This window comes from Callospermophilus lateralis, chromosome 6, assembly GCF_048772815.1.
Source record: "Callospermophilus lateralis isolate mCalLat2 chromosome 6, mCalLat2.hap1, whole genome shotgun sequence".
NCBI lineage: Eukaryota > Metazoa > Chordata > Mammalia > Rodentia > Sciuridae > Callospermophilus > Callospermophilus lateralis.
In genome coordinates, this window is record NC_135310.1 from 126,529,001 (window position 1) to 126,665,515 (window position 136,515).

The following is a 136,515-nucleotide window of genomic DNA, read 5'->3' on the forward strand; positions in this document are numbered from 1 at the left end:
TCCCACTACACCAACACCAGTTTCCCCTTTCTCCTGCATGTTCCTAAATCCTGCCCACTTTGGGGAGGGCTGCCAGCTTTCTTAGCATTCTCTCAGGATCCACCCTCCCCTTCTTCCCACTTGCATGCAGGGTATATGGCTGCCTGCAGTACCCATCACATCTCCAAGCTTCCTTGGAGCTAGACATGGCTGAGGAATTCACTCTAACTCATTTCAAGTGAGTGAAAGTGTTATGGGTTACTTCTGTCGGTGGCCATAAGAGGAAGAGGCCTGTGTTTCTTCTCCCTTCTCTTTGCTACTGGCTGAAATGTGGAGCTTGAGCCTCCATCTTAGATCATGAAGCAACCGCTAGTCTTTGAGGCTGCTGAGGCAGCCAGGTAGAGCTAATGTCCAAGTCCTGAACTCCCTGCCTTGATCTGAACTTTGTTTCTTCCAGAGAGAAATTAACTTACAGCTAGGAAGCCAATGTTCCATTTGTTTGTCATTCATAGCTGAACCTATTTCCAAACTGGCACACGGTCCTGGTCCTTCACAGTTCTGCTCACATCTTGTGAAGAAAGGAAAGGAAAGAATGCCAAACAGGGGTCAGTAAATGTTTAACAACTGCCTGGGGGTGGGGGAGTGGAAGAGACCTGATTTGCATAATTTCCAATTTCTTTGGTGTAAATACTCCCATCAAGGTCAACTACAACCTGTCAACATCATATCAGTGGGTTCACAGAATGATCTGTTCTCATGAGCTGACGTGAGCTAGCTCCAAAAATCCACTGAGTATGAATAGAAGGGCTGGGAATGGGGCTGACATTTAATGAATCTTGCTGTTGCCAAGCATGATAATAGACATTTTGCATACATTATCTCCTTTAGTCCTTATGTTCAACAGTCAGGGGCAGGTAAAGCAAAACTTCCTCAACACAATTCATTCTTTTTGGGGAAAATTCCAGTACAGATGGATTTATTTATTTGTTTTTAATATTAGGTTTCAGTTGTAGTTAGACACAATATTTTTATGTGGTGCTGAGGACCGAACCCACCGCCCAGCACATGCCAGGAGAGCTCTCTGCCACTGAGCCACAATCACAGCTCCAGGATTTACTTTTACATACCTTTTTTTTTTTTGACAGCATTGGAAGATTCATTAGTTACCCCTATTATGGATATTAGACAAAGAAGAGAAAAGAGGTTAAAAGGAGAAAATGGGAATGTAGTAGATTTCTGGAATTTAATCATCTTTTATCTATACTCTCCTCTTTTGATCACAGTTGTTGGGTTCTCTGTGCAGTACCAAAGAACTGTCAGCTTATCCTACTCTCTACCTAAACTAAGCTAATCAGACTCCTCTGTTGGGGCTTTGAATGACAAACAGGAATGAAAAGGATAGAAAAAAAAGTGAATGATGCCCATTCATTTCAGCAAGCCACCAAGGCAAGACTGTTGATTCTCACTACCAATCCTCTGGAACTACCCTGGTTCTTGTTGTTTCCTGAGGCTGGTATTCTAGTCTTCTTTTGATTCTAGAAACCATCCAATATCCTCCCAATATTCAGCTTTTCAGTTTAAGTGAGCCACAATGTGTTTCTGTAACTTGAAGCCAAAGAAATTCAAATATTAAAGAAGAAAACTAAAAGCTTTAGAAAAATTAAAGCAAGTTGAAGTAAAGTGCATAGAACTTTAGAAGAACATTGCTAAATCGCTACTGGCAAGAAAGTGGCTGTAATTATGTAAGGAGAATTTAGGCAAGCCTGGTCAGAGCGCAAGGTTAGACTTTTCATGTGTTCTGTACTGGAGAAATTATGGGCAGAACTAATATTATATAACCCCGAGTGCTAGGTAAAAATGTTTGAAATACACCACAGGATGCTCACCACAGCATTATTAAATCAAAACATTTTACATTTAGAGTATCCAACTTAAATTTCTAGAGTCACTGTGAAATGTGTAGGAGTTTTTTTTTTTTGTTTGTTAATGTTTTGTTCATTTGGGTATTTGGGTGGAAAACTGGAGAGAACATAGACCAAGTACTCTTAGTCAGCTTTTTTTTTTTTTTTTTTTTTTTTTTTTGGTAATACTGGGATTGAACCCAGGGGTATGTAGTACCAGTAAATTACATCCTTAGTTCTTTTTATTTTTTATTTTGAGTCAGAGTCTCACTAAATTGCTTAGGCTGGTCTCCAAATTGTAACCTTCTACCTCAGCCTCCCAAATTTCTAGGATTACAGGTATGTACCACTGTGCCTGGCTTTTGGTCAGCATTTTATCTTCTAGGAAATAAAAGGAATCCAGGTGCAGTGGTGCCCAGCTGTAGTTCCAGTGACTCAGGAGTCTGAGGCAGGAGAATCTTGAATTTCAGATCAGCCTGGGCAAAATAGCAAGACCCTGTCTCAGACATATGCGCACACATATGCATGCACACATGCACCAAATGTTATGCCCGAATTCGGGACTCCCAAAAGACCACCAGAGGCCCAAGATCCATGTAAGCAGCAAAGAGGTGTTTATTGTGAGCTAGCTCGGTCCTCCATGCGCACACACAGCAACTGGTGACCCTGAGAGGCCCTGAGCCCAGGGTTTGCAGCAGTTTTATACATTCTTTGGAGAAGGCAGGGACCCCCACATACATCATAGCATCTCTTAGCAAATCATCACACACCGCGGGAAAATCAAATAACAACTCTAAAACATGATTAGCACATTCACTGGCAGGAACAAGTTGGGTAGAGGTGAATGGTTACTACAAGAGGGGGATTCGTTTGAACTGATTGATTTAAGCCAAGAGGGGTGTTCATGCTGAACTACAAGATTTCCCAACACATTATTAACCACCATAAACTACTGGGAGGGTCATCTGGCATCTCAGGTATTTCCCTGTCTCATGCTGATTGGTGGCTGCTAGGGGATTGCTATGGATCCCCACCTAGCCTGACTAAGTCAGGGACACCTGGTGCAGCAGATCTCTCCTGTTATTTGTAGATAAACAACTTAGCAGGGTGGGAATGTGCCTAGGAGTGCTCTGTGGATCTTTCTGAGGACAAAGGTCATGTCCCTTCCTTGGACAGGCTTTGCTCTGAGGTAGAGGCTGGTTTTTCACAAACTTAGAAAACAAAATGAATTTCCAATTATTTCATTTGTTATGCTCAAATTCAGGACCCCCAAAAGACCACCAGAGACCCAAGATCAATGTAAGCAGCAAAAAGATGTTTATTGCGAGCTAGCTCGGTCCTCCGCACACACACACAGCAACTGGTGACGCTGAGAGGCCCTGAGCCCAGGGTTTGCAGCAGTTTTATACATTCTTTGGAGAAGGCAGGGACCCCCACATACATCATAGCATCTCTTAGCAAATCATCACACACCGCGGGAAAATCAAATAACAACTCTAAAACATGATTAGCACATTCACTGGCGGGAACAAGTTGGGTAGAGGTGATTGGTTACTACAAGAGGGGGATTCGTTTGAACTGATTGGTTTAAGCCAAGAGGGGTGTTCATGCTGAACTACAAGGTTTCCCAACACATTATCAACCACCATAAACTACTGGGAGGGTCATTGACATCCCAGGTATTTCCCTGTCTCATGCTGATTGCTGGCTGCTAGGGGGTTGCTATGGGTCCCACCTAGCCTGAGTGAGTCAGGGACACCTGGTGCAGCAGATCTCTCCTGTTATTTGTAGATAAACCACTTAGCAGGGTGGGAATGTGTCTAGGAGTGCTCTGTGGGTCTTTCCAAGGACAAAGGTCATGTCCCTTCCTTGGACGGGCTTTGCTCTGAGGTAGAGGCTGGTTTTTCACATTAAAAACTACAAGCAATGGAGTATATGGTTTCTAGTAAACCAAGAGTTGTATCAAGTTTGCATGACTATCTGACATTCCTGCTGGTTCTATACTTCAATCCAAACTTTCCCCCAACCCCCATTTTGCAGTGATCTCACCCTGCTCTGAATTCCCAGAATGTGTGCCCTCTGTCTCAGCATTCCATTCATTGACATTCATCATGGTCATCTGTGAGGTCTTCATAGAAGGAAAAGTTCTTATTAAGCTCTAATGTAACAAACAAATATCAGCTATTATGTTATTAGATATACACACAGCTACAGATAGTTATATGTAGCTACATAGTTATTACACATCTGTCCCTTATTTTTCTTTAACTAGGTTATAAATTCTTCAAAGCTCATATGTTATACATCTCTCTGCCTTCCACAGCTCCTAGTTGGAAAACGTTTGAAAGTCAGCCTACTAATGCTTTTTGCTCTTGTTTTTGGTATCAGGGAGTAAACTCAGGGCCTTGAACATGCTAGGTACTTTACCACTAGCTAATCACTCTACCACTGAGCTACACCCTTATCCTTTTAAAAATATATATACATATTTTGAGACACAGTCTCCCTAAGTTGCCCAGGCTGGCCTCAAATCAGGATCCTCCTGCCTTGGCCTCCTGTGCAGCTTGGATTACAGGCGTGTTTCACCACACCTGGCTCCTACTGATGTTTTGAGTGTGGAGACCAGCCTCCACTGTTTAATAAGTCTATGACCTTTGGCCTCTTATTCTCACCACTCTTCTGTGTCCTTACAGTGCTGCCTGAGAATGGATGACATCATGGGTACAAAGCGCAGTAGAATAGTTAGTTCTGTGTCACCAATGACAGGGAATTTAGTCGCCTTAGTTCCCCCTTCAACCTCCTGACTTCCTTTTCCTAGAAGTGTAGATGTGAACAGAAAAATCTTTCCTTTTCTCAATAAAATATTTCTCAGGAAGTGGCTTCTGGAGTCCTGAATTGGCAGTACGAGAAAAAAAATCTAATGAGAGGGGATTGATTTTACCTCTTTCTTTCTTTTTTTTCTTTCTTTTTTTTTTTTTTTTTAGTACTAGGGAACAAACCAAGGACACCAAGGACTTTGTGCATGCTAGGACTGTACACCCCTCAACCCTTTTTATTTATCTATTTATTTTATATTTTGAGACAGGGTCTCACTAAGTTGCCTAGGCTGGCCTTGGACTTACAATTCTGCTCAGTCTTCTAAGTAACTGGGATTATAGCCATGTACCACCACATCTAGCAAATGATCTTAACTTATTGTTTATTTATTTTGCAGTACTGGAGATTGAACTCAGAGGCGCTCTACCACTGAGCTACATTCTCAGCCCTATTCAAAATATATTTATTTTTTATGTAGAGACAGGGTCTCTTTAAGTTGCTGGGGCTGGCCTAGAACTTGCTATTCTCATTCTCCCAAATCACTGGTTTATAGGCATACACTATTGCTCTTGGCTGATCTTAATGTTCTCAAAAGTCCACAGCCTATGAAACCCATCAGCCTACACTGTTTTCTCAACGAAGCACTTTTCATTCTCTCACCCCACCCATCATCTAGCCTAGTACTATCCAACAGATCTTTCTGTAAGTATGGGAATGTTCTATATCTGCCCTTTCCAGTATGGTAACCACCAGCCATAGATGGTTATGGTGTTCTTGAACTGTGGCTAATACATAATAAAGAAAATGAATTTTAAACATAATTTAATTTTCATTAATTTGAATTTAAATAGTCATATGCTACTTAGACAAGATAGAGCTAAATTAAAAGAATCTAGGCCTCTTTATTTATTCATTCATCATTTGACTAAAATCCATTAAGTACATAGTATATGCCAGGCACAGTGTATCAGTGCATTTAATGATTAGTCTTCTTATCAGAAAGAACTCAAAATTCATTTGAGGAAAGAAATAATCTTTTTTTTTTTTTTTTGTAAAAGGGATCGAACTCAGGGGCACTCAACCATTGAGCCACATCCCCAGCCCTATTTTGTATTTTATTTAGAGACAGGGTCTCACTGAGATGCTTAGCACCTCTCTGTGGTGAGACTGGCTTTGAACTTGAGATTCTCCTGCCTCAGTTTCCTGAGCCACTGGGATTGCAGGCGTTCACCACCACCCGGCTAGAAATGATCTTTTGAGATGACCTCAAAGTCTTAAAGTGTCTTCTGATTACATCCACTACTCAGGAGAAGATGTTTGGGGGAGAGCCTTAGGTCTGGTCACCCTAGACATAACCTTACCACCCAGATCTCACCTGCTAAATTAAGATCTCTGCCATGCTATGGGCATTAGCCTCTTCCCAAGGGCTGGCAAGAGGTAAGAATGTTTCACAGCGCTGCCCCACAAGGTCAGTCTATCCTGGGAGTGTGTACACAGTCCTTTCAGAGTTTGAACATAAAACAAAAGCAGGGACACAAACGTCAAAGCAGGTGTAAAATCCCAAAGTCACAAAGAGCAAGGGCAGTGAACTGGATAATGTGAATAAGGAGGCTTGTAAAGAGGCAGGAAAATAGATGGTGACAGCTTTCTCTCTGGAGCCAGAATTCTTGAATGCCAAATACAACTGTGCCACTTGCCCTGCTTTGCAGAGCCTCTATGTGGTCATCTCACCTGAAAAATAGGCATGAGCTTGACCTTCCTCTCAGAGGCTTACCAGGAAAACTAAATAAATTAAAATGTGGGCTGGAGATGTGGCCCAGTGGTAGAGTGCTTACCTGGCTTGTGTGAGGCTCTGGGTTTGATCCCTAGCACTACAAAAAAAAAAAGTGAGCGAAGGTGGACTGGCTCTAGTGGCCATACTCTGACCAATGCACCATGTTGATTGACTTTGGAATGAGGGAAAACTGGGTTCAAATTGAACTCCCATTAGTGCATGGTTATGGAATTTTGAGAAAGTGAGTTGCCTAATTTGTGGCATCCATGAAAAAGGGGTATGGGGAATAATGGAGGGTTATGAAGGTTTTGTGAGTTGATTCATGGATAGCACTTGGAACCGTGTGGTCAAAACACTGCACATGCTTGGAAGCTTTGGCTGGTGTTATTTCATACTACACCATACAGCCAGGCAGCAAAAACAGAGCCAGGAGAGTGGCTGGCAGGCTGACTCTGAGCCCAGGTTAATCTTGGGTCAAGAGAGACTGTGCCCTTGAGGCTACTGCTGCTTTTTGAAGCTGCTGTGGTCTCTGGAGGACATGCCAGTCTAGGCTGTTGGCTACTGAGATGGCTGCATCCCAGCCTACCTCTGTCCCCTGAAGTAACTAGAGTGAGAAGTTATTCCCTGACAAAATTGTTTTGACCTTACAAAGTTAAAATAAGACTTTACAAGAGGGACATTTCCATGCAGCCTCCTTAAAACAGTCCTGTCAGAGTATAAAAGCAACATGGTGATTTCTTCTCAAGTTAAAAACATACCCAGTTATACTACTTCTGGATATTTAAGAGATATAAGAATACACGTCCACAAAGACTTGTAAATGAGTGTGTATACCAGTTTTATTCATAGTAGCTCAAAATAAGCCAGTCGCAGTGGCCACATGCCTGTAATCTCAGTGACTCAGGAGGCGGGGGCAGGAGGATCACAACTTCAAAGCTAGCCTCTGCAATTTAGCAAGGCCAGAAGCAACTTAGTGAAAGCCGATCTCTAAATAAAATATAAAAAGGGCTGGGGATGTGGCTCAGTGGTTAAAGGCCCCTAATGCCCCTAAGCTCTCAGTACCAAACAAACAAAGAAACAAACAAAAAAACCCTCAAAACAAGAAAAAAAATCATAAATGCCTATTAATAGAGGATGAATAAACCAAATGTAGTCTATTTACACAACGGGATATTATTCACAAATCAAAAGAATTACTGAGTCATGCAATAACATGGATGACTTGCAAAAATATTGTACTGAGCAAAAGAATCTAGACACAGAGTGTGTACTATGGTTCCATTGAGATGACATCTTAGAATAGGCAAAACTACAAGACAGAAATCAGATAAGTGGTTGCCAGAGGCTGGGAGTATGTGTGTTCAAGGGGGAACTGATTACAAAGGGGCATGAGGAACATTCTAAGGTGCTGGAAATGTGGCATTTACATAATACATGCATTTATCAAAACTCATCCAAATAGGGGCCAACCATGGTAGCACATGCCTATAATCCCAGCTACTCAGAAGGTTGAGGCTAGAGGATCACAAGTTCCAGGCCAACCTAGACAACTTAGCGAGATCCTCTCTCAAAATAAAAAATCCAAAGAACTGGGGGTGTAGTTCAGTGATAAGCACCCCTGGTTTTAATCTCCATTCCAGGGACGGAGGGAAAACTCATCCAACTAGGGGCTGAGGGTATAGCTCAGTGATAGAATGCTTGCCCTAACATGTATAAAGCCCGAGTTTGATCCCCAGCATACACACACAAAACAAACAAACAAACACTTAATTAAATCATATTCCTGAAAAGGACACATTTTACTGCACTTAAATTATGTTTCAATATGTCTGACTTTTAAAATATGCAATATCATCAACCATGATGACCAAATTATAAAAAGGTTAGAATCAGAGAGAGGATGAGCTCAGTCCCCAGGGATGAAGTGAGAATATCTTGATTATACATTTACTGATTTTTTTTTTCTTAATGCTCACATTTTTCTTGCCCAGAACTGGAAATTGAAACCTGTGCCTTGCACATGATGGGCAAACTGCTACTGAGCTATACTCACAGCCCCTAAAATGGTGATAATTTAAGAATCTTCATAGGCCTTGTCAAAAGATTCTCAGCATTAAAGGAACTAGTCACAACGATACATGCATTCCCCAGGCAATCAGAAAGATAAAACTACACAAATTACTATAATACAGTGTGTTTGATACATCAAGAGATTCATGTACAATGTAGATGAACTAATTTAGAGAGTTTAGCATGCGTGAATCTAGGCATGGTGGCACATACCTGTAATTCCAGCAGCTTAGGAGGCTGAGATAAAAGGATCACAAATTCCAGTCCAGCCTTGGCAACTTAGTGAGACCCTTCTCAAAATACAGAAATGAAAAAGAGCTGGGGATATAGCTCAGCAGTAGAGCACCTCTGGGTTCAACCTCTACTATGGGAGGGGGGGAGGTTGACGTGTGTGAGAGGGGCACAGATGGGGAAACAATGGGATTGTAGAGAGAGAAAGCCTGTGAAGTTACCTAGATTTAGGTTGAGAGACCAGCATACATGCCACCAGAAAGCTTGGAGCCACTTAAATGACTAAAGCAGCCATTGTCATGGTCAAATCTGTGTTTTAACAAGAAAGTTCTGAGGGTAGAAAAGGTGGAGTACAGGGACTGGAGTTAGTTAGGTTCTTTGTGGCCCGTGACTTTTATAATTTCTGCTAAAATAAATTGTGCCTTTCTAGTAATGAACTGCTCTGAATTCCGAAAGTATTGGGTAAGTTGGTCCCAACTGGGATGCAGCAGCCAGAGGGTAGTAGCTGAGCTGCCCAGTAATTAGGGACTCCCTGTTTCTTTCCTGAACTGCGGAATCCTAGCAATCAAGCAAGCCCTTCATTTGACCTTCTAGGGTTAGCAGCGCTTATTTTGGAAATAAGATGGTCATGGTCCAGGAAAAGAGCTCAAAAGAGCCAAGAGCACAAGTCATTCTCAGTCTCCCCTTGTGAACAATCAGTCTTCTGTGCTGGGTGGGATTTCCAACTCAGGGAAATAACTGACCAATTGTCTGGGAAGAGAAAGTGTCATAAAAGGGCTAGAGCTGACTAGGAGCCAAGGTGACGGCAGCCTAAGGCCCAGACACTCTAGGGAATCCGTGAGGTGGTGGAGAGAAAAGCTGAGGGAAAGCAGAGCTACTACTGTCTGCCCAACCCAGCTTCCTCTTTTATGAGCTCATGGTCAAAGCCGGGAGGATGCCAGCAATTGAGTGAGCTTGTTTTTCCCTAACTTGGTTCTGAGTCACACATGGCATCTACCCTTCCCAGAAAACCACCGCAAGGCTCACCCTTGGCAGCAGATCAAACCCCAGTCTAACACGCGATCCCCACTGACCAGACAGGGAGCTGTAGGCGGGCCACCCCCAGCACCCTTCTCTGTTCCAGAGGCCTCTCTGGGGGAAAAAAAAAAAAAAAATCCCAATCTTAAAAGAAAAGGGTCTATGGCAGCAGCTTCTTTGAAAGGAGGAAGGAGGCATGTTTAACTTTCAGGTACAGATGAGAGATGCTGCTGAATCATGAGGTTTCAGAGGAGGAAGAGCCACCAGAGAGCCTTTGGTCTAAGCCCTTCACTTTACAGATCAAGTCAACAGTAAATACAGGGTGTCTGAAAAGGCAGGACAAAAGGGAAATACTTTGTTTGTTGTACCCCACCCATAGTTATATGTCTTTTTAAAAATTTTCTTTTTCTTTCTTTTCTTTTTATTTATTTATTTTGGGGGGAGTACTGTGCTGAGGATGGAACTCAGGGCCTTGAGCACACTAGGTAGCACTCTACCACTGAGTCAATTTTTTTTATTTTGAGACAGGGTCTTGCTAAATTGCTTGGTATGATTATGTTTTTTGACTTGGATTGCAGTCATCCTCTCCAATGCCAACACTGGAGTCAAGTATAAAGAGCTACAAGCTGCCTTCCCTTTGATGAGCTCTAACTAAAGAGTCCTGTGTTTCAGACGGGCTGTATTGATCTAGGCATTGGAAATGGCACCAAACAAGATGGATAAAGTTCTGCTCTCATAGAATTATAATCTGAGAAGGAAACAAGCCAGAGGAAGGAGCCACAACCTTAGGTCCTGGAAGCTAGTGTATGAAGCTGGTGCTGGCAGGAGAGCAGGGATGCTGCGTCCTTTCCCCAGCTCCCTGTTCTCTATGGCCTCCCTGTGCAGCTAGGCTGCATTGGGCTGTACGGGCTGAGCTACATCCCAGTGCAGGTGGCAGTGTTACTTCTATGACCTTGCCTTGATGCTTCAGGCACTCTTGACTTGCCTTTGCGTCAGGGGAAGCTGCCAGGGCCTGGTCTTGATCTGGTCTTTAGCTCCTAGGAGCTAAACAAATGTCTTTAGGGGTCATTTATTAACTTGCTGCCTAAAACTCACCACCCCACCCTATCTCCATGCCTCTGGCCAGGATTGTTCTAGCTAAACTGCATACAAAGAGGGTGACAGGGGAAGGGTATCTAAAATCATCTGCATTAGATGAACAAGAACTATGAATGCAGAAGTCTCTGCTCCTCTGGAATAAACAAAGAACCACAAAGCCTGCCTAAAATGGAAAGGGAGGGAAGGGGAGATGAAAAGATAAATGGCTTCTCCTGGTGATCTTAGCACTGGGAGGCTGTTTTCTCATCCTGGTCTCCTGTTCCAGGGCTAGCCCACTGTGCTTGCCCCTGCTCTGAAGCAGCCCCTTTACACTGAAGGGTACCACAAGGAAAGTCCCTACTACTGCCTGGGACCAGAACACTTATGTTCTTAATCTTTGCAATCACCTAAAGGTCAGTTTGCCCAGGTGTTAATTGAGGAAACAAGCTTTTACAGAAGCAACTGGTTCAATAGCAAATAGTTAATAAGTAACAGCTGTATTTCCTCCACTAGATTATAATGTTCTTTTTGTTACCCCTTGTTTCCATTCAACCTCAAACCTATCTCAAGTTAACAAGTAGTTATTATCTACTAAGTATCAGATATAGCTAGGAGTTTTCAAATTGTCATTTCCTGTCTCCAACTCCTGGGTTCCATTCCTGCTTCCCTTTCTCAGAAGCTCCCACTTTCAAATATCTGTCTCCCTTTCACTGTCCAGTCTGCTTCCACCCTTTCTCAGCACCTTGCTGGCCTCCATTCTGGACCTAAGGTCAGCAATGCACTCCTAGGGCTTCGTCACCAGCAGTTGTTCCTGATTCAGTGGCGGATCAGCCAGGTCATATGCTGATGCTACCACAAAGATCTATTGAAAAAGGGCAGATATGGCTCTAGAGACTCTGGAAATTATATTCGAGTGTGTTTGTGGTCGTGGTGGTGGGGGGATAACAGCAAAAAGTAAACAAAGACAGGCCAGGGATGTAGTTCACTGATAGAGCACTTACTTAGCATGCATGTGCCCTTGGGTTCAGTTCCCAGTATTCTCCCCCCAAAAGTAAACAAATACAAACATGATTCCTCAATTGCTATGAAGAAAACAAACAACAGGCTACAATTTGGGAGGGTGGAGGGTCAAGACACCAATCAAAGGAAGGAAATGAAGAAACATGATGATCTTTGGAATACGGAAAGAGACAGGAGGAGAGTTAAAAATGCCAGAGACTAAAGGCCTGTTTCTCTAGGATACGGACATTGGGAACAGATCCAGCACATGGTCTTAGCAACTGGCACTTCCTGAACTTATCTCATCTCCCCACTCTCACCCCCACACTCCCTCTTTAGCTTCGTGATTCATTGTCAACCTTTCCCTAATTTCCTGGGTGTCAGGGAGGAGCAGGAGCAGGGCCCTGGGTAGCCAGAATGGGAATGAGATCTGGTGAGAAAAAATGATGAACAGTCTGGGTTCTCTGGGTCTTCTCTTTGTCTCACTCTGGTTCTGCCATAAAAAAGAAGTCTCTCTGTGGCAAGAGGACAGTGAGAATAACTAGGCCCGACTGGAGGCCCAGATTCCAGATGTAGGAGGTGGTGGTGAAACAAGATCCTGACATCCCTTTCATTTCCCCTCTCTGCCTAATACCCTGCAGAAATTTTCCATCATAAACAAGTTATGCATTCCTGACTCTGGGTGCCTCCCCCTGTCCCCCACCAAAGTTTTCTTCCATCATCACTCTTTTCCCCCTCCACCCTAACTTATGACTGTGCATGAGGGTCTGTCTACCCCCTGTGTCATGTATGTTAGTCACCGGGTTGTGTGTGTTACCTTGGAACAAGGATCCAGGAAGGTGTGCAGGTGCACTGTGCTCAGGTATAAATGTAAGGTGGTGGCAGGTGTGAAAGGCAGATGTGGGAAAAAGATATCCTTGCAGAGGAGGTGTGTTTTATGCCTGACAGAAAGAGGTATGTCATATGGAAGGGGACTTTTATTGTTTAGACAAGAAGAGTAGGTGTAAAATGCAGCACATATAGTGTCAGGAGGCAACTGAATATACAGTAACAGTATATCTATTTAGGGACTTATTTGCCTTCCTACATATGTCTTTGGTGAAAAATGTCCTTTGGTATTTCCTGCTTGGCGTATGTGTCAAGAGTTATCCCAGCTTTTCTTAAGACCCTGTACATTTGTTTGGGGGATTTGGAGGAGTGTATCCATGTTACAAAAGCTAAGAGGGGCTGGGAGTGGTGGGGCAGGCCTATAATCCCAGCAACAGGGGAGGCTGAGGCAGAAGGGCCACAAGCTTGAGGTCAGCCTTAGCAATTTAGTGAGGCCCTGTCTCAAAAATAAAACATAGGGGCTGGGGATGTGGCTCAAGCAGTAGCGCGCTCGCCTGGCATGCGTGCGGCCCGGGTTCGATCCTCAGCACCACATACAAACAAAGATGTTGTGTCCGCCGATAACTAAAAAATAAATATTAAAATTCTCTCTCTCTCTCCCTCTCTCACTCTCTCTTAAAAAAAAAAAAAGTTTTTTCCACTTCTTAAAAAAAAATAAAAAATAAAAAGGACTGGGATTGTAGCTCAGTGGTAGAATAAAAAAATAAAAATATAAAAAATCCTGGAGGGATCTAGTGTGTGAACGCTATGTGCACATTTATAGCTCTGCATCTTCACCTTTAATTTAGCAAGAATATTGAGCAACTATTGCCTGGAGGCACCATGCTGGTTCTATGGAGGACACAAAGACATGTGTAGCCCAGATTCTAATGGAAGAGGTCATATGTGTATCACCTTCTTCACCATGCTGAATAGGATGGTGTAAAGTCCAAGAGTCAGCTCTGGTCTTTCATCCTCTTGCTGTCATCAAGCCCCTTAGGTTCCCTTCCTCTAAAGATAACCGTGTCATTACCAAATTCTGGTAATCTCATGCTAGGAATATCTTTTATAATCACATTTTCAGGCCTGTGTTACCCTTGATCTGAGCACTTGCAGTAGCCTCCTGTTGCCTGCCCCAGTCTCTCATCCTCTAGGCAATATTGTTTATCACAGTCAGTTTCCAGTTTGAACCACGAGCTTCATGGTAGAAAGTCAAACCCATGCCCCTGGCCTGCCAGCTAAGATTTCCTCACCCTGCCAAACTTCTTTCCAGCCATTTTTATTTCCCACTACTCCTTTACAGGAAATTTACTCTGAGATTGTTTTTATTGTGATTCCCCAAACACATCCTGTACTTTTCCAGCTCAAGGTCTTTCTGATTCCATTCTCTTTTTCATAGTCATCCTTTACATCTGAATTTGTCATATCCCACACACTGTTTAAAGTCATCTCAAATGGCACTCTTCCATGAAGTCTCCCCTGATTGATCACTCAAATATGAATACTCGCTCTTTGAGGTTCCCTTTAAACAGTTTCTCAGGAGAGTTCTAGTGGTCATGGTCCTCTCCCCATGCCAGAGGGTAAGGCCCTTGGGGCCAAACTAGCAGCTTTATTGGACTTGCTTCATTTAGCAGCACAGACATTGAAACTGACTTCAGAATTCTCAACAGTACTTTTTCTTTTTTGTTTTGTTTTTGATATGGGGGTCTTGACTGTGTTACTCAGGCTGGCCCCGAACTCCAGGGGCCAAGTGGTCCTTCCTCCTGCCTCAGTCTCCTTAATAGCAAGGACTACAGGTATGTGCCACCACACTCTGCTTTAGTGGTAGTTTTAACAGAGCTCCTGCCACAGGTGAATACTCAAAAAATGTTAAATTCCATGTTCACGAGTGGTCTCTAAGGCAGTATGGAAATGTGTCCATAGTGTGTTGACTAATTACCACTACTACAATATTTGAATTCAATAAGCCTCACAATTCAAGAAGTTCTTCACATAAATTTTGTTATTCGACCCATACTACTAGGGGGAAATACGGGCAGTTGCTAACCTCTTGCCTTTGTATTTTGTGGTTCTCTGCACCAGCCTATGTGTGAATATTTCTGTACACACCTAAGAGTAATTTTGTTGTCTCTGTGCAGTCTTTACTTTGTGTTGTGTCACGTGCATATAGCATGGGAATGTGTAATGTACTTGTGTGTTTTCATGTGTGCTAAGATGGGCAGGGCTATGTCTGTTTGTGCTTTCTTCTGTTTGTATGTGTTTTCTTATTTTTTAAAAAATTGTCTTTTTGGTACTGGGGGTTGACACCAGGAGCATTTTAACACAGCTACAACCCCAAACCCTTATTTATTTATTTACATACTTATTTAGAGGCAGGGTCTTGCTAAGTTGCTTAGGGCTCTACTAAGTTGCCCAAGCACGCGTGGAACTTGTGGTCCTCCTCACAGGGATTATACAGGCATGTACCGTTATGCCCTAGGGAGCCAGGAGTGTGTGCTATCCACATGCCCTTGGCGTGTGAATGTGTGTTCTAACTGCGGTTCCTTGACCTTGAAGGGTCAGTATTGTTGCATAATGGCCATATCTCCTTTTCTAAGACCCCCAGCCACCCCACGATGGTGACTGAATCATCTTCTAAACCGTCTTGGGCCATGCTCCAGCTGCCACAATGCCTCGACATGTGTCTGCCCCCTGGGATTTCACCCACCAGCATTCACGACTCGCACGCACAGCGTGCGCTCGGGCACCTAGAGATGCACAGTCCAAGTCTCCACCCACTCCCTTTGCTTAATTGTTGGAATTTCCAGCCCGGCTCCAGCCAAAAGCTCCCCTGCTGCGAGAGGAGGAGTTACAAGAACCCGCCCAATTCTCTGGTGTACTTAAACAGCTCTGCCTGGCGGTAGGTCAGCTCTTAGCTAAACTCTCCTCAGCACTGATGTGTCACTCTCGAAGCTCGCTCCCCACCATGACCGGCCTGAGGGCCCCGTCGTCCCCAGCCCCCTCCACCGGCCCGGGACTCCGGCGGGGCTCCGGCCCTGAGATCTTTACCTTCGATCCTCTCCCGGAGAGGACGGTAGCCTCGGCCACACGCCTTGGCGCCTCTCGCGGGCACCGTAAGCGCAGCCGCAGGGTCCTTTATCCTAGAGTGGTGAGTGTCTCGAAAGTGGGGAGGCCGGGGGACACGCCGCCCAGGTGCCCTGGGGAACGAATGGACTCCGAGACCTTGACCTGATCTGTCCACTTTTTTGTCTCTCCTAAGGTCCGGCGTCAATTGCCAGCCGAGGAACCTAACCTTGCCAAAAGGTTCCTCTTTATTCTTCTCGCCATCATCTTCTGCCAGATCCTAATGGCTGAAGAGGGTGTGCCGGCACCCCTGACGCAGGAGGACGTCCCCAGCTCCGCGTCCCCTGTGCCCATCCCGGCTCCCCCAGTCCTCGAGCACCTGAATCTGACTTCGGAGCCCTCTGACTACTATCTGGACGTAAGCACCTTTCTCCAGCAACACCCAGCTGCCTTCTAACAAAGAACCTGAAAAACCCAAGAAACACCAGGCGTATCTGGTGCCCGAGAGTGTATCCCAAACTGGGACTTTCAAGGCAACAAGAACTCAGAACACTACAGCCAAGACCAGGCCGACCGGTGCTTGGGGCGAGACCGGAGACAGACACGTCCAGGCTAAGCCCAGTGGGGAAGGAGAGCGGCGTTAATTTATTTGTCACTACACCTAATTAATATTTATATATATTTATGTATGTCCTCCTAGGTGATGGAGGGATGTATGTAATATTTATTTTAACTTATGCAAGGGTGCGAGATATGCTTCCCCTGCTGTAAATGCAGATCTTTTGGTATTTATTGAGCCTTGTGAGATTGGTGGAGGGAGGGCTCCTAGAACTGAGGCAGAGTGGGAAAAGGTAGTGGAAGGGACGGGTGGGATGACGCCCGAACTGGGAATCGGGCATGGTGGTGGGTCGTAGGTTTAGAGGGTGATACTCCATTCTCCAGCACCTCAACTCTACCGGTCTATTGCCTGAGATTTAGGCAGACCGTTGGGAATAAAGTCTAAGGCCTTCAATCTCTAAGTTTCCCCTTAGGGACAGCGGGGTTGGACGTCTATGGGCTGTCAGGAGGCGGCAGCCGGAGGTCGCCCAGTATGTTCTGTGAACAAAATAAACTTGATTTACTGAAAGCAGTCCTCCGAGTGTATCTTTGTCCGCGACGAGTCCCCATTACCCATCTTCACGCCCCAATGACTGGCGGGAGGAACTGTGGCCACATCGCTAGTCTTTACCTCTCCCCGGGCCACGAAACCCATTTTCCCCGGAGTCACGGGACGGATCCGGCCTCCGAATGCAGTCGTATGTGGCTCATACTGCGGTTTTACCAGTTAGTCCGCGGCAAACCCGAGATGTGGCAACCTTTCTTACTCAGGAAAGCCTGCGGCCCGCGCCGCGGGGCGGAGCATGGAGGGCCTAGGCGGGGCCCTAGGCTCTGGCAGATGACCGGGCAGCGGCCAGTGAGCCCCACCCGGGGCTCGACTGGCAGCCCGGGGGAGCTGGCGGGCTGCAGACCCAAGCGGGGCCTGCCGGGAAAGGGGCGGAACGATCGCGCGGGGCCGAGGGGTTGGTCCGCGGCGGGGGCGGGGTCGCGTCTGCCGCAGCAACAGGGCGCGGCCGGTTTGGGGGCGCTCGTGTGGGCCCAGCTTCCAGGAAGGTGGGACCGCCGCGATCCTGCTGGTCTCCCAGCTCTGCACGTCCCTGCCCTTCCCGAGACCCCAGCCCCGCCGCCTCCCGCTTCCGGGAAGGTGAGTGGGGGAGGGGAGATGAAGCCCTGGGCTGCAGAGGATGTGCCTGGTGGGGAAAGGTCTGGGGCCCTCAGGCGCGGGAGGGCTTCATCAGATAAAGGGGAAAGGGCGTGCACGCGTAGGAAAGGGTCCTTGGGAATCTTAGGAATTTCACAAAGAGACTTAGCGGACCTCTGAGCCCCGAAGGAATTGAGCGGTAGCGGGTGCAGACTGGGTGGGTCTGTCGGAAGGGAAAGGGTTCCCTCCCTTGGCCGCCACAGCGCTCCTTTCCCATCTGCAAAAGCTTCTTCTTCCTCTCCTCCAGCTCCGGTTGGAACCATGTTTTTCACTTGTGGCCCAAATGAGGCCATGGTGGTCTCAGGTAAGTATTCTCTTTCCCACAAGTGAACCCCAAACCCCTATAAGTCCGGTCTCTGCGCCTTCCTCCCCCTACCAGCTCCCGACCCCAGACCCCAAGCTTCTGCCCCCTCATGACCTCAAGCTACCTGCTTGAGTTAGGAACTCCCAACTCCAAGGCCCAGGCTGCCTTCCCCAAAAGCTCCCATATCCTCTCCTGTGGGTTGTTCCTACCCTCAAGTTCTTCATTCTAACACATCCTAGCCATATCGTGGCTGCATAATGCCTTCACCTTGCAGGTTTCTGCCGAAGCCCCCCAGTCATGGTGGCTGGAGGAAGAGTCTTTGTACTGCCTTGCATTCAGCAAATTCAGAGGTAAGTAGGAAGAGAACCAAGGAAGGGGAACCTCAGTTTTCACTCTACTCTTTTTCTTACTGTCGACCCCTTCTTTTTCCCGTAGGATTTCTCTCAACACACTGACCCTCAATGTCAAGAGTGAAAAGGTTTATACTCGCCATGGGGTCCCCATCTCAGTCACGGGCATTGCCCAGGTGAGGCTTTCAAAGCCTTTCCCCACCAAAGTCCACTTCCCAGTCTCTCTGTCCCACATATTAAGAATTTTCTGACCATGGCCTTCTCAATATCTGCCTCAAAAAAAAAAAAAAAAATGTCTCTGCTATTGTCCTACTACAGCCACCCCAAGGCACTTGGTTCCTCCTCCTCTTTCTCCCTGAGATAGAAGAAACTGCTCTTAGAGGCTTCCCCTTCCTTCCCTGCTTCTTCCTTGGCTTCATGATACCTAATGACACCCCCCCCCATCCCTACTCTGGCTGCAGGTGAAAATACAGGGGCAGAACAAGGAAATGTTGGCGGCTGCCTGCCAGATGTTCCTGGGGAAGACAGAGGCTGAGATTGCTCACATTGCCCTGGAGACGCTGGAGGGTCACCAGAGGGCTATAATGGCCCACATGACTGTGGAGGTGGGCTTGGGGACAAGGAAACAATCCAGTAGAGATGCCATACTGAATGGAGCCTAAGGACTCAGCTAATCTGTGAGACATGGTGGATCTGAGAGCTTAAATTCCTACCATTCTTTTGTCTTAGGAGATCTATAAGGACAGACAGAAATTCTCAGAGCAAGTTTTCAAAGTAGCCTCCTCGGACCTGGTCAACATGGGCATCAGCGTTGTTAGCTACACTCTGAAGGACATTCACGATGACCAGGTGAAACTAGGCAGCTATTTCTTCCCTATTTCCTTGCTCCCATCTCAAAACCTCATGACAACTCTAGTTTCTGCACCTCTCCCATAGGACTATTTGCACTCTTTGGGGAAGGCTCGAACAGCACAAGTCCAAAAAGATGCCCGAATTGGGGAAGCAGAAGCCAAGAGAGATGCTGGGATCCGGGTGAGAGAGATGGGAGTTGCTCTGTCACCATAGGCTTATAGGACACACAGTGAAAAATGGGTAGAAGGGGCAGAGCTAATGAGACTACAGTACTAGGTTGGCAGGAAGCTAGGTGTGGCTGTGTATTCATGCCTGTAACCCCACCTATGCTGGGACTGAGGCAAGAGGATCAAAAAAAAAAAAAAAAAAAGTTGGGGGTTGTAACCAGTGGCAGAGGACTTGCCTAGCATGTATGGCCTTGTTTGAGAATTGTAAGAAGTGAGTTAGCAGGGGGGAAAATGAGGCCTGGGGTAAAGGCAGTGAAGCCTGGTGAGGGGCAGGCTCTTATCCATGGCCTTCCTCATTCTGCCCTGACTTTTCCTACCTGATCTGTGTTTGGACAGGAGGCTAAAGCCAAGCAAGAAAAGGTTTCTGCTCAGTACCTGAGTGAGATTGAGATGGCCAAGGCACAGAGGGACTATGAACTGAAGAAGGCTGCATATGACATTGAGGTCAATACTCGCCGAGCACAAGCTGACCTGGCCTATCAGCTTCAGGTGAGAGCTGCCACACTAAGCAGATGGCCAAGCTGTTTATTGCCCCCTCCTACTTCCTCCTGTGCTCTCCATTCCAGCACACTACTATTTATCATTCTAACTTTGATCTTATTCTGGATCTCCTTTTCTAATCTACCTCCCCCCACGTGAAGAGAGACTCAAAATACTCAAACTTGAGCTGAAAAGCAAAGGAAAGGCATGAAAGGATGTGAGCCAGATAAAAGATGCAGCCCATGCACCACTTGCCAGGCTGTACACTGTGGCATGGGTCTGCATCCACAGAGAGGAAGTCACCTTTTTCTGATTTGTGCAAGAGCACACAATAGGCTAATAGCAGCCCTGATGATCAAGAAAGAGTATGAGGAAGGAAAACATGGACATGGACATTGAATCCTGCAAAATGATCTATGGGCATCCCTTAATATTGCAAGGAGGTGTAACTGATTCCTATTATTCATGGATCCCATATCTGAAAATTTGCCTATTCACTAAAATTTATTAGTAACCCCAAAATCAGTACTTGCAGCACTTTCATGGTCATTGGCCTATATTGAGCAGAGTAGTGCAAAATCCTAGTTGCCTGATGCATAGCTTGCAGACAAGGTCAAACAAGAAGATGCTCTGCCTTCTTGTTTCAGCTTTCACACCATAAACAGAGTCATTTTCATTTGCATTTTTTTGTGCTTTTTGTTGGTGATCTTGCTTTTCAAATGACCCCTGGGGCTGGGAATGTTGCTCAGTGTTGATTGCTTGCCTAATATGCATGAATCTCTGGTTTTGATTCTTCAGCATCACAAAAATAAATAAATAATAAAATCATAGGCCAGGCATGGTGGTACATGCTTGTAATCCCAGTGGGTTGGGAAGCTGAGGCAGGAAGATCGCAAGGATGAGGTCAGCCTCACCAATTTAGTGAGGCCCTAAGCAACTTAATGAGACTCTGTCTCAAAATAAAAAAGTTGTGGGTATATGGCTTAGTGATTAAGTACCCCTGGGTTCAATGCTGGTACCCCAAACATAGTGCTGAATTGCTATCTGGAATCTCTTAACACAAGAGATTCTGATGTGCCTTATAGAGAAAATATATGTTACATAAGCTTTGTTCAGGCATGAATTGACATACTTAGACATGAAGTCTGTGTTACTGAACCAACTATAATAATATATAAAGTGTCTTTAAACAGAAACACATAAAACAAGCTTATGTATTGATTGGTTGATAAAAATGTTATGATTAGCCAGGCACAGTAGCACACACCTATAATCCCAGCAATTTGGGAGACTAAGGCAGAAAGATTGCAAATTCAGAACTAGCCTGGGCAACTTAGTAAGACCCTAAACAGTTTAGTAAGATTCTGTTACAAAGTAAAAAACAAAAAAATGACCCTCGGTTCAGTCCCTGTTACCAAAAAAATAAGTTTTGATCAGAGGCTCACAGGAATCTGACCCATATTTCTCCTAGGAACAAAATAAGTATCAGCTAATTCAGTGTTCATGGCTATTTTACAAAACAAAACTAGGGTAAGTAATAAGAGTCAATGTTACCTTTGAGACTTTATCTGAAGGATAGCTACATAGTGAATTTTGTTTTTGCCAAGACTTGGTACTAGCTGAAAGTAAGTTGAGGTACAAAACATCTTTAATTATGATGTAGAATTTCAGCATGGTTTGACAGATTATTGGCAGTACCATACTGCTTTATTGCTCAAAATATGGTCCATCTAGAAGCAGCAGGAACACTGAGAAGGTTAGTGGAAATACAAAATCTCAGGCTCCAGTCTAGACTGACTAAATCAGAATCAGTATTTTTAACAAAATCCCAAGGTGATTTGCATGTACATTGGAGTTTGAAAAATATCACATAATAAAAACTACTAGCTTATGGTGAGATGTGGATATGATTCTTTTTTTTTTTTTTTTCTTCCTGGATTGAACCCAGGGGTGCTCTATCAATGAGCTACATTCCCAGCCCTTTTTTCCACCTCCTGGGTTTCTGAGATTAAAGGTGTATACCACCAGGCCTGGCTGGTAAGATTTTTGTATTAGTCTCCTTTCTGTTACTATAACAAAATATTTGAGATAATAAACTATGAAGAGAAAAGATTTATTTCAGCTCATAGTTTTGGAGGTTTCAGTCCATGATTAGACTTGTAGCAAGATACCATTGTGGAGGGAGTGTGTTGTGGAGCAAAACCATTCACCTCATGGCCATGACATAATGGCCCACAAGGCCCCAACTCCTAAAGGTTTACCACCTCCCAGAAGTATCACCCTGGGACCAAGCCTTTAGCACTTAGGCCTTTGGAGGACACTTATCCAAACCATTACAGTTCCTAACCCTTTTAAAAGGCTTTCCTTGTCTGTAAATCCAGGCATGCTGCATTGGCTCCGTTTAACTCTTATCAGTTTCTTATGTGCCAGACACTGTGCTAGGTACTCATAAAATAAATATTCATTTAGCAAACAACCTATTTAGTGTCTATATTTGACAGATTTCTTTTTTTTTTTTCAAGAGAGAGTGAGAGACAGATATATAGAGAGAGAATTTTTTAATATTTATTTTTTAGTTTTGGCGGGCACAACATCTTTGTTTGTATGTGGTGCTGAGGATCGAACCCGGGCCGCACACATGCCAGGCGAGCGTGCTACCGCTTGAGCCACATCCCCAGCCCCTATGTGACAGATTTCTATGTAGGGAAAGGGGAATACTGGGGATTTAATCCAGAGGCGCTTTACCACTGAGCTACATTCCCAATCTTTTATATTTTTTGTTTTGAGAAAGGGTCTCACTGAGTTGTCCAGGACCTTGCCAAATTGCTGAAGCAGGCCTCAAACTTGTGATCCTCCTGCCTCAGCCTCCTGAATCACTGGGACTACAGGCGTGTACCACTGTGCCCAGCATAGAGATTATTTTGAAAATGAGGATGAATGTATGAATAAGACAGAAAAGATTCTCATTCTCAGGAAGCTTGGGTTATAACAGAGGAAACTACTAATAAACAAATACATGACATTCTCAGGCTATAATTATTTGGGTTCCCCCCCCACCTTTTTTTTTTTTTTTTTTTTTGCAGTGCTAGGAATCAAACCCAGGATCTTATGCATGCTAAGTTATACCATAAAGCTACATCCCCAGTCCTTATAGTTATCTTACCTAAGTGCTGTGAAGGAAATAAACAGGGTGATGTGAAAACTGTAGGGAAGACTATTGTCAGGTTAGGGGTGGACAGAGAAAGTGTCTATGAGGAGGTGATAATTTGAGATAAAACCTGAAAATAAGAAAGAGGTGTCTAGGCGAGGAATTTTAGGTCTAGAACATTCTAGGTTAGTTCTGATTAAATAGACATGTGACTGGGCTCAGTGGCACATGCCTATAATCCCGATACTCAGGAATCTGAGGCAGGAGGATCTAGAGTTCAAGGCCAGCCTGAGCAATTTAGCAAGATCCTGACTCAAGAAATAAAAAGGATTGGGGATATGGCTCAGTGAGAGAGCGCCCCTGTGTTCAAGCCCAGTACTGCAAAAAATAGTCATGCAGCCATACACAGTGGCACATGCCTGTCATCCCAGCTACCTGGAAGACTGAGGCAGGAAGGTAGCAAGTTTGAGGTCAGCCATGGCAACTTAAAGAGACCCTCTCTCAAAATAAAAAAAAGAACTTGAAATGTAGCTCAGTGATAGAGTGCTTTTCTAGCATGGATGAAGCCCTGGGTTTATCTATATATATAGTACTACCAAAACAAAACCAATCATGTGTCCTTAATGACTAGGTAAAGGGACCAATAAGTACACAGACCCTGAGCTTGAGCTTGGTATGTCTGAGGATCAGAAGATACCTGATCTGATGTGGTTGGTATTCTGAGTGTGAGAAGAAGAAGCAGGCAGGACCCGAAACAAACTTAGGATTTGGATTGAGACAGAAGATAATTCAAAGCACAATGGAAAAAGCTATTAGAGAACATTACTCAGGGAGACACTATGGTCTAGTTCACTTTGCGTTGGGTGGGGGTGTGGTGTTTGTGTGTGTTTGTTTTGCTAATCTACATCCCCAGCTGTTTACGTTTATATTTTTTAAGGATCAGTCCTATTGCCTTGCAGAGAATGAATTATCAAAAGAAAAAGACAAGGTGGGTTGGCATGCTTGGAGTGCCAGCTACTTGGGAGGCTGAGGCAAAAGGATCACTTTGAGGGCAGCCTGAGCAACAGAGCAAGATCCCATCTTTAAAAAGAAAGAGGGAGGCTGGGGCTGGGGCTCAGCAGTAGAGTGCTTGCTTGGCACGTGCTGGGTTTGATCCTCACCACCACATAAAAACAAATAAATAAAATAAAGATACTGTGTCCAACTGCAACTAAAAAAAGTTGAGAGAGAGGGAGGGAGAGGGAGAGGAAGCAGGAGATGAATTGGAATCTTTTTCAAAGATGGTGGTGAATGCCTATGATCCCAGCCACTAGGGAGTCTGAAGCAGAGAATCACAATTTTGAGGGCAGCCTCAGCAACTTAATTAGAATCTTGTCTCAAAATTAAAAATGAAAAGGTTGGGCTGGGGCTGTAGCTCAGTGACAGAGTGCTTGCCTAGCATGTCTGAGGCACTGGGTTCCATCCGTAGCACTGCGTAAAAAACTAAACAAAGACATGCTGTCTATCTACAACTATAATTTTTTTTTTTTTTTAAATGAAAAGGCTGGGGCTGGGGTTGTGGCCCAGTGGTAGAGTTCTCACCTAGCATGCAGGAGACACTGGGTTTGATCCTCAGCACCACATAAAAATAAAATAAAGATATTGTATCCACCTAAAACTAAAAAATAAATTTAAAAAAAAATGAAAAGTTCTAGGGATGTTAGGTCAGTGGTAAAGGACTCTCTGGGTTCATTCATCAGTACCAAAAAAAAAAAAAAAAAAGTGTTGAGCAAATGCAGCTAAATTATGCTTTCTAAAAATCTCACCAAAACTGCAGAATGATTCTTTTTTTTTTTTAAAGGTATAGATGAGGGCTGGGATTGTAGCTCAGTGGTAGAGTGCTTGCCTTGCATACATGAGGCCCTGGGTTTAATCCTCAACACCACATAAAAATAAATAAATAAAGATATTGTGCCCAACTAAAACTAAAAAAAAAAAAAAAAAAGGTATAGATGGAGAAAATAGGAACAGACACCACAGCATTGTTTTGAAAGCTGGAGATCAGTGGTAGTTGACCAAGCTGGTCTGAGAGTGCTGAGCTTGACATCTACAGGGAGGAAGACAGTGAAGGATCTAAGGCTCAGGAGCTAGCAGCACCAGGTGCCCTTGGAGCTATAATAAATGCTGGTGAAATAGAAGGAATAGGAGAAAAGTAACTTACGACTAGTGCCCTTTGCTGGCCTCCTACTGTAGATAATGGCTTCTCCCCTGCCCCAGCAGCATTTATTGTTAGAAGAAAGTAAAGCAAGGGGATGTGATGAAGGCTGTCCTGGCACAGGTGAGGGCTAGACTACTTTACCAATAAGAGGGGCATGAGAGACTAGGATTGTGGCTCATCGCTAGAGCACTCACCTCGAACATGCAAGGCCCTGGGTTCGAGCCTCAGCACCACATATAAATAAATTAAATAAAGTTTAAAAAAATAAGAGGGGCATGAAATGATGGTTAGCCTTTTGAATGCTAAATGCTGGCAGCCAGCCCCTTCAACCCCACACAACTCCCAAAGCTCCATTTTCCAAAAAAGAGATGGGAACACTGCTCTGGGAAACATGACCAATTCAAGAAGAAAGACTTCAAGGTCCTGAATTGGAGACTTCTCCAGTACATGGTCTGCTCAGATCATCCCAAAGGGGGGGTGGGGGGAAGTCAAAGTCAACAAGGCTCACCCATGCACTCAGAGCCTCTTTTCAGTGTTTAGACACTCTTTACCCAGAAGAGACAACTAGGAATTACCTGATCAATGAGGATATCCTCCATTGTGGAAGACAAAAGAGCAAAAATTATTTGAAGGATGTGTAATATCCAGAGAGAAGAAGGCTTGAAATAATAGCTGCTTAATGGCAGAGCATATGCTTATTAGCATGTGTGAGGCTTGGGTTCAATTCTCAGCACCAAAACAAAGACAAAAATAAAATGTCTTCTGTGAGATAAGAGGAAAGCCCAGAGTCAGGAAATCAGGACATAGAACAGAAAACAAACAAACAAAAAAGAGCACATAGAAACCAATAATATGGCAAAAATTAAAAGGAAAAAAAAAAAAAAAAAACAGGAGAAAATTCTAGTAAACTTCCCAAAGGAAAGAAACAGTTGGAACTATTAGTAAGGATAAGAATATTACAGACCAGTCCAGGAGCTTCAGCAGAACAAAGAAAATAGGAAATCACCAATGAATTAATTCAGAAATGTATATTTGCACTGAAGGCCAGAATTCCTTTTATTTAGGCAGATTTGGTAAGAAATGGTCCACCCAGCCAGTGTGGTGGCCCATACCTGTAATCCCAGCAGCTCAGGAGGCTGAGATAGGAGGATCCTGAGTTCAAAGCCAGCTTCAGCAATGGCAAGGCACTTAGGTATTCTGTGAGTCCCTGTCTCTAAATAAAATACAAAATAGGGCTGGGGTGTGGCTCAGTGGTTGAGTGCCCCTGAGTTCAATCCCTGGTACCAAAAAAAAAAATAAATAAATAAGAAAGAAAGAAAAAGAAATTGTCCACCAAATGTCTGACACAATGAATGGAAAATATCTATATCAAAATAATCAATATGAAAGAACACTTATGACAAAGAGAGAGAGAGAGAGAGAGAGAGAGAGAGAGAGCTAAAAGCTTCCAAAGAAAAAGAACAGATCTCAAACAAAGAGCTAGGCAGCAAAAAACAAAAAACAACCCAGCACAGTAGCCCACATTTAGAATTCCAGGGACTTGGGAGACTAATGCAAGATCGAAAATTTAAGACCAGCTTCATCAATTTAGTGAAACCCTCAGCAACTTATCAAGACCCTGTCTCAGAATAATTATAAAGAGTTAGAGATATAGCTCAGTGGCAGAGCATCCCTGGGTTCAATCCCCAGTGACAAAAATAATAAAACCTTACAGTAACAAAAATGACTTAAATTTTCTTAAGATGAAAGACAGTGGAGCAGTGCCTTCAAAATTCTGATGGGAAATTTGTTCCAACATAGAAACTGTTCTCAGCTTAATTGTTCAAATAGAAGGGTAAAATAAAATACTCAGAGAAGTAAGATCTGTAAATAAAATTTTTGTCTTCATATTCTGAAGGAGCTACTGGAGGTTCAGTTGCACCAAAATGTGGGCAGAAATAAGAAAAGGTGTGTGTGGGGGGAGTTGGTGACAGGATACACGGACTCCAGTATAGGAGACAGGTGATCCTGCACACTGGTGTAGAGGGCAACCAGTCCAGTTTGGAATAGTTTTGAAAATTAAGGGTCAAAGACAATACCAGACACCATATCCAGAATTAAGAGCTGGGTCCAAAAGAAGGCAAATGAGTTGGGCACAGTGGTGCAGGCCTGTAATCCCAGTGGCTCAGGAGGCTGAGGCAGGAAGATCCCGAGTACAAAGCCAGCCTCAGCAACTTATCAAGGTACTTAGCAACTCAGTGAGACCTGTCTCTAAATAAAATATACAAAAGGGTTGGGGGGCTGGGGATGTGGCTCAGTGGTTGAGCACCTTTGGGTTCACTCCTCAGTACCAAAAAAAAAAAAAAAGAAGAAGAAGAAGAAAGCAAATGAACCATCATTTGTACTGATGAGACCTATAGGTCTGATGGTTTGTGGCTGAGCTTGAGTAATAGAACTATGGAGAAGGGTATTCCTTTCCTGATACTTCTCCTCATCAACATCTTGGCAAGAGCCTTTTGATCCCTGTGCACTACAGGAATAAGAAAAATCTGCTTAAATAAGAGGAATTCTGTATATACACACACAGTCTTCTGGGTATGGTGGCACATACTTGTAATCCTAGCTGCTTTGGGAGGCCAAGGCAGGAGGATTGAAAGTTTGAAGCCAGCCTCAGCAACTTAGACCCTGTCTCAAAATAATTCCCACCCCCAGTACTGAGGATTGAATCCAGGGTCTTGCATTTGCTAAGTGTTTGACCACTGATCTACACCCCAAGCACCAAATTAAAAAAAAAAAAAAAAATAGAATGGGCTGGTATGATATAGCTCAGTGGTAGAGAGTTTGTTTAGCATGCACAAGACCCTGGGTTCAAGCCTCATTATGGAGATGGGAGGGCTGGTCACAGTGGTTGCTTCCTAGGTAGTTTGGGGAAAGAGATGAGAGGAAGCATTACTTCATATCATCTACTTTTTTCTTTTGAACTTGTGCCATATGTTAAAAGTAAAAATGAAAACCATTTTTATCCAAGATATCCACCGACTTGGCAAAAAAAAAAAAAAGTCAGCAGTCTGTTGCATTTGTTGGGGCTGGAGTTGATGGTGGCCCACACTAAATTAAGGCAGCAAAGATGGAGAGAGGCAAGGCTGGGGTTGTAGCTCAGTGGTAGAGTTCTTGCTTAGCATGTGTGAGGCAGTGGGTTCAATTCTCAGCACTGCATTTAAATAAAATAAAGGGTCTAAATAAACAACTAAAAAAAGTATGAAAAAAAAAAGATGGAGAGAGGTGGATGGATTTGAATGAAAATGTGAAGGTAGCAGATCACTAAGTGCTCAGCATCCTCAAGGTATTTGTACTGTAGAAGGAGACAGTGGTGCAACAGATTAATATGTAAGCTTCTCTGAGGGACACTTAACCCCCTGCCTGAGGGAGAAGAGGGAGCAGGTCCTGGCCCCACCTAGCTCTGAAGCTAAATCTTCAGATCCCTTTTTTTTTTTTTTTCTTTTAGTACTGGGAATTGAACTCAGGGATGCACTACCACAGAGCACATCCACAGCCCTTTATTTTTTTATTTTTTATTTTGAGACGGCATCTCACTAAGTTGCTGAGGCTAGGCTGGAACTCGTAATCCTCCTGCTTCAGCCTCCTAAGTGCTGGGTTTGCAGTCATGCGATCTCTAATTGGCTAGATCCCTCATCTTTTTTCCTGGATCTGAAGAAGAGCATGAGGCTGCCCCAGGGCCCTGCCTTGGATCAGTATGGGAAGGGACTCCACTGAACAGGCTGAGCCGACTGGGAACCGATTTCATGGACCTAATCCTATTTTTATTCTTCATCCTGGTGCCCTGGTCTCTCTGGTTCCTCCCGGGTACATGGCTTTTTAGCTCTGACTTTGAGGGCCCCCCTCATACCCAGGTGGCCAAGACTAAGCAGCAGATCGAGGAGCAGCGGGTGCAGGTGCAGGTGGTCGAGCGGGCCCAGCAGGTGGCGGTGCAGGAGCAAGAGATCGCACGCCGAGAGAAGGAGCTGGAGGCCCGCGTGAGAAAGCCGGCGGAGGCTGAGCGCTACAAGCTGGAGCGGCTCGCCGAAGCAGAGAAGTAAATGCTCCCTCATTGGTTCCTTTTTTTTTTTTTTTTTTTTTTTTTTAATTGTAGATGGACACAATATCGTTATTTATTTATTTTTTAATATGGTGCTGAGGATCGAACCTGTGCCTCACGCAGTCCCAGCCCTTCTTGGTTCCCTTTTGACTCTTCTGCCAAGCTTACCTGCCGATGGAGAGCTGAAGCCTTCCCCACCCGGACTCCTAAGGAGCTTGGTTGGGGGTGGGGGGCTGACTCTCCAGTGCTGGGTGTTTCTCCTGGGACCAAGGACCCCTCCTCTGCTCCTCCCTCCACTTCCTTTCTGTCCCTAGGTCCCAGCTGATTATGCAGGCAGAGGCAGAAGCCGAATCTGTTCGGGTGAGTTAGGATGTGGCTCCTTGCTGGCTTATGGAAGGAGTGGTTTGTGGGTTCCTGCATGACCTTGGGTTTCTTGTTCTTAATTACTCCCATTAATTCCATTACAAGTATTCTGTACCTTGGTCAGATGCGCGGGGAAGCCGAAGCCTTTGCCATAGGGGCCCGAGCCCGTGCAGAGGCTGAGCAGATGGCTAAGAAGGCAGAAGCGTTCCAGCTGTACCAGGAGGCTGCCCAGCTGGACATGCTGCTAGAGAAACTTCCCCAGGTCTGGGGGTAGTATGGGCTCTGGGAGAGAATTCACAAGCAGGGATTGAGGGGTGAGGTGAAATGAGGAGGTTGGGGAGAAGCAAGCTAGGGGGCATTAAATTAGGAGTGGGAATTAAAAGCCAGGGAACAAAGTGAGAAAGCATGAAGTAGAATAAAGGTCTTTAAGTTGTTTGATGAGAGATGAGGCCAGATCATGGGCACTCACAAGGCTTGTCTCACCCACCAGGTGGCAGAGGAAATCAGTGGTCCCTTGACCTCAGCCAATAAGATTACACTGGTGTCCAGTGGAAGTGGGACCATGGGGGCAGCCAAAGTGACTGGGGAGGTACTGGACATCCTAAGCCGCCTGCCAGAGAGTGTGGAGAGACTCACAGGTGTCAGCATCTCCCAGGTGAGGGTCTCTGGGGTGAAGAATTTCTGAGTTTCTGTGTCATGTGATGGAGTAGGCCTAGTATTTCACCGGCATCCAGGACACCTGGGAATCCAGACATTAACTGCTTTCTGTGTGTCAGACACACTGATAACACTTCTACCTAGATGGGTTTTTTTGTTTGTTTGTTTTGTTTTGTTTTAAACTACTTTTAGGGTATGTAGTATTTTTACAAAGTGAAGAACACTACTTCTGACATGTAAAGTAGCAGCCCACTCATAGCTGGTGAAGCTGGGCCTGTGTTATTGTTTCACTAGTACAGGGAAGTAGTTGCAGCCTGTTGATAATGAATTAATAATTCCAAGCCATAATTATCACTGTTTTCCTTGGTGCCTCAGTTTACTCATCCATGGATTATGGAAGAGGTCAGATAACAGGCCCTGGAACACTGTTTTTGTGTGACTTCTGGCTCCAATGCCTGCTAGCTTAACCCCTCTGTATCTATATCCTTACCTTAAAAACGAGTTAATAATAGAAACTACCCTGTTGAATTGTTAAGAAGGAGCTGGATGGATAGTTGAATGGTAAGTGTGCCCAGCACTCACAAGACCCTAGAGCCTACACCACCCCGACTCCACTCCCCCTCCCCGCAAAAAAAAAAAAAAAAAAAAAAAAAAAAAAAAGCTTTGAACTGTTAAAGAAATACTTTCAGTGATCAGAACCATGCCTGGCACATAGTAAGCATTGTTTGTTAAATAAAAAGTATGTGTACAGATGAAAGCATTGGATCATACCAGTGACTTTCAAGCTGGGTTCCTTGGAGCCTTCATGAGGTCTACAGTACAAGATAAAGGGCCAAGGGTAGTTCTACCCTCTTCAGTGACATTTTATACATGGGTCTGAATGACTTTGCTTGGCAGTGCACTACAGAAAGATTCTTGGACTTACGTGTCCTCCCTATAGCCCATTTATCTGAGTGGGGGCCTGGGAGATCAGGGTACCTGGTTTGCAAGTGCCATCAATTCTTGTCTTTTTGCCAGGTGAACCACAAACCTTTGCGAACAGCCTGAACCCTCAGCCCCTGCCTGTAACCAGCCTCCAAGTTGCCTGAATGGTTCTGATGCATGCATCCCAGCTGACCTCCTTGAGTATCTTTTGACAGTGGGGTTCCTACATCTTGCCAATAGCCTGTGCCTTGCCTTGAAGGGGGTTGCTCCCCTTCCCAAATTCAGTCTGCCATGACTCTCAGTACCCCAGAGTTCCCCTGCCAGCCCTTGATGATCCCACTCCACCCCATCCCAACTTATTTAACTTCCTTAAATAAAATTGTCTGAGCCTGTTGTCTAGAACTTGTTCCTGACAAAGATTGAGGAATGGTCTTGGAGATTCTTACCAAATAAATGCTTAGTTAAGTATGAACGATTAATAGAACCAGTTCAAAATGGATGCTAGAATGTAGCTTGCTCCCTTGCATTTAATAGCTTTCTGGACTGGAAGAAAACAAAGTTGTTTGTATATTATTAAGAATTGTAGTTAATTTCTTCCCCAACATGTTGGTTGTAGCCAGAAAAGCACACTAAGGATCTGGGCATGGTGGGTGCACACCTGTAATTCTAGCAGCTTTGGAGCTGAGACAGGATCACAAATTCAATGTCAGCCTCAGCAGTTAAGCAAGGCTGTAAGCAACTGAGACCCTGTCTCAGGGGTGAATTGCTCCTAGTACCAAAATCCCCAGTACCAAAAGGGGTGGGGGAAGACTGGGAATGAAGTTCAGTGGTAAAGTGATCCTAGGTTCAATCATTGTAATAATTGCTTTAGGGGCAGGGGTTTTCGCTCAGTAGGTAGTGTTTGCCTGCCATACACAAGGCCCTGGTTTCAATCCCTAGCACCATACACACAAAAAATTGCTTTACTTCTTAGAATTACTGAAATTATGGCTGAGGAAAATAAAACAGCCCTTGCTGTGTCTCCAAAGGGGATTAGTTTCAGGATTACCCCCTGCCCCAATACCAAAAATTCATGGATGCTAAATTCCTTATACAAAAATGCAGTATTTGCATGTAACACACATATCCTCATGCATACTTTAAATCTTGATTACTAGTAATATCTAATGCTATGTGAATGGGGCTGGGGAATGTGGCTCAAGTGGTAATGCACTCACCTAGCATGCGTGAGGCACTGGGTTTGATTCTCAGTACCACATAAAAATATTGTGTCCACCTAAAACTAAAAAATAATTTTCAAAAAAGTGAATGTTATGTAAAGAACTCATCTGGGGGCTGGGCTCAAGAGGTACAGCACTCACCTAGCATGCATGAGGCACTGGGTTCCATCCCCAGCACCACATAAAAATAAAGGTATTGTATCCACCTATAACTACATATTTTTTTCCCTTTAAGAGTTGATCTATATTGCTTAGGGGAAAGACAAGTCTTATATTTGATAGATATTTTCAATCTGAGGTTGTTTAGTCTGGGCTAAAGAGCTGCTAGGATAGCTTCTTTTAGTTGTGGGTGGACAGTGTATTTCATTTTTATGTAGTGCTGGGGATTTAATCCAGTGCCTCACACATGCTAGGCAAACACTATCACTGAGCCACCACCCCAGCCCCTTTAGGGTAGATTTTTAAGACTAGTTTATATATTCAGAAGCATTATTAGACGGCAGTCTCCCTTATGTGTATTCCTTGCTTTATCCCCAGGGGCCTTAAGACAGCCCATTTTCCCTTGAATATGTATCTGCTTTCACAAGTAAACCTCTAATGCTTTGGGTCTGGGGTGGAGAGAGGACAGGAAACAAAGACAATTAAATGTGATATTCTCATCAGTTTAAGGAGAGCAGAATCTAACTAAACTTTGGATTCCATTCCTCCACTGGCAATCTTCCCTAAATGAGCACACATCTGGCAACTTTCTTTTTTCCAATTCCCATTTATTTTTGGCTCTTGGGGCAATGTCATCTTTTCAATATGAAAAAAAGCAGCAAGTTCAACACAAATTAGAAATCTGAAGTGTAGGATAGGACAAAATCAACAGTAGGAAGGAAAAAGCAATAGCAAAAGAAATGAGATATTCTTTAAAAAAGGATTTTGTTGCCCCTCCTCTGGAAGTGACTCACATTTAGGTGGTAGTACATACCTTTCCACATATCAGACATATTACTCTTTGGAAGGGGGTGAAAAAGGTGGGGGTTGGGGAGGACAATTCTGGAAGCTTAGGGACCAAGGCTGGCCTTCTCCTTTTTGAAATGCACTGAGAGGTAAAGCAGAAAGAGGAAGGATTCACACCTCTCAGAGTGGGGCAGATTCCTCTAAAGGGAGAGCACAACACGGGACAGCTGAGAGGGAAGCTGCAAATGGAAAAATAATACTGTTAACACCTCTCCTGAAGCTGAGAGATGGAGCACGGAACTGCCTAAAAATGACTGTAAAAGCATAGATTCCCCTCTTTAAAAAAACTGTCCTAAAATGAAATATCCCATCCCCATCACAAGTGATTTCTACCTGCTGCTACCTTCTACCTCGAACTATTTTGCCTTAGGATGGTGGCCACTAAAAGCACCTGGCTAGTTCTAAATGGGATCTGGACAAGAACCAGCTTCTTGGGAGAATCATTTTGGAAACAGAAGATATTTAAGTGGACAGATGTGAAAAGTAGGTACCAGAAAGAAATGCAGGGTAATCCAGAATGGAAGAAATTTAAGTTTGCCAGAGTGGAAAGAGGAGACATTCAAGAAACAAATATTTATTGAGCGCCTAATATGGGTCAGGCACTGTTCTGCATGCCTCCCAAAAGGAAATAAAAAAGGAAAAAAGAAAAGGCAGTTAACACAAATTCTGAAGAAAGGGGCAGCGGAAGGCTGGGGAACTGAGAAGCCTGAGGTGATGGGGGAGCCGCCTTAGGCCTCCTCTTCAGCCTCCTCACCGAAATCCTCTTCCTCTTCTGCGGTGGCATCCTGGTACTGCTGGTACTCGGAGACAAGGTCATTCATGTTGCTCTCAGCCTCGGTGAACTCCATCTCGTCCATACCTTCACCTGTGTACCAGTGGAGGAAGGCCTTTCGGCGGAACATGGCAGTGAACTGCTCTGAGATGCGCTTGAAGAGCTCCTGGATGGCTGTACTGTTGCCAATGAAGGTAACTGCCATCTTGAGGCCACGAGGTGGGATGTCACAGACAGCTGTCTTGACATTGTTGGGGATCCATTCCACGAAGTAGCTGCTATTCTTGTTCTGCACATTCAGCATCTGCTCATCTACCTCCTTCATGGACATCCGTCCACGGAAGACTGCAGCTACAGTGAGGTACCGACCATGGCGGGGATCACAGGCAGCCATCATATTCTTCGCATCAAAGACCTGCTGGGTGAGTTCAGGCACAGTGAGGGCCCGATACTGCTGGCTTCCACGGCTGGTAAGAGGGGCAAAGCCAGGCATGAAGAAGTGGAGGCGTGGGAAGGGCACCATGTTGACTGCCAACTTGCGGAGGTCAGCATTGAGCTGGCCAGGGAAGCGGAGGCAGGTAGTGACACCGCTCATGGTGGCTGAGACGAGGTGGTTCAGGTCTCCATAGGTTGGTGTTGTCAGCTTGAGGGTACGGAAGCAGATGTCATAAAGGGCCTCGTTGTCAATGCAGTAGGTCTCATCAGTGTTCTCTACCAACTGATGGACGGAGAGGGTGGCATTGTAGGGCTCAACCACAGTATCAGACACTTTGGGTGAGGGTACTACACTGAAGGTGTTCATGATGCGGTCAGGATACTCTTCCCGGATCTTGCTAATGAGCAGGGTGCCCATTCCGGAGCCTGTGCCCCCTCCCAGTGAGTGGGTCAGCTGGAAGCCCTGCAGGCAGTCACAGCTCTCTGCCTCCTTCCGCACTACATCCAGGACTGAGTCAACCAGCTCAGCCCCTTCTGTATAGTGACCCTTGGCCCAGTTGTTACCTGCCCCAGACTGACCTGTAATGGGTTAGAGAGAAAGCTTAATTAATTATTTAAGGTTTGGAATGTACATGTTTCTACCTTTCAACTTTTAGGAAAATTCCCTTAGAGGTAGCTCCTTTCTCTTTCACCTGTGATATATTTTCATAATATCCCAAATAGTCATTTGCCTCCACCCTCCATTTCAGATTTCCTGTAACACTCCAGTGCAATAATCATCTAACTTTTTCTCTTTCTTGCACCTAAATAAAATAATATCACTAATAACATCTGCATAACTCACCAAAAACAAAGTTGTCTGGTCTGAAGATCTGGCCAAAAGGACCTGAGCGAACAGAGTCCATAGTCCCGGGTTCTAGATCCACCAGGATAGCACGAGGAACATATTTGCCACCTAGAGGGAATCAGGTAGATGTTTGAGAGCTGGCAGTGGGGAAAGTTAAGCAATTGCTGTTAGGAAACAGCCTCATATTTAAATTTGTCATGCCAAGCCCAGCCACCAGGTGGCAGCAGAGCTAGTCTTTGGCCCCTTTATGATGGGTGTCTAAAGAGGAAAATGATGGATTCATCCAAAGGGGACAATGGGCCCCCAAGAATGCAAATACTGGCTCATGTCTGTAATCCCAGCTGCTTGGGAGACTGAGCCTACGCTGCTCTCACTAGTTAGAGAACAGCTTAGGGCAACTTAGGTAAGACAGTGTCTCAAAATACAATTAAAAAATAGCTGGGCGTGGTGGCACACGCCTTTAAACTCAGAGGCTTGGGAGGCGAGAAAGGAGGGTTACAAATTTAAAGCCAGCCTCAGCAATTTAGCGAGATCCTACCTCAAAAATAAAACATTAAGCGCCCTTGAGTCCAATACCTGGTACCATAAATTTATTAAATTAATTAAAAAAGAACGAATAGAAAGAGATCCTATAGAAGTGTTAAAGAAACGAACACCCGACTTTCCTGGGTTCCTGCCCTCACCTGTGGCTTCATTGTAATACACGGAGATGCGGTCTAGCTGCAGGTCACTGTCCCCATGGTAGGTACCGGTGGGATCGATGCCGTGTTCATCACTGATCACCTCCCAGAACTGCCAAGGAAAAGCAATGAGCCCTAAGTAGTGCAAATCCCACGCAAATATGCCTCTTCACGGGATCTACATTCCAGATGGGTTGGTGGTCAGCCCTGTTCTAAGGCTTGGCATTCCGTTATCTGCCTGCCACACCTTTGCCCTAGACACTTGCACACTCAGGAAAGCGGCAGCTTTCGTTGCTCGGGATGTTAAGATGATATGCTGCTGGAAGGCCTGGCGTTCTCTAAAGTGGGAGTGAACGCATGGAAGGGCTACCCGTTCCCCTTGTAGGAACCGCCCCTGCATGCCGTACTAAAAGGGCCGTGTATGAGCCACCTAGGGCTTTTGCAGTCGACCACCCCTCCCTCCACGTGATGGCAGCGCACGCGCACTTAAAGAATCCGACAAAAGGAGATGTAGCGCGCGGGCGGGGCTCAAGGCAAATTCCGCGCGCTTAGGGGCGGGACTGCGCTCCAGCTAGCGCGTCCCCGCCGGCGGGCAGGGCTGCATTGTCCCCGCGCGACGGGGGCGCCTGGGCCACGCCCCCGTAGGGCCCCGCCCTTCGGCTACAACGTAGCAGCCGCACTTCCTCTCTGCCCCTCCCCCGCTACACTGTAACCGCGCGCAAAAAAAAAAAAAAAAAAAAAAGAAAGAAAAAAAAAATCCCCCTAAGGCCTCGGAATTTTATTCTCTGGCCAGTTTTTTTCCCCTTTCCCCCCCAACTTGCTTTATTCTTTCTCCAATATTTGGTACAGAGGGAATTACTTAATAGAAGAACCCCTTCCACCTCTCCCTCTAAGAATGTGTTGACGCCCTAAAAGGTCTTAGAGGCAATGAAAGTTAAAGGAAGCCCCTATATATATTATTCTCCATCCACATAAAAAGACGGGAACGCCCCTCGGGGATCGCAGAAACACGGAGGTCTCTGATCCTTTGTGAAGGTTGCGCGTAGTGTAGCCCACCCTGGCGCAGTGTTCCCCACCTTTGCACTGGGACTTTCGGCAGCTGCCCGCCCAGCCTCAACCCTTCCCCCGCCAGTTTTGCTCTACAAATCCCCGCCAAGCGGGGGGAGGAGGGATCCACATGGGGAAAACCTCGCCTCGCTTTGTCTCGGACCGTTTCCGCATCACTCCTGCCTGGTCCTTGGACCGTTAGAAAAATCTCCTTTAAGAAAACCCTTACAGATCCTGGGTCTTCCAGGCCCCCAAACCTGAAAGGTCCTTTTAGTAGCACTCCCCCAAAAATGTGCCTGCCGAAATAAATTGCCCATCTTTTCAAAATCAAATGCTACTACTACAAATGTGTATCCTTACAAGTAAAAAACTTTTGGAAGGCAAAGCTTGGTTAAGGATGGAGAGTGCAAATGATCCCATAACCATCCTTCGTAAATTAATCGGGATTTTTCTTCTAAGAAATATAATTAAAAGCAGAGGCTTAAAATTCTTACCTTGGCACCGATCTGGTTGCCACACTGACCGGCCTGGATGTGCACGATTTCCCTCATGGCTAGAATTTATTTTAATTTATTTTTGCTCGCCTCAATGTATGCTCGTGGCAAGGAAATATGTAATTCGTTTTCTGTGCTGGTCGCGAGCTGAAAGAAGGAACGTGCCCGGGAGGATGGAGCAGCGAGATCCGAACGCGACGGCAGGAAGATTCTGAGAGGCAGAAGAGTAGGGAGGGCGAAGGAGGGAAGGCGGGCAGGGCGGGGCGCGCGTGCGCCAGGGATGGGAGGCGGGAGAACAGCGAGAACAGCACCCGCTGGGCGGCGGGGAGACAAAGCCTTCTCCAGCCTGCCGCTGATTAGTCGATGCTGATCATGTACCAAACGGCCATTGGTTTCTACGCCAGTGGACTAGCGCAGTTCTCTCTGGGAGTCGTAGTCCTCTATTGTTGTCCACGCTGCAAAATGAAGTTACGAATGGGTGGGTACTTGGTATTTTGCTTTTTGTGGTTTTCTTATTTTTTTTAATGAAAAATTACCTTGCACAAGATTCTTTCTATGTCAGAGGTTTTTGTAGGGTTTTTTTGTTGTTGTTTGTGAAAAAATGAAATCGTTCTTGGTATGTGGGAATCTGGGGTTCCAGGAGCTAGGAGGTGGGGTAGGCACGCCCTGAAATCTGCCCACTGCGGTAGCTCTCGGGGAGACAGAACTGCTTAGCTCAGCGAAAACTGGAAGAACTGTGGTACCCTCTTCTGCTACATACATCTAGTCCTTTGGTGACCTTAGGCATAAACTTCAGTAAAAACCCCGTTCCCCCAGACACCTCAGAGGAATAAGGAAGGGATTATCCTCCTCTTTCTTTGGGACTTTTGAGTCAGAAGGCAAAGCTTGGTTAAGGATGGAGAATGCAAATAATCCCATAACCATCCTTCGTAATTAATCTTAAAAAAGAAACAAAATTGTAGCAAGTGCTTTTCAGAGTAGAGAGGTTGTCTGGAAGGAATGTTGAAAGAATAAATTGAATAGTTTAGTGAAGCTGAGATCTGGGATTTGTGGAGCTAGAAGTCTCTCTTAGTCCATGAGGGGATCAGGGCGTTAAGGTAGAGTTTGAGGACACCTTGGTCATCTTGTCAAAAGGGAACTATGGGGTGAAGTTCCTGATAGAATTTCAGTGTCTTCCCAGCCTGCCTTTATTAGACTCTGAGATGAAGTCAGTAATTTTTCAGTTTTCTAATTTCAGTGACTAGGTGTGGCTATTGCAAAGCCTCAGGATTTAAAAGGTGGGGAGGAGGAAAATGGGATGGGCTCAAGTATGAACCTCTCTGCTTCTTCCCAGTGAGTCATTCATTTGATAGATACCAAGTATCCACCAAAGCAGGATACTATGGATACAAAAATGTTTAAGAATTAGTTCTTTGACCCACAGAATCTTGAGAAGTGTATTAACAAGAAGGTGGTGTAACAGTAATGTAGTATCAAGATCATTAATTGGGGGGAGGAGGCTGGGGTTATGGCTCAGGCTCAGTGGTAGAGTGCTAGCCTAGTATGCATGAGGCACTGGGTTCGATCCCCAGCACTACATAAATATAAAAAAATAAAGACATTATGTCCACCTAAAAGTAACAAATAAATGAATAAGATCATTCATTCACATTTGACCAATACAGATCAATACCCTTTTCTAAGTCACTTAATAAATAAAGGAATATCAAATTATTTAAGGCCAGTCTACTCTTTTAAAACATAATGTTTTAAATGTCTAGGGTGTGCTTGCAATGAAAGCAGTTATAGCGTTAGAGGAAAGAGATTCAGAATTTAAAATTATAGAGAATTTGATTCAATTAGTCTTCAGGAACCTAAGCACGTTATTTAACTTCACAGAGCTTCAATGCTTCGTTTATGAAGTCAATTTTAGTATATTTGTTATAGACACAGTTAAGATACAGATCTTATTAGATTATGCACGTGTCAAATTCTCACTATTCTCTTCATGTCTTATGAAGTAAATGATTTTTTCATTCTTTCCTCGTCTCTTGAAAGGGAAGCACAGACTTTTTAAGATGTTAACAAAACAGCATTCTGTTTGCCTAGAAACGTTTGCTTTAGGTTCTTCCATTTAGGAAAATGACCTCAAAATGTCCGTCAGGGATATATTCCCATGAACAAATGACATGATTTCTACTAAACAAATCAAAAGGAAATTAAATTCCGCTGCAATGAGGAGTCCTTAAGCGCCACGCCTACGGGCTATTCTCCAAACTGCAGCCTCGAGCCACGACTGCAACCGCAACCCATTTTCATTTCTCATGAGTCAGCGGACTCCATGTCTGGGAGGACCGCGGAAGGGCGCTCTGGATGCAGGATTCGGTAGACGTCTATGGTAGAGCACTTCTATCTGCTGCCAGCACTCTCTGGCGCCAGACTCTCTGGTCGCGGTTTGGAAATCTGCGCGGGAAGTGGGCGGTAATGGGTTGTCCCTTGCGCTGCCCAATCGTGGTGCGTTATTCCGTAAACTCCTGGCGGCCTCGGATTATATTCTACTTTAACTACCAGTCCCCTGCTAGCAGCCTCCCGTTTGAGCCGTGAGGGGGCGGGGAAAGGGCGGACCTTCGAAAGTGCCTGTGCTCTGGGAGCTTCATCAATCAGCGCACTGCAGCATGTGAAAGACAGCTACAGGAGCCAATCAGCGATTCAAGTCCCTTCCGGACACGCACTCGCGCCACCCAGGTCACGGCCGTTACTGGTGGCGCGCGCGGCGACTCAAAGTAGGTAAATTCTGGGGGCCTCGCCCTCGGCTCCTCGGGTACCATCTTGATTCCTCCGGAGGGCGGGAGGGGCGTGCCTTGGGTGCGACTGGGTGGAGGTAATTTAGAAATTTGCTTCTTAGATTGTAATACTCATCCTTGTCTGGAGCCCTGAGCCGGGTATGAGCACTCAGAAAGACGTTGGGCTACGAGGAAACGCATTGGGGTGTGGGGGATCAAAGATCTTGGCCCTTGGAATTGGAGCCAGGGGTCGTGGGCATAGCTGAATTGCGCGTCAAAAGGACGGAATTAACACTTTCTCCATGGGGGCGTCCTCTTTTTCCTAGCAACAGTTTTCCTCTAGGGTGGCATCTTTCTAGGTAAATTCCACTCATGCTATTTTGAGTTTCTACCTTTTTTTATTTCTTCTTTCATCAGTAGGCTCGATGATGTCTTTTCCACAGGGTAGGATTCATGTTTGTTTGGTTCAGGATGTATCCTGAATACCTCCAACTGTGCCAGGTGCACCATAACCATAAACATGAATGATGGACCCTAGGGAAAAGACACAGTTCACTGATCCAGTCCTGGAAGTAGTGTGAAGGTTATAAGGTTTACATCATAGAGTCCTTGCTAAAAAGTTTAGGTTTTATTTTATGCTATGGGCATTGAAAGCCATCAAGAGACTATTATACAGGGAGAGAGATTATTTGGGTGATCTTGGGCAAGTCCCTTAACCCATCTATGTTGAAGTTTCTTTATCTGGGAAAAAGGAGAATAATAATACCTACTTTACAGGGAACAGTAGATGAGTCAGTATAAACTATTTAGAACAGTGCTTGACACATAGAATCCTCTTGTGTATACCAGCTGTTATGTTCTTTACACTTCAGTCTGATTACACTGAGGCGGTTTGATACAGTGTAAAAAGTGGGCTTTGCAATCAGAAGCATATTTATTTCTGTCTGCCCACCTATCTGCTGTGTTATCTTGAGCAAGTTATTTAATGTTTTAGCATTAACTGACTACTGTGCCTGACAATATAATACCCAACACATGCTTGGCACATGTTAGCAAAATGGTTTTTCAAACTGAGTTGCACTCCAGTAGTGGATGGTGAAATCAATTTAGTGGGTTGAAATCAGCATTTAAAAACTATAGTAAATTGGGTATGTAAATATAGGCCTGTAATCCCAGTGACTCAGAAGACTCAGGCAGAAGGATCATAAGCCTTGGCAGCTTAGCAAGGCCCTGTCTAAAAATTAAAAAAATAAGAAAGATCAGTGGTAGAGTGCCCCTGGATTCAATCCTCAGCCTCCCAAGTCACTGGGAATACAAGTATTCATCACCACATCCAGTTCTCAAAACTTTCTTGAGGTGGACACTTGCTAAGGTATCTAGGCTATTAGGCTTCAGTGATTCTCCTGCTGCATCGTGCCCAGTTTTCAGTTTTATTTTAGATTTGAAAAGCACATATTTGTATGTAGTTTGTACTTGGAACATTGTGATATTTCTTACTTTGTGTCATAGTAAAAAAAAAAAAAAATTTTCAGGGGCAAGGGTGCATACATGTAATCCCAACAACTCAGGAGGCTGAGACAGGAGGATTGAAAGTTCAGGGCCAGCTTTAGCAATTTATTGAGGCCATGAGCAACTTAGTGAGACCCTAAGGGCTAAGACAAAAAGGGCTGGAGATGTAGCTCAGTGGTAAAGCACCCCTGGGTTCAATTTTCAGTAACAATAAATAAATAAATAATAAGTTATTTTAGCCAAGCATGGTGACGTACACCTATAAACCCAGTGAATCAGGAGGCTGAGGCATGAGGATTACAAGTTAAGACCAATCTCAGTAACTGTCAAGACCCTGAACAATTTAGCAAGATCCTGTCTCAAAATAAAATATAAAAAGGACTGGGGATGTGGTTCAATGGTTAAATGTCCCTGGGTTCAATTTTTTGAACCAAAAAAAGTAATAAAAGGGGCTAGAGATGTAGCTCAGTGATAAGTGCCCCTGGGTTCAATCCCCAGTACCACAAATCCCAGTACTGGTTCAATACCCAGTATTGGAAATTGAACCCAGAGTCCCATGCATGCTAGATCATTCTACTACTGAGCATTATCCTCAGCCCTTTTTATTTTTTTAAAGACAGGGTCTTGCTTAGTTGTCCAGGCTGGTATGGCACTTGAAATTCTACTGCCTCAACCTCCTGAGTAGCTGGGATTATAGGCATTTGCTGCTGCACCCAACTTAAAAGACTTTTTAAAATCAATAGTGCAGGGGACTGAAATCAGGGCCTTGCACTTGCTAGGCAAATGCTGTACCATTGAGTTAACACATATAGCCACCCCAGAATATTTTTTTTAAATGCTTCAGAAGGATAGAAATAGAGTGATTGGTGGGAAGAGAAGCATCAATTACTTTTACTATCCAGGTTTATCCCTACTTATCATTCTCTCTGATGCTGTGTTACAACAAGTAATGGGGATGATGATAATGTGTTTCCTTCCCAGACCATGGAAGACACCCAGGCCATTGACTGGGATGTTGAAGAAGAGGAAGAGACAGAGCAATCTAATGAATCCTCAGGATATATCTTGGAGCCTATAGGACGACTGCATATCTTCAGTGGTGCCCACGGACCAGAAAAAGGTCAGAGGGTATTGAGTGCTGAAGTATGGATTATAGGTCTTTTATATTTTTCCTGGTTGGAGAGTTACAAGTTTACATTTGTTTCAAGGAAATATGAAAAATTGTTTTACTAGGTTGGATAAAAGGGGACTGATAGATGATTGTTCTAGGCTACACCCTGGACACTCTAGGAGTTATTTTACGTTGATAGGAGAAGATGAAGAGGATCAAATAAAAATCTACTGTGGCTGGCATGGTGGCACACGACTATAATCCCAGAGGCTCGGGAGGTTGAGGCAGGAAGATCATGAGTTCAAAGCCAGCCTCAGCAAAAGGGTTGGGGATATAACTCAGTGATTAAATGCCCCTAGGTTTAATCCTCAGTACCAAAAACAAAAAAATAAAAATACCAAAAACCTACTGTGGTCTGGAAATGGATGGTAGTGAGGTAGTAATGATTGCACAACAATGTGCTCTTTTTTTTTTTAGTTGTAGATGGACACAATACCTTTGTTTATTTATTTGTTGTTATGTGGTACTGAGGATCAAACTTGTGCCTCACACATGCTGGGCATATGCTCTACCATTGAGCTACAGCCCCAGCCCCAACAATGTGTTCTTAATACTATTGAACTGCATGCTTTAAATGACTAAAAAGGTAAATTTATATTATGTATATTTTATATAATGAAAAAATCCCCATGTAGATGGGTTGCATATGAATAATGCATTGCATATATATATATTTTTTTCTTTCTTTCTTTTAGGTGTAGATGGACACAACACAATGCCTTTATTTTTATGGGGTACTGAGAATTAACCCAGGTCCCACCTGTGCTAGGCAAGCGCTCTACCGCTGAGCCATAATCCCAGCCCGCATATATTCTTCAATTCCTAGATTTTCTAAGAATTTTGTGGAGGGCAGGATACCAGAGATTGAACCCAGAGGCTCTTACCTACTGAGCCACATTCCCAGCTGGTTTTGTATTTTATTTTGAGACAAGTTCTTGCTAAGTTGCTTAGGAACTCACTAAGTTGCTGAGCCTGGCTTTGAACTTGCGATCCTCTTGCCTTAGTCTCCCAAGTTATAGGATTTATACATGAACCACTGCACCTGGATATTCTAGGACTTTTTATTTTTCTAATGCTTTTGGGAGCTTTGAGAAAGCAGTAGGGTATTTAACTAGAAGATTTTCCTAATGACAGGCCAGGACTCTGGCATTGGAACCTGTCTACCTCTCTCATTTTTAGATTTTCCACTATTCCTCGGGAAGAATGTGATAGGCCGACTGCCTGACTGCTCTGTGACCCTGCCCTTTCCATCCATCTCCAAACAACATGCAGTGATTGAAATCTCAGCTTGGAACAAGGCACCTGTCCTCCAGGATTGTGGGAGCCTTAATGGTACTCAAATCTTGAGGCCTCCTAAGGTCCTGAGCCCTGGTTTGAGTCACCGTCTCAGGGATCAGGAATTGATTCTCTTTGCCGATTTACCCTGCCAGTACCACCACCTGGATGTCCGCCCACCCTGTGTTTCCCGGGGTCCCCTAACTGTAGAGGCAACCCCCAGGGTACAGGAAGAAACTCAGCCCTCCAGACTTCCCTTGGCTGAGGACTCAGAGGAGGAAGAAGGTAAGTTTGTGTATTGGCAGTGTGGATGAAGAGACAGGGATGATGAGTGTGATATTGTCAAGTTACTCCTTTTTGTTCTTGCCAGATTTCTCAAAAGGGTGTGTGGTGAAAGAATCAAGGACCACATCCTCCTCTTTGGCAACAGTAGTTCCAGAAAGGTAAGTACCACAGGGCTAGATATATGAGTCTTCAAATAGGAAGAACCAGGGTCTGGAGGATCAGTCTCTAACAGAGATGATCACGTTGAAAGTTGAGGCTGTGGGTTTGTATATATTCATTCACTCAGCTTATTTTTTATGGAGCACCTAGATGAACCAAGCTGGAGATAGAAGAGCAAATACTACCTGTGTCTACAACTCACAGTTAAGTGGGATATCCCTTTCCAAGAAATTCTATAGACTCTTTCTTTTCCGTTTCACAGTGATGAAGAAGGACCTTCCCTGGCCCCAGGTGACTCTTTTGCCTTCAACTTGGACAGTGACACAGATGAGGAAGAAGGTCAGCAACCAGCAGCCAGGAAGACCTCTTCAGCTGCTAGAAAATGTGCTGCAGCAGAGGCAGAGCAGCCTGAAGCCAGTGGAATTACAACTGATATGTGGCTAGGAAAAGTTCAGCCTCCAGGAGAGATCGATAAGGACCCAAAAGTCAAAAGGGATATAGGGAATAGGGTGGTACCAGTTGGGGTAATTTTGGAAAGAAGTCAACCTCCTGGGGACAACAGTGACACAGATGTGGATGAAGAGAACCGGCCTCGTGGAAAGACAGCTGAGGTCCACTTGGAAAGGGTGCAGCCTTCTGGCTTCTTGGATAGTGATACTGATGTGGAAGAAGAAGGGATCCCTGCAACCCCAGCTGTAGTGCCTATGAAGAAGAGACAAGTCTTCCATGGAGTTGGTACAAGAAGTCCTGGAACACTTGGATTGGCACATCTTCAGGAGAGCCCAGCTGGTAGTGATACAGACATGGAGGAGGGTGAGGCCCCATTGGCTGTCCCTCTGGAAAGAAGCCAAACCTCTATGGTGATTGATAGTGATACAGATGATGAAGAAGAAGTCTCAGCAGCACTCACTTTAGCACGTCTGAAAGAGAGCGGAGCTGTTTTATGGAACAGAAATGCTGATATTGAAAAGGACAGAGTCCAACCTGTGCTCCTTCAGGAAAAAAGCCTAACCACCTCTGAGAGAGATAGTGACACTGACATGGAGGAGGGGCTCCCAGTGGAAAAGAGAGAAACTGTCCTCAATGGTCATACAGACAAGGAAGAAACCCTTGTTATAGCAAATTCAGAAAACGGACAAACTCCCCTTAGAGACAATGATGTAGGTGAGGAAGCAGGGGTCCTTCTGGAGAGAAGCCAAGCTGCCTCCACCACAGGGGACATCAACATAGAAGTGAAACAGGAAGTTCCGTCAGGGCCGGCTGTTATATGTTGGGGAAAGCATCAAGTGCTTGTGAAGGGGACAAATCAAACAGATAAGGAAGCGAAGCAGGAATCAGCAAAGCTGCCCATAATGCCTCTAGAGGCAGTCCAGTCTTCTGATGAGGATGGTGAAACAGATATGGAGGTGGGCATGTCTTCAGAAGTGGCAGATGTAAGAAAGAGCCAGCTTCTGGGAGAAGGGGATGCTGAGACAGAGAGGGCTACAGCTGTACTTGAGTCAGAGGGCACTCTCAAGGTGGGGGCCTATGGTGGATCACAAGTACAGCAGATGATGGTGCACACAGGTGCTTCAGGGGAACCCCTCCAACCACAGAGAGAGGGATATCCCCTTACAGGAAAGGAGAAAAAAACACATATGAGTGAGGCCAAGGACTCCAAAGACAGCCATGATGGTAAGTGCTAACCTTTCTTCTTCCTTTGCTCTTGAAATAAACAATGGTTAAAAGGAATGGGGAGAGAATAATAGGGCTAAAGTAAAGTGTTGAGTGTTAGATATGATTTTTTTATTATCGGTCCTATACTTCCCACCAGATTCTGAAGATCTGGACCTTCAAGCTACCCAGTGCTTTGTGGAGAGGGAGAGTCAGAATCTGGACGGTGAGAACATTTGTATTGTTTGGATTCCAGTGCCAGTGGGAACTGGGAGATAGACTAGTAGTCTTTGAAGGGTGTGAAGATTGGTGGGTATAGGGCAGGAGACTGGGAATGGGACCCTGGAGTTCTGTGGAAGAGCTGTGTTTAGGCATCTATTCTCATGCAGCAGTTCAAAACTTGGAAGATTTACCCATCCAAACCTTCCTGTTTACTCTGCCCCAAGAGCTTGGCTCTTCCTGTTGCAGTTTTTAGACCCCAGGTACAAGAAGCTCTCTTCTCTGTACCCCTAACTTTTCATCCTTTTTGTTTTCTTTCTCTACATGTTTCTTTCATACTCTTTGAGTATTGTGCGATGTTTCTCCATCTCATCAGAAAAACGCACCATGTTGGGCTAGGGTTGTGGCTCAGAGGTAGAGTGCTTGCTTAGCATGGGCGAGGCCCTGGGTTAGATCCCCAATACCACATAAAAATAAATAAAGGCATTTAAAAAAAAAAAAAGAAAAACGCACCATGTTATGTCAGACTTTAATTGATTAATTTTAAAGAGACAATTGTGGTGGCACACACCTGTAATCCCAGCAATGCAGGAGGAGCACAAATTCAAAGACAGTCTCAGCAACTTAGCAAGGCCCTAAGCAACTTAGTGAGACCCTGTCTCAAAATAAAATATAAGAAGGACCGGGGGTGTGACTCAGTGGTTAAGTGCTCCTGGATTCAATCCTTAGTACCAAAAAAAAAAAAGAGAGAGAGAGGGAAAGACCACTGAGGAAGCTTTCCTGTAAGGATATGTGTATGGTCATTTTGTTTGTTTGTTTTAATTTTTTTTTTTTTAAAGAGAGAGAGAGAGAGAGAGAATTTTTAATATTTATTTTTTAGTTTTCGGCGGACACAACATCTTTGTATGTGGTGTTGAGGATCGAACCCGGGCCGCACGCATGCCAGGCGAGCGCGCTACCGCTTGAGCCACATCCCCAGCCCCTGTTTTAATATTTTTTAAAGTTGTAGATGGACACAATACCTTTATTTATTTATTTTTATGTGGTGTTGAGGATTGAACCCAGTGCCTCATGCATGTGAGGCAAGCACTCTACCCCTGAGCCATAATCCCAGCCCCTGTATGGTCAGTTTTTGTTTTCATTTTTGTTTTGGCATTAGGAATGAACCCACAGATTTGGGTACATGAGGCAAATGCCTTACCACTGAACTATATCCCAGCCCCATGTATGGTCTTTTTATAACATTAAATATTTTAGCTATCACCCTTATCCCAGCTTTTCTTTAATATTATATTTATTATCCATGAGTTTATCTTATTTGCTTCTTAACCTTAACATTTTTTATCTACCTCTCTTTTCTTTCTCTCTGACTCCTTACTTTTAGGTGCTTTGGATGAACCATGGGAAGTCTTGGCTACACAGCCATTCTGTCCGAGAGAGTCTGAGGCCACTGAACCTCAGCTCATAGCCACCCACCTTGAGGCTAATGGATCTTGCCTGTCTCCACCTAGGGCAACACCACAAGACCAATATCCGGAGAGCCCAGTTCATACAGAGCCGTTGGGGATTCAAGGCAGAGAGATACAGACTGTGGAGAAAGACATGGGTACACGAAAAGAAACAGAGAGGGTGACCCGTGAGAAAGGGCTGCTGGAGAGGGAAATCAGGGAAGGGCCACCAGAAGGAGAGAGAAAAGATGTGATGGAGGAGGAGGAAAGAACTAGAGGGTTACAGGACAGAGAGCAAAAACAGGCATTAGCTGAAGACACTCAAGAGTCTGGCAAAAAGGCGAAAAGCAACAGTCCTGAAAGGTATAGGGAGAACACGAAGGTAGAAATGGAGATATCTGAGGAAACAGAAGAGACAGAGATAGAGAAGCAGACCCTCACAAGAGAAGTATTTGAGAAAGTAGTAGAAAAACCAGTTCGAGAGAGAATGTGTGGAGCCGCTGAGTTAGAAGTGAACTTGGAGAGAGGGGAGACAGAGGGGGGAAACCAAGACCAGAAAGGACAGGCTACTAGTCCAACACCAGAGCCTGAAGTCAGGGCAGAGGAACTTCAGGGACTTGTTTCAGCCCCTGTAGTTTCTGGGAACCAGTCAGGTGGAGGAAGGGGAGCCCCGGTGAGCCCCAGGAGGCAGCAGAGAGGTAAGTGAAGGCAGAAAGGAACACAAAGTGGTATGCAACCCTCATGATAATCAATCCCTGAGCAACCAACTACTTAGAACTCAACTACCCTTTTGTTACTTTCTGTCCAGGCCACTTGAATTACAAGATGCTACCTGCTGAGACAACTTCCATGGTGAGAGTTACTTTCTTGATTTCTTCCTATTCCACAAGTCATCCCTGTATCCCACCAGTGCCCTTCTCCTGGCCATGCTTTAAGCTAATCCTCTCCCCATATTCTCACTTTTCTTCCATCATTATCCCTTCTTAGTTGGCATCCATCACTTTGCCCTTGGTACCCATTGTTTTCCATACCTGTTCCCCAAGTAGTATCTCCCTCTGACTCAGAAAGGTAGTCCCTTTCGTGTTTTGTCCTTCTTTGCCCCAACCATCCTCTTCATGTACCACCACCCACATGTGGAGAACAGTATGAGGAAAGCTTTGTAGGGAAGAGGACTGCTTCCTCCCAGGGAGGTCCCAGTCTAACGGAAGAGAGGTCACATACAGGAAGAGAAATGCCAGAGGACACACTTCCACCATAAACAAGGATCAGGAACAGTGTCCCAATTTCTCTTTCTCATTACCCTTCCTGCCTTGTTTCTGTTTTTCCCCAGGGTGATCCAGAATCCCCAGATGCTTGCCTGCCTGCTACAATGCCTGAAGCCTTAGCCCTACCCCTCAACTCCTTTAGCTCTCAGAGCCAAAAACATCCTGAACTTCAGTCCCTTCTTTCTCCTCTTTCATCTTCTGAGCCACCCATTCCTAGGACCAGGTACAAAAGGAGTCAGGAAACTCCAGAGCCTCCCCTATCTTCAGAGCTGGAACCTTTCCCCCCAAAGCCCAGTGTTAGGCCCCGTCGCTCCTCCAGGATGACACCCTCTCCACTTTCCTCTGCTGCCCTTGAACCCTCCTCTATTGCCCCCAAAGCCCAGCCTGCCACCCCTAAGTCCACAACTCGTGCCACTAAGGGAAGGACACACAAGTCCTCTGATAAGACCCCCGAACTCCAGCCTTTCACTCCCACAGAGCAGCCCATTACCCCCACACCTACATCTCGAGTCCCTCGGGTCAAGACAAATAGGTCCTCTGTCAAGACCCCTGAATCAGTTGTCCACACAGCCCCTGAACTCCAGCCTTCTACCTCCACAGACCAGCCAGACACTCCTAAGCTCACATCCCGAGTTACTCGGGGCAGGACACTCAGGTCCTCTGTCAATACACCTGAACCAGTATTCCCTATAGCCCCTGAACTCCAGTCTTCTGCTTCCACAGACCAGCCTGTCATTCCCAAACCCACATCCCGAGTCACTCGGGGAAGGACATATAGGTCCTCTGTCAAGACCCCTGAACCAGTTTTCTCTGTCACCCCTGAACTCCAGACTTCCACTCCCACAGAACAGCTCTTAACCTCTAAACCCACATTTGTAGACTCTCAGGGCAGGACACATAGGTCCTCTGTCAACACACCTGAACCAATTTTACCCACAGACTCGGAGCTCCAGCCTTCCACCTCCTCAGACCAGCCTGTCACCCCCCAGCCCCCATCCCGAGTCACTCGGGGCAGGACACACAGAACTTCTGTCAAGACCCCTGAACCAATCTTACTCACAGGCCCCAAAGTCCAGCCTTCTACCTCCATAGACCACCAGCCTGTTGCCCCCCAGCTCACATCCAGAGTCACTCGGGGCAGGACACTTAGGTCCTCTGTCAAGACCCCTGAACCAATTGTACCTACAGCCCCTGAGCACCAGCCTTCCACCTCTGCAGAGCAACCTGTCACCCCTAAATCCACATCTTGGCCCACTCGGGGTAGGACACATAGGTCTTCTGTCAAGACCCCTGAAGTAGTTGTCACCACAGCCCCTGAACTCCAGCCTTCCACCTCCATAAACCAGCCTATCACCCACAGGCCCACATCTAGAATCAGTCAGGGCAGAACACGTAAGTCTGTTGAGACTCCTGAACCAGTTGAACCATCAGCCTCTGATCCTGAGCTTCCCAACTCCACAGACCAGCCTGTCGCTTCTAAGGCAGTATGTCAGAGTGGAGCACTAGAGTCTTCAACACTAAGTGCTGCCACACTTCCTGTCACTCCTGAATTCTATCCTTCTGTTACCACAGACCAGTCTGTTCCCTTTGAGCCCACTCAAACCAGTTGTACCAGGAGACAGAGAGCTGCTGGGAAGCATGGCTCCCTTACAGCTCTCATTGTCCACAAACCTATCTCTGCACCCCCTGAACCTAAATGCCGATTCTCAAGGAACCAAAGACCAAGGGCACAGAGAGCAGCTGAATGCCTTGGAACCGTTCCTGAGCCTTCCTTTCCCCAGCTTCCTGAGGCACCCATTCATGCTTCCCAGATCCAAAAGGTGGAAGCAGCAGGTACATCTGGGTTCATCCCAGAGCCTCCACCTAAGGCCTCTCGAAGCCGCAAGAGACCTTCCACTAACATAGATTCACCCCCTCTTCAAAAACGTCCCCAAAGAGGAGATGTCTCCCAGGAGACAATGTTCCCCAAGGAGGAGGAAGAAGATCCTGAGGAGATGCCAGTGAAGGAAGAGGTGAGGAAAGGGCTGGAGACTCCAAGCAGGGAGGAAGAGCTTCAGGGCTCAGACTCTCCCACCAAGGTATTTTTCAATCCCAGGACATAGTGATTCCAGACAAGAGAAGGAGAGACCAGACAGAGGAGGAGCCCAAGGGAATACCAAGTCGAAGCCTTCGACGGACCAAATCTAACCAAGAATCAGCAGCCCCTAAAGTAGGAGAGAAGGGAACTGGGGTTACAAAGGGAGGGTGGTAGCTGGTTTGAGAGATGGGCACTCCTGGCATAGCTTGCTCTGACCAGCCCAGTCTAATCCCCCAACAGGTTCTCTTCACAGGAGTTGTGGATGCTCGTGGGGAGCGGACAGTGCTGGCATTGGGGGGGAGTCTGGCCAGTTCAGTGGCAGAGGCCTCCCACTTGGTTACTGATCGAATCCGCCGGACAGTCAAGTTCCTGTGTGCCCTAGGGAAGGGAATCCCCATCCTGTCCCTGGACTGGCTACATCAGGTGAGAGGTCAGGATATGATGACAGACCAATAGCAAGAGTGACAGGAGAAAACTGCTTACATAGCTCTGTAGGAAAATGGGAGGAAAGAGGAGACTGAGAAATGGGGCTTTAGTGATTCATACATAAAACATTTCACGTGCTGTTACCAGCTGCTAGGCAGGAGTGCTAGGTGGGGTGTGGCTGAGATCTGATGCTGATTGCTACCTCCCTTAGTCCCGCAAGGCTGGTTGCTTCTTGCCTCCAGATCAATATGTGGTGTCTGATCCTGAGCAAGAGAAGAATTTTGGCTTCAATCTTCGGGATGCCCTGCACCGGTCTCGGGAGCGAAGGCTACTGAAGGTGAGAGGCTATCTTCTGTCCTGTGCTTCTGCCTTGCACGGGTTTCACAGTGCCTCGCAGCCTTTCAGTTGCAGATATCTACTGTCACCATTTTTCTTTCTTAGGGCTATGAAATTCACGTGACCCCTGGAGTCCAGCCACCACCATCTCAGATGGGAGAGATCATCAGCTGCTGTGGAGGCACTGTCCTATCCAGCATGCCCCGGACCTATAAGGTATGGTTGGTGAGTTCTGGGTCTTCTGAAGGAGTAACTAAAAGAGGTTGCAGGATGGGCTGGGGATATAGCTCAGTTGGAAGAGTGCTTGCCTCAATGCACAAGGCCCTGTGTTTAATCTCCAGCACCACAAAAACAAATAAACAGAAGAGGTAGTGGGAATGGGAACATTTGGAGGAAATATAAAAGTATAGATGGGAAAGGGTAGGGATGAGGGAACAGATCTGCTGACACCAAATGGACTTAGTTTCATTTTGTATTTATACATTTTCAGTTGTGCATATGCTACATTTATTATCTATCCCTTTGTTCTTTTGTTTCATTTACTCTGCTGAAAAACTTTTTTTTCTTTACCCTTCCCCTACTTTTTTTTTTTTGAGATGTGTTTTACTATTATTGCCCAGGCTGGATTTTAACTTTTGGGCTTAAGTGATTCCCCCCTACTTCAGCCTTCTGAGTAGCTGGGACTATAGGCTTATGCTACTATGACGAGCTTTACTGAAGTGTTTTTTTTTTTGAGGGGGAGGGAAGTTGGTACTAGGGATTAAACCTAGGGGCACTTTATCACTGAGCTACATCCCCATCCTCCCCCTTTTTTTTAGTTGTTGATGAACCTTATTTATTCATTTATTCATTCATTCGTTCATTCATTTATTTATATGCAGTGCTGAGAATCAAACCCAGTCCCTCACACATGCCAGACAAGTGCCCTACGACTGAGACACAACCCTGGGCCCCCAGTCCTTTCTATTTTTTATTTTGAGACAGGGTCATGCTACGATGCTGAGGCTGGCCTTGAACTTGCAATTCTTCTGCCTCAGCCTCCTGAATCACTGGGATTACAGGCATGCATCACCATGCTTAGCTTTGCTGAAGTATTTTAAAGCAAACTGCAAATATATTACTGTATTACTTTCTTCTGTATACTTAAATATATATCTCCAAGAAATATGTACATTCTTTTTTTTCTCTCTTTTTTGTCAGTACTTAGTATTTAACCCAGGGTATTCTACCACTGAGCTACATCCCCAGCACTTTTTACGTTTTATTTTGAGACAGGATCTCACTAGGATTCCCAGGCATGCCTCAAACTTGAGATCCCCCCGCCTTAGTCTCCCAAGTAGATGGGGACTACAGGCATGTGCCATTACACCCAGCTGACACCCACCTCTTAAAAATAAAACAAAAAAACAAGAAGGGTTGGGGATGTAGCTCAGTATTAGAGTGCTTGCCTAGCATGCACAAGGCCCTGGGTTTGGTCCCCAGCACTGCATTAAAAAAAGAAAGAAAGAAAATAGATGCTCCAGTGCATTGCTGCATTTGTTTTTTGGGTGTTTTTTGGTTTTTGTTTTTGTTCCTGGGATTGAACCCAGGTGCACTTTACCACTGAACTACATCCTCAGCCCTTTTTATTTTTTCTTTTGAGACAGGGTCTCACTAAGTTGCTGAGGCTGACTTTGAACTCATGATCCTCCTGCCTCAGCCTCCTAAACCACTGGTATTGCAGGTGTGCTCTACCTCATCCAACTTGCATTTATTCAGTCTCCTCTTACTGTGGAGCATCGCCTAACTCATTCTGCCTTTTGTATGCCATTCACTTTCTGCCAAAACTAGATCAGTTATCCTTTAGAATATTTGCCAGTTTGTTCCCTTGTTATGTGCTATATTATTTATTCTCTATTTTATGTATTTCCTATAAATTGTAATTATTTATTTGAAGTATTAGGGATGGAATCTAGGGACCCTTCACCACTGAGCTACACCCCAAGCTCTCTTCTGCTTTTTTTTTTTCCCCCCTTGGGTACTGGGGACTGAACTCAGGGGCACTCGACCACTGAGCCACATCCCAAGCCCTATTTTGTATTTTTTATTTAGAGAGAGGGTGTCACTGAGTTGGTTAGTGCCTCACCATTGCCGAGGCTGGCTTTGAATTTGCGATTCTCTTGTCTCAGTCTCCCGAGCCACTGGGATTACAGGAGTGTGCCACTGTGTGTGGCTCTTTTTTTTTTTTTAAGTTTTCATTTTGAGATAGCATCTAAGCTGCCTAGTCCTGCCAAGGTACTGGGATTACTGATGTGCACCACCCTGCTTGGCTAATTTTAAGAGTTAGGATGAATTCAAGAGCAGCCTTTCTGGCAAGAATACTTCACAGATATCCAGCTACTTGGGAGGTGAAGACAAAAAAAATCAGAAGCCTTCCTGGAACAATTTAGCAAGACCTTGATTCAAAACAAAAAGGACTGGGGATGTGGCTCAGTGGTATAGCACTTGCCTGCCTAGCAAGTGGGTTCAATCACAACATCACTAAAAAGAAAAAGAGAATATTTTATAGGCAATAAGTACAATGAGCTTCATATCAGGAGGTACTACTTCAGTGCCCTGATTAATAGGTCCTGAATCTATTTCTAGAACTGTTTATCCCCCCTGACTTCTTTCTTTGCTCTCTCTTCCCCAGCCTCAAAGAGTTGTGATCACATGCCCCCAGGACTTCCCACGATGCTCCATTCCATCTCGGGTTGGGCTGCCCCTCCTCTCTCCTGAGTTCCTACTGACAGGAGTGCTGAAGCAGGAAGCCAAGCCAGAGGCCTTTGTCCTCTCCACTTTGGAAATGCGTTCCACCTGAAAATTCCAGCACCCTTTTCCCTACCAGACAGTAAAGTTTTCTAGAAAACAATTGGGGAAAAAAAAAAAAAAAAACTCAGGACTTTACACTGGGGTGTATTGATATGACTTATGATGGAAATGGTTGGGACCAGAAGGTTTATGGGAAAACGGGGAGATTTGGACCCACAGATTTTTTGAAATGGCCATTTTAAAATCAGCCAATCCTGGAATAGGAGTGTAGCTCAGTGGTAGAGCACTTGCCTAGCATGCATGAGGCCCTGGGTTTCAGCCCCAGCACTACCCCAAAACAACAAAAAATTGACTCATCCCATGCTCATATATCTTAATGGATGCTTGTCTTTAGCCAGACTGATGTAATTATTACTCTATGGCACACTCTCCTGCCTCCAACTTGGAAGCCATTTCTCTTCTTTTCTTTCTGGAATTCTTACTTGTCCTCGAAAAATAGTGAATACAACTTTGGCATTAGGCACTTGAAGGGATACTTGGAGTGAGTAGATATGAGGTGGAATTGTGGAATAATACTAAAATATTTTTCTCTCTCTCCCATCCCACCTGCTTAGGAGCATCCTTAGCTTTATCTTTGAGCAACTCTCTGCACTTTTCTGGCCTGCTTTTTCAGTATTTATAAAATTAGACCTTCGGCCTGATCTCTGTGATCAATAAATATTCACTCTGTGCCTTATGGTGTGGTGCAGTTTTCTTTTTGTTTGTTTTTAAATGTCTGGTTTTGAGACACCCTTTTTAAAAAATAGTTAGGAAACTGTATTTAATTTACTGTTATTTTCTATTTAGGACAAATTATGTAATATTAAAAGTTGGTCAATTATAAGGATGTAGAGAAATTGGAACACTTACATATTGGTGGTAGGAATGTAAAATGGTTTGGCCTTTAAGGAAAATAGTAACAGTTGACAGTTCCTTAAGAAGTTAAACATTAGAAATTACCATATGACTCAGCAATTTTGCTCCTAAGTATATACCCCAAAAAATGAAAACATGTTTTAAAAAATATTTATACATGAATGTTAATATCAGCATTTTCCATAATAGCCAAAAGATGGATATAATACAAATGTTCAACAAGGATGAATGGATAAAAAAAATGACATGTGCATAAGTGGAATATTATTCAACCGTAAAAAGGGATGCAGTATTGAAAAGTGCTGCAATGTTTTAAGGATTAGCCTTAAAAACATTTTGCTAAGTAAAAGAAGCCAGACACAAAAGGACACATATTATATGATTACACTTCCATGAAACATCTAGAATGGTAAAACTATAGAGACTAAGCAATATTGGTGGTTGCCAGAGGCTAGAGAGAGGAAACAATGGGTAGTCACTGCTTCATGGGTCTGGAGTTATATTTTGGAATTAAATAGAGGTGGTAGTTATGCCCATTTGCAAATGTTACTAAAAGCCATTGTATTCTCTTTAAAGGAATTAGTTTTATGTCCTGTGAATTTCACTTCAATAAAAAATAAATAAATTTATTTGTACACTTTTTCTGCATGTAAAGTATGCTTAAGCTTGGAAAAATGGTGTAGTAGAAATAATGCAAGCTTTGCCAAAACATTATGCTAACTTTTTCTTTTCTTTTTTTAAAGATCTGGGAATCTAATTCAGGGCCTTGTGCATGCTAAGCAAGCATTTATCACTGAATATATTCCAGTACTGTGCTGCCTTTTCAAAAAAATTTTAATTTATTTTTTTGGAACTGGGGATTGAATCCAGGGTGCTTTTTTTATTTTAATTTTTTATTTTGAGACAGGGTCTCACTGAGTTGTTTAGAACATTTTTAATTTGCTGAGGCTGGTCTTAAACTTGCAATCTTCCTGCCTCAGCCTCCTAAGTTGCTGGGATCAAGGGTTGCGCCACCATGCCCAGACTGGTTTTTAAACTACTAGTCATCTTATATACTGAACATAGCCATTGTGAGTGTGGCACACAGCAGGACCTAAATACTGGTCCCCTTTTGGCAAATGAAATTTTCCATATCCCTGAGGCTTACGGGATTCCATATAATACCTACTGTCTCTAGAGGCATTTAACATTCAGGTAGTCAGGCACCTTAGTACATGCCTGTAATCCCAGTGACTTGGGAGGCTTAGGCAGGATGATTGCAAATTCAAAACCAGCCTTGGCAACTTAGCAAGGACCTGAGCAATTTAGTGAGACCCTGTCTATATAAAATATAAAAAAGGGCTGGGGATGTGACTCAGCTGAGTTAAACTGAGTCCAATCCCTGATACCAAAAATAAAGGGGGGGGGGGGTTGGACTTCTTTCTAATTGGTCAATTTAAACTTCTAGAGAATAACGATAGGAATCTTTTCTTACACTTTCAATGAATCCCATACTTTAGCACATTGCTTTGTATAATATCTATTTGTCACAATCCTAGTAGGAAATCGATGGTACAATTGTATTAGAAAATCTGGGGGAAGTGTTTATAATTCAAAGAAGTAAATAGGGTTTAGGGAAATCTTAAACAATATTGCAGTGTCCACAGCTCTGCTACAGCCTGAACTCAAAAAAGATGAGAGCAGTTATGTGAGAGAAAGGACTTCCTGAGTAAGTATTGTGACCTTCGTTGGTGTAGTCCATTCAGGACCACTTTCCTATGCAGAAAGCAGGGTGGAGAGTGAGTCTATGTTTGGTGCAATATATATGATGGCATTGATGCAGAGGAATATGGGAATACTGATCTCTTGAGAGGGAAGGAGGAATGCAGAGCCTGTGGGAGGTTCCTTAGTGCTCTTTAGCAGTTTTCACATCCCTTTACCCACAAGATTAACAGCTTTCTCTAACTCTCATCTCGTGCAATAAAAGTTGAGGGAGTGAGTTTGTTGGTTTATTCGTTCACTTGTTTTTGAGACAGGGTCTCTTGCTAAGTTGCTTAGGGCCTTGTTAAATTGCGGAGGCTGGCCTCCAATTTGGGAGCTGTCACAGCTTCCCAAATCACTGGGATTACAGGCATTGGCCATCTCACCCTGCACAGAGAGTAAGCTTAATGATAACTAAGGTCCATATATGTACATAGTTACTTACTATATGATCTTTAAGTCTGATGAACTTTATATATATCTCTTTATTTATGTTTATGTGGTGCTGAGGATTGAACCCAGTGCCTCAGAAGTGCTAGGCAAGTGCTCTAACATTGAGCTACAACCACAGCCCCTGATGAAGTTTACTTGTAATTTGCTTTTTAGACATTAATATTAATCTGTAGGTAATTATAAGCAGTCTATAGGAAATGTTAAAAGACCTTAGTGGAGTCAAACTAATGAAGTTGCAGAATAAAGTCAGTGTCAATTATTACAAGCTTGTATAAAATTACTTAGTTTACAACTGTAATAAATTAATAGTTTTGCACCACAAATATTTTAACAGTTTTACTAACATGGTTACAATCTTTGCCACTTATTAGAGGCTGATAATGTAGCTTAGAGGTTGAGTTTTGCCCTTCTTGTGGGAGCCCGAGTTCATCCCCAGCATTGCAAAATAAATAATTAGTAACAAAATAGCCAGGCGCCGTGGCGCACACCTGTAATCTCAGCAGCTTGAGAGACTGAGGCAGGATGATCGCGAGTTCAAAAACAGCCTCAGCAAAAGCAAGGTGTTAAGCAACACCGTGAGACCATGTCTCTAAATAAAATAAGGATGTGGCTCAGTGGTTGTGTGCCTCTGAGTTCAATCCCCGGTACCAAAAACCAAACTGGTCCAGGCCTGTAATCCCAGCAGTTTGGGAGGCTGAGGCAGAAGAACTGAAAATTCAAAGCAAGCCTCAGCAGTTTAGCAAAATCCTAAGCAACTTGGCAAGGCCCTGTCTCAAAAAATAAAATGGGTTAGGGATGTAGCTCAGTGTTGATGCGCCCCTGGATTCAATCCCTAGTACCCCAAACAAACCAATCTTACAAGATGTAATAGGTGATTCAGAGCTTGAGGTTCTCCCCTGGGTCAAAATCCGTTCTCTCGTCGTTCATTATTGAAGTCTTAACTGAGGATTTGTAATGTTAGTCCCCATTGTTTTCCAGTTATGGCTAAATTAAAGAGTTGTTTTTTTTTTTTTTTTAATGCTGAACTGGGGATAGAACCCAGGGCGCTATACCACTGCGCTATATCCTGTCTCACTAAAGTGCCATGGCTGGCCTCGAATTTGCGATCCTCTAGCCTCAACCTCTCATGTCGGGGGAATTACGGGAGCCAGCCACCGAGCCCAGTCGAAAAGGGGGCTCCTAAAGTTCTGTTTCCACAACTGCCAGAGAGGAACTGTCTTCATTTTTTTCGATGGGAAAACTAGCCCAACTGGGAGTCAATCCAAGTGGGTGGCTGCAGAACTGCTGTCCTTACCACTTCCCTGGGGGTTCTAACATTCCCTTCTGTGACGCGGACCTCGCAAGCTCGGGAAACGAACCCCAGCTTCTGCACCGCCTTCGGGCGGGGAAAGCCGCGCGCGCGGGCGAGCCGGAAACCCGGTGTCTGCGTGCAGGAGCCCCGCCCTCCTAGGCGTGTCCTCGGGCGGGGGGCGGGGCCTGCTGCCGCGGGAATCCCAAACCCGCCCCTTTCCCCACCCCTCCATTTCTCGCCATGGCCCCTGCACTACTGCTGGTGCCAGCTGCCCTTGCTTCTTTCATCCTGGCCTTTGGCACTGGAGTGGAGTTCGTGCGTTTTACCTCCCTTCGACCACTTCTCGGAGGGATCCCGGATTCCGGTAGTCCGGGTGAGCGGGAGGAATCGAGTACTAGCTTTGAAACAGGGAGGTGGAGCCGGAGAAAAGGGTGCGAGGGCGGAGCTTGGAGACAAATGACAGTGGAAGTCTGAGCGAGGGAACTGGAATCGCGAAAGCTGCTCAAAAGCTGCAGGGTAGAGGGACCATAGGAACGGTTTGGCGAACCGTGAAACTAAAGACTGAGCGGGAGGGAAAGGGCTATAGACAATATTCTAAGAAAAGTATTTTGTAGAGAAAACTGCGGAGAGGGAAGTGTTACAAAGGGGCGATCCAGAGAATCCTCTCCAGCCATGCTTTTAGTGACAATCCAACATGCATTTTTCTATGAATTCTCTTTCCCAGGTCTGACAGAGGCCTAGGGAAGAGGGAGAAATACAAGGGATGGTAAAGTGAGAGGGGCCAGCCTAGATGGAAAACATTAACGCTTTGAAACCATTAAGGGACATGGTCTGGGACCCCAATGGGAAATGAGGGTAAGGGGAGACTTTCTATTTATCTTCTTGATGTTTTGTCCCTTTCTCCTTCAACTCCTCCAGATGCCCGCCAGGGATGGCTGGCTGCCCTGAAGGACCGCAGTGTACTTGCCTCCCTGGCTTGGGATCTGGGGCTCCTGCTACTCTTTGTTGGGCAGCACAGCCTCATGGCGACTGAGACAGTGAAGGCATGGACATCCCAGTACTTTGGGGTCCTTCAGAGGTCACTGTATGTGGCATGCACTGCTCTGGCCTTGCAGGTATGAGGACATGGCATCTGAGTCCCCAAGGGAGACAATCTGTGGGAGGCACCCCCTGGACTGGAGAAGCAAACTATGATTTTGAGAAGAGAACTGAGAATGCTAATCTTAGCTTCTATCCCTTCATGGCACATATCCTACTTTTTATCAAGAAGGGTGTACTTGTCATTCCCTAAGCACAAGATGTGCATTTTCACCTTTGCAACTTTGTTCACATTATCCTGCTTGAAATCCCCTCCTTAATTCCTTTTCAGTCCTACCATTTCTTTGAAACCACCTCCCTAGGTTTCAAGAGAAAGCTTGCTTTTCATTTAGCAGTTACCTATCTTCTCTTTGAGTGCCTAGTATTATCAGGCACCTATCAGGTCATCCCCATCCATTCTATAAATCCCTATCCATTCTGTAAATCCTCAGTGTGGATACAGGTCATCCTCACTTTCATGGGAGTTTACTCAGCACCCTCATAAATGGGAAAGGGGAACAGGCTCTGGGTCTGGGTTTCTTAAAAGTAGGCAGGTTGGCTGCTGGGATTCTTAGTTCCTCATCCTTCTCCAGTTGGTGATGCGGTACTGGGAACCTGTACCCAGAGGCCCAGTGTTGTGGGAGGCTCGGGCAGAGCCATGGGCCACCTGGGTGCCCCTCCTCTGCTTTGTGCTCCACGTCATTTCCTGGCTCCTCATCTTCAGCATTCTTCTCGTCTTTGACTACGCTGAGCTCATGGGCCTCAAACAGGTGAGGCTTCCAAATCCCTACCTAAGACCTCTGACCCCATTTAGAATTCTTTCCAAAGATTTTCCTCTTCCACCTGCCTGCCCCCCTGCTATTCTACCTTCTCCCTTGCTTTTTATCCTCTCCTCTCTCTCTTTCTTTTTTCTTTTTCTGTGCTAGGGATCTCTTTTTTTTTTTTTTTTTTTCTTTTTGTGGTGCTGGGGATCAAACCCAGGGCCTTCCTTGTGCATGCAAGGTAAGCATTCTACCAGCTGAGCTATATCCCCAGTCTCTCTCTTCTTATAAGAGTGGCTCCTCAAAGGCCAGCATCCATGGGTATCCTGGGTCTGGGGAAGTCACATGAATCAGAGATCAGGGTCAGGGGGTGGAGTCTCAGAATGAGGTTCTTGGGCCTGATTTCCAGGAGGGTGGTGCCTGGAAGAAAGAGAAAGAAACAGCTAAATTGGAAAAAGGGTTTGACTCCATTTCTAAGCCATTCTCCTTCTCTTAGGTCTACTACCATGTGCTGGGCTTGGGTGAGCCTCTGGCACTGAAGTCTCCCCGAGCTCTGAGGCTCTTTTCTCACCTGCGCCACCCAGTGTGTGTGGAGCTGCTGACTGTGCTGTGGGTGGTACCCACTCTGGGCACTGACCGCCTCCTCCTTGCTCTCCTTCTTACCCTCTATCTGGGCCTAGCTCATGGGCTTGACCAGCAAGACCTCCGCTACCTCCGGGCTCAGCTACAAAGAAAACTTCACCTGCTCTCCCGGCCCCAAGATGGGGAGACAGAATGAGGAGTTAACTCTGATTCCAAGCCCTGTACTTTCTCTATTCCTCAAATTCAAATCCTTAACATCCCAGGCCCTGATAGCTTCAGACCTGAGGCTCAACCCCATGGACTGAAGGAGCTGTCCCTTCTACTGCTTGAGACTTCATTCCTCCAGTCCAGCTCCATACCCTAAATTCTGAGTTTTGGCCACTAGATTCCAAGGTCCAGTTCTCACCAGCCAGGAACAGAGGGTGTAGACTTCATTCCCCTCCTCACAGTTTAGGGCCTGACCTGCCTCCTCACAAGGAAATGGGTCTGCCCTGACTGCTTCCCTGGCACTCTTATTCATCTCTGTGCCTCAGGGATCCCCTTCTCCATCTCCAGCTTCCACTCCTGGGCCAGAATCTGTCTGCAAGTTGCCAGTAGTGGCCGCCCGGTCTAGACTCCAGTCATGCTCTCCACTCCTACCCTAGTCTCTCCACCTCCCAAGGCTCCGCCCCAGGGCTGAATCCCACTACCCCCCCTCTCCCCTGCAACCCTCGCCACAGCAACCTAGTGGAGCGGATTCTCCTGCTCTTAACTTGGGTGACTTGGGGTTCCCTGCTCTCCTGAGAAGCACTTGCTGCAGGAAAATAAAAGCCTCGTTTTTCTACATGTGTATTCTTTACTCTGCGACGTCTCAATCTACAGGGCTGAGTTTGGGAAGGCGAGCCAGAGCCTGGGAGCACCAAGCTCAGTTTGGGAGCCACCTCACCCACTGGCTACTCTCTGGGCTGCAGCCAAGCTCCATGGGCTCACCCCCACCTCCAAGCTGCCCAGTCCTGCTTCCTCCAAATACCCCAGTTTTCCCGCTGCAGAACCGGAGACGCAAAGGAGACAGGGTAAAACTAAAAACGGAGGGGACCGCAGCTCTGGAAGGGAAGAGAGCTTCCAAAGCCATTTGCTTCTGAGCACTGCTCCTGCAGCCTCCTTCCCTACAGACCTCCTCCTGTCTGGAGACGGCCCTCGACCCACAGCAACAAAGGCTGGCCCGGGAAGGCAAAAACGTGGGGAGGAGCGGCCAGAGATGGGAAGGGCGGGCCCGGTTCGCAGCAGCTGGCGCTTCCTCCCCGAGTCCCTAGAGGGGCCTGACTCACGGGCCGCCGCCCTGGGTTGGGGAGCTGGGTGGGGGCGGGGGTCTGGACACCAAGGTTCTGGACTACAGGGCGGGAAGCTGTTGAGGGGCCCTGGGGTCTGAGAGCCGAGAACCCGTGATTGCCACAGAAACAGGGGAGTCCCAGAGAAGAGTCCCACGCGCGGTGGATGGAAGTGAGGCCCCGCCCCCTCCTCGGGCTCCGCCCTGCGCCCCCTTTCCTCTCTGCATTGTCCTTAGACAAAGCTGTCGCCGCCCCCCGCCCGGCCCCCTGGTCTCTGTCTCTGTCCCTCCTCCTCTTTGCCTCCTCCTCTCCCTCCCTTCACCCCTCCCTCTAGTCTCCGGATCTCCCTCGCTACCTCTCTCCTCCTCTTCCTCTCTCCTCCTCTCTCCGGACGCCTGGCTCCCCGCATCCCCTCCCCCGGGAACGTGTGAGTTGACTGAGGGACTGACTTGGGGACAGGGGTGTCTTCTTGCTCCCGTCCCCGCTCCCGTCCGAATCCCGGACCTTGGGCTGTCTCCTCTTTGTGCCGAGATTGTCTGCTGACCGCGCCGGGTGGGGATGGCTTGCTATGTCAGGGTTCCATGAGAGCAGGGAGCCAGCCACGGACTTGCAGGCTCAGGACCGAAGAGGCGTGGATCCGGTCTTCAGCATGCCTGAGTCCAGGGGCTCAGCCGGTGGGGGAGGCTGACGGTAGTGATCGGATGGATGGGGGTGGACGCCAGGGTTCTGGGAACGTGATGGCATCGCAGTCGCCCGTGTTCCAAAAGTCCCCCAGGGAGGGTATTTCCCCTGACCCGCCTTGGGGGCGGAGTGCATGGCGGAGGGGTGGGGGCTGGAGGGCCCGAGAGGCGGGGCCCGAACCTAGCCGGGAAAGGAGCCGGGATCTTTGGGGCCCGCGCTGAGACCCGCCGGCCTGCTGCCGCGGCGCTCCCTTAACCATTGCCCCCTGAATTCCCCTTCTCCCCTTTTCACTCTCCACTTTTCCTTACCTTCCCGAATCCCCTCAGATCCCGTCTATCCCTCTCTGGCGGGATTCCCCGTTTTTCCTTCCCATTCTCACCTCCCGCCAGTGTCGTTGAGGCAGCCTCTCCCGTACCCGGTCCCCTCTAAACCCCAGCCATTCTTTCTCTCATCTCTTTCACCCCAGCTTTCTTTTAGCCCTTTTCTCTCCTTACATTATTGAAACTATCTTTAATACTCATTAACCCTTTACTATCCAATCTGGCTCCTGCCTTTAAATTTTGACTTCCTTTCACATCACCTCCCCTCAACTTGGTTGAACAGCTTCTCGTCCCCATTTTTCTGTCCTTCTTCTTATCCCTTTCCCTCTGACCTCATCCCCAGCTCCTCTGCCCTTCTCTGTATCCCACCTCAATCCTCCATTTCCTCCCCACAACCCAGTCTCACCCCTTGGGCCTCTCTGAAGCCTCTCTTCCGGTTGTCTGTCCCCAGCGTTCCCTACCCTCACCTCCCGGAGACCATGGCCACTATCCCAGACTGGAAGCTACAGCTGCTAGCCCGGCGTCGGCAGGAGGAGGCAGCAGTTCGTGGCCGGGAGAAGGCAGAGCTGGATCGCCTGTCCCAGATGCCAGCCTGGAAACGAGGACTTCTGGAGCGCCGCCGGGCCAAGCTTAGCCTGTCTCCTGGGGAGCCTAGCCCTATGTCTGGGACTTCAGAGGCTGGACCTCCAGACCCAGACGAGTCCGCTGTTCTTCTGGAGGCCATTGGGCCAGTGCACCAGAACCGATTCATTCGGCAGGAGCGGCAACAGCAGCAGCAGCAGCAGCAGCAGCAGCAGCGGAATGAAGAGCTGCTTGCTGAGAGAAAGGCTGGGTCTCTGGAGGCCCGAGATCGGAGACCCAGCCCTGGGAATTCAAGGGATCAGAGCCCCAAGGGAAGAGAGTCAAGAGAAGAGAGGCTAAGTCCCAGGGAAGTCAGAGAGAGGAGGCTCGGGATAGGAGGAGCCCAAGAGTCAAGTCCCAGGCCTTTGGAGACTAGAGACTGGAGGCAAAGCCCAGGAGAGGTGGTAGACAGAAGCTCAAGGCTGTCAGAAGCACAAAAATGGAAGCTAAGTCTTGGAGAAACTCCAGAACGGAGTATGAGGCTAGCGGAGCCTGGAGAACAAAGTCCCAGGAGAAAAGAGGTGATGGAAAGTAGACTGAGCCCAGGGGAGTCTGGCAACCAGAAGTTGGGCCTGACAGAGGCTCATAAATGGAGGCCTGACTCCAGAGAGTCTCAGGAACAGAGTTTAGTACAACTGGAGGCATTCGAGTGGAGACTGAGCTCAGAAGACAGAAAAGACTGTTTGGATCAATGTAGGAGAAAAGAAGAGAGGACAATTCAAGGGATGACCCCAGAAGAGATTACAGAGTTATCAGAGACCCTAACAAGGGAGGCTCATGACAACATCTCCAGAAGAGTGGAGACAGCAGAACAGAGGCCCAGCCCTGTGGAGGATGGTGAGAGGGGCTTGAAGACAACTGAAGGATGGAAATGGACCCTGAATTCTGGGAAGGCTCGAGAGTGGACACCCACATATATAGAGACTCAAACTCAGAAATCAGAATCTCCAGAGTCTGTTGAGAGGCATCTGGGGCCTCCTAGTATAGAGGCCGGAGAAGGGGAGGCTGAGAAGGAGGAGTCGGGGGCTCAGAGCAGGCCTCTGAGAGCCCTGCAGAACCACTGTTCCGTCCCCTCCCCCCTCCCACCAGAGGACGCTGGGACCGGAGGAGGCTCGAGACAGCAGGAAGAGGAAGCAGTGGAACTCAGGCCCCCACCATCAGCCCCTCTGTCTCCCCCACCCCTAGCCCCAAGCGCTCCCCAGCCTCCTGGGGATCCCCTCATGAGCCGTCTGTTTTATGGGGTGAAGGCAGGGCCAGGGGTGGGGGCCCCCCGCCGCAGTGGACACACCTTCACAGTCAACCCCAGGCGCTCTATGCCTACTGCAAGCCCAGCCACTCCAGCTGCCCCAGCCACAGGTGATGCTGCAGTTCCTGGGGCTGGGAAGAAGCGGTACCCTACTGCTGAAGAGATCTTGGTTCTTGGGGGCTACCTTCGTCTCAGCCGCAGCTGCCTTGTCAAGGGGTCCCCTGAAAGACATCACAAACAGGTAGGGGAGCAGCCAAGCCAGACTTCTTAGAAATCCACTTGTCAATTCTCTCTGGACTCTGGTCTTTCTTGCTTTTTTATACCCTGTATTCTTGTCTTCCTCTATTCTTGTTAATTCCTGCCACCTCCCTTCCTCCCTCTGCACACACACCCTTCCTCTGGTAGCCCTCCTTTGCCATTCATTTTGGAACCCCAAGAGCCTGCCCAGCAATCAACCACTGTGCCCGGGTGTGTCATTTTCAGGGTGTGCCCAGGCTGCTCATTCTCCCTACCCTCAGGCTCTGGGTTGTGTCCCCACCACCACCATAGACCTTTCTTTCCTTTCCTCTGAGTCTGCAAACCCACCCAGGCCCATGTGGTGGGAAAAGAGGGCAGTTTGCCAGGGTGAAAGCTCAGCTTTGGAGAGGAGAGAATGTGGAGGCAGCAGGCTTGGGAGGCGGAAGACAAGGGTCTGGGCTCTACAGAGAAAAGGCAGGAAGCATTGAGTGGGGGGAAGGTCTCATCACCCTAGGAAGAGGAAGGCAGAGCTGAGTGGGGACATCCTAGGATAGAGGGAGGAGGGGTGATGGGAAGGGCTGGCTAAAAAGCAGAGAGAAGGCTTTTGAACCCCAAGTCTGCCCCATGGGAGAGGCATACACAGAGGCCATTTGAACAGGGTGACCTCGGGGTTGCACACCCCCAGCTGGGCCACTGCTTCAGACAGTGCTCCCTTCTCTCTTGGGACAAGAAAAGCCTTCTCCTCTTCCCAAATGCCCCCACCCCCCGCTCCTCTGTCCTTCCTCCCTGGGCTTTCCCTCCCTCCCAGAACTGGCTCAGCCATGGTTTTCCCCTTTCTTCCTGACACCCTGCCCTCTCCCTCCCCTTGGGGTAGAAAAAGAGAGAAGTGCTTTCCAAGGCACCGAGCTCGGACTGGCTGGGGTACAGTGGGAGTTGAGGACAGGGCGGGGAAACTGAGGCTAATAGATCAGAGGTTAGACTTGAACAAGGACATGCAGGGAAATGTGAGCAGCCAGGCTGACTTCTGGTCCTGGCTCAACTCCATCCCTATACACATCAATTAGTTTGTAGCTTGAAAATCTCTAGGAGAGAGGTCTCAATCAGAGGTCTCAGAGCTAAAAGTCTATCCTTCTAACATGAATCTCCCCAGAGTTTGGGAAAACCCATCTCATCCTTATCCCATGTGTTAACACCTTTTTTTTTTTTTTTTTTTTAAATCCTTAATGTCAGTGAGAAACCACAAGGACTAAAGATCTAGGTGAAGCTCTAGGGGGAGGCACTGGATCCGAGTTCATCTTCACAGAAACTGAAGCTCCCATCCCTGAGCCCTGGTACCTGGGAATCTACCTGAGACCTCTGACACTCTGGCCCTTTTCCTTCAGTGATGGGCAGATACAAAGGAGGGAGGACAGGAAATTCTCCTAGGCTGAGGTGTTCAGAAAAGTCACTTCCTACTGAGGTTGGCTAGTGCTTCCAGGAGGAGGCTTGTGCCTTTGGGGAATGAACAGAGGGAGGCATGAAGCTTTGGACCCTGAAGCTCAGGGAGTATCTGAAGAGAACCAGGAACCCAGTGCAGAGCAGGACCAGTGATGGTGACCATACCTAGGTCAGGGAGTAGGGGGCCGGAAGCAGATCGCCCAAACAGGAAGCCTGGGGTGGGGGCCGGAAGGCTGGTGGGGCTGAGTGGGGAACTCTAGGCCATGGGCCTGCCAGAACTGTGCTCAGGATGTGGTGAGAGAATAAGGAAGCAGTCCAGCCGTGTTTCAATGGGGGTGGGGAAGAAGCAGCAGAGTTCCCTACACCCAGTCACCCTCTGTCCTCTTTCAGACCTTCTCCCCTCTCTCAGGGCCCTGCTTCTCAAGGACTGGTGTGCCCTGTCCCTGCTCACTGTCCCAACCCACTGGCTCAGGGATAGGAGGACCCATCCCCACCCCCACTTTCCCTAAATAACTCATGTTTGCTGGCAACTTCCATCAAACATCCCTGCATCAGGAGAGAAATCCCAGCCCTGCTGTTGAGCCCAAGGGATGGGTTGTGACTGGTCCCCTTCCCCAGAGGCCCCTCTGGCTGAGAGACCTGCCCCTCCCTCCCTGCCCCCCTTGTGACCTTATATAGCTGATGGGAGAGGAGTGAATGAGTCACCTCCCTCCCTGTCCGTCCCCCACCTCCTGCAGGCTGTGCATTCCTGAGAAGCCCTGTCAGAAGATTGGTAGTGGTGGTGGGGGGGCGGTTAGAAGCAAGGCAGGAGGGGACAAACAAGCTGAGCAAATCAAATGAATCCTCTTGCAGAGTGGATAATAAACTACAGAGATTGTTATCCCAAAATGGAATATGGAAGCAGAAATGGGTTCCCAGAAATTTTGATAACAGTAACAAAATCTGAAAGGATCCCTTTTGAGTAGTTTGGATATAAGCAGTCTGGCTGTTGTCACTTGATTCTACCAGCATTTCCATAGATGTGGACTGGGGGTCAAGTGTGTACAGATTGGACTATCCCCAATGTTGTCCACCCCATAGTCTTGGTCTGTTGGAGCCTCATCTGAGGTCTGAACAAACCCTTTTGCATTGAAACAATTTCCAAGTTGCTTTCAACATCAAACACAAGTATAATAAATAAGTACAGCCATCCCTCTGTCTCTAAGGGTTCAATGTCCCTGGGTTCAACCAAGTATGGATCAGAAATATTCAGAAAATGGGTTGGGGTTTTGGCTCAGTGGTAGTGTGCTCGCCTAGCATACATGAGGCACTGGGTTCAACCCTCAGCACCACATAAGCATAAAGACAATTGGGCTGGGGTTGTGGCTCAGCGGTACAGCGTGCAAGACCCTGGGTTTGATCCTCAGCACCACATAAAAATAAATAAGTGAAATAAAGGTATTGTGTCCAACTACAACTAAATTTTTTTTTAAAAAAGAATAAGACAATAAAATCCATCCAACAACTAAAAAAATATTTTTAAAAAAGAAATATTCAGAAAAAAATTACATCTGTACTGAGCATCTAGGGACTTTTTTTTTTTTCTTGTCATTATTCCCTAGAAAATGTAACAACTATTTACAGAGTATTTACATTGTATCAGGTGTTAAAAGTTATCTAGAAGCCAGGTGTGCAGGCGCATGCCTGCCTGTAATCCCAGGGGCTCCAGAGGCTGAGGCAGGAGGATCACAAGTTCAAAGTCAGCCTCAGCAAGTTAATGAGGCCCTAAGCCACTTAGTGAGACCCTATCTCTAAAAAAAAAAATTTAAAAAGGGGATGTGGCTCAGTGATTAAGTGCTCCTGGGTTCTATCCCTGGTGTTGCCTCCCCCCCAAAATAAGTTATCTAGAGATTATTTAAAATATGCAGAATTTATGTAGGTTATGTGGAGTATTACACCATTTATGAGGGACTTGAGTATTTTGGTATCCAAACAAAGGGGTCCTCCACAGATATGTAGGATGACTATATATCCTCTAATAAGTTAGAAGCAAGTAGGTGATTATGGAAAAAAATCAGAACTGGGTAATTATAACTTAGAGGGTCAGGAAATGGGGGGAGTGGATGTAGCAGCTTCAGAATAGGGTGAGAGGAAGGGAGAGAGTCTTGAGGGGGGAGAGTGTTCCCTCAGTACAAAGGGCATGAGGTCAGAATGTACCTCTTGGTACATTGGTGGACTTGGAAGAAACCAGGCCATTGTGACTAGAGTTGGGGAGAATGTCAGGGAGGGGGACTGGCACATTGACATTGATTAGACGCTAGCTTTTTTTTTTTTTTTTTTTTTTTTAAGTACTGGGGATTGAACCCAGGGACACTCAATTACTAAACTGTATCCCATCACTTTTAATTCTTTGTTAGTGAGACCCTATCTCACTAAGTTGCCCAGGTTGGCCTCAAAGGCCTCCTGCCTCAGCCTCCCAAGTGGCTGGGGTGGCTCTAGTTCTGCGTCAAGTGAAAAGGGGAGCCATTGCAGGGTTTGAAGCAAAGGAGTGACACATACAATCCCTAAGTTTTAGCTTCCCATAGGGACCCGTGTGTCACATCCCATACAGCCTTAGCAACCTCAGCAACCTCTTCCCCAGCCACCCTTCTCACATCACAACTCACATAGAGACTAGGGGATGCAGGGCCCCAGCCCTAAGTCTTCCCAAACAGATGCCAGGGACAGCCTGAGTATGTCATCTAGACCTTTCCAAGTAGCTCACATGGAATCCTCCTGTTTCTCTCCCTAATCCCTTTGGCTCCCAGAGTTAATCCTACCATCCCCTTCCCTTTGAGCTTCTTAAGAGGGCAAAGGGGATAGGTAGAAAAGCAGTAAGAACAGCTGGGCTCACCTGCACTTGGGATGGCCTGTTTATGAAGGGCTTTCTATCCCCTTTATGGTCTTTTGCCTCTGTCTCTGCCCATCCCTCTGGTGCTGTCTGCACCCCTACCTCTCTGCCCTTATCATTTCTCCCAGCTGCACCTTTCAGGGGCTCATCTTCTCCCCTGTGTGTTGAGGAAACTCTTGGCTGTTGGTTTCCTATCCTTTCTCAGGCCTAGGCCCCCTGCAGTGGGTCTACTCCAGCTATAGGAGAGAAGTGGGAAGGGGAAGGTGTTCAGGGTTTTCCCAGGGTATAGCAAGTGTTAAGGGTATGGAACTCAAGGTAACTGTCCTTGATTTTACCTGGGACTCCATCCCCAGCCAGCTTTTTCCTGCCTAGCCAGCTCAGATGTCATCTCCTTTGGGAAGCCTACCTGATTGCCCCAGTCAGACCAAAGGCTCAGTTCTGATCAGAGGGATTTAACTTAATCCTTTATTTTAATTTCTTTTTACACCTCTGCCTCCCATTGAACAGTACTGGGTTCAATCTGCAGTACTAAGGGCATGGGACCTTAGTCCTGTGTTATTCATTTCTGCCTCTCAGGCACGTGCCAAAACACAGGCCAAAAGTTTGACCTTTTTGAATTATGTGATTAAAGAGGGGAAGGATTGGGGAGCTGTAAGAAAACTGAATCCCAGAATGGTCCGAGGGAAAGTCAGTGGAGTACCTCATTCCAGACCTCACTCTCCTTCCACTCCTCCTGTGGGCTTCCCTGGGCTGTGGATTCTGAGCCTGCCTCCTTCCCCTTTCCGTCCCACCTGCAGCTTAAGATCTCCTTCAGCGAGACAGCCCTGGAGACCACATATCAATACCCCTCTGAGAGTTCGGTACTGGAGGAGCTAGGCCCGGAGCCCGAGCTCCCCAGTGCTTCCAGTCCTCCAATGGCCCAGCCAGACGACGAGGAGGACGAGGAGGAGCTGCTGTTGCAGCCTGAGCTCCAGGGCGGGCTGCGCACCAAGGCCCTGATAGTGGGTAAGCGGAGGAGGCGCGGCCGACCCCGGGGCGCCCCCTTGTGTTGGAGCGGACACCTCGGTCCAGGAGGGAATGGAGGGTTGGAAGGAGCTGGGTTGGGCCTGTAGCCCAATGCGTTTGTTTACTTATTGCAGTACTGGGGATCGAACTCAGGGCCTGGGCAAGCGTTGTACCACTGAGCTACGTAACCAGCACCCCCCCCACCAATGCTGTCCTTTAACTGATGGGAAAACTGAAGTCCTGGGAAGTGAAGCGCACATTGACTCTAGATATTTCAAAACTAGGGCTCCTTCTGAGCTCTTCAGTTTGGGTAAAAACAGGGATTGGGTCAGAGAGGCTGAGTTTGAATTTCATTCTGTTCTCTTCCTTGTGATGTGAACTCAGAGAAACTGACTTCTGGCCTCAGTTTATCATTTATGAAATGAGGTTAATAATAACCACCTCCTCTGGGCTGGGGATGTGGCTCAAGTGGTAGAGCGCTCGCCTGGCATGCGTGTGGCCCGGGTTGGATCCTCAGCACCACATACAAACAAAGATGTTGTGTCTGCCGAAAACTAAAAAATAAATATTAAAATTCTCTCTCCCCCCCCCTCTATTAAAAAAAAAATAATAACCACTTCCTGGGGCTGAGAGTGTAGCTCAGTGGTAGAGTACTTGCCTAGCACATTGGAGGGCTCGAGTTCAATCCCCAGTACTGCAAAAATAACAACAATAAGTACCCTCTGCAATTTGAAAGAACTGAGTAATTTTTGAAGCACCTAGGCCAGTAGTTATATATTAAATTATTTATTCTGGGATTATTGTGAGTTTAGACAAGGTATAAGAATGCCTAGCTGGGCACAGTGGCACAGGCCTGTAATCCCAGCAGCTCTGGAGGCTGAGACAGGAGAATCATAAGTTCAAAGCCAGCCTCAGCAAATTAGTGAGGCCCTAAGCAACTCAGCAAGACTCTGTCTCTAAATAAAATATAAAAAAAGGGACTGTGGCTGTGGTTCAGTGGTAGAGCACTTGCCTAGCATATGTGAGGCATTGAGTTTGATCCTTGGCACCACATAAAAAATGAATAGATACAAAATAAAAATTTTTAAAAAATGTATATATATATAGAAAAGGACTGGGGATGTGGCTTAGTGGTTAAGTGTCCCTGGATTCAATCCCCAGCATCCTCCTTCCCCGTCCCCACATACAAAAAAGACCTAACATAGCCAGGTGTAGTGTCAGCATGCTTGTAATCCCATCTATTCTGGAGGCTGAGGCAGGAGAATCCTAAATTCAAGGCCACCCTGGGAAATTTAGTGAGACAGTGTCTCAAAATAAAAAATAAGTGCTGGGGATATAGCTCAGTTGATAGAGTGCTTGCTTCACATGCATAAGGCCCTAGGTTCAATCCCCAGCACCATCAAATAAAAAATAAAAGGGCTGGGGATGTAGCACAGTACTTGATTCAATCTGCAGTACTGAAAAGAATGTAGGGGAATGCCTAGCACAGAATCCAAGCTAAGGGATGGTTTGTTACTGGTGGTTTGTTACTAAACTGAAAAGTGTAGTGAAGACAGATTATGACATTTGAGTTCACTACAGTATCCCCATACCTGGAGCCTAGTAGACACTTTTAGAATAAATGACCAAATGAATGAATAGATGAAAAGAAACAATTGGAAGCAGAGGTTACTCTGAGTTGAAGTGTTCCAGTATTTCAAAGCTGGCTTCAATGCAAGCAGTCAGGTGGCAACAAGTACCCAAGACATGGAAGATACAGGACTTCCAACATGTGAGCTGCCCTTCAGTTGGGGAAGGGATGGGGAGAACAGAGGCAGATGCCCTCATTCACAGAAGCCCTCATGCTTTATCCTTATTACCGCCTCTCCCACAGATGAGTCCTGCCGGCGGTGACCATCTTTCAACTAGGGGACATACCTCCCTCCTTCCCAGAACTGAAGATCCTGGAGCCTAATGATTCAAAGCAGAGGACCCTGAAAATGAGCCTGGCAGGGACAGGCAATCAACATCTTCTGACTTGCTTTCCCCATCCTGTTTCTAGGGGCAAAGCCAATTGCCCAATTTCCACCCTAACCCAGAATCCCTGATGTGCCCTAGTATGGGTGAGGTCAATGGGCTGGAGCATCTTAGGTGACCCAAAAGTAACCACCAGGTCCTGGGAGGAGCATAGAACTCCCTGGGGTGTGGAGATGGAGCAACCCTCATCTCCATGAGAGGATACACTCTTCCCACAGCTTTCCTTGACTCTTCACAAACTGCAGAGTCCTCAGGATTTAAGAACTCATTGCCCTGGGAGACTAACCCCACTGAATTCACAGGCACGTGTTCCCCCTTCGTTTGCAGCTACCTGCTTCTTCTCATGACCATATCCTAGTTTACAAATCCTACCAGCTCCAAGACCCACCTGGTAAAGTCCCAGGTTTACAAGCCACACCTACTTGCCATGTCCAGGTGGAGTTTTGTCCCCTGTCCCCGTCATTCCTTTCATGGGGAATGACCTGGGAGTGTGGCTTCTTCCACCTTTGCTCAGTATTACTGTGTTTCAGTTTCCCACAGGAGGGAAGACAAGGAATCTTAACTCTGTATCCTTTGAAAGATATTTAATTCTGTCCCTCCTAATGATTCACAATTGATTTGAATTGCAGTGGTGTGGAGTGACTAAGGAGGCAACTCACTTCCCCTCTCCCATTGCTCCTTTAATTTTGTTGTGTTCATTTTTTTTAACTTTCTATAATAAAATGGAGCTTTCTCTGACTCTTCTGCTGCTTCTTTGGGGAAAAAAAACAGTTCCTGTAAGGGAAGACTTAGTGGATGTGGGAGGGGAAAATGAAGGGGGATGAACCAGGAACCTGGCACTGACATAGAAAGTAGTCTGGAAGTCAAGCACGGCTGTATACACCTGTAATCCCAATGACTCTGGACGCTGAGGCAGGAGATTGCAAGTTCTAGGCCAGCCTCAGCTACTTAATGAGACATTGTCTCAAAAAATAAAAATAAAAGGACTGGGATGTATCCCAGTGGTAGAGTGCCTCTGAGTTCAATTCCTAGTCCAAACAGAAAAAAAAGAGGGGGTGGGTGTCTCAGGAGCTGTGTGCAGGTTTCACAGAGGACAAGCAGAAGTCATAGGTAAGGGCTGTTGACTTGTCCACTAAGCTGAAAAGTGTAGTAAAGACAGATTATGACATTTGAGTTCACTACAGTATCCCCATACCTGGAGCCTAGTAGACACTTTTAGAATAAATGACCAAATGAATGAATAGATGAAAAGAAACAATTGGAAGCAGAGGTTACTCTGAGTTGAAGTGTTCCAGTATTTCAAAGCTGGCTTCAATGCAAGCAGTCAGGTAGTCAAGTAGTCAGCAGCTTGTTTATGACACACAAGCTCTAGGGACAGTTACTCAAAGAATTGGGACTATGAATAGTAAATCTCCCGAAACTTGCAAAATTTAGTGGATCCAGAAGTGCAGGGTCCTGGAAAAAGTTTTCTTCTGATAGATGATGGATTTTTTTATTCCTAAAGATTTAACAACCAGCAGTAATTTATAGCTTTGATGCCCAAATATAGTTGATTCTCCCATTTCAAAGAATTTCAATTTTCTACAAATGTGAATCATTTTGTTTGACTCAACAGTTTTATATATATATGATGACATTTAAGTTCACTGCAGTATCCCCATACCTGGAGCCTAGTAGACACAAAGATACTTTTAGAATAAATGACCAAATGAATGAATAGATGAAAAGAAACAATTGGAAGCAGAAGTTACTCTGAGTTGAAGTGTTAAATAAATACACACACACACACACACACACACACACACATAAATATATATGATGTTAATGACTAATGGACCTTTATTTTTTATTTATTTATATGTGGTGCTGAGAATTGAACCCAGTGCCTCATATAAGCTCTACAAGCACTTTACCACTGAGCCACAACCCCAGTCCAGGTTTGTTTTATTTTTATTTTTATTTTTAGATGGTCTCACTAAGTTGCCCAGACTGGTCTCAAACTCCTGGGCTCAAATATTTCCCCTGCCTCAGCCTCAGGAATAGCTGTTTCTGTGAGACTAGTCAGAGATCCTTTATTTACCCAAACCCAAAATGTACTAGACAAATTGACCTTAAGCATATGTCAAAGTTCTTAAATTTACCAGCAAGGAAATAAGCAAGGTGTTATGAGTGAGCAGAGAAGATGAGGGTGTAGAAAAAAAAAAAAATTAGTATTTAATTAGATAAAGATCCTAATCAGTTGTGACCCAGGAAAAGAGAGACAGGAAGCTCTGAGACCCCAGAGGTGCCACAGTACATCTTAGAAATAGTAAATGATGTGTCCAAAAAATAAAAAGTATGAATTTTTATTTAATAAAAAGTTTTATTTTATTTTTATTTAATAAAAAGTATGCCTAACTATAGTGTCTGGCATATCCAATTAATCATAAAATTGTATCCAGGTGCCCATAAAAGTGTATCCAGGTGTAAGCCTGTAATTTCAGATATTTTTGAGGCTGAGGCAAGAGGATCACAAGTTTGAGGCCAGCCTCAGCAACTAAGGAAGAAGCTGTCTCAAAAAATAGAAAGGGCCAGGCTGTGCCTGTAATCCCAGAGGCTTGGGAGGCTGAGGCAGGAGAGTTCAAAGGCAGCCTCAGCAATTTATTGAGGCTCTTAGCAACTCAATGGGACCCTGTCTCTAAATAAAATATATATATATATTAAAAAAAAAAGGGCTGGGGATGTGGTTCGGTGGGTAAGTGCCATTGGTTCAATTCTGGGTACAAAGAAAAAAAAAGTCTAAAGAAGGGCCACAGAGATCAGACTGCTGTAAAGTAAATAACAGATTCTTCTTATTGATTGATTTATTGATTGATTAGGATTGGGGTCTTCTTGGGGCTGGGATAGTGGCTCAGTGGTAGAGTTCTTGCCTCACATATGTGAGGCACTGGGTTTGATTCTCAGCACCACATATAAATAAATGAATAAAATAAAAGTCCATTAACAACTAAAAGAAAATTTTTTAAAAAATAGGATCTTCCTACATCAGCCTGACTACTTCCAGCTTCTGGGCTCAAGTAATCCTCCTGTCTCAGCCTCCCAACAACAGGGGACTACAACCTCTTTACCATGCCCCTATTGGTATTGCTAATTTTAATTTTAATTTATTTATTTAAATATTTATTTTTAGTTGTAGTTGGACACAATACCTTCATTTATTTATTTTTTATTTTTATATGGTGCTAAGTATAGAACCCAGGACTTGCAAATGCTAGGTGAGCACTCTACCGATGAGCCACAACCCCAGCCCACTGCTTATTTTTAAATAAGCAGCTGCCAGTGATTTCTTTTCTTTTCTTTTCTTTTCTTTTAAAGAGAAAGTGAGAGAGGGAGAGAGAGAGAATTTTTTTTTTTAATATTTATTTTTTAGTCATCGGGGGACACAACATCTTTGTTTGTATGTGGTGCTGAGGATCAAACCCAGGCCGCACGCATGCCAGGCTAGCGCGCCACCGCTTGAGCCACATCCCCAGCCCCTGCCAGTGATTTCTTAAGCTGTCAGCAAAACAATTAGTCCATTCTTCAGTTTGCAGATTTTTCTTCCCCTTGAACAGCTTTCCCCAATTCCCAACTTTCCTCTTGCTTGGAAGTCCTCCCTTATGCCTAACCTGTATTCACTCCTGCTGCAGTTACCAGTCTTAGAAAAGGTCACTTCTAATCAGTGCAGACTAATTTTTAAAAAATGTTTTATTTATTTATGTATTTATTTTAAAACATTTATTCTTAAGTTTTTTGTTTTTTTTAAGAGAGAGGAGAGAGAAGGAGAATTTTATTTTATTTATTTATTTTTTTAGTTTTTGGCTGACACAACATCTTTGTTTGTATGTGGTGCTGAGGATCGAACCCGGGCCGCACGCATGGCCAGGTGAGCTCGCTACCCCTTGAGCCACATCCCCAGCCCCTTATTCTTAAGTTTTTAGGTGGATACAACATCTTTGTTTTACATTTATGTGGTGCTGAGGATCGAACTCAGTGCCTTGTGCATGGTAGGCGAGCACTCTACCACTGAGCCACAAGCCCAGGCCGCTGCTTTATTTAAAAAAAAAAAAAAAAAAAAAAAAAAAAAATATATATATATATATATATATATATATATATATATATATGTGTGTGTGTGTGTGTGTGTGTGTGTGTGTGTGTGTATTTAGTAGCTGTGCGCAATATCTTTATTTTATTTATTTATTTTTATGTGGTGCTGACGATCAAATCCAGGGCCTCGCGTGTGAACCCAGGGCCTCCCACATGCTAAGCGAGAGCTCTACTTCTGAGCCACAACTTCAGCCCTTAATTTTTATTTATTTATTATTATTATTATTAATTTATTTATTTTTATGTGATACTGAAGATCAAACCCAGGGCCTTCTACGTGCTAGGCAAAAGCTTTACTGCTGAGCCACAACCTCAGCCCCTAATCTTTGATATAAGTATGTATTTGCTGATCTTCCCATTTGAAATAGAACCTAACCTCTTCTTATCCTGCATTATTTTTGGCTCCATAGAGCTTATATATTTTACTTATTATGTATCTTGGCTCCTTGAATCCTGAATGCATATTCCTTATGGGATTTTTGTCCGATTTGCTCTACGCTACTTGTTCAAGCTACTTAAAAGGCCTAGCACCCATTAGGCGTTTAATAAATTGGTTGCTTTTAGTCAATGAGTGAGCAGAGCACTTGCATACTGACCTTCAGGGGGCGACAGAGAGACTGAATAAGGATGGAAATGAAAGCTTATTACCCCCACCTTAGGGAACGGTTCTGCGAAATTTGAACTCGCTCGGCCACCATAGGGCTTAGGCCGGAAAAGCGCAGCCCCTTCCGGGCGCCGCAGTACGGAAAGACGGCTTTGAGCTGCCGAAAATTTAACACAAGTACTAAGGCAGCTCCCTCGTGGGGCTGAGGCTCTCGCCTAGGGTTCCAGGGCTTCGACACTCTGGGCTATCAGTGCGGCTGGTCTGGACGCGTCGGGGCTCTAGCAGGGAGTGTGGGTCGCCATGGCGACGCCTGCAGGGCTGGAGCGCTGGGTTCAGGAGGAGCTGCACTCGGTGCTGGGGCTCAGCGAGCGGCACGTCGCGCAGTTCCTGATTGGTACAGCGCAGCGCTGTGCCTCCGCCGAGGATTTTGTGCAGCGCCTACGAGACACTGATACCCTGGACCTCAGCGGGCCGGCCCGGGATTTTGCCCTGAAACTCTGGAACAAGGTGTCAAGCGGGCTGGCGGGCGGGGCGGGGTGGGGTGGGTGGGGCCTGGCGTGGGAGCGCAGGTAGAGGTGGAACGGCGGTTTAACCTGCACTAGGGAAGTTGGTCATCCGAGGAGTTAAGTAAGTTTAATTCACAAACATTTGTCTATTGTCCGTTGTCGCTTAGGCACTGAGCCAGGTGCTGATTATCCAGCTCAGTGGAGAAGATGGAAGGTTTAAGTGTAGGGTTAAGTACTATAGAGAATTGTTTCTGGAGCTTTAACCTACATATGATTCGTCCAGGACCCTTGCCAAAATGCAGATTAGGTAGCAGTCTTGTGCATTTCTAACAAGTTCCAGGTGATGCTGACGGTCAGGAACTACACTTTTCATAGCGAGGTTATAAGAGTTGTGTAGGAAGTGCTGTGGGAGGTTGGAGAGATGGGAGAAGTGATCAGAAAAAGCAGGCCCAAAGATTCCCTGGAATTTGTCAGGTCGAGAATGGGAAAGAGTAAGAGTATATGTAAAAGTGAACTGGTGGACAGGACTGTGCATTTCTTGTCTTGGATTCTTCCTACCTAACAGTTTTCTGCCTTACAGAAACAGGTGCTAAGTAAGTGTATATAAGGAGTGAAAGTGAGACTGGGGTTGCAGCTTTGAGGTAGAGCGCTTGCCTAGCATGTGTGAGGCAGTGGGTTCAATCCTCAGCATCACATAAAAATAAATTTTAAAAAATGCAGGTATTGAGTCCATCTACAACTAAAATAAATTGAAAAAAAAAAGTGAAAGTGTTCAGAGAATGGCAGATAGCCTATTATGGCTGTCCCATATAGTGCTTGATGAGAAATGAGGTTAGAATGTAAGACTGGGCTCGGGTGTAGCCAGCTGGGGCAACAGAGCTAGATGCCTGAGCTCTGCTGGAGAAGAATCTATCTTACAAGTTTCTGGGAGACAGTGAGGAGAGTAGCAAGGAGACTGTGGGTAGGACTGGGAGCAGCCTTCAGAAAAAGTGTAGGAAATGGAAACCTCTCAGGCTGTACAGTGGTAGAGCACTTGTATAGGATGCAGGAAGTCCTGCATTCTATTGCCATAAAATGGGGAGAGAGAGAAAGAAAAGAAAAAGTAAGTTCCATGATGTATTATTCACCAGTGAATCCCTGGAGTCTAGTACTCAGGCACGTGACAGGTACTATCAAAAGTTGCAAAATACCCCTTGTAGTATGTTAGTCCTTGTATAGGAATGCCTTAATCATTGGGAATAATATAGCTATGAGAAAGGCAATTGAGAATTGGGTTTGAGAATGTAAGCTCCATGAGGGCAGACATTTTTGTCTCTTGTTTATTCCCGTATCCCTAGTACTTAGCATGTACCTGATACAGGGCACAGGTTTCAATAAATGTTTGTTAAATGGTGACTGAAAGGAAATTCATAAACTGAAGGGCCCTTTTCAAGTTAATGAACATGGGGTAAAGCCATGTGAAAGAGGGAGATTAAAGGTCAGATTAAGATCAAGTAATTTCAAAGCTGGGTGTGGTGGTACACACCTGTACACCTAGTAATTTGGGAGGCTGAGGCAGGAGGATGGCAATTTCAAAGCCAGCCTCAGCGAATAAGTGAGGCACTTAGCAACTCAGCGAGACCCTGTCTCTAAATAAAATATTAAAAAGGTCTGGGAATGTGGCTCAGTGGTTAAGTACCCCTGGGTTCAATTCCTGGTACCAAAAAAAGCTTCTCACACATCTTTGTTTCATCCTCTGCTGACAGGTTCCAAGGAAGGTGGTAGTAGAAAAGCCAGCTCGGGCAGCGGAGCGAGAGGCCCGAGCCCTACTGGAGAAGAACCGATCATACAAGTTGCTGGAAGACAGTGAGGAAAGTAGTGAGGAAACTGTGGGTAGACCTGGGAGCAGCCTACATAAGAAGCGTAAGAAACGGAAACACCTCAGGAAGAAACACCAGGAGGAGGAGGAAGAAGAGGAAGAAGAGATTCCTGAGACAGGGAAGAACAAAACAGGGTAAGTCAGAAGCAAGGGCAGAGATGGTGGAGTGAGTGGACAGGGGGATGATAAGCCTTCTGAATGTCTTATTTGATGCCCTGGGCGAGGTACAGGGCAAGCAAACAGCAGACTGAGAAGCCAGAGTCAGAGGATGAGTGGGAACGAACAGAACGGGAGCGCCTTCAGGATCTGGAAGAACGTGATGCTTTTGCTGAGCGGGTCCGGCAGCGAGACAAGGATCGGACTCGCAATGTCCTGGAGCGGTCAGACAAGAAGGTGTGGAGAAGTAGTATATTCTATAAATCCCCTAGGACCTTAGGTGAAATCTTGAAATTAGCTATAATTACAGAGATTGTGATCTTTAGAAAGACAAAGAGCTCTCTCCAGTGATGTATTCCTCTCTGTGGTCACAGGACCACTGTGAGTTTTCTGGCTAAGGCAACTCTGTTGTACATAGAAAGCCTTCCTTATTGAAAGGGAACATTCCTTGTACCCATTCAGAGGGTACATCTGAATGATTCTCATGATTTCAAATGGAAGTGATCGTGGGTGTGAGCACTTTTTGACCTCATCTCTGACACTATTGGTTTCTTCTAGGCTTATGAAGAAGCTCAGAAGCGCCTCAAGATGGCCGAGGAAGACCGGAAAGCCATGGTAAGTCCCAGGGTCCAAGAAGCCAAGATCAGAGGACAAAAGGAATTTGTGATGGAGTAGTTAGCCACAGGATAAAGTTAAACAGAGGAAATGCAGTGAGAATGTTGATAGGGGTGATTAAGTCTCTAGATGAGGAGGCTTGGTTGCTAGGAACTCATAAGGATGGACTTAAGTCGTAGAGAGAAGGAATCCACCAAAAATCCTCCTTTATGCCTTCTTTTTTTGGGGTACTGGGGATTGAACTCAGGAGCACTCAACCTGAGCCACAAGCCCAGCTCTATTTTGTATTTTATTTAGAGACAGGGTCTCACTGAGTTGCTGAGCTTCTCGCTTTTGCTGAGGCTGGCTTTGAACTTGTGATCCTCCTTTCTCAGCCTTCTGAGCTGCTGTAATTACAAGGCATGTGCCACAACGCCTGGCTTAAATCCTCCTTGACTCTTTAGAATCAAATCACACTGTATATAATTGAGTGAAACATTAGCTCTCCCTTTTCCTATGACTTAGTGAGACATAAGGCAGCTGGAATGTTGTTGAGGGGGTGGCTAGAGGGCAGGTTCAGGGTAGCTGTCTCACTGTCCAGGCACAACATCTCTGCATCTCCAAATACCTTTTCTTTTCTTTTCTTGCCCCCCTCCCTTCCTCCCTTCCTTCCTTCCTTCCTTCCTTCCTTCCTTCCTTCCTTCCTTCCTTCCTCTAGGAATTGAACCCTGGGGCACTATATCACAGAGCTATATCCTCAGTCCTTTTTCATTTTAAGACAGTGTCTCACTAAGTTGCTTAGGGCCTTGCTAAATTGCGGAGGCTGGCTTTGAATTTGTGATTCCCCTGCCTCAGCCTCTTGAGTCCCTGGGGTTACAGGCGTATGCCACTGTGCCTGGCTCCAATGTCTTTAATAACTACTTTTCCAAACCAGAATACATTCAGGACTCATGACTTACTTAGTGACTTGCTTTTGATGAGGCTGGCTTTGAATCGCCATCCTCTGTCTCAGACTTCTGGGCCACTGGTATTACAGGCATGTGCCACCTTGCCCGGCTATAATTCTTTCTTAAAAGGTGAGGTAAGGACTGAGGCTGTAGCTCAGTGGAAAAGCACTTGCCTAGCATGTGTGAGGCACTGGGTTCGATCCTCAGCACCACATTTAAAAAAAAAAAAAGTCCATCGACAAGTAAAGAATATTAAAAAAAAAAAAGGGATATATTTTTATTTCCTTTTAATTGCCAATTTTCACATAAGAAGTTTTGTGTAATAGTTATTTCACTGATAATGAAAATTATTTTCCCCATTTTTTTTGTTTTCTGGACTCATGAATTATTATTTTTAATAATATTATTACTTATAATCTCCTGTCATTATTCTTTTTTTTTTTTTAAAGAGAGAATTTTTAATATTTATTTTTCAGTTTTCGGCAGACACAACATCTTTGTTTGTATGTGGTGCTGAGGATCGAACCCGGGCTGCACGCATGCCAGGCGAGCGTGCTACCGCTTGAGCCACATCCCCAGCCCCCATTATTCTTTTTGATGTTCCGATATTGCCAGTTCTCTCTTATCATTGGCCCTGAAAAGCCTGTGTCACAGGTACCCATTAGAAGCCACATTGTAGGGGGAAAGATTAGTCCTAGAGAGCTAAGTGTCCCTGATTATATTTTGCCTTCTAGAAATACTCTCTTGTGCTATAGTCTCAATTTCTATACATGATCCTTTTTTTTTTTTAATGTTTTTTAGTTGTAGATGGACACAATACCTTTATTATTTTATTTATTTATTTTTATATGGTACTGAGGCTCAAACTCAGTGCCTCACCTGTGTGAGGCAGCGAGGCAAGCGCTCTACCACTGAGATACATCCCCAGCCCCGACTGGGTTTTTCTTTTCTTTTTTTTTTTGGTACTAGATATTGAACTCAGGGACACTTGACCACTGAGCCACATCCCCAGCCCTATTTTGTGTTTTGTTTAGAGATGGGGTCGCACTGAGATGCATTGCTGAGGCTGGCTTTGAACTCACGATTCTCCTGTCTCAAGCTCCTGAGCAGCTGGGATTATAGGCATGTGCCACCTGGGATTACAGCCCACCTGATCGGTTTTTAATCCCTTCTCTTTGAGTTTAAGATCAGAGCATATAAATTAGGGCTGAAGATTGCCCACCGTTGGCACCCCCAGTAGTTTCCATCTTTGTTTCTCATTTTCAGTTTGAGATCTATGCTTCTAAATACTGGATCATTCTTTTTGTTTTCACCCTTTCCACTTACTTTAGTAAATAGAATCAAGTATTCAAATAATTGCTGTGATGTATCTATTTTGACAAAGAGTGTAACACTGCCCAGAAGGTGCTTCCAACTAGATTCAGCTGCTAGGAGGGCAATTTGTGGGGTCAGCATGTGGCATTCCAAAGAAGCCCCTTTAGCCAGGTGTGGTGACCACATCTATAATCCTAGCTTTTCAGGAAGCTGAGGGAGGAGTAATGTAAGTTAGAAACCAGCTGGGGAAACTAAGTGAGATCTTGTCTCAAAATAAAAAATAGAAAAGGCTGGGGATGTAGCTCAGTGGTAGAGTGACCTTGGGTTCTGTACTGGAAAGAAAAAAAAAAGTACAGTTTTGGGCAAATCTTTTGTTTGCAAGAGAGTGTGAAGGGTCTGTCTTTAGATTCTTACACCTATTGTCTGGGAATTTTTCATATTGAGAGGTAGCTAGGGAAAGGTGTTGCCTCTCTAGTGAGATGAGGATTTATTTGACTATTCCTTCCTGAACCAGGTCCCTGAACTACGAAAAAAATCCCGCCGGGAGTACCTGGCAAAGCGGGAGCGAGAGAAGTTGGAGGATCTGGAGGCAGAGCTGGCTGATGAGGAGTTCCTCTTTGGGGATGTGGAGCTCAGCCGACATGAGCGCAGGGAGCTCAAATACAAACGGCGAGTGCGGGATCTAGCCCGGGAGTACCGAGCAGCTGGTGAGCAGGAGAAGCTGGAGGCCACCAACCGCTACCATATGCCCAAGGAGACCCGAGGACAGGTGCGGTGGTGAGGTGAAACTTTGGAGGGGCAACACCTTGCCTGGCTCTTTACTTCTCTTGCTTTTTGCAGTGGGTGGAGATAATGAAGAGGGAGGTGGGGACTGGGCATAGAGGGCATCCCCTGTTTTCCTGTCCTCATATGTCTCCTCTTTGTAGCCAGCTCGTGCTGTGGACCTAGTGGAGGAAGAATCAGGTGCTCCTGGGGAGGAGCAGCGGCGATGGGAGGAGGCCCGTCTAGGGGCAGCATCTTTGAAGTTTGGAGCCCGAGATGCTGCCTCCCAGGAACCCAAATATCAACTGGTGCTGGAGGAGGAGGAGACCATTGAGTTTGTCCGTGCCACTCAGCTTCAGGGTGATGAGGTGAGAGGGAGAGCTTTGAGACATTCTGAGGAGGCCCTGAACTGGCTGTGGGGCTCACAGCCCACCCTCTTTTTCCTTAGGAGCCGTCAGCTCCACCCTCTTCAGCCCAGGCTCAGCAGAAGGAGTCTATCCAGGCCGTGCGCCGAAGCCTCCCTGTGTTCCCATTTCGAGAGGAACTCCTGGCTGCCATTGCAAATCATCAAGTCCTCATCATTGAAGGCGAGACAGGCTCTGGGAAGACCACCCAAATCCCACAGTACCTTTTTGAAGAGGTATGATCATCACTCTCCAGGTCCCAGGCCCAGGGCATTGATGAGCATAATACTCATCAATGAGCTCCTTTACATGATATTTAAGTCTTATTTCCCTGACTTTTCCTGTTAAATCATGAGAATCTTGAGAATAAACAGCAGACCCTTTTTGCATTTTTATTCTTATTTTCTGCTGTGTAATTTATGCCTTGGAGATGTTCAAATTGGAAGGATGTATAGACAGATAGATGGAGTGTGGTGTGGTGCCCTGTCCTTGGTAACCTAAAGAGTAGGACTGCAGGGCTGGCTGAGCACCTCCTTGGAGAACCTTCTGTCTGTCATCCTATCTGTTTGCCCTTCTTTTCTGATTTTCATCTTCTGTCCATTGTTTCCTTTCCTCCTGCCCCACCTGGCTTTTATAACTTCTTTCTCTGAATTGTGATTGGGCCTCAGGGGCCATATTTAGCAAAGGAAAACCTTCTACCACAGAGCTATTAGAACCTTCTTTCTTCTTTGTCATTCAGGGTTACACAAAGAAGGGTATGAAAATTGCCTGCACCCAGCCCCGGAGAGTTGCAGCCATGAGTGTAGCTGCCCGAGTGGCCCGGGAAATGGGTGTGAAGCTTGGGAATGAGGTGAGACTCTGGGAACTCATGGGTGAGGGAAACCCTTAGGATCTGGGATTCAGTCCACACTTTCCTTATATCATAGGTCTGGGTATTGGTCCTTCTTCCTCTGTCCCTGAGTTCCCCTTGGGGAACTCCAGCCCCCTCTTGGTCACCAATGGCCCCTTATCCAGGTTGGCTACAGCATTCGATTTGAGGATTGCACATCAGAGCGAACAGTTCTCCGCTACATGACAGATGGGATGCTTCTCCGGGAGTTCCTTTCTGAGCCTGACCTGGCAAGTTACAGGTACGTCATACAGGCTCTTGCCCCTCTGAGGAGAGCCACCTGTCTTCTCTTCCCTCTGTCCTGCTGCCCCCTCCCCCTCAGTGACTTTCTATATCATTTAATCTCTTTCTTTCCATCTGGCTAATTTGGCCATTGAGTTCTGATTAACCCACCATGTCTTGAATCTGTGTGGTTCCAATGGTCCTAGAGCTGACCTGCAGGTCCATGGAGTTGGGGCTGGAGAGAAGAATAAATTGCAGAGAAAACCTGCCTCACTGCCTATTCATTTCCAGAGTTCACGAAATCAGGATGGTGGAGTGGTGCTATGGGGACTTGAATTGTATGAGTAGACCATTTGAAGACACCCAGGATGTTCAGATTGGAGGAAAAAAGCTTAGGACACATGCTGGTTTCTTCAGAATATGTGAAGGGCTATTGCATGGTTAAGAAGGATTACACTTGTTTTCTATTACACCAGAGGTCACCACTTGGAATCATGGGGCAGATACAGGGAGATAGATCAGCTCAATATCAAGAGCCATGTAACCCTCATAGGGGCAGAGATTATAGGGGCTGTCAGAGTGCCTGGACCCTGGCTCTAGGTCCTTAGCCCACATCTCAAGGTGGCTTGGTCTGTCACCACTGAGCTCTTATTACTGGAGATGGCCAAGCAAGGGTGAATGAAGGGGAGAAGGTATTCTTGGATGAGAGGGGTATGTGGGGTGAGCTGGCCAAGCAGTATGGGCATTTGCACCTTTTCAGTGGGTGGACTTTCAGATCTTGGAGAATCACAGTGGAGAACTTAAGACAGTTATGATTTGATCTTTCACAGGTTTTACAAAAATCTCTGGGAACCTATGGGAGACCAGGTATTGCAAGACTGTCTAGGGTGTGGGGTTTCCCCATGGAGCCAGCCTACTTTATGAAATGGCTGAGACTTTACATTCAGTCAGGGCTAGGTACAGAATAGTGGGGATTGGGGGAGGTGAGCTCCTGTGGTCTTGGATGCCACCTAGAAAACCAAAGAAGGTATAATACAAATAACTCAGGCAAGAACCAAGGCATCTGTGCAGTCCTTTGAAATCTAGGGTAGAAACGTTCTCCTTCTAGAAGGTTCTCCTTCTAGAGAAGGAGCAGCAGTCACCCCATGGGTCCCTGGGAGCTGCTATATGTTTATGTCCTGGCAGCTCAGGTCTGTCTGTTCATCTCTAGCCTCCCTTGTTGAAAAGAGTCCTGCCCTCAGTTTTTTTTAAATTTTATTTTTTATTCTAATTTGTTATATATGACAGCAGAATGCATTACAGTTCATATTACACATATAGAGCACATTTTTTCATATCTCTGGTTGTACACAAAGTGTAGTCACACCATTTGTGTCTTCATACATGTGCTTAGGGAAATGATGTCCAACTCATTCCACCATCTTTTTTACACCCTTTGCCCCTCCCCCCCTTTGCTCTATCTAGAGTTCGTCTAATGTTCACATGCTTCCCCTCCCAACCCCCTGCCTTCATGCTTTTATTCATCTTTAAAAGTATATCCTTACTTCTGCTTTCTCCAGTAAGGGCAGCTGCTGGCACTAAGCAGACTCTTTTTTGTTTGTTTTTGTGGTACCAAGGATTGAACCCAAGGATAGTTTCCCATCAGGTACACACCCCAGGCCTTTTTGGTATTTTTTATTTTGAAACAAGGACTCACTAAGTTGCCAGACTGGTCTTGAACTTGAGGCAGAACTCCTTCTGCCTCAAGTCTCCTGAGAAGCTGAGATTACAGGGGTGTGCCACTGTGCCAGACATCTAAGTAGACTCTTGACTCTAATTCAGAAATGTCTGACTTGTCACACCCTCTGCCTCCAGCCTTTCCATCATGGCCACTTTTTAAAAATCTTTTTATTTTTTATTTTTTTGTAGTTGTAGATGGATAGCATGCCTTTATTTTATTTATTTACTTTTATGTGGTGCTAAGGATCAAACCCAGTGCCTTACACATGCTAGGCAAGTGCTCTGCCACTGAGCTACAGCCCCAGCCACATCTTGGCCACTTCTATCTGCCAATACTGGGATAATTTGTAGACTACCAGTGCCAGGCCTTTCCTAACCTTCTGCTGGTCTTACATAACTGAGAGGCTTGACTACTCCTTAGAACCCCTGCCCCCACATTCTTTTTTGGGTCTTTTAGTTTCATGGCGTCCCTCTCATCCAGGGGCCTGGTGTCCAATCCTGCATTGCCTAGCTTTCCTCCTTCACTTTCCCCGTATTTCTCCCCCAGTGTGGTCATGGTTGATGAAGCTCACGAGCGGACCCTACACACAGACATTCTCTTCGGGTTAATCAAGGATGTTGCTCGCTTCCGACCTGAGCTCAAGGTCTTGGTAGCCTCTGCCACACTGGATACTGCCCGTTTTTCCACATTCTTTGATGATGCCCCCGTCTTCCGGATTCCTGGACGCAGATTTCCAGTTGACATCTTCTATACCAAGGTGCCCTCTCGGGGAGGATAGGCTTGAGTCTGAGGCGAGAAACTGGGGCCTTTGGAGGAGGTTATCCCAAGGAGGGAAGGGTACAATTGAAAGTTTAAAGGGAACTGGGATAAAGTTATAATGAATTGGGAGAAGTGTGTCTGAGCAAGTGGCCATCCTGTGACACCATGTCTTCCCCCTTTCCAGGCTCCAGAGGCTGACTACCTAGAAGCCTGTGTTGTATCTGTACTTCAGATCCATGTGACCCAGCCACCTGGGGATATCCTGGTGTTCCTGACAGGACAGGTATGCGACATGGTAGGAAAGGAGATGATGTATACCAGGGAAAGACTGGGCCGGCCTATTGGCCTCTGTGACTCTAGGACCCCTGTTGCTCTCCCATCCCAAATCCAGGAGGAGATTGAGGCTGCCTGTGAGATGCTCCAGGATCGTTGCCGCCGCCTGGGCTCCAAAATTCGGGAGCTCCTGGTGCTGCCCATTTATGCCAACCTGCCCTCTGACATGCAGGCTCGAATTTTTCAACCCACACCACCTGGGGCACGAAAGGTAAGTTGAAGAAACCTCCATTCTTCCATGCTAGAATTCACACAGTGGGTAGTGAAACAGAAAATCTGTACATCCCCCATATAAGGCATGTGCTGGGCTTTGCTGCAGAAACTAAGGAGCAGCCAGTCCCTTACTTCTGGGGCTGGAGAGAGAGAATGAATATGATGTGAACCGAGAAACAGCTAAGTGCATGATTCAGGGAGTAAATACTATAGAGATTCAGAAGAGAAGGGAACCTCTTGGTGAGCCAAGAGGAAGAATTTGATATAAGCCTTTAAGAAAAATGACTGGGGACTGGGCACAGTGGTTCATTCAGGCCTGTAATCCCCGGTACTTGGGAGACTGAGGCAGGAGGATATAAAGTTGGAAGTCAGCCTCAACAACTTAGCAAGATGCTGTCTTAAAATAAAAAGTAAAAAAGGGCTGACTGGGCTGGGGTTGTGGCTTAGTGGTAGAGCACTCGCCTCGCACGTCTGAGACCCTGGGTTCGATCCTCAGCCCCATATAAAATAAATAAATAGACAAAATAAAGATATTGTGTCCATGCATAACTAAAAAAAAATTTTTAAAAGGGGGGGCTGAGGATGTCACTCAATAGTAGAGTACCCCGGTTCCATCTTCAGTGCCCTGCCCCATAAAAACTGTGACTGGGGAAATAGAGGAAGGCCCAAGATGTGTTTGATGTCAGAATGGAATTAGTGGACTTAGTGAGGTGTTCATGTGGTGCAGCAGAGAGCCAAGACCAGATCAACTGTGGGCCATGATGAAGGAGGACCTCTGATGGCAGGCAAAAGAGTTGGACTTTAGACAGGTGAGTGGCAATCAAAAGATTTTGAGCAGAGATTTCATTCAACAAATGTTTAATGAGGGGCTGAATGTGTGGCTTAGTGGTAGAGCACTTGTCTAATATGCTCAAGACCCTGGATTTCTTCCCCAGTGACCCTCCCACCTCCAAAAAAAAAGTGCATTCTTCCTGTGTGCCAGGAGAAGAGGATACAGTGATAAGCAAAACAAAGTCTCTAGCCTCCCAGAACTTCAATCTAATGGAAGGAGACAATGGGCCCTTAAATATATAATGTCAGTTTGTAGCAAGTGGTATAATATGTCAACTTGTGGGAATTGTTATGAAGAGATACAAAACAGCATAGGTAGATAGAAAGTGAGGGTGAGAAAATAGCAAGAAGTTATTTTTCTTGGGTATAGAGAAACCTCCAGTGAGGTGAAGGTGAAGCAGATGCTGAATGAGGGGAGGGAGAGAGCCAAGCTTCCTTGTAGGAGAAGAGTGCTGCATAGAGGCAGCAGCTGATGCAAGTCTCTAGATGGTGAAAGGCTCTGTGACTCAGACTTCAAGGGGCTTGGATTTAATTCTAGAATGGGATGGGAAGCCATGGAAGGATTAGGGAGTAATATGACGGGTTTATATTTTAAAAGGACCATTCTGGATGCCACATGATAGAGGCTAGGAGACTGGTTTAGAGGCTGTTACAGAAAGTGATGTATGAAGATGAATATGAAAGTTTTGGTGGGGAAGATGGGAAAAGAACCTGGACACTCCCATCTCCAACCTCAGGGTGGAGGGGGAACCCTAAATCCTTTTTCCATTTCCTTTCTGCATTATATCCTTGCTGACTCTCCTTGCTTTCTTCTCTTTCCCCTTCTCCTGTCCTTGTCCCTCTCTCCTGATGTTGGCCACTAATTCTGTCAGCTCCTGCTCCTCATTGTATCTACTTCTCTACTCTTAGTTTTCCAGGATAATTTTTTTCAAGAGTAAAATAACCACATCCTTTCATTCAGGTGGTTGTGGCAACAAACATTGCTGAGACTTCACTCACCATTGAGGGCATCATTTATGTGCTGGATCCAGGGTTCTGTAAGCAGAAGAGCTACAATCCCCGCACAGGCATGGAGTCGCTCACTGTCACACCCTGCAGCAAGGTCAGCCTGGGTCTCCATAGATAGAGAAAGGAGGAATTATCCCACAGGGGAAGTCCATCTCAGGAGCTGCTTAAAGAATGGGGGATAATAAGCATTTTGTATTTTCCCAGATGACTTGTGTAAATACTGCTTTTTCTCTTTTCCCTTACCAAATCATCAGCTAGCCTCTTCTTTCTAGGCCTCAGCCAATCAGCGGGCTGGTCGGGCAGGTCGGGTTGCTGCAGGGAAGTGCTTCCGCCTGTATACAGCCTGGGCCTATCAGCATGAGCTGGAGGAGACCACAGTGCCTGAGATCCAGAGGACTAGCCTGGGCAATGTTGTACTGCTGCTCAAGAGCTTAGGTGATTGGGCTTCCTGAAAGAGGGAGGGAGGGGGTCCGGAATCACTGGTTCCTGTGTGAGAACTCTGTTGTATCCTTCACACATTTCTCTAGGGATCCATGACCTAATGCACTTTGATTTCCTGGACCCTCCACCATATGAGACCCTACTGCTAGCTTTGGAGCAGCTGTACGCCCTGGGAGCCCTCAATCACCTGGGGGAGCTCACCACGGTGAGGTGGAGGGCAACATGGACTGGGGCAGGTCAAAGGAAGGGGTTGGGGTGCCCCAAGGATCCCTGTCACGATGGAAGGAAATCTGAGGGAATTCTGGCCTAAACTCTCTTTCCTCTCCTTAGTCTGGTCGAAAGATGGCAGAGCTGCCAGTGGACCCCATGTTATCAAAAATGATCTTGGCTTCTGAGAAGTAAGAACTCGTACCCTTTCTGGCCCCTAAACATAAATCAATCATACCTCCCCTGTTTTGGGGGATATCTTTGTCTCTTTCTCTTTTTTTCTGTCATAATATTATATAACACATAAGTTATTAGAGAACTATGATTGTCGTCTCCACCCACCCACTTTCTTTTTTTGGTACTGAGGATGAAATCCAGGGCCTTGACATACCTACTAGGCAAGCACTCTATCACTGAGCTGCACCCCCAGCCCTTTATTTATTTATTTATTTATTTATTTATTTATCTTGGTACTGGGGGTTGAACCCAGGAATTCTTCACCACTGGGCTACATTCCCAGCCTGCTGAGGCTGACCTCGAACTTACAATCCTCCTGCCTCAGCCTCCTGAGTTGCTGGAATTACAGAGGTGTGTCACCATGCCTGGCTCCTTAGTGCCCTTTTTTTGTCGGGGGAAGGGGTACCAGAGATTAAACTCAGGCACTCGGCCACTGAGCCACATCACCAGCCCTATTGTATTTTATTTAAAGATAGGGTCTCACCGAGTTGCTTAGTGCCTTGCTTTTGCTGAGGCTGGCTTTGGACTCTTGATTGTCCTGCCTCAGCCTCCCGAGCCGCTGGGATTACAGGTGTGCACCACCACACTCAGCTCTTAGTGTCCTTTTTGAGGCCCATAGGGGTTTATATAAAACACTGTCCTGTCCTTGTTCATATTAAATTGACAGAGAAAACCTAGGAGTATGAACAAAAGTAGATTTCCATCTGAGATGTGCTAAGCGAGATTGCTTTTGGAACTTGCTGATTCCTAAGATTTCAGACTGAGACATTTAGATATAGCTGTGGGAGACCACCTTTAAATGCTATTCCTGTGTTGTGGTTGAGGTCAGAAATATTTCCTCAAGTCACATAATGCACACCTTGCTCAAAGTTCCAGTGCTTCCTGCCTCTGCCTCCATGCATTTCATTTTATGCAATTGTTTCACCTATGGTTCCCCCTCCTGGACTCCTGCTGCTACTGCTGCTGCTAGAATCTGCTGTCTGATGTATAGCTCTCTCCTAACTGGCTTCCCCATCACAGCAATCACTTTTCCCCTTGTGTGTCTGTTCCTAGGTGTTTGGTTTTTTTTTTTTTTTTTTTTTCCTTCTTGATTTTTTTTTATATCTTTATTTTATTTATTTATTTTTATGTGGTGCTGAGGATTGAATCCAGGGCCTCACACATGCTAGGTGAGTGCTCTACCACTGAGCCATAATCCTACCCCTCCTAGGTGTTTTGCTTTGACCTTTTGTCCTTTTCGTTCCTGCTCAGGTACAGCTGTTCAGAGGAGATCCTGACAGTGGCTGCCATGCTCTCTGTCAACAACTCCATCTTCTACAGACCCAAAGATAAGGTTGTCCATGCTGACAATGCCCGAGTCAACTTCTTCCTCCCTGGTGGGGACCACCTGGTTCTGCTAAACGTGTATACACAGGTCACTGGTCTTGGGTGAATGGGAATGAGGGAGAAGTGTGTGTGTGGGGGGGGTTCTTGTCTACTGTATACTTAAGGCCTCCTACCTCTTTTCTTTTGAACCCTCTTCACAGTGGGCTGAGAGTGGCTACTCTTCCCAGTGGTGCTATGAGAACTTTGTACAGTTCAGATCTATGCGCCGAGCCCGGGATGTGCGGGAACAGCTAGAGGGGCTCTTGGAGCGAGTAGAAGTTGGTCTGAGTTCCTGCCAAGGGGACTATATCCGTGTACGCAAGGTCAGTGTTGTCCTCTCAGAACCTACTGGTGGTGTGCAGCAGTTCCCCAGCTTGAGCTATTTCCCTTATGCAAAACATTCTCCAAAACTTTTTCTTCAGACTAGTTTATTCTCAGTTGGTTCTTCACACATTCCTTACCTTTCTAGTTCTCCCAAAGTCTGAATTAGGAAGGTGGTGAGTGCTAAGGGTCCCCTAGGCCCACCTTTCTAGTTGATTTTCTTTCTGGACTACTCCTTAGGCTATCACTGCTGGCTACTTTTACCACACAGCACGGCTGACACGTAGTGGCTATCGCACTGTGAAACAGCAGCAGACAGTGTTCATTCATCCCAACTCTTCCCTCTTCGAGCAACAGCCACGCTGGCTGCTCTACCATGAACTTGTCTTGACCACCAAGGAGTTTATGAGACAGGTAAGGGACCATCCCAGAGATTGTATGGGGAAATTGTGCTGGCAAGGTAAGAACCCAGGTTCAAGTTCCTAGGACTGGCACAATAACAGGAAAATAAATTGTTCAAGGTAGGATCAAGCCATTCTTTCTAATAGCTTCTCAGTGCCTTGCAAGATCTGAGAACTATACTTCATTCAGTATTTGTGAGCCAGGCACACTGGAATATACCTGTAACCCTAGTGACACAGGAGGATCACAAGTTCGAGGCCAACCTTAGCAACTTAGTAAGACCCTGTCTCAAAAAATAAAGGCTAGGGATATATTTCAGTGGTTAAGTACCCCTGATTTTCAATCCTCGGTATGTGTCTGTGTGTGTATAAATAACTATTTGCCCACTGTCTCAGTGTTTTAAGGTACTGAGCTATAATGGCAAACAAAGCAGACGTAGTCTGTCCTCACAGAATATACTTTATTTAGTCTCTTTGTTCTAGGCTTTTTTTAGGGATAGCTTACTTGATATCTTAAGTACATGTAGAGGTATGTTTGCCTTTTGGGTATAGAGCCAGGTACCTTTTCCTTTAGCTCTTCAGTCAAAAGGGAAAGAGGTACGGTATCATGAACTGAAATTGAATTCCATGCATGTATGAGTTAGGATGAACCCAACTGCTATGTATAACTATAAAAGCTCTTAAACAAACAAAAAAAGACCTCCCCACTGCAAAAAAAAAAAAAAAAAAAGTAAAAAGAGAAAGAGAACATTTATTTGACCACATACACTTAAGATTCCTGATTGGGGGCTGGGGTTAAAGCTCAGTGGTAGAGCACTTGCCTAGCAAGTGTGAGGCATCAGGTTCAATCCTCAGCACCATATATAAATAAGCAAAATAAAGGCCCATTGACAACTAAAAAAAAAAAAATTTAATACCTTTATTTTGTTTATTTATTTTTATGTGGTGCTAAGGATCGAACCCAGGGCCTTGTATGTGCTAGGCAAGCGCTCTACCACTGAGCTACAACACCAGCCTTCTTTTTTTTCTTTTAAAAAAAATTCCTAATTGGATAGAAGGGAATACTACTGATACTTTCTGTTTATTCTAGGTATTGGAGATTGAGAGCAGCTGGCTTCTGGAAGTGGCTCCCCATTATTATAAGGCCAAAGAGCTAGAAGATCCTCATGCTAAGAAAATGCCCAAAAAAATAGGCAAGACACGAGAAGAACTAGGGTAGAGAAAAGGACACAAATGGAACCTGACACCAGCTCCTCCTTTTCCTTCCATATATTATTTAATATCTACTAAATAAAATTATTTTTGGAATAAATCTTGTGGAAACTTTTGAAGTCCAGAGAAAGTGACATCAAATCCATCCCATATTGTTACTTTATTATTTACAAGTTAAATTACACAGCAGCTTTACACAGCATGAGATGGACAGGAAGGAGAGAAAAGGAAAAGCAGCTGGCTCAAGATTCTTGGCCACCTCCACCTCCTTCTCTTGTGCGTAGCAAAGTCTTCAGTGCTGCTTCCCTCCTGGTTCTTGGCTCAGGCCTTGGAACACACGTGTACGTTGGGTTCTGGTTCTGACAGCCCCAGGGCCACCAAGGCTCCCATCAGCAGCTTCTTTACAGGTGTTGAGGGCGAGTGTGAAGGCATCAGCTGTAGAGAGAGCGGTTAATGACAGTTGGGGAGGGGTACACAAATGTTCCTTTTATCTTAGTCAGCCCCAAGACTCACCTTGTCTAGACGATGTCGACAAATGAGGCCGCTGGAATTCAGGTAGAAGGTGGAATAGGCATCGTAGGTCCTGGTGATCGGGGAGAGAGGCTTACTTAGGGAGAAGGTCCCTGGTCCCAAAGCTTAACTCAAGCATTTGTTCAAATGAGGAGTTATTAAGTTTTATTACATATTAGATCACCTGAGGGAACTTTTAGAAATTGCAAAGCTGAGGTTGCACCTTGAGCAATTAAATTGAACGGTCTGGCATCAATATCAAAAGATCCTTAGGTGATTCCAATGTTCAGTAAGTCAGTACCTATACTATAGGCCAGGTAAAGGTACCTGAAGAAATTGAAATTCAGGTTTCTTTTATAGATACAGTGTCTCACTGAGTTGCTTAGCACCTTGCTAAGTTGCTGAGGCTGGCTTTGAACTCAGGATTCACCTGCCTCAGCCTCCTGAGCTGCTGGGATTACAGGCATGTGCCACTGTGCCTGGCCAAGAGATTTCTTAATATATTCAAAATCCTTATTTTTGCTATAGAATAAAACAGATCCCTCAAGTGAGGACAACTCACGGATTGGAGACTAGATAGTCAAAGTCTTAAAAGGTATGATAAGGAACTGATTATAGTTTGGATCTTTTCCCATTTCTCTTACTGGTAAAGCTCTTCTTTGTCACGCTTGTAGAAACGCAAAAAGAGCATGTGAATGGGAAGTCCTATGAGCCGCCAGCGGGCTTGTAGGGTCCAATTCTCAGGGTGGCGGGTCAGCTGTAGAACCTCCAACCGAAGTTGTGCAAAATAGTTCCAGGCCAAGAAGCGGCAGAGGGTCAGTGACAGAATGTACCATGTCCGGCCCCTATGAAAAAATGATGGGAAAGAAATCTCCACAATGACAGAATCAGACAAACTGGCTTCTGTCACAGGAATGGCAGACACTTGTGAGAAGCTATCCAGAATCCAAGAAGTAAAAAGAGTCAAGTGTATAGCATTGGGTCCTTTTCCCTTCCCAGCCTTACCCATGTCAATTCTTACTTGGTACGTATGCTCAGAATCTCATTGATAAATTCCACATCGGATGAATAGAGAGTATAGTCATGGGAGTGAAGGAAGAGGTTGGGAAGCTAGGTGGAAGAAGAGATATGAACTCAGTAGAAAATAAAGATGATCCAATTTCTCAGTTTTCTATTTTTAGGGCCTTCTTATCCCCTCTGAGTGAAAGGTCATCTCTTCCCACATTTGACCTCCCTTGATCTCAATAAAAGAGCATCTTTTTCCTTGGGAAAATGTTCACAGAACAGTTCTATGCCTGCCTGATGGTTCTAAGATAGTCCAATTGACTAAACTATTTTTAAGGATTATTTATATTCTTTTCCACTACAGATGAAGACCACTCTTGAACTGACTTACCTCTTGACTCAGTCTCTCATACATGACAGCCAGGTGTTCCTCCATACTAGGATCTCCTGATGGGGTGGTAGGGGAAGGATGGGCAGTTCCAGGGGCTTGGAAAGGTGTCAAAGCCCCAGGATATGGGCAGGGAGGTCCCTCAAAAAGGCTCCGAAGTCCATCTAAGCAGCGGTTGTGCAACTCTGGTCCTGGTCCCTCCTCCCCCTTTCCTGGAGGGAGAACTACCCACGGTGAGTTGAGGGCCTGGATCTGAGGGAGAGGTAGTAGACAAGGTCTGGGGACAGGCTGGGAGGGAGGATTTGGGAGTCGAGGGGACCACAGAATAGGAGAAGATGGGGAAGTGGTGGTTGTGGGGTGGGGCCAAAGGGGTGGGAATGGTAGAGTCCGAGAAGAAATCTGGTCCTAAGGAGACAGAACAAGAGAAAAAGGTAAGAATTCAGTTGCCTCATGAACAGGCTTCCAATTCCACCTACTACTACTGACAGAGGAGCTGAGACTTGCTAGAAGAAAAAAAGGTACAGATTCACTTCCATCTCTACTGAAAATGGGAGGAAATAGTTTGATGTACCATAGGTACTAGTAACTCCCTCAATTAATAGCAAATGCCTTTACATTAATATTCCAACATTGGCTGGGAGCCATGGTGCACTCCTGTAATCCCAGCAGTCTGGGAGACTGAGGCAGGAGGATTGTGAGTTCAAAGCCAGCCTCAGCAATTTATCGAAGCCCTAAACAACTCAGCAAAAACCTTGTCTTTAAATAAAATACAAAAAAGGGCTGGGGATGTGGTGTGGCTCAGTAGTCAAACGCCCTGGGTTCAATCCCCAGCACCAAAAAACAAACAAACAAACAAAAAAACCAAAACAACCAATACTGAGTCCCAGGGGCTAGTTTCACCTCTCTTATAGTAAGGATCATATGAGAATAGATATTTGGTAAATGAATAATAGGTTTGATTGTACTCTGAGTGAAAATGATGTAGTCTACAAGACATCTCCATAATTTAATATGCCAGGCAAATGTAGCACAGGGAAAAGAACATACGACTGAAGCTAGGAATCCGAGTTCCCATTTTATTGTGCACTTTCATCCCTATACCTCAGTTTCTTATAAATAAGGATGATGAAGCCTCATTAGGTTTTATAAGATATTAATGAATGTAAATAAAACTTTGTCACCCATAAAATAGAACGTAAATGGAAGCTATTATTTCAGTGCCACTATTATTTATGCCACTAAATGGCATAAACATCCCAGTAGACTATTAAAGGATGAACTTCATTTCCCGGTTTACTAACGTTGAAACTGAGAAGATGGGAAGTCACCCACTAAGGTTTGACAAGAGTCTCGGCTCCCAAGGAATCCCCTGGGAGTTTCACTTCCCGGAGGGCTGGTGGGCCGCCGGGTACCTCAGTCCGGGACAGTGACCCAGAGGCGCGTCTCTGCTGGGGGCGTGGCCATGTTGCCCGCCCATGCACAGGGGTCTGAATTGGGTCCACCGGGTCCGGCTTTCCTGCCGGGACCACTCTCCAGATGCAGGATGTGCGGACTGCACAGCACGGCCTGTGGTTCTGATCCGGGCTGACGAACTCCCTGCGGCGCTGCGGCCGGGATTCGAGCCTCTGCCCCTGCCCTTCAAATCACCTCCACGCACAGGTAATCAAAGAGTCTCGGGCGCAACGCAGTCGCTCCAGGCTGCCTGGGCGTCGACCACGCTCGCCGGCTCTCAGGACAGAGCTAACATGCCCCCACCAGCCGGACCGAGGGTCTTACCCATGCCTACGACCCCAGCCCCCTCCACACACCAATCCATACAGGTGGGAAGGGGCGGGGGGTGCCATTGCGCCTGCGCGCAACCCGGCGCGCGCTCCGCCCCACGCACCGGCTCTGAGAAGGGTCTTTCCCCGCCCCCTCTCCTCCCCTCCCGTCTTTCCTCCGCTCTTACCTGGGGTCGAGCCTGGTAGGCGCGAAGGCAGGGGCCGAGACGCTGGGCTGCCCCCCGGCTGGGGTGGTACATGATCTTCCGGGAACGGAGAGGGCGCCTCCCAAGTTCAGCCTCCAGCCTCCGGCCTCCTCACAGGGGTGAGCGTGCCCCAGAGCCGGCTTCGTGAAGGGGAAAGGAGGGGGGGGGAAGGGGCTGAGGGGAGGAAAACGGAGATGTTGCGCGCTTGCGCACTGCAGGCTCCAGGGAAGCAGCTGCGCTGGGTTCGTCGTTAAGTGCGCCTGCGCTCGCCAGACCGACGCTACCTTAAGGCGCTTGCGCAGCAAATTAGCGGCATTGAACTGTACAAGTGCCTGTGGCACTTGCGCAGCAACCTAGGCGAGGATGCGGCTGAACTGTGTGAAAGGGGAAGAGTGGGGACAGGGAAGGAGAGGAGCACCTTGAAGAGGGAGGCTTGAATCTGCTGAATCACCAGTTTGATTTAAGGGTTCAATTAAAGATATCCACTATGAAGAGAGGGCATATGTGCCAGGGCAGTATTCAGTGTGAAGAAAAAGCTTGGAAGGAACCATCAAAGTAACCAGGAAATTGGATTTTAAGACTCAGAAACCAAACTAGATCAAACTAGGTATGATTGCTTATAATTGCAAAAGTGAACAAAGAAACAAGATCCAAGCTGAACCGAGGTGAGATATGACATTCCCAATTGGTGAGAAGAATGCATTTGTGGTATATATTTGTAGTTCTGCTATACTTTGTGTTGCTACCACTTTGGATCTTAATTTTCTGGATTAAGAGAAATAATGACGATCAAGTTTTTTAATAGCTTTTTTATTTATAAAAATAAATACTTTTATTACTTTGGTTAAAAATAAGATACAAATGATCTGGAGCTGATAGGAAAGCCTGTTGAATGAATGAATGAATGAATGAAAACATCCATTAGGAGGGCTGGGCTTTGGCTGTCTCCTGTAATGAGGAAGAAATAATACTGACTTTGAAAGTGTGAAAAAGGGCTGTGGTCACCAAGGCCTGGTGCTGCGACGTTCCTGCAGGTTTCGAATGAACCTGGCGTTGAACATGTCCCCACCCACTGTCCAGGACTGGGATGGTGGAGCTTGGGCCTGTTGAGGAACTGTGTGTGTGGGTTCCTCCCCAGACCCATCCTGTGACAAGACCTGCTCCTCACTGGCAGACCTGGTGAGTGAGGAGATGGAGAGTGCGTTATAGAGGCACTTAAGTGGGAATTACAAATATAGATTCTTTAAAGGCTCATAGGTGGCAGATGTTGATGTAGAGGAGGACACATGGAACCCATTAAAACTATATCCAACTTAAAACTCCTCAGAAACTAAAGGGAAGCAACAGAGTCGAACCTTTGAGGAAACAGGCTTGTAGGATGTTAGTAAGAAGGATTTGTGGGAGGAGCTGATGTCCAGTTCAAAGAAGCTAAATTTAGGAAAAGGAAATAGCTGAGTAAAAATCTTCAGAAAATGGTGGAAACTGTTAGGGGAGGGGTTTACACCTCACCTAATCTCTGTTTCCTGTTCTGCGTACTTCAATTCTTGTTTGCCTGTGAAAATATCAGGCATGTGCATGGGAAGGCTGAGGCAGATAGTGGATGTGGCCTACTTTGAGGATAGAAGTTAACAAATACTTACCTGTATTGGGAGATGAGGTATTAGGCCCCCCATGGCGGCTGTAGCAGCAGCTTTGGGCTACCAGCCCTGGGGGAGTCCCCCTGTAGAAGAAATGGGAGATGATGGGGAACAGGCTACAGGATGAAAGATGAGTGAGTATGAAGGGATCAGAGGAGAGGAATAAGAGGAACAACACAAGAACAAAGAGAAGGGGGTTAATTATCATTCCTAAGGGGTTTTAATCTTAGATGTGCTCCAGAGGAGGAGGGAGCTCATTTTACATCCCAGTTTTCTGGATCAATCCTGAGTTGTTGCTATTTTCTTTCTAGTTGATATTATGTGTGAAATGTATGGCTAAAGTGACCCAAATCATGTCATAAGAGCAGGCTCACAGGGGCTGGTGATGTGGCTCAAGTGGTAGTGCGCTCGCCTGGCATGTATTAGGCATTGGGTTCAATCCTCAGCACCATATAAAAATAAAATATTTAGGGCTGGGGATGTGGCTCAAGCGGTAGCGCGCTCGCCTGCCATGCGTGCGGCCCGGGTTCGATCCTCAGCACCACATACAAACAGAGATGTTGTGTCCGTGGAATACTAAAAAATAAATTTAAAAAAATAAAAAATAAAAAAAAAATAAAATAAAATATTAAAAAAAAAAAAAAGAGCAGGCTCATATATAAGCAAAAAATAATTTGCTGGACCACATACCCTGATGTTTGGCTTGAAAAATATGGTTACCTTAAATATAAGACACCTCAGATTAAAGGGAAATAGGGAGTGACAAGGCCAAATTTAGGAGGAAAAGGAAGGAAGCTTTGGAACAGGATAACAGACTCTCTTGAACTCTAAATGGAGGTAACAGCTTGACTTGAAAGAAATTCAAGGAATTAGTGGGTCACAGGTTTTGAGGAAATCGCAGCATGGTAAGAGTCCAGACAACAGTTGGTAGGTAATTAGTGGATCCCAAGATATTGATAAATCTTGACATCTCAGCAAGGGCTGGCCAAAGTCAAGGGCAGAAGTCACTGGGGAGACCTGGAGGGAACAGGGAGTGGATATAGAAGCCCATACAGGGGTATCTAATGACTCCATGAGGAAAAACAGCTTAGGTTTTTTGTTTTGTTTTGGTGATGCTGGGGATTGATCCCAGGGCCTTGTGCATGCTAGGCAAGCACTCTACCAACTGAGGTACATCCCCAGCCTGGGAAAACAAGCTTGGAAGGAGAAAAATCAGCAAAGAAGATGCATAGGGACAGATGCCAGATCCTAGAAGGGGAGCTCTGATACTTCTTGGAGGAAGATCTGCCAATCTCAGAGGTGAAGAGGATGAAAGGGACAGAGGTCTTGAAACCCCAGAAAAATAAGGGGTGACACAAAAATGAGGCTGACACCTTGAATTGTTTCTTATGTAGTTTTTTTTTTTTTCATTGAAAAGGTCAATTTAGAAAACACAGAGGAATTCAGCTTTATTCAGACCACACAGAGGGAGAAGAAAAGGGAGGAGTGAGTGGGGAGAGAGGGAGATCCTGCTCCCAAGGCTTTGAGGGAACACAGTAGAAGTATCTGATCTACGACACATTCAGAGGGTGGAAAGGGGAAGGATCTAGCTGTACCCCATGCATGGAGCAGGGAAGGAGGGTCTTGCTAAGAGGGAAGAAGAGAGGAAGGCCAGTGGAAGAGTGGTCCTCCATCTCATTTCAAGACAATCTCACAAAACAGAGGTTTATCAGCATAGCTACCAGGGAGGGACAGATGGGAGAGGGGATTCCAGGATCAAACAAATCCTTGAGACCCAGACTTATCTTCAAAACATGACTAAAAGTGATCCCGGGGTGCTTGCTGGGATCTACTGCCCAGAAACAAAATCTGGATCTGAAGGAAGCAGTGGCATCAATGAATCTTCTTTAGAGACCCCAAAGCAACATCAGTTTGGGGGTTCCCTGATACATACACAAAACATGGAAATTAAGAGTTTGGCAACATTGAGTTGAACCCCATTGGGGAGCCGGTGAGTCCCTGTCCTATCTAATTGGACTGCTCTGAAGCCAAGCTTGAACACTGGCTAGAATGAACAGGCTGAAAGGGCAAGTGTGGCAGGCAGCATAAACAGTATTAGAACCACCAGTGGACCCTGGGGAAGAAATATGGGATTATTCCATGGACAGGACTCCTTAAACAGTTTTCCCTGGTAGAGGAGGCTCTTGGACCTTCCATGGTAGTCTAAAGTCTGATGGCAAGCAAGAGTGTGCTTCTCTAAGTAATCAGTATGAACTGGGGATACAGCTCAGTTGGTAGAGTACTTGCCTAGCATGTGTGAGGCCCTGGGTTCAATCCCCAACACCACACACACAAAAAGTTCAATTAATTAGTATGAGCCACCCACTCAAGGGTCTGGCTGTCTGGGGATGTTCAGGCCAAGTTGGGAGAGCAGGGGTGCCTTCTGTAGTAAGAAAAGCTACAAGTAGTATGCCTTTTGGGACCCTGACAACCCAGTTGTCTAAGAAAGGGGAAGAGGGAATCCCATGGGCTCTGTCAGGTTCCACTGGGTCCTGGAGGATGCAATGGAAGAGTGAATCTGAGGTTCTCAGGGAAAGTAATCTCTGCCTACCCCAGGTCTCCTGGGGGGGGGGTGGGGGTGGGAAAGGGGTGACTGTCAGTATCGACTCTCATCAGAGCGGGGAAGGGAGCTATGGAGAGATGTTATGGACAGGAAGAAGGGAAAGGAAAAATGGGGGAGAGAGAAAAACAGAAGTCAGAAGTGAAAAGAAAGCTAATGAGAGAAATAAAGGAGATACCTACTACCTGCTTGCTGGGAAGGGTTCTTGGCACACAAGGCATTGACCCTGGGGACCCAGGGGTTCATAAAATGTGTTAAGTGATACTGCTCATCTCTAGCAAGTGTTAAACCAAGATTTCCCCCAACCCAATGGATTTCTGAATTCTTCCTACCCTTCTCACATTAAAACTAGGGCTTAAAATTCTTCCCACCCTTCTCACATTAACTCTCACATTAAAACTAGGGTCCCTAGGTTCTTTCTCTCAAACTTTTTTCCAGATCACTTCCACAAATATTTTTCAATATGTTTCTTCAAAGGTTTTGGGACTCCTCTATCTACCCATAGGTTTTGGGACACCCTAATCCACATCTCTAACAGATTCAAATTATCCTTTGCCATTTCTAAGCTCCTCTTTCACATACCAAGAACTCTCCAAGTTCTATTACCTGGTGCGGCGACGCTGTGCTGGGCTGCCCCCAGGGTCGGTGGCCAGCAGAAGACGAGCAGTAGGATGGGGTGGGCAGAGGCGCAGGGAACGTAGTAGTTCCTGCTCTGGCACAAAGGGGCGGAGAGGGCCCCGTTCTGGCGAGTTTCCTAAGCTGCTGGAGCGGGGTGGTGGGTGAGCTGGAGGTGTGGCGCGACGAGGGGCCCTGTTTAGAGGCCAAGGAGGCTCCACAGCTACCTTCAGAACTGGAGGAGATAAGGGAAAAACAAACAAAAAAGAGAAGAGTCAAGATTAGGTTAAAAAGATTAGTAATTAGATTAGTAAAGATTAGGTTAAAAAAAAAAAATCAGAGCCATAGAGATCACCATCCTTCCCCTGGGTCCTGAGCACCCTTTTTCCTACACATTAAGCTCCCCAGGCCCAGCCACACCCTATCAAACCCCTCTTACATTCTCGGTCACTAGAGGAATATGGCTTAATATCTCCCTCTGCTCTCTTGGGTGGCAGCTTCCTTGCTGGAGCTGGTGGTGGAGGGGACAAAGGTAAGGGAAGAATTAGTAAATATACTTTGTACCCTCCTCCCCACCACTACCCCCACAACCCCACACCTCTACTCCCTAATACAACAGTTCCTCCTGAGAATGCCATCGCAGAAGCCGTGCTATGGCAAAGCCAGCACACCAAAGGGAATTTGGGGGGGAATGCTGGAGCACTTTTGGGGAGAGCCAGAAGGAGTAGGCCAAACACAGAATTAAGGGAGAAAACCCAAGGGGAGACTGGGGGCCTGGGAGATGCGGGAAAAGGGTGGCCAAGAGGAGGCAAGCTCTTACTGTCCATGGGTGCTGTCAGGCCCCCTTGGGGTTCTGGGGCAGTGGAATGGTCCCAGCTGGGCCAGCGAGGACCCTAGGTTCCTCTAGATGAGATGGACAAAGCCCTTGGTTAATTGGGAATTGCTCTGGAGAGGTCAAGGAAGAGGGGGTGGGACAAGACCTCCCCTTCCTGTGCAAAAAGATGTGGAGAGATTGAAGTTTTATTAGGTTTAAAAAAAAAAAGATGAAGAGAAAATGTAGGCACCCAAAAGGAGCTATCAGTAAGTAGAAGCGGAAATAGTGGCCAAAGCTCTCCCTTCCTGCTTAAGAGATTCTCCAAGACTAGCAGACACAGCCACTTAAGCTTTATCCACAGCGCCCTCTTCTGGAGATATTCATTCTCACCCTCCCTGCAATGAGGAAGCCTTGTAAACCAACACCAGTCACTCATATCAGTGTTTGATGCAGGCTGATGCTAATAATGGGCAACAGACTATTCTTTGGGTGGCCATTCTTTCCTTTCCTGATCATACAGCAAGGCAGGAGCTAGCCATAAGGTCAGTCCAGGAAGAAGACCCGTCTGTCTATACTAGCAAGTACTGCACAGCTAGCGAAAGCTACACTGTTCTCCTTGAGGATATGCTGAGGGAGAGGAAGAATGGGGCTCAGACTGATAGGCTATGTGTATGTATATGAGGATGGGACAGGAAAACTGGTCAGCACTGTAGTTATGGTTTCTCCAGGTCTATTTCATTATTTAGCTGGAAATGCCATAAATTCTTGACATTGCCTTCTAAAACTAATGTTTAAACTTTGGACCATTCATATTACTCTTCTACATTTGGAAATGGCTGCACTTGCCTGTCCTTCCCCTGGCCTATAGAAGTGTGAGGGGTTAACAAAGGAATATAACCCTGGCCTATTTTGATGAATTTGACCTAGCAGTTGGCTCCACTCATCTCAATTGTCAAACAGGCTCTGAATGGGCTTGCTTAGTTATGAATCTTGTCAAGTATGGTGCTGGGTATGTGGTCCATGTAGAGCTCACGCTTAGCATTCACAAAGCCCTGGTTTCAATCCCTAGCATCAAAAAAAAAAAAAAAAAAAAAAAAAAAAAAAAACCTATCAAATATAAAATGCACTGAACTCCCATGAGGACAAAGGAAAGGAAAACAGAATGAGTGCTGGAGACATGGATTACTTCAGAATTTTCAAAAATTGCCCATGGAAAACACTGTCCTCCTGGGACTTCTAGAATAACTAGCCATCACTGTGCTACAGTTCCACACATTTGATGCAGGCTTTACCAGCAGGCGTGGGATCAGCTGCAGCAGCACGAGAATGTCGAGTTGCCCTCGGAGAGGGAGCAGGGGGCCCTGTGAGGAAGGAAGTGGTGGTGCCCCTAAGTGGGGGCCAGTGGGACCAAGAGCCCACCTCTTTCCTTCCGTCGTCCCAACTACATGACAACACAAAGATGAGAAAACTTACGATGCTGATGGGCAAAGAAGCCTTCAAAGATCACAAAGTTGTTCACCTAGAAGATGAAGCAAAGTATATTTGTCCATTCAGCCACTGAGCACATTACAGAGCCTGTACCAGAAAAACCATAGAAGAACAAAAGCCAGATTTCTTATCCTTAGTAACAGACCAAAAACCTAGACCCACAAGAAAAGATTAAGCATCATTGCCAGAATTCCTATCTTCATCCCAGTGCCAGTGAAGACAAAGATAAAACCAAACTACAGCCGCCCTATTCCCTGAGCAGGGTCACCTTTCAAACCAAAATGTCATGCATCATTCCTACTTGGCTATGGCTCTCAGCAGTTAAGCATTCCTGGATTCAATCCTCAGTACCCCCCCCCACAAAAAAAATTGCTCAAGAATAAATAAATAAGTGTTTAACATCAGTAGTCATTAGAGAAATAAAAATCAAAACCACAGAGGCCAGGCTTGGTGACATGCCTGTAATTCCAGCTTCTCAGAAGGCTGAAGTAGGAGGATCACAAACTCAAGGCCAGCCTAGAACGTAGTGAGACCCTGTCTCAAAAAATAAAGGGCTAGGGATGGTGGCTCAGTGGTAGAATACTTGCCTAACATGCAAAAGGCCCACAGTTCAATTTCTACTACCACCAAAAATAAATAAATAAATAAATAAATAAACCCCCCCAAGCAGCCCACAAAAAGATACCACACTTCACACCCACCAGAAAGGCTGCTATTTAAAGAAAACAACAGGGGGCTGGGGCTGAGGCTCAGTGGTAGAGTGCTTGTCTAGGGAGTGGGTTCGATCCTTAACACCACATAATAAATAAATAAAGATGTTGTCTCCATCTACAATTAAAAAAACAACAACAACAAAAAGAAAAATAACAAAAGCTGACAAGAATGTGGACAAATTGGAACACTCCTACATTGCTTGGGGATGCAATAAAGATGATAAAGATGATACTGCCACTGTGGAAAAACAGCTTGTCAGTTCTTAAAAGTTAATTACTATATGTCACAGCAATTAAAGAAGACTAAAAATATGTGCAAACAAAATCTTGCGCATGAATGTTCACAGCAATATTATTCAAAGACAAAAAATAAAGGTAGTCATACATCTAACACTTGATAAATACAATAAACAAAATGTGGTACAGGGGCTGGGGTTGTGGCTCAGCGGTAGAGCACTCACCTAGCATGTGTGAGGCCCTGGGTTCAATCCTCAGCTCCGCATAAAAATGAATAAATAAAATAAAGGTATTGTGTCCAACTACAACCAAAAAATAAATATTAAAAAAAAATGTGGTACATTGCCGGGTATGGTAGCACATACCTATAGTCCCAGATACTCAAAAGGCTGAGCCAAAAGAATCACAAGTTTGAGGCCAGCCTGGACAACTTAGTAAGACCCTTTCTCAGGTCAGTGGCAGAGTGCTTGCCTAACATATGTGAGGCACTGGGTTTGATTCTTAACACCACATAAAAATAAAATAGGGGCTGGGGTTGTGGCTCAGTGGTAGAACGCGCGCCTCACACATGCAAGGTGCTGGGTTCGATGCTCAGCACCACATAAAAATCAGTAAATAAAATAAAAGTATTGTTTCCAACTACAACTAAGAAAAAAATTTAAATAAAATAAAGGTCCATCAACAACTAAAAAAATATATATTGAAAAAAAGGGCTGGGGAGGTAGATCAGTGGCAAAATGTTTTGTCTTACATGTGTGAGGTCTTGGGCTCAATCCTCAGCACTGCAAAACAAAACAATAAAAACAAAATGTGTGGCATTATCCATACAATGGAAAGTTATTCAGCCATATGAAGGAATGAAGTACTGCTACATGCTACAACATGGGTGAACTCTGAAAACATTATGCTAAGTGAAAGAAGCCAGACACAAGAAAAGGCCATATCATGATTATGTGATTCTCTGTATATGAAATATCCAAAACAAGCAAATCCCAACAGCAATAGATTAGTTGTTGCCAAGGGCAGAAGGAAGGGGAATAGGGGTATCTGCTTAATAAGATGGGGATTCTTTCTTTTCAAATAAAAAGAAAGAATATATTTATTTTTGTGTTGTTGGAAATTGAACTCATTGGGCTTGCTGTGCTTGGCGACAATCTCTGAGATAACTTCCCCAGTCCTTTTTATTGATTTATTAAAAAATTTTTGAGACAGATTTCTGAGTTGCTCAGGCTGGCCTTGAACTTATGATCCTCCTGCCTCAGTCTTCTCTCAGTACCTGGGTTTACAGTTATGTGCCACTGCACCTGGCCTAGTGTCTCTTTTTGAGGGATGGAAATGTTCTGGAAATAGACGGTAGATATAATTCCCCAATACTGTCATTATTAAAAACAAAAACAACCCTATACTTTAAAATGGTTAAAATGGTAAAATTTATCTCAAAAACAAAACAAAAGCCAGGCATAGTGGTGCATTCCTGTAATCCCAGGGGTTAGGGAGGCTGAGGCAGGAGGATCGAGAGTTCAAAGCCAGCCTCAGCAACTTAGTGAGGCCCTAAAGCAACTTAGAGAGACTCTGTGTCTAAATAAAGTATAATATAAAAGGGCTGGGGATGTGGCTCAGTGGTTAAGTCCCCCTGAGTTCAATATCAGGTACCAAACCAAACCAAACTAAATCAAACAAAAAAAAACCCAGAATCAGCTTTTAAGTTACCAGGATCAAGGTTAATGGAGTTACAGTGCACAAAACTAAGTACACAAACACTTAAGAAACATTAAGAATTCAGCAGAGTTCAAATGGGTAGAGCTAGTTAAGGCAAGACATGTGCCCATATGACAACCAGTAGCTGTTTATTTCAGAGTTATTTACTATCACATTCAATTTGGCCTTCATAACAGTACTTGGAATCACTGTTTTTTTTCTTTTTTGAGCATACTGGGATTGAACTTGGAGCCTTGTGTATACTAGGCAAATGTCTACCACTGAGTGAGTTAACCCCTAGTTCCTTTTAAATATTTTTAGTTTCAATTTGTTTAGGGGGTTAGTGGGGATTGAACTCACAGGCACTTTACCATTGAGCTATTACATCCACAGTCCTTTTCATTTTTATTTTGAGATACGGTCTTGCTAAGTTGCCCAAGCTGCCCTTGAACTTGTGATCTTCCTGCCTCAACCTCTGAGTACTAGGATTATGGCACAGGCCACTACACTTAGCCTTGAATCACGATTGAGTATTGTGATTAGTAGAGAAAAGCGGGGAGGGCGGGGGGTGGGGGGTGGGGGGGTGGATGGAGACATGGTTTACTCAATATCACACAGCTAAATTGGAAGGCCTAACCTTGAGACTTCTGATTTTAGCTATGGTGTTTTAGCCAGGAATACAGTACAGAGATTAAGAGTGAACTATGAGCTAGGTGTGGTGGCACACACCTGTAATGCCAGGTGCTTGAGAGGCTGAGGTAGGAGAATCACGAGTTCAAGGCCAGTCTGGACAACTTAGTAAGACCCTGTCTCAAAATTAAAAATAATAATAATAATAATAATGTAGTTCAGTGGTAGAACAGTTGCCTAATATGTGCAAGACCCTGGGTTCAATCACTAGTACCACATAAAGAAAAAAACAAAACAAAATAGTGGCCTAAGGAGGAGCTAGGCTAAGTGGTACATACTTATAGTCCCAGCTGCTCAGGCGGTAGCCTTGGAGTTTAGAACAACCCTAGGCAACATAGCAAGACCCTCTCTCAAAAAAAAGAATATAGATTCAAATTTGGGCCTCTCCCACTTATTAACCGTATGAACTTGGTCAAGTCACTGATTTGTATAAATGAAAACGGAACCAGGCCTGGTGGTGCATGCCTGTAATCCCAGCAGCTCAGAGGCTAAGGCAGGAAGATTGTGAGTTCAAAGCCAGCCTCAGCAATGATGAGGTGCTAAGCAACTCAGTGAGACCCTGTCTCTAAATAAAATACAAAATAATGCTGGGGATGTGGCTTAGTGGTTGAGTGCCCCTGAGTTCAATCCAAGGATACCCTCCTGAAAAAAAAAAAAAGGGAAAATAGAATCAGAGCACCTACCTCAAAGAGATATAAAAGGTTCCACTGGGATGATGCAGGAAGCTTTCACATAGAGCTCATGCATTGTTAATTATTATTATTTATATTCTACAACTGCTTTGGTCTTACATGTTAACTGATTAAGGTGTTTGATGTTAAATACTGTGCCTTTCCACTGCTCTTTACTCCCTCTTAATGGAGAAATGCACTTGTAGGAGGAATTTCTTTCTTTCTTCTTTCTTCTTTTGGTGCTAGGGATTGAACCCAGAGCCTAGTACATTCAAGGCAAGCACTCTACAAACTGAGCTATATCCCCAGCGCTGCAGGAGGAGTTTCTAAGTATACCCTGTCTATCTCTTGTCTTGACCTTGCTGTTGTGTTTACCAACTCAACCTTATCCTCTCCCCAGCAAGCACACACCTACCACTCCAACCACACCACAATGCTTGCACTGTCTTGCAAGGTGGTTTAATACCTCTCTGCCTTTGCTCATGCTGGTTCTTCTATATAGAATGCACTTTAACCTGTTTCCTTTTCTAACCTGACAAACATTTGCCTTTTAAGATTAAGCTTAACACCTATAAACCCAGAGACTTGGGAAGCTGAGGCAGGAGGATAACAAGTTCAAAGCCAGCCTCAGCAAGTTCCTGAGGCTCTAAGCCACTTAGTGAAACCCTGCTTCAAAATAAAAAAATAAAATAAAAAGAGCTGGGGGATGTATCTCACTAGTTAAGCACCTCTGGATTCAGCCTCAGTACCAGGAAAAAAAAAAAAAAGCTCATATTAAGCTTTTCTTTACTCAACTTCTACTCCAATATAGCACTCACTATCAGTGTCCTTATGCTTTGTCTCTACTCATGTCTATCAATTTTATATTATCTTGGATGAATGATCCACACTCCTATTCAAGGCTAACTTGTTAAACAAATCCCAAGTTAGCCTTTTGCCCACTCACCAACACTACCTTCAGCAATTCCTCCCACTTTCGTGTCACCATCAAATTTTCTCTATACTGAATCATTCTTATACTGTTAGTTCTTCCATCTGAAAAGAATCAACGCTCTTGTGATCCACTTCCTCCTCTAGCTATTTGCTCTACTTTTCTCCTTAAAGTGGCACGATTTATATTTGCATTGAGCCAGGGTCTTGCACATTCTAGGCGAACACTCACCACTGACCTACATCCCCAGGTCTTAAAGTAGCATTTAAGAGTGGCCTATTCTTGCTGTCTCAAGTTCCTAGTTTCTCTGTCTCCAAACCCTGTCCATCTAAACCTTTACCTACCACTGCACTAAATAGCTCATCAGTATCACTAGTGATCAAAGGCAGCTAAATCCAGCAATCACTTCTCAGACCTCTTCTTAGCCCAATGATCATCAGCATTTTACTCAGAAAACCTTTTCTTCCTTTTGGAAACACTCTTCATCAACCTTCCAGGTTATCCCACTTTTAAGCTTTCATCTCCTTCACTAGTTTCTTGGTTACATCTGCTAGTTCTTTCTTCTGATCCTTACTCTCCTACGTGTGTGTGTGTGTGTGTGTGTGTGTGTGTGTATGTGTGTGTGTCTGTGTGTGTGTGTTTTACTGGAGGTTAGGGCCTCATCCATGTAGGCAAGCATTCTACCACTGAGCTATATGCCAAGTCCTTTTCATTTTTTGAGACAAGTTTTCTCTAAGTTGCTCAGACTGGCCTTGAACCTGTGATCCTCCTGAGTTCCTGGGATTATAAGCGTGCACCACCACACCGGGTTTCTAACTTCTAGTTTCTCCCTAATTTCTTAAAGAGCACCCAAGAGCTTTCATATCCTTGATCCATTTACTCTCTCTTTAGTGGTTTCATCCTGTTTCATTGCTTTAAATACTATATATATGCTGAAAACTATCTTCCCCAAACCTCTTCCCTAGGGCATCTCCAAGGAAGTATCCAACTGTTTGCTCAACATGACATATCACAGACATCTCCAACTAACATATTAAAAATAAACTCTTAGGGCTGGGGCTGTAGCTCAGTGGCAGAGGCTCAATTAGCATGTGTGAGGCACTGGATTATATCCTTAGCACTGCATAAAAAAACTAAACAAATAAAGGCGTACTATCCATCTACAACTATAAATAAATAAATAAACCCCTAGTATTTCCCCCAGAGATGATCTACCTATCATCTCATTAATGCAACATAATTTTTCCAACTGCTCAGGCTTTGGAATCTACCTCAATGCCCCATTTTCTCTGCATCCAGTCTATCAGGAAATCTTACTTGCTTTACCTTCAAAATATCTAAACTTTGACCACTCCTTACCATCTCTAATGCTGCCACCTTGGTCTAAACCACTACCATTTTTCATCAAGATTCTTACTTTCCTAACAATAATCCTTGTCTACTTGCTTCTACCCTTGCTCCTCTACTGCCTGTAACAACCAAGGTGACATTGTTAAAAAAAAAAAAAAAAAAAAAATCACAGCCAAAATGCTTTTATTTTTCACTTGGAGTAAATATCAAAGTATCTGCAGTAACTCATAAGTCCCTAAATATCCTTCCTTCTCCATTATCTCTCAGATCTCATCTCCTACCATATTTGCCCTTACTCATGCTTTTTTTTTTTTGCGGGCATGGAGGAGTACTGGGGATTGAATTCAGGGGCACATTGCAAGCCACATTGCCAGCCCTATTTTGTATTTTATTTAGAGACAGAATCTCACTGAGTTCCTCAGTGCCTCACTGTTGCTGAGGCTGACTTTGAACTCAAGATTATCTTGTCTCAACCTCCCAAGCCACCGAGATTACAGGCGTGCACCACCACGCCTAGCACCATGTTGTTCTTTCAGGCACATTCCCAACTCATGGTCTTTGTGCTGGCCGTTCTGTCTGTATTGGAATGTTGACCCTTCAGAAACCCATTGTATTTAAGTTTTTGCTCAAACAATAACTTCTCATTGAGGTCTTCTCTAATTATCCCATTGGAACCTGTAATCTCCTACAGCCCCTCTCCATGGCACTCCCAAGTCTTATTTGCCTTCATTTTTCAGAGCACTTACTATTAATCACAGTATAGATTTTACTTATTTATGTTTATCTGTCTCCCTAAGTAGAATATAAGCCCCATAAGGGCCCCACAAGGACTTTTGTCTGTTTCACTGAGTAGAATATTCCTACTGCCCACAGCAGTGTCAAGTAAATATAATACTTATAAATAAATACTTGCTGAATGAATGGATACCATTATTAACTTATTTCAACAACTTATTATAGACAAGATCACCTTTCCTTTGTTTGACCAAAGCTCCCTGAGGACAGAAAATATATATCATTCTGGACCTTTGCTAAACCTTAATTGAAATTTTAATTAGCCAGTGTGAAACCAAGGAGGTGGAAGTGAGCTGTGCTGGGAGTGAAACTGAGGTTTAGGAAACAATCCCGATAATCAAAAATACATGAGGATGAAATGACTGCAGGATGAGCAATGATAGCAAAAGAAAGAGTTAAGCTGTATAAAATGAGTTCTATATGATGGGGAACAAGGAGCTCTTAGAAGTGCCACTTCTCTGCCCCAAATAATAAGTACAATGGAATTGTTCAGTAGGGATCTATAGTCTAAACCTCTAACCTGTGGTACAGTAGTCTCCAGGTTGTAGTGCTTATTCAGGAACTTCAACAGCTTCTGTGAAGGTCGGTCAATGGCCAGTTGGTGTGGTTCAACTCGCTCCTTCTGCAGAGAATAGGAGACTCAGGGTAGGAGAGTGTAAGGGCAGAACAAGCCAACAGGAACTTAGGAGATTTATAAGGGAATAGGATATGGGATCACTGCAGTGAAGGAGAGCAGCAAGGCCTCTGGAAGGGCTCAGGGCAAAGGAACAGTTGATCTATATATTTTTTTTTTTAATATTTATTTTTTAGTTTTCGGCGGACACAACATCTTTGTTTGTATGTGGTGCTGAGGATCGAACCCAGGCTGCACGCATGCCAGGCTAGCGCGCTACCGCTTGAGCCACATCCCTGGCCCTTGATCTCTATTTTGGATGAGTGGTAAAGAAAGTGATACTGGGGCTGGGGATGTGGCTCAAGCGGTAGCGCGCTCACCTGGCATGCGTGCAGCCTGGGTTCGATCCTCAGCACCACATACAAACAAAGATGTTGTGTCCGCCAAAAATTAAAAAATAAATATTAAAAATATTCTCTCTCTCTCTCTCTTTAAAAAAAAAGAAAGAAAGAAAGAAAGTGATACTGGGTGCTGTGGTGCAGCCTTTAATCCCAGAGACTTGGAAGGCTGAAGCAGGAGAATCATAAGTTCAAAGCAGCCTCACCAATTTAGCAAGGCCCTAAGCAACTTAGCGAGACCCTGTCTCAAGTAAAAAAAAAAAAAAAAAAAAGATATGGGAATGTGTGACCCAGTGATAAAGCGCATCTGGGTTCAGTCCCCAGTACCACACATGAACACATACACACACACACACACACACACACACACACACAGAATGATACCTGCAACATATGCTGGAAGAGTTCTCGTCCATGGCCATGACGTTGCACTGACTCGTGAATGTAGAAGTCCAGGATGCAGAGTGGTTCTACCTCATTGTGAGCCTCACGATCATCCTGCAAAGTAAAGAACAATAAATATCTTTTAAGATCCAGCCATCTTTGCTGCCCATGCAACCACCAGCGCTTTTGTTCTCTGGAAACAAGGCATACAAATCCTCTGTTTCCAATAACACTCACCAGTACAAAGAGCTTCTTATATCCAACTTTGAGAAAACCAATAATGGCTCCTTTCCCAGCCCTGTAGGATGAGGAAAATAATGAACAAGCCAGCAGCTGTCTGGAAGTGGTAGAGTCAAAGAAGTGGGGAGGGTTGAGGCAGGAAGGAATTAAGTATAGAATGTAGGAGAATTTGACACTCACGGTCGGGCTGATGTGTCTTTGAGCACATAAATAACATGGCGATTACTCTGCATCCTTGATGCACTAGTAATAGGAGCAGGAAGATTCTGGGCCTGCCAAAAAAATGAAGACACAGTTTCTACAAGTCCCTTTTAAGGGACCCAGGCCTCCCTTGTCACCATCCCCACTGAGGTCTACTCTTTATTCCATCAAAAGCCTCCCCAGTACCTTGGCAGATGCCTTGCCCAATTCATCTACAATGGTCATAATTTGCTGCTGCAGATCAACACTACAGAGAGAGGAGACAAAAGAGTCAGATACTCACTGAATTAGAGGGTCCTGAGCAGTCACTATTGGGAACCTGGACCACAATTCCAACCCAGATTCAATACTTAGGGATCGCTGCGTTTGCCTGGGTGTCTTTCAATCTGGTTTCCAACCCAACCCCTCTGGAAACAAACTTTTGTCACACCTTTCAAGGTGATACTCTCTCCTCCCTTCAGGTAACTAAGGGAAAGCAGGAAGGGCGGGTCTACCACAGCCTTTGACAGGGGCTACATTGGGCCAAGGGGTGAAGTTCACAGATCCAAGTGCTAATCTAACCCATTAGGTTGCGAGTCAAAGGTCACCCAAAGGATGGGCCCGGACATCAAAAGGAGTGGCCACTAGTAAGTAAGAAGGGGGCGTGGTTCCTGGACCAGGTGGAGAGGAACCGGGAAAGAAGGGCCATAGGGCGGGTTTCAAATGTCACCGGGCCGGCGTTGTGGTTCCGGGTCGGCGGGCCGGAGGCCGCAGGTGCTGGTCCAGCACCGTGATCCGCTCCGGGAGCAGCGCGTCCACATCGAACGGGAACTCCATGGCCCATTGTGCGCGGTCGGACCCGCCCCTTACAACGTCACTTCCGCCCTTTGCCGCACCGCCCTCAGGGTCTTCCATTTCCAGTAGCCGCTGGGTGGGGCCCGAACCCGTCCCCTGGCAGGGTCGGCCCACCCTCTCCCCAAGTCCTGGCAGCCTTCCTGGATATAGGCGTTTTTCACTTACACCAGCTGTCCCCTTAGCAACGCCACTCCCCAACCCTCGCGGTGCCATGGTAACGAGTTAGTCCTTGGCTTAACTGGTCACTCTCAACCCCCCCTTAACCCGCTTAGTAAACAGCTGGGAATGATGTTAACACCATGTGTGAGGAGAGGGGGGCACAAAGCCCATCCTAGAAGCATGGCTGGAATGCCTATCCCTGCCATTTCTGGTCCCAATGGAGCCAAGCTAAACTTGACCACTTCCCTTTCTACAGCAGCAGTCTATTTCTTATAAAAAATAAAAGCCACTTGACCAACCTGCCCCCAATGGCATTCATCCCAAACCCAGCACAAAGCAAGACAGAGACAGAGAGAAAGCTTTATTGTGGAAAAACTGAGTTGGCAGAAGTTTGAAAACACAACAGTTGAACCCATATATAGGGGCTGGGGTTTCCCATTCAGTCTGTACTGCCCTTCCTCACCCTCAGATGGGTTTCTCCCCTTCAAAAACTCCTGGGTCTGCCACTGGTCACAAAACAGGGTAACATACCATCACATAATCCTAGGCACTAGCTTCTAATCTCTCAGGTTCCCTCCTCAGTTTGTAAATCCTATGGAATGCTATGGGGGCTGGTCTGCTCAGTGGAGGAGGCTTCAGTTGGTGGTTTCAGGGGCACCCCAGGCATTGATTCAGGTGGGGGGCCACTTTCTTCTAGGAGATTGCCCTGATAGAGCCGGCGAAGGCGGGACAGTTCTCTTTCTGGTGGCTGTTTCCAGGTGTACCATGGGTACCAAGGGTCACCTGAAACTAGGGTAGGAGCTGGTGGTGTAGAAGTCACAGCTCCATGAGATGTACTGAAGTCAAGGTCCCGGGGTTCAACCTGAGGAATGTGGTAACTGAGGAGACCTAAGGGATTTAAAAAATAGAAAGAAAATTAGGGAGGAACTTGTTAGTCACTGGGTACATTTATACATGTTGTATATTGCACAAAATTAGCTGGCCAAGGTGGCAACTGAGGGATGACATACTGCCTGGGCATTTGACTCCAAAGCTATGCAGACTTCCCCACACCAGCTGCATCCACTTTAGGGGAGGAGTACTTTGGGCAAAAGCACTATGTAGTCCATGGCCAGAAATTTACACAAAGATCCTCCTATGAGGGTTGAGGTTATAGCTCATAGGTAGAGTTCTTGCCTAATTTGTGCAAAGCCCTGAGTTCAATCCCCAGCATTGCAAAAACAAAGATCATCCTATGGTCTTGTTCTGGTATTAGGACCAGCAACTGAACAATAAGAGGGAAGGGAAAGGAAAGATGAAGGACAAGGGAACAGGGAAATGACAAGGTTAAGAGATTCCGCAGAGCCGACAAGGGATAAGAGTAAGGGATAAGACTCTCTCTTGAGAAGAACGTGTTGAATACTCCCTTCCTGGAGAGGCGGGAACACTTACAAGCACCCCCTAAGCCTAAATTACCTTCCCTCTGCCTTTTTTTTTTTAATATTTATTTTTCAGTTGTAGTTGGACACAATACCTTTATTTTATTTATTTTTATGTGATGCTGCGGTTTGAACCCAGGGTCTCGCACATGCTAGGTGAGCTCTACTGCTGAGCCACAACCCCAGCCCTGCCTTGTTCCCCTTTTAACACTCACCGTGATCTCTGGCTTTCTGGATGGCCTGGGTCAACTTCTTATGCTGCTTCATACAGACTCCTATGAAAAGAAAAATAACCTGGTATTCATTCTATAAGACACAGTAACTAAAAGAACATATTGCTTCTATATGGTGATAGAGCACTCTGGATTTGGAGGATATGGTTTTGCCTGATGACTCCACTCTCCTAATCCTTCTTTGGGCCTCAGTTTCCCCATATGCCTAATGGGAAGAATCCTACCCCTCTGAGAGCTGGGCTAGTAAATTAAGATACCGAGACACCACAGGGAAGCCATTTAATGATAAAGGCTGCAAGACACAGAACAGTACATAATTCAATGTACAACTGTGGTTAAAAGGTTGAGTTGGAAAATCCTCAGAGTCAATAGGCAAGAAGTGGTTTCAGATCTGGGGAAGATCATTTGAGAGTGGCAATAATTGTCTCTTTAGCTTTCTACAGCAATAAAAACCTCTGTGGAAAACTGAACACTGGTCATGGTGCCACACCCCAATAATGGTGGGTTCAGATTATTCTTTGCAAATTTATCTTGCTTGAAAGCAGGAATTGGCAAATTTTTTTTTTTTTTGGGGGGGGGGATATAGGACCACACAGTAAATATCTTAGGCTCTGCAAATCCTGTGGTCATCATCTCAGCTACTCAATTCTGCCACTGTTGCTAGGGAGCAAACAGGATTTCATACTGTAGATAATAGAAAATAAATGGACATGGTAGTGGGCCAAATCTGGTCTGTAACTGTAGTCAGAGAACAGATATAATCCTAAATTGTTAACCTTACAATTTTAAATCTGGAAAATCTAATTTGTCAATGGTATAAAAGAACTTACGTGACAGTCAAGTGGTGAGAAAAGTCTTCTGGGAAGAGACATTACATAAAGGAAATAATCACCTTTTATTTATTTATTTAGGGAGTGGGGATTGAACCCAAGGGTGTTTTACCACTGAGCAACATCTCTTTTTTTATTTTCATCTTGAAACAGGGTCTCACTATATTGCTGAGGGTGTTGCTGAGATTAGCCTCAAACTTGAGTCTCTGAGATGGGAGGCATGTGACACCACAAACATTTACTTTTTGTTTGGTACTGGGGATTGAACCCAGTGCCTCACACATGCTAGGCAAGTGCTCTACCACTGAATCATGACCCCAGCCGCCCCCGCCTTTTTTTAACCTTTATTTTATTTATTTTTATGTGGTGTCCAGGATGGAACCCAATGCCTCATGCATGCTAGGCAATTGTTCTACCACTGAGCTACAACCCCAGCCCGGCCCCCAACAATTTTTAAGAACCACATTTATAAAGTCTGCTCACAGAGGTCCTAACCTGTATTTTGCCCACATGTAATTAATTGTTTTAGCACCTTATATTCACATTAAGCCAACATTTCCAAAAGCATACTATGTATGTCAAACAAATACCTCATCTAACTGCATGAACAAGAAGTGTCCCAAGGAAAAACTATTCTGGTAGTTGTAGAGATGACAGGCTAACCTGTATATGGAGCATGGAAGATGATACCCGTGTGGGCACAGACAAACTGTTCCAACAGCTTCACATTCTGTGGGGGAGAATGGTAGAAACAAATGAGAAGACGAGAGGGAAGACTAAAGAACATAATCCTTAAACACCCATACCAATGCCCTTGACCCTTTTCTGTCTCTCTGGATGGTATCCTCTTCCATATCCCAGTTTTAGCCTCATCCATTCATTGGTCTTTCAACCGTTTCACATGCACATCCTATATTGTCACTGGGTTGATACAGAAGTCAAACTTCTATTTTTGACATTATTGTTTTGTTGTTATTACTATGGGATTATAGGCCACCATGCCTAGCTACAGGAGTTAACTGCTAAAGGTAGTCTTCAAGCAAAAACTTGGGGAGACTCATTGGAAGTCCCAGAAATCACCCAGAAAATGCTGCTGTAATAAGTATATACAAATGACTAAGAGATATAACAACAATCTAACTGAATATAACATACATACAAAGAACAATTTGTTTTTTTATTTAATTTTTTTTCTTTTAGTTGTAGATGGACACAACACTTTTAGTTTTTTTTTTTTTTTTTCATGTGGTACTAAGGATTGAACCCAGTGCTTCACACATATTAGGCAAGTGCTCTATCACTGAGCCAAAACCCCAGCCCCAATTTATGTTTTAATTACACAGGATGACTCACAACTAGCAAATCAATTACAGGAAATTAGATTCTTAAGGAAAAATCAGGTAATCTGGGGAATGGCAGGTAGGCAGAACCGTCTATAATCTCAGTCTTGGTTATATAATTATTTATGCCTCTTTTTATAAACTATTGTATATGATTGAAACTGGCAAGGTATTATGGGACTGCCCTATAACCTGTGTCATAAGGGTCACTAGAGTAGCTGGACTCCCCCATTTGCTGACTGATACACAAATGCCCTCCAACTCCCCTGATAACCAGTCATACATCTTAGGCTCTAAGATCTTCATTACAAACTCAGAAAAGCATTTTCCTGTTATCTTTCTTAAAATATTTTCCTTCTTTCTTTTTTTTTTTTTCCTTAAAATATTTTCAAATTCTTGAAGGAGCAAGTCCTGTCCTGCTCAGTGTTGAAGACTTTCTGAATAAAAATAGTCTACTAGACTCTTTACATTTCTTCATATCTCTGTCTTCCAGCCCCAGGACTCAGAATGCCACTAAACATTGACATGACCACAAAATAAAGAAAACCACAGGAAAAAGGTAAGTGAATATAGTCATCAATAATTGTAGTAGATATAAAGAAGTTTGGGGCATGGTTCTCCTATTAGAAATAAGCCTTTGGGCTGGGGATGTGGCTCAAGCAGTAGTGCGCTAGCCTGGCATGCGTGTGGCCCGGGTTCGATCCTCAGCACCACATACAAAACAAAGATGTTGTGTCTGCCGATAACTAAAAAATAAATATTAAAATTCTCTCTCTCTCTCCTTCTCTCACTCTCTCTTAAAAAAAAAAAAAAAAAAAAAGAAATAAGCCTTTCTATAAGGTGTGGTGGCGCACACACCTATAATCCCATCAAATCAGGAGGCTATGGCAGGAGGACTGGAAATTTGAGGTCAGTCTCAGCAATTTACCAAGGCCCTAAGCAACAAAGCAAGACCCTGTCACAAAATAAAAAGGGTAGGGGATGTGTTTCAATGGTTAAGTGCAACTAGATTCAATCCCTGATATAAAAGTAAGTTTTAGAAAAGGTTATTTTTTCTTGCCTGCCAATTTATACTGTAAATTTCATGGACATGGAATAAACCTTCTTAGTCCAATTCATAATAGAGGTAAAAAACTGTAGAGGGATGATTTTATATTGCAAAAGTCACTGCAACATATACTGCAGGGGTGCCAGAATATGAAGAAGTGTGGTGTACCTATAGTAATGTCTTTAGCATTACAAAGAGAGTCCAAATATTCTCCTTACCCTAAAGTCGATATACAAATTGTGATCCCGGCAGATGGGACAAGGATTCCCAGCAATTTTATTCTTACGCTGTAGAGAGAAGAAACTGGTAGTTGGAGGATGTTCACAGCCTTGTCAAAAAAAAAAAGGGGCTGCTTCGATGGTCCCTATGGCCCCCACCCTCACACCACATCCCACCTAGGTACCGCCCTCAGAAACTCACAATGCAGGTCTTTCGAGTTTGCTGGGGTGGGATACCACCTTTGTGGTTGCGGCGGTAGTCGGCCCAGACTGGGCGATTACCATAGCGGTTCTGGTATTCTGAAATGAAAGAGAAGTTATTCCTTAGTGAGGGTGTAGGGGTGTCTCTATTTACTTCAGGCACCACCTGACCCACTCTTTCCCCATTTAAGGATACCTTCTGAGTCCAGATATTTCCAGGGTTCATTCTCATAAGGGGAAATGGGAACTGAGGGCAATGAATCTTTTTCAGGGGGGGCGCTGGTGCAAACAGTCTGGAGGGTAACCTATAAAGGGAGGGATGAAAAAATGAGTTCAAGAAAAAGACTCACCTGTTTTATCATACTTTGGGAAGAGGACAAATGCCTGTTAATGTAATTTAAAAGGAACATATATATGAAAGGAAATATTTTGTTGAGATTAAACTGACATAAATCAACAATTACTCTCCCTATCTCTAACTGGATCCTGAGAGGCTAAATAGGAGGAAACAATCTTATTCAAGAAAACAATTTTAGAATATGGCACATAAAAAGTCTTTGTGCTTCTGGGGAATTAGTTGGGTCTAATGGGAGAAAAAAGGAGTATATCCAGTCTTTTGGAAGTTAGATGTGTGGTGGTAAGGGGATGCACAGGATAAGTTGAGTCTTCAACTCAATCTCACAGCAAGACAGAGTTCCCAGTTTTATAAAATGTTGAAGTTCAACATTCCATAGGGCAAAAACAAACTTGGAGTCCTAACGCCAGCTTTAAAGCTACCAGGCCTGCTATTAATTCAGTGGTGTCCTGTCAACATTCCTCAGTCCCACTCTAGGGAGTGGCAGCGGGGTAAGCCTTGCTTCTCACCTTGTCCCACCAAGAAACTGCCCTGCCCTATCAAGAACCTCCAGGGTGGTAAGTACGTGAGGCTGAAGGGAAACCTCAATCCCAAGGACAAAACTAAGGTCGAATGCATGCTTTGCTAAGAAACTGAATTATTAAGATAAAGAGCTGAAAATCTGGTCCCTATGTCGTGAGAATGTATCCTGGCTTTACTGGGAGATAGCCGGGCTGGTGGAAATTACAATCCCTCAATCAGAGGACACTCTAGAGCATCACAGATTTAGACACTACTTACGTAGTTAATACCTAATTGTACACGACCAAGGGTGAATCCCACCACCTGGTTATATTGCTGAAGTATAGTATTTGGGAACAGAATGTCAGCTGACCCGAGGTTTTAACCCTGGATTCGGGCAATACCGGGCAAGGGGTGGAGGTGCCGGAATTCAAGTGTTGCCTACACAGCAGAGACGTGGGTCTCCCCCCGTGGCTTCTCGGAAGTGCAGCTTCCACCTAGAGAAGGCATAACTAAATTGGGGTTGTACATAATATCCTCTGAGGAGTTACCTGAACACCTCTGGCATTTCGGAAAGTGGAAAAGATAGGAAACCGCCTCCCAAACGTGTTCAGTACGGCGGCCGCCATTTTGACGTACGCCCAACGTAGAATGCCTGAGAAGGAAACTGCGCATGCTCCAGACAACTGACGCGGATAGGGCAAAGGGCGATCCCGCAGTGCGGAAGGCAACCGCGCGCGTTTGCGTCAGGACGGAAGCGTAAGAGGAGGGCTTGTTAGAGACGCTGATTTCAACTGCGTCACAATCGAATTAGGCTTCAAAAAGATTTTTTTCCTGGACCAATCATTAAAACTATTAGATTCCATACTTAGACTTTGCCTTTTAAATAATTTTAAAGTCGATTTTGACCAGGATTCTTTCATTGCGCATGCGCACCTTCGTTTCTACCAACCCGGGGTGAGAAATGTTGTCCAAGGCGGAAGTGGTAGAAGCAGAGGAAAGGGTGGTGCTAGGCTCCCTGGTCACGCGTACGAGACTGGGGGACAGGAAGGAGGCGGAAGAGAGTACTAGAGGGAAGGGGCTGCCCGTCGGCGAAGGAAGGATAGCCAATCAGCTGGCGACTTGTCTTTCGGGTTGACCAATACGTTCACGCCTCGCGCACAATGTCTCGCGACAAGGGCGTTTCACTAGCACGTTTGGGCGCGTTGGGCGGCGTCCGGGTATAAAAGACTCCGCCCGAGCGGGCAGCCGCCATTCTGGGGTTCGTTTAGAGGTAAGTTTGGTTTTCTTGTCATTTAGTGGGCATAATTTTGCGGAGTACGGTGGAGTAGTTTATGGAAAAGGAGTGGGTTTGGTTGGGAACCACGGCCTACATGAAGCGGCTGTTTGTTATGGGGTGTGGAAGAATGTTTTGGGACGTCAAAAGTGCTACTTTGGAGTGTGTTAAAAGCGATCCGTACTGATTACATCTTTCTCCCTTGTGTTCCTCTTATCCCAGGTTTGAATTTTCTCGGAGAAAGACAGGCCTGCCACGAGGAAAACAGAAACAAGCCGCAGCTACATCTAAGCCCTTGAAAGGATCCTGAGAGGGGGGAAAGGGAAAACAGCAGCCACCAGCCCAACCACTTGTGTCTTCTGCCCCTACCCACCTATCTTGCCCACCCCACCAGCCCACGCTGCTTGGGACTTGAAATCTGTGGCCGAAGGACCGTCACCACATAACTTGAAAAATAATCAACCACCCTCCCTTCCCAAACCCACCCAATTTCACTCATCCAGCGTTTCCTTTTTTGATTTCCACTCAGAATTTTTTTCTACGACCCCCCTCCCTAAATGGAGTTGGGTGGGGGGGGAGTGAATACTGAGTTGGCCTTTATTTTTTAAGAGACTTTTTGATCCAATGAGGCCCCCCAAATAATTTGAGTTTTGGGTCCTGGTTGGTTGTTTTATTTTTTTTCTCCAAAATTTTACCCCCTCCCCCCTGAGCCCGAGGTGCTGACGTCGCAAAAAAATTGGATAGTAAGTGTCGAATTTTCAAAAACCAGCCTTGCAACAAGAAATCAACGTTTCCCGTTGTGAAACCAAAAATAATGAGAGGAAGAAATGAGACCATAGAACAAATAGAGAGCTGGAGATGGGCCGATCTGGTCATTTAATCTCCATTAAAAAAGGGCCTTTGGGTCCGAAACAGTCTTGTTCTCTCTCCCCTACCACCTACCTCTTCCTGCCCTGCTGCAGGCAAGGAGAGGGTGGAGGGAGGGCCAGCAAGTAAGGATTTTGATGGTTAACCCTTGATAATCCAGTCAATTTCCAGACTGCCAAAGCATGTGTTTGCTTTTTATAAGGAGGAATGTTTACCTTCCTCTGGTTAGCAGTCTTCAAAAGGGTTAATGAGCTCACATACAAAAGATGGTGGATCTTGTGGCCCAAAAGTCCCACTTCTTTGTGTGTGAGACAAGCAGGGCGCCTTTCAATTTGCCAGATTAATAAGCAATCTGTACATAAAGATTGCAGGGTAAGGAGATGGGCAGAGAGAAATAATAGCTGGCTATGACTTAAAATGATTGTTAAATCCTCTCAATTTTAATGTAATTTGCTTGGGGTATATTGTATGGTTAAGATAGGTGGCAATCTATGAATAAAGATTGCAAGACACTTAATTCAGGGCAAAATATAATCTTAGTACCAGTACATACAATAATAGTTGGGGAGGTAAATGTCTTGTAATTGTTGCAGATTGCATAGGTTATTTAAAAGCAAAAAAGTGATTAACATTTTAACTTGATAACTTTTTGGTGGCGGGGGGGATACAGTTAAAATAGAGGGTGGAAAGGTGGGGAAATGTGGAATTCAGGAATTTAATTTTAAGAGCCATTTAGTGCAATTGAATGCTAGCTTTCTAAAAGATTTGTGTCGTTAAAAGGAATTTTTTTTCTTCCCTGCTTCAATATGGCGACTTTCCTTGTCCTTTTGTCTTCCAAGCGGCGTTGCAGGTTGTGTCTTGACCCATTTTTCTCCTGTCCTTCCACCTCAACCCTATTTGTTGAGAGGGGTCCAAGTCCTCCCCCTTTTCCTTTATTAGGGAGGATGGGGTGGCCGGGTGGTAGCAGATTCATTTCTTCCTTGCAGAAAATTGTTCTTTTGAATAATTTAATTGCTTTTATTTTCACTATTCTCTTTCTGATTGAAAATAGGTCAGAGATTATTCAGGATTGGGGGTTGGCTTCTGTTATTTTTTACTTAAGAGTGTATTATAATGTAATAGCTACCGGCAGAGCTGGAGTGAATTTAATTTTGAATCCTCTTCTCCATTACAAAATGGCGTCCCTCCTTTGTTGTTTTTCTTCTCCTTTTGCCATCCAGAGCTTAGGGCCGCCCTAGAAACTTGTTCTAGTGGGAGGAGCAGCATTGAAAGGTGATGTAATCAGCTTGCTTCCTCCTCTCTCCACCCTCTCAAAACTCCACCCCTGAGCAGATTCCTTCTGGACTCCTGTGCACATTGCTGCTAGGGAGATACATTTTCTTGTTTAGATAAAATCTTTTGATAAAAGCTTATAGGAATTAGATTGAGGTTGTCCATCTCCTTGGGTAGCTCTAGTTGATATTTTAACAACCAACCCTTTGCTTTTTATTTTCACTTTTTCCTCCATTCATCACAACTACTTGGAAGCTTACCCCACTTCAGTTTCCAGGACTGGAAAAACAGTCAAACCTCAACTGCACTTTAAGACTAGGAGGCTTTTGGGGTTGTGTGTGTGAGCTTGTGTGTTTGTATATATGTGTGGGATTGGGGAGAAAAAACAAAGGGCTTGTAACTTGAGTAGACAATTGGGGCCTAATGACATTTTTGCTCAGTAATCAGTCCTTGGGCCTCTTTTGGTTGCTCTGTAATGAGAATGGGCGGGGGAGTACTTTCAGGACTTTTCTTATAAATCACCCTTATTCCCACCTCTCAGTTCGGGGATAAACTCTTTGTATTCAGTGCTGTGTCACGTTCTCCAGTTGCTTAGTTCCTGTACATTGGTGCTAGGATGAGAAGTGAATCTTTAGGAAAGGAGGCGGCAGTTGTAAACTCAAGGCAGGGGGAATCAAGCTACGGTTTCTGGTAAGCAAAACATTTCTGGTATTACATTTCACAACCTTCATTTCTTTTTTCCAAAGAACCACCTTTTTGAATTTCTTTTTCCTTCCCTTCTAAAAAGAAATTCCTTAAAAGCATTAATGAAAAAATAATGTCCTCTTCATTTTTTTTTTTTTTAACTTGTGCAGTTGCTGTTGCAATGGTGCATGTTGAAAGCCATGCCCTACCTGGCATGTCCAGTTCTTTTCTTATCTCTTCCCAACTTTTTCAGTCAAATCTTCAGCAGACTATCCATATACCTTTTTTTTTTTTTTTAAGTCCTGTAATGAAACGTAGGGGTTCTAGGCAGAATTGAAAACCCACTTTATACAATATACAATTGTCCTGGGAAATTTAAGACTAATTTTTGCTGGGTTCGGGTTCTCAACTTAAATTTAACTTCTGGTTTGGATGGGAGGGACCTCTTCCATGTGTCTATTGACCACAGTCTTTTTTTTTTTTTTTTTTTTAAGCAGTTTGCCATGTACTTCTGCAGCATACCTACTTGGGAGCGGAACATTACACCCATTGGGGTTCCTGATCTCTAGTGAGCAGGGGATTAATAAAGAAGATCTTCCTTAACATGGGAGATGGGAAGCAAGGCCTACTAGGGAAATCAGATCCATCCAGAGAACTTTGGAGAACCTGATCTTGTAGTTTGTGGCCAGAATTCTATTCTGGAATCCTTTCCTTTGGGTGGAAATGGTGTATGTGATTTTGCACATCTTTATTGAAAAGCAAATAAGCTCATACCAGGTTTTCAAAATGAAAGAGCTAGGGGCCTACCACTTAGAAGAAAGGAACTGGTGAATCACCTGAGGGACATAATTCAGTCCACTGATGTCCATTAGGAAATGCCTAAACAACAAAGAAAAGGAACAGCATTTTCATTTCTAGAAGTGCTAAGGCCATAATGTAAATGTGGGACTCTTCTTACTAAAAAATGATAGTGCTCTGGCTTGCATAGAATTTTTTTCCCAAAACAATTCAGTACTGTTTTGTTGATGATGGGTGTGGAATAACTTTAGCCAAAATGGACTTTTTTTTTTTCACCTTAATCATAATAACCCTGAAATAAGATTCATTTTGGAGGCAGGTGCATGAATTTTATCTCTGATAAGTAGAAAATTCCCTAGTGCTTTGCATCAGTAGTACAAGCCTCTGCCTGAAACATCCTCCATAAAGAAAGCCTAACTTAGGACAAGGTAAAGTGAGGCCAGAGGGTTGCTTCCTGTACCTAACCAATCAATGTACCTGTTACCTTCAAGGAATTTAGCAGCTCATTAAAAACATGACTTTTCTGGATTATTCCTGGCTCCAGAAACAGACCCAGGCCCAAGTCTGGAGTGACATTTTCAAGCTCTTTTCCAGGCCCAGATCTGGAATGACTTGGTCATTTCTCCTGCCTTCCTCAAGTCACCTTCTGGACTGGATGACTGTGTCAGAAATATTGGGCTTTTCAGATTTTCCAGAATGTGCTGACTTCAAAGTAGGGAAACTAGATTTTAAGACACTTTGGAATCCTTAATTTTGAGTAAAAACTACTTGAGAAAAAATCACCATGAGAAAATCCACTTAACATTTTATCACATGATTGATGTTCATGAGACAAAATTCAAAATTTTATTTTTCCAAAATACAATAGTAGGAAATGATATTCTTACATTCTGTCTTGTCTCCTAGCTTCCTTCACTGTTAAATCTTTTATTCTTTTCTATACAAATGGGAATTTAAAGTATCTGGGTCCCATTTCCAGCAGAGGGCACTGAACACAGTTTAGCTTTATACTCATTGGTCCATTTTTCTTTCTATGAATGAATATTAATATTCTCTCTTCCTCTTAATTGAAGGAACATTTGATTTCAGGTGACTTTTAAGTTCCTGAACGAAGTAGGGGTAGCAAGCCTATTGGCTTAGCTTTGTAGTTGGATATGCAAAGAGTTCTCCAAGGTTTATGTATACTCAGCTCTGGCTTTGAATTGGTGGAGTCAGCTGTGTTCAGGGGGCACTGGTTTGAAGTGATGTTTAATTCAAGACTATCAAATTGAACATATTTTGGTTTGGGATTTAATAATAGGTGTTCATGTATGTATGTATAGATAATATTTTAAGAATTTCTTAGTCTCTTGCATATGATATTAGTCTGAGCCCATTCATAGCTTTTCTAGTCCCCAACAGATGGGAAATTTATTTTTATATATTCCTTTATCGTATTCCTTTCTTGTATCTATTCATCTCTAATTTTATTATCATATAATCTTATTACATGGAAAAAATTTTCTTCTCTCTTTGTGTAAGAATTACCATGTAGTTAGCCCACAAACTTCTACTAATCTTCTAAAATTCTGCTTGAATGTTTTTTTTTTTTTCTCTTCTCTCATCTCAGGTTTCACTTGTTCTTGTGGAGGTTCCAGGGCAGCAGCTTCAGCACATTTAACCTAGTTTTGCCCATTTAACATTTCTTAACAATTTGTTCTTTCCCTGTGTTCAGTCCACAGGTCATGATCTCCAGAACCAAGATTGTACTACTACCCTTTCCTTTCTGGGCTGCTGCTTTCCTAGGTTGTTAGGACTTACACATTTAGAAATTGACTGACCATTTTCTGGGAGAAAACTAAAAGATTGTTGTGCTGCTTTTTCATTGTTTGTTTGAGAACAATTAGAACTAATTTGCATTATCTTACAAGAAACCTGTTCCCTTTACTGCACAAAATATAGTCATCTTTGTAAAATAATTTATTTCTTTTTACTCTTCCACGGTGTTGCCTGTTAACCCTGCTAGATGCTGGATGCAGAAAGTCATCTTTTCCCCTTCCTACCAGAATCGAGTGTTTGTAGAGGTGGTATGATACAACTACCAGTCAGAACCATATGGATTTTAAATTATGTCTGTGGAACTTTGGTTCTGCCTAGAAATTGCTTCACACTTCTGTCCCTTCCATAATAAGCATTTAGTTTTTATCTAACTCTTCCCACCTGGTCTAAAGTAGCTGCTTAAAATTTAATAGCATTATTCCAGCCTTTAGCTTTGTTGCAGTCCTAATAGTTCCATGATTTTTAGTTTTAGGTTAGGCCCTTCTTGAATATCCTGGACAATGTTGTGGTTTTTGAAAGTAGAGGGTCATATTTGCATCTTTGCTTTTATAAGCCATTCTTAGAAACAATAAAAACCTGTGTAGGTGTTTGGTCAATGTGTGACATTATTCAAAGTTTAGGAAGACCTGCTTGACATCCTATGCATCAATTTGTGAACATTTCTGGGAGCTACTGTCACATTTTCTGGGGAATGGATTCTCTTTCCATGTTTTATTTTTCTACCACCTGTACTTCAGGTGACACATATCCTGCCACTTGTGGTGATTATGACTCTTAAAGGGTTGAGATAGAAAGGAATTGACTCTTACAAGACATTTACCCCAAACACCTGAGATTGACCCAGTTCAAGCTTTGGAGTTCTTTCAGGCCAATTTTGTCATTAAGGGAGGTTATCCTAACAGCAAAAAATAAAAGCCTTGTGAAGTTAAGCATCTTGTTACAGGAATTGGAGTCTTACCTCTAATCAAGTGAAATCCAGCTGTGTTAGCAAGGATGTAACGATGAAAGACAGGTGGACTACCCAGCCTTCCATTTTAATTGCCTTCTGATTCAATCATGTATTAACCCCATGCTTAACTTGACAAGAGTTTTCTCAGTGACCATTAAGTAATTAGTGTATTTTGTCAAATACAATGATGGCATATTGGAACTGTCCTTGCCACCCATTTATTCTATGGGTTTGTTTTTTTCCCTCTAGAAACCATAATCATGGGTTCAGGTCCCATAGACCCCAAAGAGCTTCTTAAGGGCCTGGATAGCTTCCTGAATCGAGATGGGGAAGTCAAGAGTGTGGATGGGATTTCCAAAATCTTCAGGTGAGTCTGTGTCCTTTGGATTAATTATGAGTAGAGGATACTGTGCATTGTATTATGGCTACAGTTGAGGCAGTAGAACTGAATGTCCTAGAGAAGACAGGAGAATAAGTGAAAAAAGATTCAAATCCAGTGATTTTAGGATAAGGGATTGGAAAAGATGATTCCTTTGTTTCTGGCCATAATGGCCCCCCAAGATTTGGACATCTGTAGACCCAGAGGAGACATGGCTTTAGGAGAGCAGGGGAGCCTGGTGATAGAATTCTTGATTGATATGGGTCATTTTTCACCCACCCTAAATATCATTTTCTTTGAGATTTTCATGTTTTTTTGGGAAAAGCATATAACAAACCATTTTGGACAGACACAAAGGGATGGTTGTTGAGGGCTGGACTTTTCATCTAGAAGCAGAATCAGATATATACTGTGTGTTAGGGAAGGAATGATGTCCCCCTCCCCAGATCAGAGAATTCAGTGCCTCCTGAATTATCTTCCATCCTCATCCTTTCATGGGTTTCCATGTCACCCTGGATTCACCCAATCCTCCTAGAGGCCTGTATGACTCTCCACCTCTGGAGCAAGACTCAGTTATCACAAGTGTTTAAGCACTCTACTGGCTAGATTCTTTGCTAGACCTTGCTCCCTTTCTAACTCTTAACTCATTTCCTGCAGCCTGATGAAAGAAGCACGGAAGATGGTGAGTCGATGCACTTATTTGAACATTCTCCTGCAGACCCGTTCATCAGAAATACTGGTCAAGTAAGTGGGAATCTGGGTGGCTGGCCTGGGAAGAAGTATTAGAAGATAGGGGAGGTGAGGCATGTGGTTCTTGGGGTCATTGATGAACCAGGACTGTGGGATGTGGTAGTTCCAAAACCCAGGAAGTACTTATATTCTATTCCTATCTGCCTGCAGGTTTATTGATGTTGGTGGCTACAAGCTTCTTAACAATTGGCTGACATATTCAAAGACAACCAACAACATTCCCCTCCTCCAGCAAATTCTGCTGACCCTGCAGCACCTACCGCTCACTGTGGACCACCTGAAGCAGGTACCTTTGGTTCTTTTTTTTTGGGTTACCCTGATAGGTGAAAAACTCATACCAACTCTAATTTGGCTGTTGGTTGGGGCCTGTGAGATAGAAAAAAATAGTTCAGAATTGGAAGACTTGGTTTGAATTGATCTCCTTTGATAGGTGTGTAGCTTGGGATACTTTAAACCTCAGTTTATCTGTCTATAAAATGGGAATAATCATACCTACCTCACTTGGTTGTCCTGGATTAAGAAAGAATATGTCCATAAAGCTTTTGTAAAAGGTACAAAGTCAGTATTAGTCACTGTTAAGGGACTATGGAGGGATTATAAGTTTGTAGGGGTGTTAGCTCTAAGTGAACTTATTTCCCTTCTTGCATTTACCTTTTTGCTATTCCCATATCTTGTAGAATAACACCGCCAAACTGGTGAAGCAGTTAAGCAAGTCAAGTGAGGATGAAGGTAGGGTGCTTGTCATGGACTTTGTTCCATTATTTCCATATGATTATCTTCATTTCTCTCCCTGTCTTTAGATTGTCTTTCACTCCTGCCTACTTTCTACTTTAGTTTGGTATTTCCTTCAAGAATTTATTTTCTCACCAGGAGCAGTGGCACACAGCTATAATCCCAACAACTCAGGAGGCAATAGGATTTCAAGATTGAGGCTAACCTCAGCAACTTAATGAGACCCTGTCTCATGATAAAATTTTTTTAAAAAGGATTGAGAATGTAGCTCAGTAATAAAGGGCCCCTGGGTTCAATCCCCAGTCCAAAAAAAAAAAAACCAGAAGAATTATTTAAATATTCTAACTTGCTCCCTCTTCATTATCTTCAATTCCAAATGAAAATATCCATTTCCCTACTATTGGATATGAGATAAAATGCCACACTTCAACTTATACCTGATTCTTTCACTTGGTAGAAAATTTATACACTTAAAATTCTTGGGCGAAGCAGAGTGAGATGATGGCACACTCTTATAATTCCAGCTACTCCAGAGAAAGGAGGATTATACGTTTGAGACAAGCTTGGAAAACCTAGTGAGACCCTGTCTCAAAATAAATAAGGGCTGAAGGTGTAGCTTGGCAATAGAGCATTTGCCTAGCATGCATGAGGCTTTAGGTTCAATCCCTAATATAGGGAAAAAGAAAAATTCTTGGAGGAAGTATTGTCATTCTAGAGTGAATTGTACACATTTACTTATGTTTTCCTAAATAAATATAGCGTATACTGGGACCTTCAACATCTGTTTTCCTAACAATAGATAGACTAGTTCTGATAAAAATATATTCCTAAAGAACATGGGCAAAATCTTGACTCTTATAATATATCATGGTTCTGATACTGACAGATTCTTTCCTTTTTCAGAGCTCATGGCAAGGACTGTATAGTTTAGGCTTGAAGACAAAGCTTGACTCCAGAAAGTCACTCCCTTTCAAGATTTCTGTTTCTATTATCTCTACCCAGGCCCAAAATCAGTAGTTTCCCACCAGCTGAGCAATATTTTATTAGAGCAGTAATCAGTTCTTGTACTTATTCTTGTAAAAATCCAGGATTGTTCTTTGTCTGTAGGAAATTGTTTGCTAGGTCCTCTGGTAAGAGGTTTTGGCCTCTTGGATGTCAAGGGAGCATGTACGCCTGTTTCAAGTTCTTAGTTATAGAAAAAAAAGCTCTGTGAACACCTCTCCAAAGTCCTAGTCTGCTGTTTTCTTTTTTTTTAATTTAAAAAAATTTTTTAGATGTTGATGGATCTTTATTTTATTCATTTTTATTTTTATTCATTTCATATTTTATTCATGTGCAGTGCTGAGAATTGAACCTAGTGCCTCACATATGCTAGGCAAGTGCTCTGCTACTGAGCCACAACCCCAGCTTCCCCCTCCTCCAGTTTGCTTTTAAATGACATTATAGTGTAAGTGAAGAAATATTCCCTAGTTTTTCATCCCCTCACTCCCCGTGGTGGAGATCAAACCTAGGTTCTTGTACCTGATAGGCAAGTGCTATACCACCATCAGGCCACACCCCTAGCCCGAGTTGATTTTTTTTTTTTTTTAAGCCATTATCATTAACAGCGTTCTATGAGAGGCTGGAACTGTGGCTCAGTGGTAGAGTGCTTGTCTAGCATGTGCGAGGCCCTGGCTTCAATCCTCAGTACCACATAAAAATAAAATAAAGATATTATGTCCAACTACAACTTAAAAAAAAAAAAAAATAGTTCTAGGAAAAAAGCTTGCCCTAGAAAATCTTTTAGAAGTTTGGTTTTTGGGATATCTCATGTTCTTAAAAGTCTGGATTACTTTTTCTATTGCACATATTTTCCCAGTAGTTTTTCAAACAGCATTTTCTGTTAACCAGGAAAACTACTGAATTATTACTAAATTATTTACATTACTCACCTACAGAGCTCCAAAAATTGGCCTCAGTCCTTGTCAGCGACTGGATGGCTGTCATCCGCTCCCAGAGCAGTACCCAACCAGCTGGTAAGTGCTTAGTCTTTTATTCCTTTTTTTAAATTTCATTCCCACTAGGATGTGGCCTTCGGGTGTCCCTTGTCAGTTCTACTTCTGACAGTCTTTCCTTAATCCAAATGAAATCCTTTTTTACTTTTTTTTTTTTTATCCATGACAGAGAAAGATAAGAAAAAACGTAAAGAAGAGAGCAAGAGTCGAGCCACTCCTCCTGAACGACCTTTGACTGAGGTGAAGGCTGAGACACGGGCTGAAGAGGCCCCAGAGAAGAAGAAGGAGAAACCCAAATCTCTGCGAACCACAGCACCAAGTCATGCCAAGTTCCGTTCCACTGGTAAGATGTTGACTGGCCTCACAGGGAGGGCCTGGGGGCATGTACACAGCTGTCACCTCATGGAATACTTCTATTTGTAATATGAAAGAGGGAAGTCTGCTGGAGAATCTGGGAGACACTTGAGAGAAGATTGTTGAGAAGAAGGGTAGGACAATTGGTTAGTGTTAGGAGATGGGTTGAACTGACAACAACACTTATCTCCCCAAGGACTAGAGCTGGAGACACCATCTTTGGTACCTGTGAAGAAGAACGCCAGCACCGTGGTAGTTTCCGACAAGTACAACCTCAAACCCATACCCCTCAAGCGCCAGAGGTATGGACCCTGTTGTAGGTTTCTGAATATTTGGGTCTGTGGACACACAGTGGAAAGAAGAGGTGAATCAAATGTTATTGATTACTCCTCTTCCCATAGCGCCACAACTGCTCCAGGAGATGCTGCCCCTCCTGCAGAGAAGAAGTATAAGCCCCTCAACACAACACCCAATGCCACCAAAGAGATCAAAGTGAAGATCATTCCTCCACAGCGTGAGTCTGAAACAGGGAATGCACTGGGAATTAGGAGTGTGCTCTTTTCTTGGGAATGAATGTCCTAGGAGGGAAAGGTTTTTGTTTTTTCCCCCTTTATTGTTTTGTTTTACTTGCCTTTGATTTCTTAGTGTCCTTTAATGTTTGCATCTCTGGGACTCTGTTTTCTTAGTGTTATTTAGGAGTAATGTTAGAGATAAGGTAGGGATGCTGCCATTCAGTGACTGGTCACAGGCATGACTTTGTTGTAGGATGATCTTACATGTTCACAGGAATTTATTTCATGGTTTCCTGTGCTCTGATTCCTGCACAAAGCGATGCCTTACCTTCCAAAAGAAAAATGAAATAACCTCAGGAATTTTTTGTGTGAACCCTCTTGCATGTGTTCCTATTTCACTTTGAACTTTTGTGACCTAAGTGTACACAAAGTCTCCATCAGCCCATCTTCATCTTAAACTTTAAATAGGACTGTGAAGGATGATTCCATTCTATGCTCTTTTGTTTTATAGCTATGGAGGGCCTAGGATTTCTGGATGCTCTCAATTCAGCGCCTGTTCCAGGCATCAAAATTAAAAAGAAGAAGAAGGTGCTGTCACCTACTGCTGCCAAGGTATGGGCACTAAGAAGTGAGTTTCTGTGACAGAGTACACAAGATCCAGAGGAAGAAAGGGCACAGCATCAAGGAGCTGTTTGGGGAGGATTGGGAATAGGACTGTAGAAGCCAGAAGGTTCCTTTATAGCAACTGTTGGGCATCTTACTTAGGTCCTGGACTAATTGCTTTGCCTTGAACTTGGCTTCCTGTCAGTTCATTAACTTTTTTTTTTCTTTCATAATAGCCCAGCCCCTTTGAAGGGAAAACAAGCACAGAACCAAGTGCAGCCAAACCTTCTTCCCCAGAACCAGTGCCCCCTGCTGAGACAATGGACATAGACCGCCCAGGCACCCCAGTGCCACCTGTTGAAGTCCCCGAGCTTATGGATACAGGTAATCTGGAAACTGATTTGGGCTTGAGGGGTTTCTTTCTTTCTTTCTTTCTTTTTTTTTTTAAGTTGTTGATAGACCTTTATTTATTTATTTATATGTGGTGCTGAGAATTGAACCCAGTGCCTCGCATGTGTGAGGCATGTGAGCCACTGAGCCACAACCCCAGCACCTTGAGGGTTTTCTGAAAGGAAGGATTTGAATCTGAAACCTCTCCTGCTTCCAGCCTCTTTGGAGCCAGGAGCTCTGGATGCAAAGCCAGTAGAAAGCCCTGGAGATCCTAGCCAGCTGACCCGAAAGGGAAGGAAAAGGAAAACTGTGACATGGCCTGAGGAGGGCAAACTGAGAGAATATTTCTATTTTGAACTGGATGAAACTGAACGAGGTAAGACCCCAAGTTTCCTGTGTAATAGATGTGTATAGGAAATTTTTCAAGGACTCGGTTGTGTTTACTTTTCTCCTCTTTTTTCTCTTGTCAATAGTAAATGTAAACAAAATCAAGGACTTTGGTGAGGCAGCTAAAAGAGAGATACTGTCAGACCGACATGCATTTGAGACGGCCCGCCGTCTAAGCCATGACAACATGGAAGAGAAGGTGCCCTGGGTGTGCCCTAGGCCCCTGGTTCTGCCCTCACCTCTTGTCACCCCTGGAAGCAACAGCCAAGAGCGATACATCCAGGCTGAGCGGGAGAAAGGGATCCTTCAGGAGCTCTTCCTGAACAAGGAGAGGTGAGCAGAGGGGTTTAGGTCCTGGGATGTGGAGTGCCTGCACTGCTAAGGGGACTATGACCTGGGAAATTAAGAAGTGGGTAGAGCTGGGTGCAGTGATACACACCTGTAATCCCAGTGGCTCAAGAGGCTTAGGCAGGAGGATTTGAGTTCACAGACAGCCTCAGCAACTTAGTGAGGCCCTGTCTCAAAATAGAAAACACAAAAGGACTGGGGATGTGGCTCAGTGGTTAAGCATCCCTGGGTTCAATCCCTGAGACCAAAAAAAGGGGCGGGGGGGGGGGTGCTTATAAGCTAGAAAG

General features: G+C 45.0%; 11 protein-coding genes and 1 non-coding gene across 29 annotated transcripts in view; 7 read left to right on the forward strand and 5 right to left on the reverse strand.

The window, feature by feature from the left end:
- The first annotated feature begins 15,654 nt into the window (after positions 1-15,654).
- Positions 15,655-16,924, forward strand: Ier3 (immediate early response 3). Its single transcript, XM_076857799.1, has 2 exons — positions 15,655-15,880; positions 15,992-16,924. Exons 1-2 carry the CDS (start codon positions 15,668-15,670, stop codon positions 16,250-16,252), a joined length of 474 nt encoding a protein of 157 aa, XP_076713914.1. The 5' UTR covers positions 15,655-15,667; the 3' UTR covers positions 16,253-16,924.
- A 441-nt stretch (positions 16,925-17,365) lies between these two features.
- Flot1 (flotillin 1) lies at positions 17,366-31,572 on the forward strand. Of its 3 annotated transcripts, none has more exons than XM_076859015.1 (13): positions 17,366-17,536; positions 17,841-17,897; positions 18,172-18,251; positions 18,333-18,423; positions 18,709-18,852; positions 18,977-19,096; positions 19,184-19,279; positions 19,663-19,815; positions 29,042-29,223; positions 29,541-29,586; positions 29,714-29,851; positions 30,080-30,244; positions 31,264-31,572. In XM_076859015.1, exons 2-13 carry the CDS (start codon positions 17,877-17,879, stop codon positions 31,291-31,293), a joined length of 1,266 nt encoding a protein of 421 aa, XP_076715130.1. In that variant the 5' UTR covers positions 17,366-17,536; positions 17,841-17,876; the 3' UTR covers positions 31,294-31,572. The 3 variants fall into 3 exon arrangements, with proteins under 3 accessions (XP_076715130.1, XP_076715128.1, XP_076715129.1); XM_076859013.1 differs by having other exon boundaries at positions 18,172-18,247; XM_076859014.1 differs by lacking the exons at positions 17,366-17,536; positions 18,333-18,423 and having other exon boundaries at positions 17,881-17,897; positions 18,172-18,247.
- Positions 31,573-33,136: 1,564 nt separating this feature from the next.
- On the reverse strand, positions 33,137-37,899 carry Tubb (tubulin beta class I). Its single transcript, XM_076859016.1, has 4 exons — positions 37,671-37,899; positions 36,133-36,241; positions 35,447-35,557; positions 33,137-35,181 (listed from the first exon to the last, which is right to left on the reverse strand). Exons 1-4 carry the CDS (start codon positions 37,725-37,727, stop codon positions 34,124-34,126), a joined length of 1,335 nt encoding a protein of 444 aa, XP_076715131.1. The 5' UTR covers positions 37,728-37,899; the 3' UTR covers positions 33,137-34,123.
- A 2,483-nt stretch (positions 37,900-40,382) lies between these two features.
- Mdc1 (mediator of DNA damage checkpoint 1) lies at positions 40,383-55,781 on the forward strand. The gene is made up of 14 exons (XM_076859017.1): positions 40,383-40,432; positions 42,923-43,061; positions 44,292-44,672; positions 44,758-44,830; positions 45,094-46,505; positions 46,645-46,710; positions 48,088-48,849; positions 48,960-49,003; positions 49,482-51,428; positions 51,512-51,625; positions 51,734-51,916; positions 52,131-52,256; positions 52,361-52,471; positions 54,927-55,781. Exons 2-14 carry the CDS (start codon positions 42,926-42,928, stop codon positions 55,092-55,094), a joined length of 5,523 nt encoding a protein of 1,840 aa, XP_076715132.1. The 5' UTR covers positions 40,383-40,432; positions 42,923-42,925; the 3' UTR covers positions 55,095-55,781.
- Positions 55,782-59,684: 3,903 nt separating this feature from the next.
- Nrm (nurim) lies at positions 59,685-62,643 on the forward strand. 2 transcript variants are annotated; one of them, XM_076859023.1, is made up of 4 exons: positions 59,685-59,817; positions 60,363-60,559; positions 61,115-61,291; positions 61,779-62,643. In XM_076859023.1, the coding sequence occupies exons 1-4, from the start codon at positions 59,685-59,687 to the stop codon at positions 62,058-62,060; spliced, it is 789 nt and encodes a 262-aa protein (XP_076715138.1). In that variant the 3' UTR covers positions 62,061-62,643. The 2 variants fall into 2 exon arrangements, with proteins under 2 accessions (XP_076715138.1, XP_076715139.1); XM_076859024.1 differs by having other exon boundaries at positions 59,685-59,808.
- A 594-nt stretch (positions 62,644-63,237) lies between these two features.
- On the forward strand, positions 63,238-74,341 carry Ppp1r18 (protein phosphatase 1 regulatory subunit 18). 4 transcript variants are annotated; one of them, XM_076859022.1, is made up of 4 exons: positions 63,238-63,343; positions 64,624-66,280; positions 71,380-71,587; positions 73,461-74,341. In XM_076859022.1, the coding sequence occupies exons 2-4, from the start codon at positions 64,652-64,654 to the stop codon at positions 73,478-73,480; spliced, it is 1,857 nt and encodes a 618-aa protein (XP_076715137.1). In that variant the 5' UTR covers positions 63,238-63,343; positions 64,624-64,651; the 3' UTR covers positions 73,481-74,341. The 4 variants fall into 4 exon arrangements, with proteins under 4 accessions (XP_076715137.1, XP_076715135.1, XP_076715136.1 ...); XM_076859020.1 differs by lacking the exon at positions 63,238-63,343 and adding an exon at positions 63,358-63,598; XM_076859021.1 differs by lacking the exon at positions 63,238-63,343 and adding an exon at positions 63,607-63,845.
- Positions 74,342-78,467: 4,126 nt separating this feature from the next.
- Positions 78,468-95,135, forward strand: Dhx16 (DEAH-box helicase 16). 2 transcript variants are annotated; one of them, XM_076859025.1, is made up of 20 exons: positions 78,468-78,842; positions 80,587-80,834; positions 80,930-81,092; positions 81,414-81,470; positions 84,225-84,479; positions 84,637-84,840; positions 84,921-85,112; positions 85,616-85,726; positions 85,891-86,006; positions 88,254-88,464; positions 88,651-88,749; positions 88,858-89,010; positions 90,805-90,945; positions 91,124-91,286; positions 91,379-91,497; positions 91,623-91,690; positions 92,988-93,150; positions 93,263-93,424; positions 93,663-93,836; positions 94,914-95,135. In XM_076859025.1, the coding sequence occupies exons 1-20, from the start codon at positions 78,636-78,638 to the stop codon at positions 95,040-95,042; spliced, it is 3,135 nt and encodes a 1,044-aa protein (XP_076715140.1). In that variant the 5' UTR covers positions 78,468-78,635; the 3' UTR covers positions 95,043-95,135. The 2 variants fall into 2 exon arrangements, 1 of the variants encoding a protein (XP_076715140.1); XR_013091654.1 differs by lacking the exons at positions 93,263-93,424; positions 93,663-93,836; positions 94,914-95,135 and having other exon boundaries at positions 91,623-92,905; positions 92,988-93,069.
- A 41-nt stretch (positions 95,136-95,176) lies between these two features.
- On the reverse strand, positions 95,177-99,128 carry C6H6orf136 (chromosome 6 C6orf136 homolog). The gene is made up of 6 exons (XM_076859039.1): positions 98,887-99,128; positions 96,942-97,343; positions 96,567-96,655; positions 96,190-96,390; positions 95,549-95,618; positions 95,177-95,470 (listed from the first exon to the last, which is right to left on the reverse strand). Exons 1-6 carry the CDS (start codon positions 98,956-98,958, stop codon positions 95,357-95,359), a joined length of 948 nt encoding a protein of 315 aa, XP_076715154.1. The 5' UTR covers positions 98,959-99,128; the 3' UTR covers positions 95,177-95,356.
- The window catches only part of Ppp1r10 (protein phosphatase 1 regulatory subunit 10), a 41,660-nt gene continuing 3,618 nt past the window's right edge, over positions 98,474-136,515 (forward strand). Inside the window, exons 1-15 of one of the 3 annotated variants that reach the window (XM_076859028.1) lie at positions 98,474-98,597; positions 120,286-120,351; positions 123,614-124,134; positions 130,029-130,146; positions 130,816-130,902; positions 131,059-131,194; positions 131,586-131,637; positions 133,578-133,655; positions 133,804-133,977; positions 134,185-134,290; positions 134,390-134,502; positions 135,012-135,112; positions 135,340-135,487; positions 135,711-135,869; positions 135,967-136,213. In XM_076859028.1, the coding sequence (XP_076715143.1) occupies positions 130,040-130,146; positions 130,816-130,902; positions 131,059-131,194; positions 131,586-131,637; positions 133,578-133,655; positions 133,804-133,977; positions 134,185-134,290; positions 134,390-134,502; positions 135,012-135,112; positions 135,340-135,487; positions 135,711-135,869; positions 135,967-136,213 (1,508 nt within the window). In that variant the 5' untranslated portion in view covers positions 98,474-98,597; positions 120,286-120,351; positions 123,614-124,134; positions 130,029-130,039. Of the gene's footprint in view, positions 98,598-120,285; positions 120,352-123,315; positions 123,389-123,613; positions 124,135-130,028; positions 130,147-130,815; positions 130,903-131,058; positions 131,195-131,585; positions 131,638-133,577; positions 133,656-133,803; positions 133,978-134,184; positions 134,291-134,389; positions 134,503-135,011; positions 135,113-135,339; positions 135,488-135,710; positions 135,870-135,966; positions 136,214-136,515 lie in introns of those variants that run through there. The other 2 variants (XM_076859026.1, XM_076859027.1) reach the window with 2 other exon arrangements.
- Positions 99,694-115,799, reverse strand: Atat1 (alpha tubulin acetyltransferase 1). Of its 9 annotated transcripts, none has more exons than XM_076859030.1 (13): positions 115,688-115,799; positions 115,165-115,225; positions 114,958-115,049; positions 114,775-114,835; positions 114,538-114,651; positions 113,663-113,764; positions 106,043-106,088; positions 105,862-105,930; positions 104,195-104,266; positions 103,747-103,990; positions 100,545-100,624; positions 100,414-100,456; positions 99,694-100,080 (listed from the first exon to the last, which is right to left on the reverse strand). In XM_076859030.1, the coding sequence occupies exons 1-13, from the start codon at positions 115,792-115,794 to the stop codon at positions 99,906-99,908; spliced, it is 1,266 nt and encodes a 421-aa protein (XP_076715145.1). In that variant the 5' UTR covers positions 115,795-115,799; the 3' UTR covers positions 99,694-99,905. The 9 variants fall into 9 exon arrangements, with proteins under 9 accessions (XP_076715145.1, XP_076715144.1, XP_076715147.1 ...); XM_076859029.1 differs by having other exon boundaries at positions 100,545-100,657; XM_076859032.1 differs by lacking the exon at positions 115,688-115,799 and adding an exon at positions 115,540-115,645 and having other exon boundaries at positions 100,545-100,657.
- On the reverse strand, positions 101,649-101,721 carry Trnaa-agc (transfer RNA alanine (anticodon AGC)). The gene has a single exon. It is a non-coding gene; the product is annotated as a tRNA-Ala (tRNA).
- Positions 116,318-122,804, reverse strand: Mrps18b (mitochondrial ribosomal protein S18B). Its single transcript, XM_076859040.1, has 7 exons — positions 122,667-122,804; positions 121,456-121,564; positions 121,261-121,358; positions 121,059-121,127; positions 119,116-119,182; positions 117,605-117,664; positions 116,318-116,859 (listed from the first exon to the last, which is right to left on the reverse strand). Exons 1-7 carry the CDS (start codon positions 122,742-122,744, stop codon positions 116,564-116,566), a joined length of 777 nt encoding a protein of 258 aa, XP_076715155.1. The 5' UTR covers positions 122,745-122,804; the 3' UTR covers positions 116,318-116,563.

Bases quoted from the DNA above. Each gene is read 5' to 3' on its own strand.
- Dhx16 (XM_076859025.1), top strand. From the start codon at position 78,636: ATGGCGACGCCTGCAGGGCTGGAGCGCTGGGTTCAGGAGGAGCTGCAC. The intron at 81,093-81,413 runs GTGTGGAGAAGT...GGTTTCTTCTAG, and splicing joins TGGAGCGGTCAGACAAGAAG to GCTTATGAAGAAGCTCAGAA. The intron at 93,425-93,662 runs GTCAGTGTTGTC...ACTACTCCTTAG, and splicing joins ACTATATCCGTGTACGCAAG to GCTATCACTGCTGGCTACTT.
- Atat1 (XM_076859029.1), bottom strand. From the start codon at position 115,794: ATGGAGTTCCCGTTCGATGTGGACGCGCTGCTCCCGGAGCGGATCACG. The intron at 115,050-115,164 runs GTACTGGGGAGG...TTTTTTTGGCAG, and splicing joins TGGGCAAGGCATCTGCCAAG to GCCCAGAATCTTCCTGCTCC. The intron at 105,931-106,042 runs GTAAGTTTTCTC...CCTTCCTCACAG, and splicing joins CTTCTTTGCCCATCAGCATC to GGCCCCCTGCTCCCTCTCCG.
- Mdc1 (XM_076859017.1), top strand. From the start codon at position 42,926: ATGGAAGACACCCAGGCCATTGACTGGGATGTTGAAGAAGAGGAAGAG. The intron at 44,831-45,093 runs GTAAGTACCACA...TCCGTTTCACAG, and splicing joins GCAACAGTAGTTCCAGAAAG to TGATGAAGAAGGACCTTCCC. The intron at 48,850-48,959 runs GTAAGTGAAGGC...CTTTCTGTCCAG, and splicing joins CCCCAGGAGGCAGCAGAGAG to GCCACTTGAATTACAAGATG.
- Tubb (XM_076859016.1), bottom strand. From the start codon at position 37,727: ATGAGGGAAATCGTGCACATCCAGGCCGGTCAGTGTGGCAACCAGATC. The intron at 36,242-37,670 runs GTAAGAATTTTA...TTTCCTTGGCAG, and splicing joins GCAACCAGATCGGTGCCAAG to TTCTGGGAGGTGATCAGTGA. The intron at 35,182-35,446 runs GTGAGTTATGCA...AACCCATTACAG, and splicing joins ACCAGACAACTTTGTTTTTG to GTCAGTCTGGGGCAGGTAAC.
- Flot1 (XM_076859013.1), top strand. From the start codon at position 17,855: ATGTTTTTCACTTGTGGCCCAAATGAGGCCATGGTGGTCTCAG. The intron at 19,816-29,041 runs GTGAGAGCTGCC...CCTCATACCCAG, and splicing joins ACCTGGCCTATCAGCTTCAG to GTGGCCAAGACTAAGCAGCA. The intron at 29,224-29,540 runs GTAAATGCTCCC...TTCTGTCCCTAG, and splicing joins CGGCTCGCCGAAGCAGAGAA to GTCCCAGCTGATTATGCAGG.
- Ppp1r18 (XM_076859022.1), top strand. From the start codon at position 64,652: ATGGCCACTATCCCAGACTGGAAGCTACAGCTGCTAGCCCGGCGTCGG. The intron at 66,281-71,379 runs GTAGGGGAGCAG...TCCCACCTGCAG, and splicing joins CTGAAAGACATCACAAACAG to CTTAAGATCTCCTTCAGCGA. The intron at 71,588-73,460 runs GTAAGCGGAGGA...CCTCTCCCACAG, and splicing joins CACCAAGGCCCTGATAGTGG to ATGAGTCCTGCCGGCGGTGA.
- Ier3 (XM_076857799.1), top strand. From the start codon at position 15,668: ATGTGTCACTCTCGAAGCTCGCTCCCCACCATGACCGGCCTGAGGGCC. The intron at 15,881-15,991 runs GTGAGTGTCTCG...GTCTCTCCTAAG, and splicing joins GGGTCCTTTATCCTAGAGTG to GTCCGGCGTCAATTGCCAGC.
- Nrm (XM_076859023.1), top strand. From the start codon at position 59,685: ATGGCCCCTGCACTACTGCTGGTGCCAGCTGCCCTTGCTTCTTTCATC. The intron at 59,818-60,362 runs GTGAGCGGGAGG...CAACTCCTCCAG, and splicing joins CCCGGATTCCGGTAGTCCGG to ATGCCCGCCAGGGATGGCTG. The intron at 60,560-61,114 runs GTATGAGGACAT...ATCCTTCTCCAG, and splicing joins GCACTGCTCTGGCCTTGCAG to TTGGTGATGCGGTACTGGGA.
- C6H6orf136 (XM_076859039.1), bottom strand. From the start codon at position 98,958: ATGTACCACCCCAGCCGGGGGGCAGCCCAGCGTCTCGGCCCCTGCCTT. The intron at 96,656-96,941 runs GTAAGTCAGTTC...TCTTCCACCTAG, and splicing joins ATGAGAGACTGAGTCAAGAG to CTTCCCAACCTCTTCCTTCA. The intron at 96,391-96,566 runs GTAAGAATTGAC...ATTTTTTCATAG, and splicing joins ATTCTGAGCATACGTACCAA to GGGCCGGACATGGTACATTC.
- Mrps18b (XM_076859040.1), bottom strand. From the start codon at position 122,744: ATGGCGGCCGCCGTACTGAACACGTTTGGGAGGCGGTTTCCTATCTTT. The intron at 121,359-121,455 runs GTATCCTTAAAT...CTTTCATTTCAG, and splicing joins GAAATATCTGGACTCAGAAG to AATACCAGAACCGCTATGGT. The intron at 121,128-121,260 runs GTGAGTTTCTGA...TTCTCTCTACAG, and splicing joins AAACTCGAAAGACCTGCATT to CGTAAGAATAAAATTGCTGG.